The sequence below is a fragment of the Prunus avium genome, chromosome 2 (genome assembly GCF_965620075.1).
Source record: "Prunus avium chromosome 2, drPruAviu1.hap1.1, whole genome shotgun sequence".
NCBI classification, from domain to species: domain Eukaryota; kingdom Viridiplantae; phylum Streptophyta; class Magnoliopsida; order Rosales; family Rosaceae; genus Prunus; species Prunus avium.
In genome coordinates, this window is record NC_142285.1 from 8,672,183 (window position 1) to 8,794,213 (window position 122,031).

General features: G+C 36.6%; 6 protein-coding genes, 2 long non-coding RNA genes and 6 pseudogenes across 12 annotated transcripts; 6 read left to right on the plus strand and 8 right to left on the minus strand.

The window, feature by feature from the left end:
• Positions 1-2,259: 2,259 nt before the first annotated feature.
• Positions 2,260-12,200, minus strand: LOC148296409 (uncharacterized; annotated as a pseudogene).
• Positions 12,201-14,191: 1,991 nt separating this feature from the next.
• On the plus strand, positions 14,192-20,669 carry LOC110748765 (zinc ion binding protein). The gene is made up of 7 exons (XM_088249323.1): positions 14,192-14,588; positions 14,740-14,998; positions 15,101-15,246; positions 18,397-18,484; positions 18,576-18,722; positions 19,923-20,072; positions 20,155-20,669. The coding sequence occupies exons 1-7, from the start codon at positions 14,380-14,382 to the stop codon at positions 20,206-20,208; spliced, it is 1,053 nt and encodes a 350-aa protein (XP_088105449.1). The 5' UTR covers positions 14,192-14,379; the 3' UTR covers positions 20,209-20,669.
• Positions 20,670-23,196: 2,527 nt separating this feature from the next.
• LOC110765242 (CO(2)-response secreted protease-like) lies at positions 23,197-32,125 on the plus strand (annotated as a pseudogene). The gene is made up of 11 exons (XR_015833381.1): positions 23,197-23,487; positions 23,696-23,808; positions 23,946-24,043; positions 27,526-27,684; positions 28,211-28,322; positions 28,466-29,003; positions 29,087-29,187; positions 29,352-29,594; positions 30,050-30,164; positions 30,798-31,011; positions 31,272-32,125. The product of XR_015833381.1 is annotated as a CO(2)-response secreted protease-like (transcript).
• Positions 30,915-31,822, plus strand: LOC148296410 (CO(2)-response secreted protease pseudogene; annotated as a pseudogene).
• A 711-nt stretch (positions 32,126-32,836) lies between the features above and the next one.
• LOC110747789 (germin-like protein 9-3) lies at positions 32,837-33,957 on the minus strand (annotated as a pseudogene).
• Positions 33,958-36,644: 2,687 nt separating this feature from the next.
• On the minus strand, positions 36,645-37,511 carry LOC110746937 (putative germin-like protein 9-2). The gene has a single exon (XM_021947164.2). It carries the CDS (start codon positions 37,474-37,476, stop codon positions 36,856-36,858), a length of 621 nt encoding a protein of 206 aa, XP_021802856.2. The 5' UTR covers positions 37,477-37,511; the 3' UTR covers positions 36,645-36,855.
• A 7,985-nt stretch (positions 37,512-45,496) lies between these two features.
• Positions 45,497-49,000, plus strand: LOC110765252 (putative F-box/FBD/LRR-repeat protein At4g03220). Its single transcript, XM_021968336.2, has 4 exons — positions 45,497-45,680; positions 46,800-47,884; positions 48,362-48,535; positions 48,736-49,000. The coding sequence occupies exons 2-4, from the start codon at positions 46,865-46,867 to the stop codon at positions 48,994-48,996; spliced, it is 1,455 nt and encodes a 484-aa protein (XP_021824028.1). The 5' UTR covers positions 45,497-45,680; positions 46,800-46,864; the 3' UTR covers positions 48,997-49,000.
• A 43-nt stretch (positions 49,001-49,043) lies between these two features.
• On the plus strand, positions 49,044-50,543 carry LOC148296411 (syntaxin-112-like; annotated as a pseudogene). The gene is made up of 2 exons (XR_015833840.1): positions 49,044-49,787; positions 50,202-50,543. The product of XR_015833840.1 is annotated as a syntaxin-112-like (transcript).
• Positions 50,305-50,937, minus strand: LOC110765246 (laccase-2-like; annotated as a pseudogene).
• Positions 50,938-50,954: 17 nt separating this feature from the next.
• Positions 50,955-53,377, minus strand: LOC110765247 (laccase-11-like). Its single transcript, XM_088248513.1, has 4 exons — positions 53,243-53,377; positions 51,603-51,754; positions 51,249-51,493; positions 50,955-51,145 (listed from the first exon to the last, which is right to left on the minus strand). The coding sequence occupies exons 1-4, from the start codon at positions 53,375-53,377 to the stop codon at positions 50,955-50,957; spliced, it is 723 nt and encodes a 240-aa protein (XP_088104639.1).
• Positions 53,378-67,844: 14,467 nt separating this feature from the next.
• Positions 67,845-71,390, minus strand: LOC110765251 (uncharacterized). Of its 3 annotated transcripts, none has more exons than XR_002528008.2 (5): positions 71,234-71,390; positions 70,993-71,121; positions 70,711-70,880; positions 68,602-69,803; positions 67,845-68,083 (listed from the first exon to the last, which is right to left on the minus strand). XR_002528008.2 is itself a non-coding variant. In XM_021968334.2 (5 exons), the coding sequence occupies exons 2-5, from the start codon at positions 71,112-71,114 to the stop codon at positions 67,989-67,991; spliced, it is 1,311 nt and encodes a 436-aa protein (XP_021824026.2). In that variant the 5' UTR covers positions 71,115-71,121; positions 71,234-71,390; the 3' UTR covers positions 67,845-67,988. The 3 variants fall into 3 exon arrangements, 2 of the variants coding, with proteins under 2 accessions (XP_021824026.2, XP_021824027.2); XM_021968334.2 differs by having other exon boundaries at positions 68,880-69,803; XM_021968335.2 differs by having other exon boundaries at positions 68,880-69,803; positions 70,993-71,129; positions 71,234-71,386.
• A 26,481-nt stretch (positions 71,391-97,871) lies between these two features.
• On the minus strand, positions 97,872-100,418 carry LOC148296412 (uncharacterized). The gene is made up of 3 exons (XR_015833590.1): positions 100,013-100,418; positions 99,227-99,290; positions 97,872-98,283 (listed from the first exon to the last, which is right to left on the minus strand). It is a non-coding gene; the product is annotated as an uncharacterized LOC148296412 (long non-coding RNA).
• Positions 100,419-104,502: 4,084 nt separating this feature from the next.
• LOC110769917 (uncharacterized) lies at positions 104,503-107,026 on the minus strand. Its single transcript, XR_015833589.1, has 3 exons — positions 106,621-107,026; positions 105,835-105,898; positions 104,503-104,891 (listed from the first exon to the last, which is right to left on the minus strand). It is a non-coding gene; the product is annotated as an uncharacterized LOC110769917 (long non-coding RNA).
• A 7,412-nt stretch (positions 107,027-114,438) lies between these two features.
• Positions 114,439-117,674, plus strand: LOC110765253 (uncharacterized). Its single transcript, XM_021968337.2, has 4 exons — positions 114,439-114,585; positions 114,700-114,822; positions 114,921-115,078; positions 116,617-117,674. The coding sequence occupies exons 2-4, from the start codon at positions 114,701-114,703 to the stop codon at positions 117,516-117,518; spliced, it is 1,182 nt and encodes a 393-aa protein (XP_021824029.2). The 5' UTR covers positions 114,439-114,585; position 114,700; the 3' UTR covers positions 117,519-117,674.
• The last annotated feature ends 4,357 nt before the right edge of the window (positions 117,675-122,031 follow it).

Genomic DNA, 122,031 nt, shown 5'->3' on the forward strand with positions numbered 1-122,031 from the left:
TTAAAGTCTCGTCCGGCCGATTCCTGCGATACTTAGTCATCCAAAGAGGAATTGAGGCACATCCGAATCAAATTAAGGCCATACTCAACATGAAGTCACATGCCACAACAAAGGAGATACAAAGTCTAACGGGTAGAGCAGCAGGTCTCAACCGATTCCTCTTGAGATCTACCGACAACTGCAGGCCATTCTTCAAAGCCTTGAAGAAAGGACACAAGGACAAGTGGGATGATGAGTGCGAAATAGCTTTTCAAAACTTGAAAACCTACCTCACTTCACCTCTCATACTCTAAAAACTGATACCAGGCGAAGACTTGTACATCTACCTGGCGGTGTTTGACTCAGTTGTCAGCTCAGCTCTCATTCGAGAAACGCTGGGGGCACAACATTCAGTATTCTACACTTCAAAAGCTCTCCTCGATGCAGAGACATGCTATTTGAAAATGGAGAAACTCATTTTTTCGCTTGTGATTTCCGCAAGAAAACTAAGGCCCTACTATCAAGCACACCGGATAAAGAATAAACTCCTTCCTAATAAGAGTTTTATTCTCTATGAAACCCTAGCCTCCGAGGCTCCTATAAATAGATGGCTTCATTCATAATTCAAGGTACATTTAAACCTACTCCTAAAATCCGAGAAAAATACATGAACCTCTCTCCCTCTCCACTCTCCACTCCCCACATTTTCTCCACAATGGCTCCGGCCACCACACACGACTTAGGCAGCCCGGTTCACACCATACATACATCTCTGTACCATTTTGTTAGCTATTGTTTTCCTAAAAACACTCGAACTAACTTAGGCATCGGAGGGCCCGGTTCACACCATACATACTTCCCCGGGTGTGGTCTATTTACTATGGTCTTTTTTAGAGGAATTGAGGAAGAGAGAGAAGGAAGATCGAAGGTTGAAGGATCTAGAAGTGAATATTCTCCAACGAGATTATTTGCACAAACAATCTCTCCCTTGTAAAAATTCAAAATGACAACAAAACTTGCAGCCTAGCATTCTCAACCAGCCATGAAGCCTACCACTAATTGCATTCTTCATCTAATCCTTTTGCAACAACACCAACATATTAACAAACTAAGACTAATATCAAATAATCATATCTTTTATTTCAAAAAAAGAAAACAACACAATGCAGCCTACCCCTAACTGCATTCTTCATCTAATCCTCCTGCAACAACACCAACATATAAACAAAGTAAGACTAATATCACATAATTACATATTTCATTTCAAAAAAGGAAGATAACACAATGCAGCCTACCCCTAGTTGCATTCTTCATCCAATCCTCTTGCAACAACACCAACATATAAACAAAGTAAGACTAATATCATATAATTATATCTTTCATTTCAAAAAAGGAAAATAACACAATGCAGCCTACCCCTAATTGCATTCTTTATCTAATCCTCCTGCAACAACACCAACATATAAACAAAGTAAGCTTAATATTACATAATTATTCTTTCATTTCATAAATAATAATAACACCATACAGCCTACCCATAATAGCATTCTTCATCTAATCCTCCTGCAACAACACCAACATATAAACAAAGTAAGACTAATATCACATAATTATATCTTTCGTTTCAAAAAAGGAAAATAACACAATCCTGCATAAATCTAGTTGCATTCTTCATATAATCCTCCTACAACAATACCAACAAATAAACAAAGTAAGACTAATATCACATAATTATATCTTTCATTTCAAAAAAGGAAAATAACACAATGAAGTCTACCCGTAGTTGCATTTTTCCTTTAATCCTCCTGCGACAACACCAACATATAAACAAAGTAAGACTAATATCACATAATTATATCTTTCATTTCAAAAAATGAAAATAACACAATGAAGTCTACCCCTAGTTGCATTTTTCCTCTAATCCTCATGCGACAACACTAACATATAAACAAAGTAAGACTAATATCACATAATTATATCTTTCATTTCAAAATAGGAAAATAACACAATGAAGCATGCCCCTAGTTGCATTCTTCATCTAATCCTCCTACAACAATACCAATAAATAAACAAAGTAAGACTAATATCACATAATTATATCTTCCATTTCAAAATAGGAAAATAACACAATGAAGCATGCCCCTAGTTGCATTCTTCATCTAATCCTCCTGCAACAACACCAACAAATAAACAAAGTAAGACTAATATCAAATAATTATATCTTTCATTTCAAAAGAGGAAAATAACACAATAAAGCCTACCCCTAGTTGCATTCTTCCTCTAATCCTCCTGCAACAACACCAACATATAAACAAAGAAAGACTAATATCACATAATTATATCTTTCATTTCAAAAAAGGGAAATAACACAATGCAGCCTACCTCTAGTTGCATTCTTCCTCTAATCCTCCTGCAACAACACCAACGTATAAACAAAGTAAGACTAATATCACATAATTATATCTTTCATTTCAAAAAAGGAAAATAACACAATGAAGTCTACCCGTAGTTGCATTTTTCCTCTAATCCTCCTGCGACAACACCAACATATAAACAAAGTAAGACTAATATCACATGATTATATCTTTCATTTCAAAAAAGGGAAATAACACAATGAAGTCTACCCCTAGTTGCATTTTTCCTCTAATCCTCATGCGACAACACTAACATATAAACAAAGTAAGACTAATATCACATAATTATATCTTTCATTTCAAAATAGGAAAATAACACAATGAAGCATGCCCCTAGTTGCATTCTTCATCTAATCCTCCTACTAAAATACCAATAAATAAACAAAGTAAGACTAATATCACATAATTATATCTTTCATTTCAAAATATGAAAATAACACAAAGAAGCATGCCCCTAGTTTCATTCTTCATCTAATCCTCCTGCAACAACACCAACAAATAAACAAAGTAAGACTAATATCAAACAATTATATCTTTCATTTCAAAAGAGGAAATTAACACAATAAAGCCTACCCCTAGTTGCATTCTTCCTCTAATCCTCCTGCAACAACACCAACATATAAACAAAGGAAGACTAATATCACATAATTATATCTTTCATTTCAAAAAAGGAAAATAACACAATGCAGCCTACCTCTAGTTGCATTCTTCCTCTAATCCTCCTGCAACAACACCAACGTATAAACAAAGTAAGACTAATATCACATAATAATATCTTTCATTTCAAAAAAGGAAAATTACACAATGCAGCCTGCCCCTAATTGCATTCTTCATCTAATCCTTCTACAACAACACCAACATATAAACAAAATACGACTAATATCACATAATTATATATTTCATTTCAAAAAACGAAAATAACACAATGCAGCCTACACCTAGTTGCATTCTTCATCTAATCCTCCTACAACAACACCAACATAAAAATAAAGTAAAACTAATATCACATAATTATATCTTTCGTTTCAAAAAAAAGGAAAATAACACAATGCACCCTTCCTCTAATTGCATTCTTCATATAATCCTCCTGCAACAACAGCCACATATAAACAAAGTAAGACTAATATCACATAATTATATCTTTCATTTCAAAATAGAAAAATAACACAATGCAGCCTACCCCTAGTTGCATTCTTCCTCTAATCCTCCACCAACAACACCAACATAAAAACAAAGTAAGACTAATATCACATAATTATATCTTTCGTTTCAAAAAAGGAAAATAACACAATGCACCCTACCTGCATTCTTCATATAATAATTCTGCAACAACACCAACATATAAACAAGGTAAGACTAATATCACATAATTATATCTTTCATTTCAAAAAAGGAAAATAACACAATGCAGCCTACCTCTAGTTGCATTCTTCCTCTAATCCTCCTGCAACAACACTAACATATAAACAAAGTAAGACTAATATCACATAATTATATCTTTCATTTCAAAAAAGGAAAATAATACAATGCAGCCTACCCCTAGTTGCATTCTTCATCTAATCCTCCTACAACAACACCAACATATAAACAAAGTACGACTAATATCACATAATTATATATTTCATTTCAAAAATGAAAAATAACACAATGTAGTCTACCCCTAGTTGCATTCTTGATATTATCCTCCTGCAACAACCCCAACAAATAAACAAAGTAAGATTAATATCACATAATTATATATTTCATTTCAAAAAAGGAAAATAACATAGTGTAGCCTATCCCTAATTGTATTCTTTATCTAATCTTCCATCAACAACACCAACATATAAAACCAACATATAAACAAAGTAAGACTAATATCACATAATTATATCTTTCATTTTAAAAAAGGAAAATAACACAATAATACCTCATCGGGTGCAGATAGATCTTCGGTAATCCTTCTAGAAATTCATAGAATAGTTGATCACCTTCAGGTATAGAGCACTTCTCTCCTTCGGAATATTCATATATCTTCAAAAAATCACCTGCCTACCTTGCTCACCCAATGCAATGTACAATCTGTGAAGATAGTTCTTGGTTGCTAGTGCAAGAGCCCCTAAAGTCCTAACCAAGTTGAGTCTCTTCTTTCATGCTTAGAAGAACTGGGACTCCGTCAAATTCAAAGCTGATGAAACACATACACAAAGTGTCAATATATTTAAAATCACCAATATTTAAGTTTAAAAATTAAAAGATTAAAAGCTGACCTAATGAAATCATTTTCTGGCCTGTTATCATCCACAAACCAGCCATCTCCCGGATCAACTTCCTCTCCATTATAGAGTGTCTCCAACCATTCATTCAAATAGATGGCTTCGAAGGCCAATATGCTTATATTTCTCCGAGTGAATGTGGACGTACATGTTCCATCTTCTGTCCAAATTTTGAATTTAACTTTGAACCTCCCATATATGTTCTTTATTAAAGTCATTACCCTTAGTTCGTACTTCTGTTATGATTCAGCAACAAGTCTCTGTCCATCTGTCCAATCAGATCCCCCGCAAAACCGTCCATTACATATACTGGAATAAGGGGAGCGGGATCTTGGTCTTTGAGTAAAGTTCTGAAACCATTCGAATCACAAACATTCAAATGAGGTTTCCACTGTAATTATGAACTCTTCTAATCATTAAAAACTCACCTATCCCTCATAAAATTAATTACTTTGGGAAATTGTGTCTCGCCCTGCAAAGGACCAACACCCAAGAAAAATGGCTCCACCACCGTAAAAGACAAGCCAGTCATAGTTGCCTGAAGATGAATTACCTAATGAATTATCATAATATCAAAACCATTATAAATTATAATTCATAAACCGAGGAAGAAAAATAACAATCTAGAATTGATGTTACCTTCATTTGTATCTATTGTTATTGGTACTCGCTCCAAAAATGGATTATGAAAGTTTTGAAGGAAAAAAAACACAGAGTAAGTATCTCCAAAATTGAAAATACAGCAGAAAAGATTAGGGATTGAAAACCAGAAACAAAGTAGGTTTCTAAGAAAAAAGAATGAAAAGAGGATAAACAACTTTGTCATTTCAAAGAAACTGAATCATAAAGTCAACCCTCAACAAACAACCCAAAAAAGCGCAAGTATTTGATTTCCCTTAAATTCTCAGCAACTCAAAACAAAAACCCCAAATCAAACCCAAAAATAAAGAAGAAATCATAAATAAAGAAGAAACATTACCTCAGTAATATTACCTCACCAATACAATTTAGTCAATTCGCATTCGATTCAATATAAATTGGATTGTGATTTTTTCAATCCAATCCAATTATATTAGATGTTTAAATCCAATCCAAATAATAGAAAAAGACAATAATGAAATATTCAACATTTATCCGTATGTTTAATATAGGGTATACTGCCGAATTGCCCCCTGAACATGTACATAACTCCCCATTTAACTCCCGACCTTTTTTTTAGCGAATTAAAGGCTCGAATTAAATTTTATTATCAATGTTCCCCCCACTGTCAAAATTTGAACATTTCATCCATTAATCCGTCTATTTGACTCACGTTGACTCTTTGTTTAGGATTATTTTCGTCATTCAGTGCGGATTGAATTACCAACCTCTCTCACACACTTCTCACATCTCTTTCACATTGGTAGGGTTAGAAAGGGACTGAATCAAGGGCGGGAAAAAGGACAAAATCGAAGGTTGGAGAGGGACGAAATCGAAGGTTGGTGAGAGAGAGAGAGATGAGGACGAACTTATCTGGCAACGTTGATGGGTCACGCATGGGGAATTCAGAGTTGGAAGATGGCAATTCATGGATGTTGCCATCACGGGTCTGCTACTATGGGAAGGTTGCAAAAATTCAAACTTCTTGGACCTCTTCACATCCAGGACGAATACTTTATGTTTGTGCGCAGATGAGTTGAATTTTGAAGTTTGGGTTTCAAATTTGCAGTTTTGAGTTTCCACCTTTTAAAACTCTATGTTTGCAGAAACGTTGTCAAATGTAGGAGTGGGGTGACCTTGTTATGTGTAATAGATCTAAACAAATAATTCCAGGACTGCTGAGGAGAATTAACAAGTTGGAAGCAGAAAAAAAGAAAGGGAATTCGAAGCTGAAAAACCCATGGTTTAAGGTGTCATTGTGCATGTTTGGGGTTATTATGTGCTTGATTTTGAATGAAGATAAAGTCACCAATGGGCAGGTGTAGAAAGGGATGGGTAGTTGGCATTTTGATTTATGGCATTGCTTGACATTTTGTAAGTTTTTATAAGGGTTAGAAAGGGATGGGTGTCACATCCCGGATCGGCTCTGCCGTAGCACGATATTGTCCGCTTTGAGTCCCCCCTCTCTGGCCCTCACGGTTTTGTTTCTAGGAGCTCACGACCAACTTCCCAGTGTGTCACCCATCCTGAGATTGCTCTCGCCCCCAACTCGCTTAACTTCAGAGTTCCTAAAACTCCGAAGCCAGTGAGCTCCCAAAAGGCCTCGTGCTAGATGGATGCGGGCATGTACATATAAGGCACATCACCCCCTCTCCATTGGTCGATGTGGGATCTTACAATCCACCCCCCTTAAGGGCCCGACGTCCTCGTCGGCACACTCCCACCACACGGCAGAGTGGCTCTGATACCAAATTGTCACATCCCGGATTGGCTCTGCCGTAGCACGATATTGTCCGCTTTGGGCCCCCCCTCTCTGGCCCTCACGGTTTTGTTTCTAGGAGCTCACGACCAACTTCTCAGTGGGTCACCCATCCTGGGATTGCTCTCGCCCCAAACTCGCTTAACTTCAGAGTTCCTACAACTCCGAAGCCAGTGAGCTCCCAAAAGGCCTCGTGCTAGATGGATGCGAGCATGTACATATAAGGCACATCACCCCCTCTCCGTTGGTCGATGTGGGATCTTACAATGGGTGGTCGGTATTTTGTAATGGTTAGAAAGGGATGAGTGTTTGGGGTAGAAATAGATGGGTAATTGGCAATTTGTAATGGTTAGAAAGAGATGAGTGATTGGGTTTTTGTAAGGGTAAGAAAGGGTGTGTAATTAGCAATTCTGAGTGTTGTGACCATTGTATTCAATGTAAGAATTGTTTTGGTGAATGAAAATGCAAGCTGTCATTTTGACCATTGAAATAGTAACTATCACACCAAATGAACTGCACTTCAAAGTATACCAAAATACAACATTTGAATTCACATGTGATTACATCAAAGCTTGTCCAAATTCAGTTTCAAAAATACATCTTCATCCATTCACTTCAAATCAAAATCAGTTCAAAAATATACTAGCAAATAGATTGCAAACCAAAATGATCCATAACACCAAAATAAACATCACAACTCTTCAACCATTCACTTCAAATTGTTGACTAAACTCTCCATGGCCTTATTCGTTTTGCTGGAGATTTTAACCTAGGCCTTTTTGGAGAAGTTACCATTGGTTAAGGTTGTGAACTTGAACCTTGATGAGATTGTGAACTTTGGGCAGGTTGTGAAGGAGCTTCTGAACTTGAAGGTTTCACAGGTTGGGAACTTGAACCTTGGGCAGGTTGTGAACCAGCAAATAGATTGGTCTTCCTTATGACATGGGGGGCATGAGCTCCTCTTTTCACATGTTGCAAGCATAGATCCCTTAAGCCTTCAATGATGCAATGATTGATTCAAAACACACCACAATAATCCAAGAACTTACATTAAACTTTGGTCTAGCCTGAGTTTGTTGTTGTTCACTCACAACACCTCTGCCTCTCATAACACCTCTGCCCCTGATAGTTGTTGTTCCACTTGCAGTTGTTGTTCCACTTGCATTGACACTTGCAATATCAACACCTCAATTACCAGTTGCGGCTCCTCTTCCCCTTGCACCTCTTCCCCTCACAGCTCCTCTTCCCCTTCTACCGCCTCTTGCTCTAGCACCTCTAGGTTGCCCCTTCATTGTCAAGAACAACAAATCACATGTTAACATAGCAAAAACAGTCCAATCACATGTTAACATAGCCATTTTCAACAAACGAAATGTGTAAACAAAGAAATTAAGAAAAATTCTAACCTGTCCATTTTGGGGACAACTAGTAAAATTGTGACCTTCTTGTTCATAGTTGCGACATGTCATTACAATGCCATACCTTTTAAATTTTGTTGCCCCTTTTGGCATTTCATCAGGTTCTTTATTTCTGCTAAGTTTGGGCCTTCCTGATTGGATGCGATAAAGAGATGGCTTGATTGGTACATGCCCTATTTTTTGCCAATATGCTTGACTAGACATTGGAGATATATAGCCCTCATAAGCCTTATCATATGCCGGCCTTTTGTAAAGTGCATGCACAAAATCCAGAGGTCTGTGCTCACTCTTTGCTATTGCAGCCAAGGCATGTGCACAAGGAATTCCACTTAAGTCCATTTTCTGCGGGCACATGTATGCCTTTCTAAATCCACAACAAACATAGATCCCAACATGTTATTAACTTGATACTTCCCCCCACCAGCATATGAAGCTATGCAGTGGCCACTTTCAATTGAATTCTTCTCCACAATAACAAATATTCTTGGACCAACCTCATGGGGCCACACTGTCTCTCTAAGTCTAGCCATTCTAAGCATAAAGTAGGTTCTAATTCTTTCCAAAAGGGTAACAATGGGCTTATCCCTTGCTTCTAGAATTGCAGCATTAAAACACTCACACAAGTTGTTTAGAAGTATATCACACTTTGGGACTGTACTAAAGTGTGATCTACTCCAATGAGCAGCTGGTCTCTCCTCAAGCCACTTATAAGCTGCCTCAGATTGACCCAACATCTGCTCCATTTCAGCTTCAAATACAGATATTGTTGTTGCCCTAACTGCTGCCCACAACCTCTGCTTCAAAGCATTACCAATATGGCCTGCAAGCTTGAAATTAATGTGCAAGTGCCTCACACAATGCCTGTGCTCAGCATTGGGCATCAAAGCATGAAGGGCATTTCCTAAACCCTTTTGCTTATCAGTAATGAAAACCCACCCATTGCCATTTTGAATTCCTACATCTTGAAAGAAAATGTCAAAGAACCAACTCCAAGTCTCTGTGTTTTCAATTTCAACAACAGCAAAAGCAATTGGATACATCCCATTATTTCTATCAACCCCAACTGCACTTAGAATTTGTCCTGGATGAGAACCCTTAACATGGCACCCATCAAAACCCACCACTAGTCTACATCCTTCCACAAATCCTTTTTTAAGTGCTCCAAAACATATATAAATCCTCTTAAAAATAGGATTCTCACCCTGCAAATTAGTCTTCACAATGACAGTGCTTCCAGGGTTATTGCCCTTTAACTCCTCACAATAATCTCACAACTTACCATATTGCTCTTGAATACTACCTTGAATTCTGAGTTTTGCAAAACTCTTGGCTTTATAAACTTGAGCCTTAGTTACATCTATGGCGTATTGTTACCTTATTAACTTCATGAAATCTGTCACTTTCATATTGGGATTATCTCTTAACTCCTCATCAAACCTCTTAGACAGCCATGATGAAGTGGCATACTTGGTTCTTTGCCTCCTTCCACATGTATGCCTTGGAACATATGTCTTAATCCTTATAGTTGGACCTTTCCCCACATGAGAAGTGATCGGTTCATAATTGTATATCATTTTGTACCCTTCTAGCTTATGATTTGGTTATGTTATTGAGTTAAACTTGTGCTTTTAATCCATTTTCTGTTTTGATAAGTCCATAATTTCATACACTTGCTTGCCTTCTTTACTTAGTGATTTTGCTTAGTTTCTCTTTATTTTGAGTCACTTACCTCTGTTTGTGTGTTTTGTAGGTTAAGATAGCAAGAGATCACATTTGAGGCAATCCATGCATGTTAAGGGCTGATTGGGATAAGAGCAAGAGCTTAAAGACAAAACCAAAGTTGGGCCACACTTCTTGTCAGTCCAGTTTCGTAAGTCACCTTGCAGGTCTCATTTCAGCAATGTGCACAACTCGGATGAGGAGACATTCTTCATAGCAGTTGTTCAATTGGGTGTCTAGTGTAACATATCCAAAATTCAGCCCAATTGAACATATGTGGAGTCCTTAGCCCGTCCAACACTGAACCATGCTCAGGAGGATTTGCAGCTGCCAGCTTTGAGCCTTGTCTCCTCCTTTAAGCCATGTGCCTCACCCATGCTGCAACTGACTTTGGATCCAACATAATGAGTGAAGTGGGGAGGCATTCCAGCAATGAAATTCTAAAGGAGCAAGTTGGTACATGCTGGAGCTATTATAGAGAAAGCATGTGTATGCATGGGAAGCAAAGAGAAAGGAGAGAGAGAGAAGAATGAGGAATGATGAGAGGCATTTTGCTTCAGCCTTTGAACATGGGAATTGAATTGGCAGATCACTTTGGAGCTGGAAATCAGGTTTTAATTGAAAGAGGAAGCATGTGCATGCATGTGAATCAAAAAGGAAAGAAAAGATGAAATGAAGTCAATTCCAGTCTCTGTTCGGCTGCCAACTTGCAAGGGCCAAAACGCACACTTCTACTGGTCCGATGGAAATACTTTCTTCATAGAAGTTGTTCCAATGGGTGTCTAGTATAACATATCCAAATTTGAGCCCCATTGGATACGTTTTGAAACCTCTGGCCTTCCTACACCAAGACTGGTTCAGAAAACTCGTTTTTCAGCAACCAAAAGGCAACCCACATGGGTTGGCAGCAAAAGGCAATCACATGGGTTGGCAGCAAAGGGCAGCCACATCTGACCACCTTTGAACCCATGTGATGAAAGCTTGAGGTGCAGCAAAAGATGAAGGATGGTGTGGGAATCCATCATGATGTTCCTCCCTCTTAGCCCTATAAATAGAGAAGCCTTCAAAGCTTCAAGACACACCCCAAGGGGGGGAGCTCTCAAACACTTCTCTAGAGCTCCCTTCCCTTCTCTCCCTCAAATTCTCTTAGTTTCCTTTCAAGTTGTCAATTGTTGTAACAATAATGTTTTTACTAATTTTTTCCTTCAAGTCTTCTTAGTTCCACTTTACTTTTATTTGTAATGTACATTCTTTCTTAAGTATTCAAGTTTAATTAGTTTCCAAGTTTCAATTATGGTTTTTGTTCTTATTCATTATGCTTATAAGTTAATATGCTGGTTTGAATGATTGATCACCATTTAGGCTTGCATGTTAGCTATCTTGGTTTGAATTAAGAGTAGACACCATGCTTTAATTCGAATTGAACTATGAATAGGAAGAGTATGTATGGACATTCGACAACAGGGATTAGATACATGCTTGGTTGTTTAAATTGTTCTTCTATGCTTAATGGGTTCCTAATGCTTAATTTTAGGTTAGACAACAAATGATCAAATTAGGGAATTAGGAACACAAGGTTATGACCAAATACCATGGCTTAATCATACTTTAGCTAGAATCAATCCGTTAATCTAATTGAACTTGGGAACTTATTTGCTTGAGTTATTTCATTTTTCTTGTTTTATTTATTTTCTTTTTCATTTCTGTTTTGTGTAGGGAAAATGAATTGGATCATTCAATCACCAATCCTCGTGGGATCGACCTCGCACTTACATATGCTATACTACCAAACGGCTCGTGCACTTGCGAGTATCACAAGTTGAGGATGCAGCTGAATCCATTTTGGTGCAGCTGAATCGACGCAACAAGAAGCATACAGCATCCATGGACATGGAACATTTTGTTTATTATCTCCTTCACATTTGAGCCTCACCCTATACGAATCATTCCTCACCCGCTTCAATGCCCTTGCACATGAAACTGCACAATACCTTATTGCTTCCCTACACTGCTCCATGTTCATAAATTCCATTCCCAAATGAAATTTTGGCTTCAGAAAATCAGATTCTCTTCTAAACTGCTTAAACCTAGGAGCTTTTCTTCTGCGGCTACGGTTTTTCACAACTTCATCCTCATCAGATTCTTCATCAAGACTTACAAGTTCGTCGGTATTGTAGTCTTCACTGTCAACCTCACCAGGTTCTTCATTGTATTCTTCATTTTCTTCATCAACTACATGTTTATCAAACAAGTTATCATCCTCTTCCAAGACTGTCTTCAACCCTTCTTCATCTGACTGCTCAAACTCAGAGTCAATCAACTCAATGTCTATCTCACTATCATCATCTTCAGCCTCTTCTCCACTATCATCATCTTCAGCTTCATCATCTTCACTGTCATATGCCTCATTATCTCCCTCATTATTTGCCTCATCATCACCATCATCATCTAAATCAACATCCACTTCTACAAACTGGTTCCCCAACTCACCAACATCAGTTTTAGTTTCAACTTCTACTTCCAACCCCAGTTGTGGAGTAGATGCAGATGCCTGGCTCTCTGGGAAATGTGGTTGATGCTTATATGAGAGATATAAAGGTTGAACTCTAGAGGTAGATGTATGCTCCACAAACTCAACTACATGGGCATTTACTTCAATTGGAACAAACCCCCTTCTTTTGTTCCAGTAGTGGTACTGTATTTTTTTATGGTCATATCCTAAACATATAGCAACATCAAACAAGTCAAGCATTGACAGGTGGTCAGCATTACAGTTGTCTGCCCATGTAACCTTACTCCGAACATACTTCCCCTCTAAAATATAACCCCCATGGTGAGTTTCTAGGGAGAACAAATCTAGATCACCTAAACAAAACAAAAAATGATATATAAAACCACTATTTTATCACACCAGATTATCTTTACTGCCCAACTACCATTCTAAACTTGAAATTGACTCAGGTCCACCGACAATTATGCAGACAAAACAACACAAATGCTTCGGGACCACAAGTATTTCATATTCAAAAAAGCATATCAGACAACACCACAAAATGTACAAACAACTGACAGACCAAGGACCACACAAACTTAAACAATTTCAAATTGGGAAAAGCGATTACTTACTGTACTTGGGAGGAGGCCCCTTGTTCTGCACCTGTAGAGGCAACACATCCAGACTCATGTTGCGTCGAATCAACAGAGCCAAAAGAAGCTTTATGAAAAAGCTTTCAGATTCCCTCGATATCGTCTCTCTCCAACCTTCAATTTCGTCCTTTTTCCCACCCTCGATTCAGTACCTTTCTAACCCTACCAATCTAAAAGCAATGTGCGAAGTGTGTGAGAGAGGTTGCTAATTCAATCCGCGCTGAATGACAAAATTAACCCTCAACAAAGAGTCAACGTGGGTCAAATAGACGAATTAATGGATGAAATGTTCGAATTTTGACAGTGGGGGTAAGATTGATAATAAAATTTAATTCAAGCCTTTAATTCGCTAAAAAAAAGGTCGGGGGGTAAATTGAGAGTTATGTACAAGTTCAGGGGGCAATTCGGCAGTATACCATTTAATATAATCAAACATTTTCATAGACACAAATGTAAAAATGAAATATTAGAGAAAATTATTTTGATTGTGTAATATATTAAACATAACTCCATTAAATGACTTTAAATATTCATAATTTTTTTAACGATAAATACCTACAAAAGTAAAATAAGCATAAAACTAACTAGATTGGATTAGATTGGATTCTCATAAGCAAATCCGTCATTCAATCTAATCATATCGGTTTTGAAAATTACAGATTCAATCTAGCCAGCCAAATCTTCAAAACCGATTAAAATTGGATTGAATTGAATTGGGTTAGTCGGTTTGGACGAATTGGATAGAATTTTGTACACCCCTATCTGTAGTTGGAGAAACAGAAAACTTTAGGGGGGTTTTTGTAGAAAAAAAAAATATGGGAAAGGTGTTGCACAGAAATCTTAGGATAAACTAGGCAGAGGGCAGAGAGGATAATCACCTCACCACCAGTCAGCATTCTTAATTCCAAGACGATCAAGTCGAGCAAGGCTGCAACAGGAGCTGAAACGTCGTCGTATCTGGAGCTAAAGAAAACTTGCAAGGCTCATCAAAATCAAAATTGAAGCACCAGAATTGAATAATTGATAGAAAGAGGAGGAGGAAGAAGAAGATGAGGCCAGTTTGCCCATTTGTGAAAGCCGCTCGGCCATCAGAGCCAAGCAAGAAAGAGACCTCAGCTGACACCGCTACAATTTCCCCTAAATGCCCCTTGGGTTACGATTCTCAGACATTCAAGCTTGGCCCTCTCAGCTGTATCATATGCCACGCCCTTCTGTTCGACTCTGCCAAATGCGTCCCTTGTTCTCACTCGTTCTGCAAGTAAACCATGCTTCCCTTTGAATTTTTCGTTAATTTTTTGTATTGGGTTTCTTTTATTTTTTTCAATTACTTGTTTGTATTGAATTTTTCATTAATCTTTTGTATTGGGTTTCTTAATTTTTATTTGTAATTTAGTTAATTGTTGTTTTAGAGCTTGTATTTCAAGATTCAAGGACTGTCCTTTGTGTGGAGCTGACATTGAGAAGATCGAAGCCGACACCAATCTTCAGAATTTGGTGGATCGCTTTATCGAAGGTCATGCAAGAATCAAGAGGTCTCATAATGCAGAGGATAAACAAGATTCAACCCCTGAAAGCAACAGCAATGATGATAATAATAATAGCAAGAGAGTTATATATGAAGACGTGTCTTTGGAGAGAGGGGCTTTCTTGGTGCAGCAAGCAATGAGGGTCAGTGTAGTTTTGCCTTTGATTTGAATTCATGGTTTTGCATTTCTTTTCTTAATTTGCTGTGTTAACTTTTGGTGCTGTTATTTATTGCCCACTGTGTAGGCATTCCGAGCCCAGAATATAGAAAGTGCCAAATCAAGACTTAGTCTTTGTGCAGAAGACATCAGAGGTCAGTTAGAAACTATGGGTAACACGTCAGAGTTGTGTTCTCAGCTTGGAGCGGTTCTCGGAATGCTTGGCGACTGCTGGTTTGTCCTCTGTCTTCCCAATCTTTATATATGTGTGATGAAAGTATGTATGCATGTATTATGTATACAATAACGTTTCAGAGGCAGAGAATTTGACATGTTACATGTTGCTGAATGACAGTATGGCAAGAGAATATTTTGTATAGATAGGTATTTTGTGAATTAGAATTTTTAACATATCATGGTATGCATTTAGATGGTTAATAATGTTAGTGATAGATAGTGTATCTTAGCTTTTATCTGAAAAGTTTACCTGCAATGATAGTACATGAATAAAGAATGAATGACAGTTATGTCCAATGGCTACTAGCACTAGCTAAGCATGTTTCATTCAATCTATTGGTTCTGAAGTACACCAAACTGGTGGAGAAAGCCTTACAGGATTAGAATTTGGAATTGCATTCTAGAATGCATGGGAATTTAATTTCTTTGTTGGTTTTCCTTTCAAACTGTTTCTCTATAAGTGAACAAAATTTCTGGTCTCTCTCTTCTCATCACCACCAAACGTAGGTTTTCCTCAAAGTTTGCCACCCAACATCTGCGTAGGTTGTAATAAAACAAAAACTGTGGTTTGTATAGAGAGACACCCTAAATATTGATTTCATCAAAGTTTGCCACCCAACACTGGATGGGATACTAACTACCTCATATAGTATCACCAATACTGGATGGGATTGAAATTTATATGTCTAAATTATGTATAATTTGATTTGTCGTGTTTTACAGTACTCAATTAGAAGAAAAAAACCTAGAGAATGTGAAAGAGGGAGGTGCTTGGGATGTTGTGTCAGCTTTAATTTTCAAGGGGAAGATGTATCTATGGAGAGGTCTCCATTTAATACAAGTAATTGGGAGCTGTGCAAAATAAATAGACCAAATTAAGTATAAAAAAAAATAAATTGAAGTTGAAAATTATGACATTTATTATGCTGCAGGAAACAATTTGATTTTCAACAAATTGAAAAATTAACGACAACCCGAATTAAACTCTTGAGCAAACTACGACTTCAAACACTGCACCGACTATGCCTACCCCCTAACAAATTCGTATCATAGAAACTAGCGAACCCCGTACTGTATCGCTGCCCGTACCATGTAACATTGGATATGTCACGTAATGATGGAGATACAATGAGATTCCTTCTCATTTAGGACTTCAGAAAATTCACATTATTGTTGAACAGTGCAAGATAAATTTATAGATTTATCTGAGAAATAATCTTGCAAAAAATTATTTCCTTCCCTTCCCTCTTGATTTTTTCTTCATCTCTTCGTTGTCGTTGTCTTCTTCTTCTTCTTCTTCTTCTTCTCTCTCTCTCTCTCTCTCTCTCTCTCTCTCTCTCTCAACTCATTGTTTTACTCTCTTTTCTATCCCTCCAAGTTAAAGAATGGATTAATTGCATATACATCTCCCAAGGTAAGGCCCAAGAATACTGAAGTCACCAGCGCTTTATTTGTGACAGTTATACTTCTGTGGTTTCATCTGTCACACAAAAAATGTTAGATTTGATATCAAGTAGAGCACTTGAGTGGCATGGATGTTTTTTTAACTTGATCCTTAGATGATACATAGTGAAAGACCATTGAACCCTTTCTCCTCCAGTCTAGTTCTTGCTTTAATAAATATAGCTTAGATTAATTACTTTTTATAGGAAACATAAAGTTTATTGGACAAGAGAGTACAAAGTAATTAAAGGTGGAGAAGTAGTACATCCTATGCTATCAATACATCAGGAAAAAACTCAGTCCTGAACAGCACTCTTTCAGTCCTTAATGATGAGGCGAAATGCAATGTTTTCTTTTTACATTCTTGTTTGGATGGGTAGAACAGGAAGAAAATCTTTAATTGAGACTGTTAACTCATTTTCTCTTAAAAAATTTCTCCATTATATCAGACTACACTTGTTTTCTTTTGGTCAATTTCGGATGGAATTGAGCTGAACTGGACTGGTATATCAAAGATATGTTAAAATCAAACAGTATTGGGATTAATGTGTTAAAAATCAAAACGAAACCATGCAATATCAGTGAGAACTGGTCTGTTTAGACTTGGACCAGGTCTGTGAGACAGCAATAAATGGGTCTTAGGTAGTCACATGGGATAACAGTTGTTGACAGCGACTGGACCATAGGGAAGATAGGTGACTTCTGACTGCTACAAAGGTTTTGGTTACTAAGAGGAGCAGTATGGCAATTGGTGGCAACGGTGAGGTTGAGTCACTGGTGGTTTCCAACTATTTTTGCATGAACTTGTAGATCATCTTATTCTAGTGTTGGTGCGCAGAATACCGATGGTGGTTGGTGATGGTTTTTGTGAGGTTCTCAAAAGCAAGGTTAGTGTCTGGAATTTGTCACATGACAACTGGCATGGTTGCAGTGGCAACATGCGCAATGGATTCAAGGTTGTTGGTGGTTGAGTTCTAAGAAATGGGTGATGGCACCAAAATTGGTTAAGGATTCTAATACTCATTGAGTTAGGACAGAGAAAGAGATGAAGAGGAGAGAACGAGACAATAGGGAGATATAGGAAAATGTCGGAGAAGAGGAAATAATGAATTAGGGTTAACATCAATATTTAAATTCTTAATGAGTTTGCCAAATCTCAACTGTATTACAGTGAGCTATTTACATAGGCCATCCCATAATTAATAAAATTATACCCTTTTAAGATATATGAGATAAATAAACCCGAATAATTAAATCCCTGAGTTATTATAAGAATATATAGAGAATAATTAATCTTTGAATTGTACTTCATATATGGATTAAATCTAATCACTAAGTCGCCAACAAAGAAAATTATAGTTGGAATATAATATAGCCTGTGGTTGTCACTGCTGCAAAGCTCTGGACTGAAGACATAGTGGATTATCAATTCTGCATGCAGGTTTAGAAATCATCACATTGTTGATTAAATTTGGAGATTATCTATTTGAGCATAACTAGATTGTTAATAAAGTTTTGAGATGAATTTTTATTTACTAGATCTGATTTTTAAGGATGTCTTCAATGTAGAAATAACTGCTTAGTGGATTTCTGCATATGTGTATCTTAGACTGATACTAACTTCATGATGAATTCGACAATGATCCCTGATTTGTTTACTTTAGTGGATTTTAATTGTTTTTTGTTTTTTGTTTTGTTTTTCAGTCGGGCAACAGGAGATGCTGGTTCAGCAGTCAGTTACTTTGAAGAGAGTGTTGAGTTTCTTTCAAAACTGCCCAGAAACGATCAGGAGGTTATTACATCCAACTTTTACTGTAATATCAGCAGTTTGTCCTAGCCGTTCTTGACCTGATATAGTTGTTCTTCCTTAAATCATTTTACAGATAACACATACACTTTCTATTTCACTTAATAAAATTGGAGATCTTAAATACTACGATGGAGACCTGAAAGCTGCGCGGTCTTACTACTTCCAGTCGTTGAATGTTCGACGTGATGCTGTCAAGGATGATCCAAATGTTCCATCCCAGGTCAGCAACTATTTTTAGCTTTTCAGCCCCCTTGTCATTTAGGCTTCTTTTATTTGACTCACAGTAGTAATACTACTACTAACAATTTATTTTTCCATAAATAGTCATTTAAATACGTTTGGCAATATATTGATACTAGTTTATCTCATTAGCTTTGACTTATGAGTCATCAGATGTGTTTGATATGTTTGGTTAATTTGATCTGAAATACTTGATTTAGTATATGTTACTTGATCACCATAGTGGATTGACTCGGCTGCAACCGGTCCATTCAGTTAGTTGTGTATTCATATTTAAGCACAATAATATTTTCAAGACTTCTGCATATAGCTTGTGTGAATGATGCGTTGTGTTGAATTAGGAATTTGTTTTACCAAATATCGTTGCTTGTAGAATCTAACTGTAACGAGCCTGAACCTGAAAAAAACCATTGTTGTCATTACGAACACTGTTTATGAAAAATCTTTTGCATGTATATAAATAACTTGGGTTGAGACTCGAAATAGGACCAATACACACAGGATGTAAATATTCCTATGCTGTACGCTGTTCGTTCCTACATTGTATTTTATGTGAACTGGGAGAGTAAGAAATGAGACCAACCTCGATGTTATATGTGTTTTTTTTTCCTTTCGGTCAAGAGTTATACATATAATATGTAGTATGAGGGTGAACAGTTTAGTGGTAGAAAAATTGTGTTTTGGCATTATTGTTGGAATTAACAATTTGTTAAGTCTAAGGAAGAGCAGGGATAAGAGAAATATACCATTATTTATTGAATTTTATGGAAGGAGAAAGGTGTTCAGAATATAATCCCACATCAGACATTCTTAAACTTTGCATCTCCGCATATTAGTCTCACACTTGACATTCTTTATGAGCCTTTCTACCCATTACCGATTTGGCAATTGAAGAACTTCAAGAAGCTCTTTCATTTCAAATGTGTTTGTTAGAGCTTTTCAAATGTCAACACCTAGCTCCTTTCTTTTAAGAAAAATTTCCAGATTATAGCATGTATTTTTGGTTGCTGCAAACCGTGGAACTTTTTGTAATTATGAATTATATCCCAGATGAATTACTGAAGTGCATTTACTATTACTCTTAGAGTCATTTAATGTTGTAATTTAGAAGGCATATTTTTATACCTAGAAAACCATGTTTCCTTACTTTGGCTTTGTGCATCTCTTCTTGAAATTACAGATTCTGGATCTAGCTGTTTCGTTTGCAAAAGTTGCAGATGTTGACAGGAATCTAGGAGACGAGGATGTTGCAATTGATGAATTTGAAGAAGGCATAAAATTGTTGGAATCTTTGACGTTAAAATCTGAAGACACTGGTCTTGAGCAACGGGTAAGATTTTCCTTGCTTGACTTCATTCAATAAGTGGTTTGGATTCTGATCAGTTTGACTTAACATTTTGTTTCAAATGCAGCGGCTTTCAGTGCTGGAGTTCCTTAAGAGTCAAATTGGGGAGAAGCAAACCTAATTCAACATCTGGCATCAGCTCTTCCCCCAAAAGAGTGATCTAGTTAAATAAACTAGCTTTGCTTCTAATATCCAAATGAACTTCTGCTAGGCAAGTAATAAGTCATGTTAGCAAGTGAGTCTGAGGGAGATTGATTGGTGCAGTGGCATTCATGGAGAACGAAGTGCCAGGCGCTGTTTCTCTGTATTTCTTCTGCAATTGATGCCTTCATAGACATAACCACTCAGTTGTATATAAAAGTGTCATCCACTATATAATGCACACGAGCACTATTTGATATCTTTTCTCATCCCCTGTTACTTTCTCTGCATTTGTTATAAATTTCATCCCCACTTTTCTCCACACGATACCGATAAGAACTATTTACTGGCATCTTCAATACTATATTGTTGTAACTTTGTATAAATTCAATATATTCAACTAATATGAGAACCTCCGTATGTTGAGTATTTCGTTTTTCATTTCCTGCACCTGGAACTGTGAAGCTCAACTTGCATGCGAGGGGGATGCCTTGTGTTTTGTTTAATCAGATGCATATTACCAGTGGCAGATCCAAGAATTTTTTAGGGGAGGTGCAATATTTAAAAGGCTAAAAATTCGCAAAGGGCTCAAGCAAGGTTATAGGTTCAAGTCCTAATATCCGTGTAGTGTGTAAAAAAAAGACTAAAAATTAAAAAAAAAAAATTATACAACCAAATGCCCTTAGAATTTAAATAATACTAATGGCACTCATAATTAAAACAAATAAGAGTTTTACGTCTACAACTAACTAATTATAGTCTATATAATATGAACAAAATCCTTGTCATTGACACAATTAGTTTACCAAAATTCATATCAAATATGAACAGTCAATTACATAATTAATTAATCTAACAAAAGTCAATACCAATTAATCTAACAAAAATTTACCAATTAATCTAACCAAAAGCATATGTAAATTGGAGGTCATGAAATAAAAGTACGCGTAATTAAAAGTTTGGGGTAATTTTCGGTGAATTTTTTGGCACACATATGAGTTTTTAATGAATTTTTTTAAGTTAGGCCAATTAGAAATAGACATGTGTCGGCTTGCTATTGGATGATTTAAAAAAGAATCAAAATCAGAAGCGCTGACGCGGAGGAGTCTTCTTCTTCCTTGAACTGCCTCTGCAACTTAACTTCAAATATTCTAGAAAAATTTCGAAAATTCAAAACTTTGGCTGTAGAGCTCCGATTGATGAACCGTTTTCTCCTACATGCTCGTGAGATCGAGCCCAACAATATAAGGTAAATATTCAGGGTCTCACACAGCAGCAAACAATACAACGTCTTTTAGGCATTTAGTCGAATAATTGGTGGGCACTAGCAAAGGGGCAAATTCCGGCATCCCCAAGGAAGTTTCCTGCAAGGGGAGGTGCAGCTGCACCTCCTTGCGCCTCTGTGGATCCGCCAGTGCATATTACTATATTAGAATAGTCTTACTTCTAAGTTCTAACAATAGTGTAGAGAATAATGGTACAAAAGCATACTAAAAGGGTTAGAAATTGAAACAAGATCACAAATATTAGCTTAGTGGCTGCTCATGCAACTTAATCTTTCAAGATATTTCATTTTGTAATGCTTGAGCGCATGAACTTAAATGGGTAGAGGTAAGTTTTGCTATTTGTTATAACCAAAACGAAAAAGTTTTGCTATTTGTTCACCCAAAAAAAAAAAACACAAAAAAACTCTCTTATTTACGTAGTTAGTAAATTTGCATATAGAACGTATGTTATACACAAATGTATGTATGTATTTAGTACTTAAAAAAATTTGTTTTCTATACACTTATAATGATTCGACAATGAAAGTTCATTGTCTAATCTTTTATAAGTGTACAGACTCAGTATCTTACAATACAGGTAAATTCGTGTATTTTACTGCATCTATTTATTGTCGAATAATACTCGTATGTATTTTATTCGTATTTTACGTCCTGTATTTTAATAAACATGCTTACTAATAAATAGAAAATTAAATTCCAGGGTACAGATCTAACCAATAATTGTAGTTTATGCACGCAAACATTATTACGGTGATAGTGTAGTGTGCAGTCCCTACCAATTCACTTTTATTTTACATTTCCATTTCTTATTGCAATCCCTTTAATGAACTCGTTTCACTTGCAATTGTTTAGTGCTCAATTGCTTGGACTTGCAAGCCTGTACTGGACTTTTTTATTTATTTAAATTTTTTTTCTGGCTAAAATAATTCATCAAATAAACAAAGACATGAAAATAATAATAATAATAAATTGAAGAATAAAGAGGGTATATATAAATTATACTGAGAAATGCGTAAAGGAGAGAATAATGGAAAGAAAAGAGAATAAAGGAAACAAAGCAGAAAATTGCACATGGCCATTTTATGTATATGTAACTCTTCTCCCTCTACTCTTTTTGTAGGTCAAGAGACAATTGTTTACTTGCATTTCAAGTTTATAATCTGTTTTCTATTAAATGCTAACAAAAAATGGAAAGACAAAAGGGGGTTGGAATCTGAAGAAGTAATTGAAAATTCCTAAAGCCATCATCCTCTTGGCTCTCTTAAATGATTGCGTCACGACGATTCTCTATACATGACGTCACATTTTTTTAAAGACATGACACATTGGTAAAATATCACTTCTATTCAATTTTCTTAAACTTTGATCATTATTTGACAACATTTAATATTTTAGGGTATAGAATCCGAGACTAAAAATCTAAAATCTAAGATGTAAATGATGAGTTTACATCCTAAACCAATTAACCATGTCAATAAATGAGATCAAAACTGAAGAAAATTGAGTGGAAATGAGGTTTTCTCAATGCGTCCTATCCTTTAACCTTAAAAGGATGAGACGCCCTGTAGGGAGAATAGTTGTCAAGGGGCATATCCTGAATTTCTATAAATAATAAACTAATAATGAAGAAGGAAAATCTGAAGGTGTGTTTGTTAAGGAAAATTATAAATGCTTATGATGAAAATTAAGAACCAGAAAAGTATTCAAAGATGCTTTGCTCATGGTTCAAGCTTCTTGAGTTCATTTACAAGCTTCCACTTCACACTGAGCCTACAAAATGTATGGCTTCATATATAAGAAAACATTCCAATTAAACAAGCCTACAATAATTGGCCTAATTGCCAACCAAGTCACTGAAGCATTCTCCTCACTACTACTCAGCTTCCATGACTCCCCTTCAACTGCTACTCCCTTTTCTCTCTCTACCATTCTTTCTCCTCTGTGGTGCCACTGCTTCAAATCAGATTCCCAAGGTAATTAATTTTGAAATGGATTAATTTCCACACTGTTTTCTAATTAGTTTGCTCTTTGTTTGGTTGCTGAGAAAATATCAGGCATGAAATATTGTATCACATTTGAATTTTTCCACAAGCATTTCAACCACATATGGAAATGAAATTTCCAAAATGTCTATCTTGTCAAATTGAATGTTTTTAAATAGAATTCTTATATGGTTGGCAGCATCATGTAATTTATATGGGAAGCTCATTATCAAATGGAAATGGAAGAGTTCTTGGAGCTGAAGATGCAGCAGAATCAGCTTATTTGCAAATGCTGTCATCCATTATTCCAAGGTTATCATTATAATCACCACCAACATCACCATATTGTTGTCTCTCTCTCTCTCTCTCTCTCTCTCTCTCTCTCTCTCTAATCATTTAATCTAATTCTATTACCTACTTTTAATATATAATTTTTTTTTTTCTGGAAGCCATGAGATTGAGAGAATATCTATAATTCACAAGTATAATCATGCTTTTAGAGGATTCTCTGCCATGCTCACTGAGACTGAAGCTTCTATTTTATCAGGTAATTAATTTCTTTTGCCTGGTTTGCTCTTTCATTATCTAACAAGGAAAGGCAAGAGAGGATGGCTAAATAAGAAAAAATATTAAAATAAAAAAAGTGTTGGAGATCTTGCAGAAATACAGCTAGTTTATTTTATATGGAACAAATGCATTAGATAGATCTAAGATCTATCTAGAATACAATGTTGGGTGAGTGTGTGCATATGGAAGACTTTGTTTATTTTTTCCTGGGAGACATACAAAATACTGTTATTAAAGTATGTGCATACTTACCAAGTTAGAAAAAAAAATTGTACAAATAATTTTCTTCCCTACAATTTTACCTGCATATTTGAATGCACACCATCAATATCATGTATTTGGAGATCAAAATTATGTTGAGGATGACCTTGTTGGTGGCTGATGATTTCTTAGAAGTTGCTAGGCACATGAACATCCTGGATTAGTTTATATTTTTTTATAGGCCTCTCTGGCCCTCTCTGTATTCATTTTTTGAGAGATTTTATTTACACCCACAATTTGTCTCTGGACACTAATTTCTTTGGAAATCCGTTCTAAATCCTAAATGCTCTGAAACCCCAAACAATTGAAAATATGCTAAAAATATCCCTCATTTTATTAATTTAATATATTTACTTGAATACTAGTTGGGTTGGGTGGGACATGGATTTGCCAAAACATTTGGAGGGTTGCTGTGAGGCTGGTAGTGATTTGATGACATTGTTCATGGGTATGAGTGATTGGACGATATTGCCCTTAGTTTTGGAAGGAAATTAGATGAAATTGACTTCGAAAATGACATTAATGTGCGGGATAAGAGGATGAGGTTGACATTATAGAATTGAAAGAATAGAGACTAAAATGATGAGGTTTAAATAGTACAAGGACCATTGTGGGGTTATGAACAAAAAAAAAAAAAAGAGAGGACCATTGTGGGGTGTTTTGACATAGGTTTTGTATGCAAATAGAATTCTTACTTGTCCTAAATTTAACTAATTACTCCACCCTCTCCCTCTCCACTTGGGTTATCCTCTCTGTCTTTTTTTTTGTTACACCATCACCCATGACCAATTGGGTTAATCCCAAATGTGGTAAACCTATTTGTAATTATTGCTTGAAGTTGAATGTGTTAACTGATGTTTTGATGAAGTGATTAAGATTAAGTTTTTTCTTATTAAAATCTCGATTTTGTTATTAAACTTGTGTATTCAATTCGAACTTTTAAAGACGTTTATAGAGTTAAAAAGTCTGGAGGTATTCAATTGTGACTTTTAAATAGTATTTAAAAATTTAGTTGTATTTAGTTGTGACTTTTAAAAAGTAGTTAAAAGTATTTAAAAGTTTGGTGGTATCCAGTAGTGACTTTTAAAAAGTCTTTAAAAGTTTTGTTGTGTCCAAAAACTTAAGGTTCGATTGAGACTGCTTCTCTAGGAAGTACTTCTGCTCATAAGCGCTTCTAACAAAAGCCCTTTTATTATTAAAATCTTGAATTTTCATAAAATATTAAAGTGCTTTGTGGAAAAGCACTTGGGAGTGCTTCTTGAAGATGCACATAGCAAGTGTTTCTCCAGGAAGCGCGTCTAAACTTTTTTGCCAAATGCTGTTAGAAGCGCTTTTAGTTATCAAAAAGCACTTTTGGCCCTTCTAGAAGCACTCCCAAATAGACCCTTAATGACTTTTAAAAAGCTTATAAATGAATGACTTTTGCATACTTTTAAGGCTAATTGTTAATAGTAAAATTCTTGCCAATTTACTAGTGACTATTTAAGAATTTGTCACTCTATGAAAATCACTTACTTCACATTTGAACCCTTGTATTAAGTTGTGTGAGTACTTATGGAAAATAAATTGTGCTTAATGTACAATGCATGGAGGGTCGACAATCCAATTTCATGATTCATTTTAGGGTTTTGGAAATTCTAAACTGGCTTTGCATGCAAGGGCGGGATTAGGGATGATCATTTGGCCCTCGACCCGCAGCCTGAAGTGGGTAGCCCAAGGCCCAATTGACCAAATTCTGACATGACTCCATGGTTAGGCATGTTCGGTCCGACCCATTCTAAAGTTGGGTAGGGCTTGGGCTTAGGATTTGAAACCTTCGGCCTGGCCTGAGTAGGCCCGCCCATGGTCCTCCATGATTGACTAAGTATGAAAAATGGACTTTCGAAATACTAATGTTTTCAATGATATTTGGGGCAGTTTATATTTCTTACAGATTAAATAATCAAACATGATTTTATGAGATAGTATAAAGTATACATTGACTTATTGAGGTATCAATATTGGTATAAACTATATCTTATACTAAAACTAGATTTTCATATTTTGATTTGTTGGGAATTTGATTTTCTATTGTTTTTAATTGAATCCAAATGGGGGTTAATTTTTTATTTACTATGTAAACTTAAGTAAATAGAGTAATAAAAAAAATAAATTAAAGTAAAACGACAAGACATTTACTTAAATATTTGGAATGGAAATAAGGCAATGAGCGGGCCGTTTAGGCTCATGGGTGTCCCAGCCCGACTCAAAAAGCCATCCTAGGCCTGACTCGATGGGCGGGCCTAGGCCAATCCCTTTAAAACCTCAGCCCAAACCCAAAAATTTTGGGCTGGCCTGGCTCAATGACAATCTCTAGACAGAACAATCTGAATTTTCCTTCTTTCAAAATTTGCCTAGCACACATGCAAATAATTAAAAAATAAAAAATAAATAAGAGGAGAATAAAAATAAAAAATAGAAAATCTATATATATAAAACAAAAGGCAGAGAATTATGAAACTTTCATAATACCAGAAAATGCTCTTGGTTAATGCAAATATTAAGAATTTAATTTATTAATTAAATGAGGATAATATGGTAAATTCACACTTTTTATATTTAAAAAAAATTTAAATTTTAAAACAAAATCAGATAACGAGTCTTATTTTTATGAAATACAACTACTCATCATCTTTTACAATTCTAAAATTAAAAAAGAAAATTAAAAACAAAACAAAAAAGAAAACCAATTGGCACACACTCACAGAGGCTAAAATAAAGAAAGCATGAATTTTAAAACTGAAATTAGCCTGAATTTTAAAACAAGAATTCAAAGAAATCCTAGAGTTGAAATAAGCAGGAGTTTTAAAACTGAAATTAGTTTTAGGGAGCTCAAAAGACGGTTTATTAATCCCGGACAATATTTCTAAAAAACAAGTGAATTGTTTTTTCCCAAATTGAAAATTTGGATTATATACCATAATGACCAAAACCAAACTCAGTAACCCAATTAATTGAGAACAAAAAAATCAATATTGAAATCGAGGCAAACCACGATCGAAAATGCATTTTACTCTACTAATTTTTTATTTGTTTTTATTAATGAAATTCACTTATATAGTGTAATTTTGTGTAAAAAGTTTTGTAGCCCATTGATGACCAAAGATTTATTTATGCACTTCAAAATCTGAAGAAAATTGTAAATCAATTTGCAACATGCAGGCCATGACGATGTGGTTTCCATCTTCCCCGACTCAATACTTGAGCTACACACAACACGTTCTTGGGATTTCTTAGAGGCGGAATCTGGCAGGCTATCAAGCAATAAATATCTGCGGCGGGGCCTATCAAGTGATGTTATAATTGGGATGATAGATACAGGTAACAATCCTCATCCCTGGTCTACTTTGCAACTAACTTTATTTATTTATTTTGTTGTTAAGGGAGTAGGGTTGGGGCTTGATAATATATAAAGTGCTTGTCCAAAAATAAAAGGTTACTGTAAAATTCGTATGTTTCATTAAGCCACCAAACAGGTGAATGAGATAGGAAAGGTAGGGTTAAATCCAGAATTCAGGTGGAATTCTGAGCCGCCGCAATCATTTGGTCTAGCGGCACTCAATCTCCACTTTGTCTTGTTGGAAGATGTCATGTGTTCAAATCTCATGGACAACAGTTGCTGATAAGAAAAAATAACCAGTTGTACCATTTCAAAGAAGATGAATGGGAGAGTTCTGCCATAAGAAAATTCTAATTTCGTTTAGCTCTCTAAAACAAAATAGTTGAAGGATAAAATTTTAGTACATTGTTTCATTAAAAAATTTAAAAGTTTAGCAGCCTTCTTTTTTGGCTATATACATTTTGCAGCTTGTGCAGAATAACTCTTCATTTAAATGTGTTGATTAAGGGATATGGCCTGAGTCTTCAAGTTTCAATGATGAGGGAATTGGTGCAGTCCCTTCAAGATGGAAAGGAGTCTGTATGGAGGGCTCAGACTTCCGGAAATCGAATTGTAATAGGTGATTATGTTGTTTCACCCTCCATGGTGTTAATTGCAGAACTATTTCACAAGGCTTTTAAATATAAAATTAAAGAGAGAGAGAGAGGGATTAGAAGAGTTAGCATACACCTATATCTTGATTCACTACTTTATTTGTCACAGAAAGTTGATAGGTGCAAGATACTACAATGTTCCATTGACAAGAGATGGCAACCAGAGCAGTTTAGCCAGAACAAAAGGCTCACCAAGGGATTCTGTTGGCCATGGAACTCACACCGCATCCATAGCGGCTGGTGTGCAAGTCCTGAATGCTAGTTACTATGGCTTAGCAAAAGGCACAGCAAGGGGCGGCTTGCCTTCAGCTAGGATTGCATGCTACAAGGCTTGCTCAGATGTTGGTTGCTCTGGTGCCACCATATTGAAGGCTATTGATGATGCAATTAGAGATGGAGTAGATATAATATCTATTTCCATTGGGATGAGCTCACTCTTTCAATCTGATTACTTAAACGACCCCATAGCCATCGGAGCATTTCATGCTGAACAAATGGGGGTCATGGTAATTTGCTCTGGAGGAAATGATGGTCCTGATCCTTACACTATTGTTAATGCAGCGCCGTGGATCTTCACCGTTGCAGCTTCTAACATTGATAGGGATTTCCAATCTAATATAGTTCTTGGAAATGGGAGAAATTTCACAGTAAGATATTTAACGAAGTTCTATTGTTAAAAAAGTTCATTATCTTGTTTATGCAGAAGTTTCTCACACCTAGGTTCTAATAGGGTTCAGCCATCAATTTTTCCAATCTCACTCGTTCAAGGACATATCCTCTTGTATTTGGAAAGGACGTTGCTGGTTATTAGACGCCTGAATCAGAAGCAAGGTGATCATAATTCATCATCCTCTGGCCTCTTTTTCTTTTTGGAAATTCATATTCATGTCATTGCTTTTTCACATTTTGATAGAAGCTTTGGTTTAAAGTCCAAAAATATTAATCATTTTGCTTTACATTCAGTAAATGTAAATGTTGTTTACACTGAACTGCAGAAATTGTTATCCAGGATCATTGGATCCAAAGAAAGTAGTTGGAAAAATTGTTGTTTGTGTTGATGATGACCCGGCTGTTTCAAGGAAAATCAAGAAATTAGTTGTAGAAGATGCTAAAGCCAAAGGGTTGATTCTGATTGATGAAGCTGAGAAAAGTGTGCCTTTCGATTCGGGCATTTTCCCATATACAGAAGTTGGCAATATTGCAGGCTTTCAGATTCTCCAGTACATAAATTCTACCAAGTAAGTGTTTCAAATGTACAATTCAGTCCATTTACCATCTATGTTGTCTGTTTACTTTATTGTCATTCATTGATAAGTTTTATTCTAATTCCTTGTATTGTTGCCCATTGAGGGATCATGTCTACCAACTCTCTTTATCTGGATCATTACAAGTTTTAGTCTTGTGCTGCATTGTCCCATATAATGTGCATGATTTCTATCCTGCATCTGGACATCTTGCTAAAGTATATGGTAATTGAATTTAACTTTGCCTCAGTTGAAGTAGTTTTCAAAGGGATCAATAAAACCTAAGGTCCCTTTCACCTGAATATTCAAATGATGATTGTGTAGTATGTGTGCAATTTCAAGGTCACTCTTTCAGCTGCAGATATTTGATTATATGACCTCATTAGTATGCATCAGTCATAAATTACAACTATGTTAGGTATGATAACTTAGCTATGCCTTGACAACAGAAACCCAACAGCAACAATTCTCCCAACAGTTAATGTTCCAAGGTATAGACCTGCACCAGCTGTTGCATATTTTTCATCGAGGGGTCCTGCAGAGCTTACAGAAAACATTCTCAAGGTTATTTTTCTTTCACTTGCAGCTATGTTTTTGGGTTGAAATTTGCTTCGAAACATATTTAGTTTGATGTGTTTTCACATTTTTAAATTTCTGCAACCATTTATGAAGTCGGAAATCATGATTAAGTCGAGTTGGTGCTAAAGCTTCTAACTCTGAAGCAAGGGACCGACAGAGACCACATTAAATCCGATAATAAAGGCTTAATTCATCCAAATCCGACTAAGGAGCTACTGTATTTTGTCTCACTCTGTCTCTATCTCTCTGCTTAGGGGGTCATTGAGCCACCATTGTCACCCAAGCACCATGATAATTATAATGTGTACTTAGGAGCAGCCATGTGTCTGCAATATAAATACATACATAGACAGAACAGGACACCATGGATGTCTCTGTCTTGGTTGTTGTGTCTTTCCATTGTAGGATTCATCTTGTTCTCCTCTCTCTAGTTTCTCTTGGTTTTTCTATCATTTCATGTAGGATTTAGCAGCCACAAAAATGGACTTGCACATACATCTAACCAGGTCTTAACTAATGTAATGTTACTGACAAGAATTGAAGTATGCATGACTGCATACTAGAACTAATATTTGTCTGCAACATTAACCAGAGTTAATTTTTTTATATGCTGTTCAGCCTGATATAATGGCTCCGGGAGTGGCCATTTTGGCTGCCATAGCTCCCGAGAATGAAACAGGGACAGTCCCAAATGGGAAGAAGCCATCCACATTTTCCATAAAATCAGGTACTTCAATGGCTTGTCCACACGTAACGGGGGCTGCTGCATTCATCAAGTCAGTGCATCGTCGATGGACTTCTTCCATGATCAAATCAGCGCTTATGACAACAGGTATACTTTTTAAGAGTTCGAAAGTTACATGTCTTGTATGCAATTGATATACTTTGATGGTATTGTGTGCTTCACTCCTTTCATGTGATTTCGTTATAAAATCTTGAATAGAGGGAGATATTTTTGTGCATGATAGAGGAAGAAATCATACAATACATGATTCCCCATGTATGTTTTTTAAAGCAGTTTAAGTACTTCAATTAAAATAAACTGTTCTCCCAGATTATATTTCTCTGAGTCGATATCTCTTCTTGTTTCAGCAACTGTGTTCAACAACATGAAAAAACCTTTGACAAACAGCTCTAACACCTTTGCAAATCCACATGAGGTGGGGGTCGGAGAAATAAACCCACTGAAAGCTCTTAGTCCAGGACTAGTCTTTGAAACCACAACAGAAAACTATCTCGAGTTCCTTTGCTATTATGGCTACCCAGAGAAAAATATAAGATCTATGTCAAACACAAAGTTCATCTGCCCCAAAATCTCCATTGATGAACTCATCTCGAATGTTAACTACCCATCAATCTCCATTAGTAAACTCAACCGGCATCAACCTGCAAAGACAATTCAAAGAACGGCGACCAATGTTGCTGCCCTGAATTCTACGTACATTGTGAAAGTGCATGCTCCGGCTGGCTTAATAGTGAAGGTTCTTCCAGAGAAGTTAGTTTTTGCTGAGGGTGTGAGGAGGGTGTCTTTTCAAGTCTCATTTTATGGCAAGCAGGCTCCTAGAGGCTACAATTTTGGGTCAATAACATGGTTTGATGGTCGACATTCAGTTCGTACTGTGTTTAGTGTGAATGTTGAATAACTTTGGAATTGGAAAGCGTCTTACTGCTTGGAGTCAACTAAAAGTTAGAAAGAGGTTTTTAATGCAAGGAGGGGGAAAATGTGAATTCCTAGGCATATATACCTTTCTTCATATTATAATTCCTGCTTTGATGTCTCAGTCCTTTTAATTGTTCTTTATGTTATCACAAACCCCTCCTCAGTATACATGAAGAGAGAGCTGGTTTGAGCTGACGGCTCAGGCTTGTAGGTGTTACATAGCTTGACCAGATAAAAGCACTGTTTGGGCCAGTCTCAATAAATTCTTCAAACCTCTTCATCATCTCCTTAACTTTGTCGCCGTCATTGTTTCATCCACCATCAGTTTGGACAAAGTAAATTTGCTACTTTGGTTCATAAATTATAGCTTATTTGATTGTATCTCCTTTCTTATGTTACAACAAAGATGCAAGTTTAAAAACTCAATCACTGTATATCACAGTAAACCAACAATAAAAGTTACAAATTGAACATCTTGTTGTAAAAAATTCCTAAAACGAAATACTGCCTTCCCTACAGGTCTAAATGTCTTGTGCTCTTACTTTTGAGCACTCTTCAGCTTTAGCAACTTTGTGATAAGACATGTTTCGCTTAGGCGAAAAAAAATCCTTTCCTTGCTAATTGTCCTCCCTGTAGTGTGTTAGTGGAATGGGACTTCATGCCATTTCTAGCCTTGGGAATCTCTTTAGACTCTTTTGAGGTCAAGTCAACCATTTATGAACATTGAGTTGGTCTATAACTGTATTAGGGAGAAAATCATTCCGAAGATACTTATGACAGAATGAAAGTAGACAGGGATTCCATGGTGAAATTGTTGCACAATCCAGTTTACTTGTTCTATAATGTAGGTTTCGATCCAGAGAAACTCTAGTGAATGGAAATATATAATTTCATAAAAAATTAAAGTGCAGAACTGCATAGATCAACAACAAAAATATAAGTAATCAAATTTTGCTTATCCACTAACAGTGAAAAAAAAAAAGGGGTGCAGTGCAGTATATAGCCCTTTATTGTCTTTGTCTAATAATCTGAAGGGTGTGTGAACACAACCACGACAAAGATTATGGTGTTGGTGCGCATTAATCCCTCATTTATGAGTGGTGAGGCCAGCCTTGAGCTTCTTATGGTACCAACATCGGTCTTGAATGATTTCGCTAGGATGGCATTATCAATTCCAGTGGCAAACACAAACATATATATATAAGCACTGAAACTGTTCCAGCATTTGCACTTCCGAATGCTGAAATGGCGTAGGCTGGTAAATTAGCATATGAGTTATACTGGCAATGGACTAATCCCTTAGGAAACACAAATAGGTCTCCAACTTTAAGCTTCTGAGTATATAGAACGTTTTTCTTGTCCACGAACTCTACTTCCAAGGAACCAACAAGGAATAGAAGTTCAGCCGGCCGAGGGTGGGTGTGAGGATGAAGATTGTTTGGGCGTTCGAAGCAATTTCGATAACAATTCACTGAACAGAACAGTGAAGAAATCCAAATTGAGAAAATTTGTCTCAAGACTGATTTTATGGGCATTAATGTTTTCACTTGAAAGGTTGCCAAGAATCTGGTTGATTTTGTCAATCGGTTGAAGTTTCTAGAGAGAAACATTTATATTGCTAGAGGGAGTAAGAAGAAGAAGCCAAGAATAACGAAGTATTCTAAATATCTTTTTATTTGGGAAGGAAGGTTTCAATTGAGTGCAAAAAGATCCAGAATAAATATGAAGCAATTGAAGATTCTATTAGGATTTTCCCCAATCAAAGAGTTGAGATCGAGGACGAATTCTTTACAACCAGGAGAGTCCTCGTTCGTAGGATATTTAAGCACAGCGTATGACACATTCTGTCCATTAAGAGCAGGGAACTCAGCCAAGGCAGCTTTCGTTATGTTAAAGGTTCCAGGAACATCATCGAATATGTCCCGGAATCCAGTGTAAGTAGAGAAATTAGCATCAACTGTGTTATTTTCCGGGACTATGTAGTAGGAAAGGATGTCGGGATCACTTGCAAGGACCCTTTTGTAGGTGGCCAGGGCTAGTACAAATATGATCAGCAATTGAACAACTCTCAAGGCCATGGTAGCTAGATAAATGGTTAGGCCTGAAACAAACTTGTTCTATTGCTGTTGGCATTTCACTGTCTTGCTAACATGGTATTTGTACACTTTTCCAGGAGCTGATAAGTACGCAATTGCTAGTTTTCTGTTGGAATTTACTATGTTGTTTCTATTTTATCTTCTTCTTGGCCTGATTGAAAAGACACAAGCCGGTATGAGCTGTGCACACATAAGTTAATTAACTAGAATATCAGCTCGACTGAATTTCTTAAGATGTATGAAATTGAGAGGAGTTGCAGATGACAACAATTGACTTTGTAAATGTCTTGTTTCTCTCTATCATCCAGCATGCATGACAACAAAGTGTACAATAGAATAGCCACAATCTGGCATGTGAATCCAAGCAGGGCCTATCAAATGACTATAATTTGCTTTGGTTTAACAGAGATGAACTAGGTGGAATTTTATGCCAGCAAACTAATCTGTGAAAAAGTAATTTTTAATGTCAGGTAATTATCTGGAAGCATTAACTTATGTTCCTTGAAATAACCAATATTGAATTCATATTATAATTCCTACTTTGATGTCTCAGTCCTTATAATTTTTCTTTAATTATGTTATCACAAACCCCCTCCTCAGTATGCATAAAGAGAGAGCTAGTTTGAGCTGACGGCTCAGGCTTGTAGGTGTTACATAGCTTGACCAGATAAAGGCACTGTTTGGGGTAGTCAAATATATTTACAAATTCTTCAACCCTCTCATCATCTCCTAAACTCTGTCTCTGTCGTTGTTTCATCTACCGTCAGTACGGACAACGTAAATTTGCTATTGTGGTTCATAAAGTATAGCTTATTTGAGTGTATCCCTTTTTTTATGTTACCTTTTTGTTATTAAATTTGTAAGTAAATTTGGTTAATCATAGTTGTAATAAGAAAACTTTTGGCTGCGAAATCATGTCGCTGCCAAAAAAACAAAGATGCAAGTTTAAAAACTCAATCATTGTATATCATAGTAAACCAACAATAAAGGATTACAAAGTGAACATCTTGTTGTAAACAATTCCTGAAACGAAATAGTGTCTTTTCTACAGGTCTCAATGTCTTTGCTCTTACTTTTGAGCAAGGATTAAAATATCGGTCGTGCAGTTAATATCGGGCCTCCAATTTACGGATATTTTTGGGGGATATATCGTTATCGTTTCAGGTATCGGGAAAAAATCAACAAAAATGACATGTAGGCATTAAAACACATAATTTTTGTGTAAAACTTTCATAGATGTTATGTACAATGTCAATGAATGTATTGAACAAATAAAACTCAAAATTTACTAATAATAAGATATACATATGATGAAATATAAGAGGTATGTAATGCACGTTAATTAAAAGTTTGAAAATAAAATATTGATTAGAATGAATAAACCATGCATAAATCCATAGTTTGTTTAAACATTGGATTATAATTTAGATAAGTGTCCATCTACATAAATGAAGAGCTCCTATGATGTTCAAACAATGAGGAACAACCATCTAGATTCATACAATAGTCATGCCAAGTCATGTAACTCGAGCAGTTTGTAAGCCATGTTTGAACATGGTGCACATAGGTCTCTCTTGAGCTCCCTACTGTCCTCCCATATATGGAATAGTTAGGATTAACCTAACTAGTAGGTCCATAATTTGTTTCATCATCTTGAGCTCCATAACTAGTTCCACTGTAATCAGACATGACATAACCATAGCCATCATAAGATTAATTTGAGTTAGTACTAGGTCTAGTTCCTATGCTCATAGATCCAAAACTAATCATCATGTCCTCTTCAGATGGATTGGAGGTATGTGGGCAGTGGTGTAAGATCCCACATCGACCAACGGAGAGGGGGTGATGTGCCCTATGTGTACATACCCGCCTCCATCTAGCACGAGGCCTTTTAGGAGCTCACTAGTTTCGGATTCATGGGAACTCCGAAGTTAAGCAAGTTGGGGCTAGAGCAATCTCAGGATGTGGGTGATCCACTGGGAAGTTGCTCGTGAGCTCCTAGAAACAAAACCGTGAGGTCAGAGAGGAGGGCCCAAAGCGGACAATATCGTGCTACGGCAGAGCCGATCCCGAGATGTGACAAGTGGACTGTGCATAGATTCTTCATATTAATAAATTATAGGGTTCTTGGCAAGGATTAGCTATTTTTGGGTTTCAATTTGCTTCAATTGCCTTCAAAACTTTTGGATTTTTTTTGGGTTCTGTTATGGATATAGGGAAATATAGGGGATATCGGCAAAATATCGGGGATATTGCACTTATCGGGGATATATCGTCGGAAGATATGGCTTTACCCCCCAGTATCGATGTCGACAGTTGAAAATACCGACATATCGGTATATTGGCCGATATTTCAATCCTTGCTTTTGAACACTCTTCAGTTTTAGCAACATTGTGACAAGAAACATTTTTCTTAGGCGAAAAAAATCCTTTCCTTGCTAATTGTCCTCCATGTTGTGCTAATGGAATGAGACTTCATGCCATTTATAGCCTTTGGGAATCTCTTTAGACTCTTTTGAGGTCAAAGTCAACTATTTAAAACACAGTGAACACTGAGTTGGCCTATAAGTGAATTAGGGAGAAAATCATTCTGAAGATACTTATGACAGAACGAAAGTAGACAGGGATTCCAGGGTGAAGTTGTTGCACAATCCAGTTTAGTTGTTCTAAAATGTAGGTTTCGATCCGGAGAAACTCTAGTGAACGGAAATATATAATTCAATAAAAAAAAATTAAAGTACAGAACTGCATAGATTAACAACAAAAACATAAGTAATCAAATTTTGCTTTTGCAGAAAAGCTAACACTGAAAAAAAGAGAGGGTGCAGTACTATATCGCCCTTTATTGTCTTTGTTTAATAATCTGAAGGGTGTGTGAACACAACCACGACAAAGATTATGGTGTTGGTGCGTTAATCCATCATTTATGAGTGGTGAGGCCAGCCTTGAGCTTCTTAACAGTATCAACATCGGTCTTGAATGATTTTGCTAGGATGACATTATCAATTCCAGTGCCAAACACAGACACAGGCACTGAAACCGTTCCAGCATTTGCACTTCCGAATGCTGAAACGGCGTAGGCTGGTAAATTAGCATCTGAGTTATACTGGTAATGGACTAATCCCTTAGGAAACACAAATAGGTCTCCAACTTTAAGCTTCTGGGTATATAGAACGTTTTTGGTGTCCACGAACCCTACTTCCAAGGAACCACCAACAAGGAACAGAAGCTCAGCAGCGCGAGGGTGGGTGTGAGGTGGGTTTACTCCCCCGTTTGCAGGATATTTAAGTACAGCATACGACACACTCTGTCCGTTAAGAGCAGGGAACTCAGCCAAGGCAGCTTTCGTTACGTTTAAGGTTCCAGGAACTTCATCGAATATGTCTCGGAATCCAGTGAAAGTAAAGAAATTAGCATCAACTTTGTTATTTGGCGGGACTATGTAGTCAAAAAGGATGTCGGGATCACTTGCAAGGATCCTTTGGGAGGTGGCCAGGGCCAGTAGAAATATGATCAGCAATTGAACAAATCTCAAGGCCATGGTAGCTAGATAAATGGTTTAGGCCTGAAACTAACTTGTTCTATTGCTGTTGGTAATTCACTGTCTTGCTAGCATGGTATTTATATACTTTTCCAGGAGCTAATAAGTTTGCAATTGCAAGTTTTCTGTTGAAATTTACTATGTTTTCTATGTTATCTTCTTCTTGGCCTAATTGAAAAGCCACAAGCCTGTATGAGCTGCGCACACATAAGTTAATTAACTAGAAGATCAGCTAGACTGAATTTCTTAAGATGTATGAAATTGAGAGGAGTTGCAGATGACAACAATTGACTTTGTAAATGTCTTGTTTCTCTCTATCATCCAGCATGCATGACAGCAAAGTGTACAATACAATAGCCACAATCTGGCATGTGAATCCAAGCAGGGGCTATCAAATGACTATAATTTGCTTTGGTTTAACAGCAAGAACATTGTGTGTATTCGAGGTTTTCCCTTAAACCCCTCCACCAATAATCAGAGATGAACTAGGTGTAATTTTATACCAGCAAACTTAGCTGTGAAAGAGTAAATTTTAATGTCAGGTAATTTATCTGGAAGCATTAACTTATGTTCCTTGAAATAGCCAATATTGAGTCCATGAGAGTCGTGCAATGGCTTTGTAGCGCAAGTGATTAAGAGTACGTATCTTTGCACCAATGTCTAGGTTTATATGAATTATTGCCCTTGCAGCACCTTGGAAACCGGCATCACTGATCTGGATAAGTGAATTATGAAGATCCAGCCACCGTGGGATTATTTTGATAAAAAGATTAAGTTATGTTGAAATTCATTTATGAGAAATCTGACAGGAACTTTCATTTTTTTTTTATCAAAGATGATAAAGAGTCAAGTGAAACACTTACATATATGCATCCAGCCAGCCCAATACTTCTTTATTTGAGGGGATTTGGGAGGCTATTTTTTAGTATACACTTTTGTTTTTAAGTATTTGTCCTTGCTCTTTCTGTTTTTTTTTTTAATTTTTAATAATCATTGCAAAAGAGTTAGAAACTGAAGATGTGTTTGGCTGTTTACATGTTAAAAAAAATCATTAAACTAGAATTCTGGCATTACGAGCAGAGAACTCAGCCAAAGCAGCTTTGTCCTTGAAGGTTTAAGGAAGTGAGAAAGGATATTAGGATCACCTGCTAGGACCATTTTTGGTGGTGGCTAGGGAAACTAGTATTGAAATTTTAAGGCTGGTAGCTAGATAAATGGTCAAACCTGAAGGCTTAAAATAACTATCTTGCTCAGGAGCTATAACGTGGGTCTTGCCGTGTGTTATTTTGATTTTGCTCTAAGTTGGATAGGTTCATTAGTTATTGATGACTTGATTGGTTTGTCTCGTCCCCGTCTTGCTTGTGTTGATTTTATGTAGTTGTGTCATTTGGGGTTTTTCCCCCCAGTTCAACCAAAAAAAAAAAAACTATCTTACTACCCTCTGCATATATATACTGTTCCAGGAGCTGAGCAGTTTCTAATTGCTATGGAAATTTACTATATTTTACTCTCTTTTTTTCTTTCTATGTTTTCTTCTTCTTGGCATGATGGAAAAGCCACAAGCTAGAATTTGCATATGAGCTGTATAGAGATATGAAATTAATTAACTAGAAGATCAACTTGACTGAATTTCTTAAGATGTATGAAAGTGAGAGGAGTTGCTAATTACTGTCATTAAATTTGTAAATGTTATTTTCTCTTTGTTGCATGCCTGACAGCAAATTGTACAGTAGATTATACCACAATCCGACATATTGATTCAGAGCAGAATAGATATACATTTTCAACTTCATGTCAGCACATTAATCTGTGAAAAAAGTAATTTTTAATGGGCTTTTTTATAACAAAACCTGAGGTTCACGGAATTATAAGAATACACCTTTTTTTATTTTTTGGGATTCGTGGTTCTTAAGGTTAATAGGCATGCTCACAAGTAATTCCTCTAAAAATCTGTTAAATTGATTACGTGACACACATAGGGGCCTCATATATCCAATAATATGATGCCATATGAATTATATAAAAATATATATTTTAAAAAATAATTTTAAGATGATAAACCATAAAAAAAAAATTAAAAACAAAAAAGATATTCACCACCTCCTCCATTGCACACCAATCCTCCGCGCCCAGCTGCCTGCCCCTCCACTCACTCCATAATTTTTTTTAGGTAAAATTGTAGCAATGGTCCCTGAACTAAGACCAAACTTTACTTTTCGTCCCTCATATTGCTAAATTGTTACGGTGGTATTTTAATTATGCCTTCACTTTCAGAAATCGTTATTTCTGTCATCTTAGTCAACTTGTCCGTTAAACATGAGGGCATATTTGTCTTTTCATTAATTTTAAATTGATTAAAATGTTATTATAAAAAATATTAAAAAAAACTCTCTCTCAACCCCCACAAATTTCTTCTCCCCCCCATTCCCCATGACCACCACCTACCACCATGAACCCAACGCCCCCGCCCTAGCTCGCAACTACAGAAAAGAGAAAACAAAAAAATCATCCACAAAATCCAGAACCCCAACAACAACAGAACCCCTGCAACTACAGGAAAGAGAAAAAAAATTCATCCACTGAGGCTGGAGAGAGAGAGAGAGAGAGAGAGAGAGAGAGAGAGAGAGAGAGAGAGAGAGAGAGAGAGAGAGAGAGAGAGAGAGAGAGAGAGAGAGAGAGAGAGAGAGAGAGAGAGAGAGAGATGAGATTTATTTTTTAAATTTTTTGTGTGCAAAGACATTTTTGCCCATGCCAAGTAAGACTTGTCCATGCCATGTAATCATTTTTAACGGAAAAGTTGACTGAGATGACAGAAATGACGATTTCTGAAAGTGGAGGCATAATTAAAGTACCACCGTAACAATTTAGCAATATGAGGGACGAAAAGTAAAGTTTGGTCTTAGTTCGAGACCATTGCTACAATTTAGCCTTAAAAAAAAAAAAATTCATTCATCAATCTATAACAAGAAATATATTAACCCAATACTAAATGAAAATACATTGATTTAGCTAATTATTTCAAAGCTAGAAAAATGACATCTATCTTTAATTAAGGCCAAATTGAGTCCACAGAGACCTTCAACTGTAGTTGCTGGTAAACTTAATATTGGGTAAAACCATATGACTCAATAAATTATCCAAGATTTTGAAGTTCATGATTTTCACAATAGCATCAAGCAAAAATTCAATTAACAAATACATACACAGTCCTGATCTCTTGGACCACAGGAGTCCAAGAGATTGTGGTCACTTACCGTTGGATATTAATCCAATGGTTCAAAAAAGTTTCTTAAAAGGAGTGCAAGAGTGAGTAAACCGTTGAATTTACATCCAACGGTGAGTGACCACAAATCTCTTGGACCCCTGTAGTCCAAGAGATCAGGACTATATACATACATACCTTGATAATTAGCCTTCAAATAAACGAAATTTTTTGTCTTGAGGATCCGTAGATGAGCCGTCAGTGTAGAGGAAATAGGTTTCTCTCTCTAACTTTTTTGCACGTTAGAAACACTAATATGTGTTGTCAGTCAAAAATTATACACAATAGATGGACATGTGCACTCTTATAGGTAGAGAGATGACCAATTAATTTCCTAGTGTAGTGCTAATTAATTACCACCCATCATGGTAATAAAATAGAAAATTACTTTTCTTAATTTGACCAATATGATTATTCAAAATAATATTTATTAAACCAATTAAATAATTTATTTATCACTTAGGCCACATCATGTGGGCTACATAGAATATTTATATAATCCTACATGGTGCAAATGATCTTCCACAACTACCATCACCTCATTCTCTTGTGCTTGGCTATTGTATTTATAGTTGCTTTCATTTCTGGTCAGTGGTTTTATGGCACTAGAATAATTAGGACAAGAAGGAGGAACTGTTGTTTCCCAGAATGACTTGGATCTATCATAGTGGCTTTGGGATGGGGAGAGGTTGCGGGAGGGTAAAGGGGAGGAGGAACAGTGAGGGTGGAGGATTGGCGTTCGATAGATGAGGTTGTGATTTTTTCTTGGTTTTTTGATTTTCGATTTTTTTAAAGTGTTTTCTATGGTTTATCATTTTTAAATATATATTTATTTAATTCACATGATGTCATATCATTGGAGATGTGAGGCCCACATGTGTGTGATGTCATAAATTTAACAGAATTTTGGACAGTTTTTGACAACATGGAACTATTTGTGAGCATGCAGGTTAACCTTGAGGACCACAAATGATATAAAAAAATGAAAATAAAAGACGCAACCAAATAGTTTTGTATAATTATGTTTATAATTTTTTTTTTTAAAAACTAATGACACAAATTTATCTAAAAGATACAAATTCTAGAATAGAGATGTTCTTCTCAAAGGTGCTTACAAACTTCAAGCTTCTATGCATAACTTATGTCTAAAATCATATCAAATCCCACTCAAATTGTTGGGTGTTGCGCTTACTTTCATCATTTCAAGGTCAATGTAGCTTGCTTAATTCCAGCTAGGGCTGCAATTCGGCCGGATCGGATCGGAAACAGCCATTCCAATTTCCGTCCAAAATTTTTCGGAATTCCTTAAACACTTCCGATTCCGATTCAGAAAAATTCCGGAATTTTTCGGAACTTTCCGATTCCGAAGTTTCAAATTCTTCAAAACAAATTCGTATAATATTGTTCCGATTCCGAAAAATTCCGAATTTTTTTGAAACTTTCCGATTCCGAAGTTTCAAATTCTTTAGAACAAATTCATATCAATATTATACGTAACTAACAAAAAAAATAATATTAAGATCCCAATTAGGCTTTCTATCAAGAAGCCCAACTAGGCATTAATTAAGAAACCCAATTAGAGACTTCATAAATACTACTAAATAATGACCTGTTGAGCCCACTTAAGATTGTAGGCTGAACTTGAAGTCTATTCAAGTACTGAATTGGGGTAAAGATATTTATAAAGAAGAAAACATATGAAGTCTATGTTTTCAATCGATGTGGGATTCCAACAACTCTCAGAAATGGGACTCCAACAACTCCAATAACTTTCATAGAAAAAGAACACATATGCATCCAAAACCTATGGATGGTATATCAAAACCAACTATCCTTATTTTATGCGTTTTTGGTTTCAGTCTATGATCAAAGCCCTTCTCCGTCAAATGATCAAACAATCCAATCAAATTATATCCAAAACAGTCAAATCTTCTCCTTCAAACATCATCATGCTCTGATCATGTGAATGAAAATTTATTGATTCAAATGCTAAAGATGGATTCACATTCATCAATCAATTGATGCTCAAGTTATAGTCAAGTGACCATCACGTTGGTTTTAGATTCTTGTGGGCATGAACATGTGTAAAGAGTGTTATTGCTCTAGGCAATTGGAATACTACAATTATTAAGATTCACTTAACATACTTATCTTATGTGTTGTATTTCATGTATATATAAAATAATTTTATAATTAATATTTTAAATGAAGATAGTTTAAAATTTTAAAAATACATACCTACATAGAATACAAAATATAATAGTATGATATGATACTCCCTAAATTTACCATATTTGTAGTACGTTTGGATATAACAAGCACACATTATGCATATTTGCCAAATATATATTACTATGTTTAGTATACTACTATATATTACCCGTAGTCTTAAAGTTATATACTACTATGTTTAGTATATTTTTTTGCCAAGCCTATGTTTAGTATGTATGAATATTTGTATGTGGGTACTAAAATATAACAAATAAGAAATGAAACATATATAAGACCTATAAACTAAAAATAATACAATTTTAATTAGAAACTCAGAATTTTTTGGAATCAAGTTGGAAAAATTGGATCGGAATGGGTTCGGAGAACTTCGGAATTTTTCGGATCGGAATTGCGGAATTTTCGGCATTTATCGGAAATATCGGATTCGGCATTTTCGGATATCGGATTTATCGGAGTCGGATTTTTTTGGAAATATTCGGACCAGAATCGGTCAGAATCAGATTTTCCAATCCAACTTACACCCCTAATTCCAGGAATGATTGATGGGGGCTTGTTCCCTAGCATCTAAGAGCTATCTCCCTTGTTGTCACTATGCCAAAAAATGACACTTATTATCAGAAAATTGAGGCTACACATTCAATCTCTCTCAAACAGATTTCAACTTGATCAAAGTCTCTCAACAACCTTCTCGCTTTTACTTCTTGATTTCCAGTCAATAACTCATGAGAAATCTTTTGTTTATTTGCTCTACCTTCTTCATTGGTTTGTATGATTTCCAATTGACGATTGGTTCCAACTATAATTTATAAGTTTCGTTGTATTTCCATTGAAGTCAGTCTTAATCGAAGCTACTTCAGTCCGATTTCATTTCTTTTACTTGTATTTCAGTTCGATCAAACTTGTCTTACATCGTCAGGATGGTAATGTCCAATCGGACTCAATCTCCTAATTAATATTAAAAGTTCATTAAGTCCGATTACAATTTTAGTGTTTTGTTTCTCTAAGTTCTCATCACACATGTGAAATATTGAAGTCCTTAATTAACCAGTTATATAAAAGAACCAATTCGTGCCCGTTCCCACTTGGAGCATAATGACTTGAAGAAGTTAAGCATGCGCAAGACATCTCTATTATATGTTCGAATTAAAAGCTTTCTATTGGGTTTTTCAATATTAATAGTGGCACGCCTATAACTAAATTACACATAATTTATTTGAGCCCATTCTAGGGCCCAAATAACTTAAAACCAACACACAAGTGCTAAAATACACTAGAACACTTTTTGGGGTGAACAACTTTTAGAAAAGTTCTTTTAAAAATTTTTTATAACAATTTCTTTACTAGTAAGTTCATGGATTGATGGAAATGATCGAATTAACAATGGAAAAACAAAACACAAAAATCATACATGATCAAATTGGCTAAATCAATAATACATAGACTAAATTGGCAAAATATGTACAATATTTAAGCACTTGACTGTTGAAAAAAATAACAGTTTTGGTCTCTGTAGTTTGTAAGATTGTCCACTTATGCCAATAGCTTTAATTTTAGCAATTTGAACCCTATAGTTTGATATAGGGATGGGCACGGTACGGTATGGTACAGTATTGAGCCCGTACCGTTACGGATACCGGAAATTTAAATCGGTATGGTACGGTATGGGATTATCGTTTGTCAAAATTGGTACCGTACCATACCGTACCGTGTCGGTATTGGTACGGTATCGGTACCATTTCGGTACAAAAATGACACAACTAAAAAATGAACCAATTCAATATTCAACATATTCATTTACCAAAATAAGTGATGCCTAAGTTACAAATTCAAAGATTCAACATATTCAATTATCAATATCCAAATCCTAATCAACATATTCAATATCCAAATCAACCAAATCCTAATCAACATATTCAATATCCATTGAATATAACATATTCAATATCCATCAACATATTCAATATCCAAATCAACCAAATCCTAATCAACATATGCAATATCCATCAACATATTCAATAGAAAATTATATATCTGAATAGTATTCGGTACGGTACGGTATTGATCGGTACCAAATACTTGATACCGCTACCATACCATACTTTATTGGTACGGTACGGTACGGTACCGAATATTGATCGGTACCGAATGAAACGGTATGAAATCGGTATGGTACGGTTCGGTTAGGGTACGGTTTCGGTATTTCGGTTTTAGATGCCCACCCCTAGTTTGATATCTTCGTAATTTAAGGACGCATCCGAAGTTTCATCCAATTTTATAACGGAGTAAGCACATGTTCCTCATATTTAGGAATATCTTGGACGAAATTTTAGATGGAATTGATAGAAATTTAACAGAATTTTTTATATGTATTTAAATTAGAAGAAAATCAAATTACAATGATCAAATTGCCAGAATTGAAAAAGTTGAAAAAATGGCAAACTACAGGACCGAAACTGACCTTTTGCTTAAGTTTTTATATTTGGTCGGAGACGATTCAAGAGATCTAACGGTTGAAATGATCGCATCTTTAACGAGCCATTTAGTGGTTGACCATTCAGTCCCTCAGTATACTTCCTCTCTTCATTTTCCCTCTTTCTTCCTAGGCTCTGCTGCAGGCCCGCCATTGCCCTCGCCCTCTCATTCACATCTCATCCACCCTCTGTTTATAAAATATGCTTTCGCTTCATAATAGTGCTTCCTGAATTTCGTGGTATGATTTCCTCTTCTTCTTCTTCCGTATCATTTTTGCTTGTGTTGTTCTGTGTGGTTGGTTGGCATCAGTTTAAGATTTTTTTAATTTGCAATTGTAGTTGTAAGGCTGCTTCATCTGGGTTTGATTTTGTTAACTAGGGTTTTTTGAGCTATGATATCTGAAATTTATGATGATATTAGCTTTGATTTTGTCAAGAGAGTGTTACCTCATTCACAAACCTAAGTGACATCTCATCACGCCCTTTGTTATTAGCTTGGAGATTAGATGGATTCCCAAATTGGAGAGTGAGACTTGGGAATAGATAAATATTAGAGAGATCAGAGATTGAGATTTGGAAACAGGGAAGGGAGAGAGAGTTTCCTTTCTATCTTGTCTGTTGTAGCCATGATGTTACTGTTTTTGTTTGCTTTAAATCCCTCTCTCTCTCTCTCTCTCTCTCTCTCTCTCTCTCTCTCTCTCTCTCTCTCTCTCATCTGGACCAGCTCCAGTGTTACTTGTGTCATTGAACCAGCCCTTATACATACTTTGTATATATTAATAATACAAGTAACACTAGGGCCAGCCAATGAAATGCTTTTTGTCAGAATACTCTATAAAGGGTAATCAAACCAAAAAAACTGATTGAAAATTTCATATTTGTTTTGGAGCAAATTCATAATATTCTAATAAAACATTGAACATGGGAACACCATTGAAATTTTTTGGTAGTACTTTACAATTGCTCAAAAGAAATTTAGCACCACCAAAAGATCACTTGGAGAAACCAATGTAAGAACAAAGTCAGAGATCCCCAGATTTTCGCAGGACCTAATAGGTGTTAGAATTGTCATAAAGAGAAATAGTTAGAAGCTATCAGAAAGTTGCTAGAAATATCATAAAAACAAACTATTAGAATAAGGTAGCATACATTTTTTTTAATAAAAAAGATGAACACAACGTTTTGAAAATGCAGTAAGTTGAAAATTTGGTGCATTGGAGGAAGCTCAACAAAATTACCTGTTCAATTGGATAGATTATGAATTTGAAATAATTCTTAATTTTTTACTTTATTTTTTTGTGTGTGCCTAGAGTAGTATAAATACGATGAGGTTCAGTTATGTTCTTTTAACATTGCAGGAGAACGATATTCCTTTTAGCTCTACCTCCGCTTCCAACAATCCAATAAAAAAAATAAATAGAGTATGATGTTACAGAAGAAGTTAAGGTCAACTAGAAGTTTTCAAGCTGAAGGAGCTTTTAGTGAGGGTATAACAGACAGATTCAGTAATCTCCCAGATGAAGTTGCTCATCTTATTCTTTCCTTCCTCACTTTCGAAGACCTCACTCGAGTGGGTACTGTCTCCAAAAGATGCAGAAAATTTTATGTATCAGCGCCATCAGTGAATTTTGATGCAAGTCAGGCAAGAACCAACCAGAAGCAAGTAGAGTTGATGAGTTCTTTGGATCGGTACTTGTTTCATCGTGGTGATAATAAGTTGCAGCGTTTTTCCGTTTTCTGGAATTTCTTTAAAAGCAAAAGTGTAAGTAAGCTTTCTGATGAGCATTTTCGGATAATCACGTGGATTCATAATGCAGTAAGGTGTAATGTTGAAGTGCTTAACCTTTATTTCTTAGCACTCCATACCACCATGTTTGCGTTGCCTTCTTGCGTTTTTCTTTCTCAATCCTTGAAGTCTCTATCAGTTTGCTGTTCCGGGGTGATTCTTCAAGCACCCTCCTTATCTTTTTCATGCAATCTCCTTTCCTTGAGGTTGAGTTGTGTTAATATAGTAGATGAGAGTTTCTTTAAATGGATCTCATTTACCTGCAAATGCCTTAAGGAAATACAACTTTTACGCATTACAGGGATAGAACGTATCACCATTGAAAGCTTGTCTTTGGAATCATTTGGGTTTTTTTCAGTTTGTGGTATTAAACTCCTCCATCTTAGCATCTCTGGTGAGAAACTTGAAGAAATACAATTAGATTGGGAATTTGATGCTCGTCCTGACAGCTGCTCATTAAATATTTTTGCGCCAAATCTTAGAAAGTTGAAATGGGAAGGGAAGCTGTTGAATAGCCAAAACCTCGGGAAGTTAATGAGTTTAGAAAAAGCTCAGATTTTTCTGGAGCCTGAAGTAAATGACTTTGACAATTTACATGCAGTTCTTTGCAGTTTGTGCAAGGCTAAAGTTCTTATTCTAAACGAGAAGACCATTAAGGTAAAATGACACTACCCATTCCTCTTTGTAAAATATATATATATATATATATATATATATATATATATTTTACAAATTGAATCTTTTAAAAGGATATTACAGCTTCTGTATATTGTGACTTGAGAGTTTTGTATAATGTTGATGGTGTTGCTTGATATTGGTGACACTAAATTGATGGCATATTACTCATATAATGTTCACACTCATCTTCAATTTTTCTTGAATGCCATTTATTTGTATCACTTTGAAACTGAGTCCTATGTTGATAATTTTGTAATTTAATTATAAATCAACGTAATAAAACTGGAAAAATGAAGTAAAATGGGTAACATGAGAATTCAAACTGTTGACCAACTAATGATTATTAATCTAGTTTACGAAAATATATTGCATTTAATAAAACATTTTACTTTTTTCTTTCTTAGGATTGGTTTCTTGTCCTTTTTCTATTTAAGATTTTTTGTTGAAAAATTGCAGGCTCTGCACAAGGAAGGTTCCATGCCAGCATCGTTAGATATTTTTCATTTCGGTATGCATTTGAGGAGCTTGAATGATGCCCTAGTTCCAGCAGCGGCCTGTCTTCTTAAAGGAATGCCTAATTTGAATACCTTGGATATAAAGTCTAAACCACCCAGAGGGCAGCCTTGCATGGTAAGTGAGATTTTGTGTTGCCTCTTAACCACCCTCTTTCATTCATATTTCCTGGTGTAATTTTTTCAATCAGGTGCTTATGAATCATCGCTAATATATAAAGTAGTTGTCTTTTCTCATATTCAAATAATTGTTTTTTTTTTCAACACGATTTGGTAAATTTCATTTGATTTTAATTTGTTTCCTTCTTCCCTTTCCAGTCATCTGGGTTTGATATGGGATACTGGAAATTGCAAAACCTTGCTTTCATTTATCATATTGAGGAGGTAACTATTGAGCTCTCCAATGGATCTAATGAAATTGAGTTTGTGCGGTACATTCTCGAGCATGCCGTGAATTTGAAGAAAATTGTCATTCTTTTTCAATCAAGATCTCGACAATCTAATGACGTGCTAGGGAAGGTAAGAAAATGCAAGATGATCTCGACGCCCATTATTTTGATTCGGGGAACTGTTCGATGATGGAAAAGCAAGCATGCTTGTTCGTTTTGGGAAACTATACTTTTGAAATGGGAATTCTTGATCCTGCTGATGAACAGAACCTCACACAGCTTTTGGAAGAAGTGACTGCATCCGTTAAGGCTGATATGGAAGAGATCAAAAATCTCCTTCTTGATCTTCATGACCTCAACAAAGAAACCAAGTCTTCACAATGTTAAAGTTCTAAGACGGTTGATAGATAGAATTAACAATGACATGGTTACTATTCTGAGGAAAGCAAAAAACTCAAAGCAAGGTGGGAATTGCTTGATCACTCTAACATGGCTAATTGAAATGTATTCTTGCTCTACAAGGAAGGAACCCCTGTTGATCGAATGAGGATTTCAGTGTCTAATGGTTTGAGAATTTAGCCAGGAGGGATAATGATTAATTTGCAGTTGATAGAACAGATTGTTAAAGAGTACAAAAAAGGTCTCAAGAGTAGGTATTTCAGTGCCACAGGGGAGGAAGCAAGGAAATGATTGATAAGTGGGCAGGTCAAAGTTTTTTGAACTGAAGCCAGAGCTGCTAATGGAGAATCAGGAAAGGCATAAGGCCTTAAAGGACTTACAGAGGGATGTGTTCCTAAGCATTGCTGTGTTGGTTGAAGGGCAAAGCGAACAGATGGATGATATTGAACTGAATGTGGCTGGTGCTGGGGCTTACACTAATGGAGGAACTAATGCACTTTTTGATGCTAAGCAGATGAAAAAGAGAAGAGGAAGATGGGTTTGCTGGATTGGATTGGGGCTTTGGCATTGTTTGTGTTGCTGGTATGCTGATTTCTGCCTTAGCTTCTTGAAATTTTGTAGAACAAAGTTCATCTTCAATGTGGCTGTGATTGTTGTTCTGCAGTGGAGTTACGGTCTGTGAGTAATATAGTGGCTGATTGATGGAATCATTGCATTCATTACTTCTGAAATCTAGGATGCATTGTTTGGTTGTTTCTTTTTGTATCCATAAAAGCTGATATCTCTCACGATTTTCTGACTTTAAGTTTCGAAAGAAATTCCTCAAATATATTTACTAATTCATGTGTTTCAAGCTCTGGTAGATTAAACTTAAATACTTGGAGCCAATGTTGTCCCGGAAATTTGTTGCACAAAACAGGGGTTGAAGTTGGCATTTGAAGGAATTTGATACACATTACACCTTTTTATTGCTCTTAACAAGAGTTTTTCTTGCAGGAATGTTTTCAAGAACTTGTCAGCCTAAAGGCTAAAAAAAAAAACAAAACAAATTTACTGTGTTTCTCGAGACTCTCCACTCTGATTTCTTCGGTTCGAGGAACTAACATGGTGGGAGGTCTGTAGGTGGAGGCAAGACAGAGTGATCCGTCCTTCCCATTTTCTACAACAAAAGCAGTCTTCAAACCCCAGCTAGTATGGAGCTCTAAGTGACAGCGCATGAACAACACACCTAATGATGATCAAATACCGTTCAAACGTTTAGTGAATGGCCAAAAGAAACAAAATTTATTCTTGCTTAATTACGAGCTTTGACGTTTAATGTAGCACGCTGTTTGGTTATGGTTATGTGTTTACCTGGATTATCAGCCCTGAACCTTATGGCAGTCCAACCACCGGTGGGAACTCCAACTGTATTTCTCTCAGGAGGATCCACCAGGTTAAACTTTGCCGGATCCTTTTTGGGGTCGAAGTTCCCAATTCCAGCCCCAACAACAAAGAAACCATGGAGGTGGAATGGATGGGACTCCACAGTGAGAAGATTAGTGTCTTGTAGCACCAGTTCCACTGTTGAATTGAAGACAATCTTGTTAAGCCGAGTGCCTAGTTTGGTGGCAAGGTTGGCGATGAGTGGTACCGGTGTAGTTGAAAGGTATTGGAGGGCTGTCCGGGAAGTCTCTGGTAAATACCCCTTGGTGTTGAAATAATGAGCCTGAAGTAGCCCAATTTGGGGCATCGCAAATGTGATGTTGTTTAAAGAAGCAGTGAGCTGTGTTCCATGTAGGCAAGAATTTCTGTATAAGGCGCGAGCTTACATTTTTCAGAACATGGAAAGAGAGGCCCTGGCTTTCCATTAATGGTGTGTGCATCTGACATGTTTGGTGGCAATCCCAGTCTGTTTCCTTCTTTAACAACCTCTTCGACGTCGTTATTCCACCATTCTCCTACAGAATTCACAAGAAACTATACGATTAATCTGCACATAAGCTCTCAAATTTTCAGTATATGAATTCGAAAATCTTGTTATCGTTACATGCACCGACTCACCCAAGACAATATTCACTTCCCTGCAAGGCTGGGGGAATGGAAACCCAGTCCCTTGTTTCGGCATGATCACAATGGCTCCATACACAGTGGCTCTTAGCCAAAAGATATGTGCATGCCACCAAAGTGTCCCTCTTTGCCCTGCTATAGTAATATTGCAGGTGTAACTGTGCCCAGTCTTGATAGGGCATTGTGTGATATAGGCTGGCCCATCTGCCCAGCCATTGCGATATTGCTTTAGTCCATGCCTGAAAAATTCCACCAGACTAATTAATGTTAATTAATAATTAAACCCAAATGCTCATATTAATTTCAGGCTACTATAATCATATCAGTTCACATATAAATATATCCTACCAATGAATTGACATGTTATATTGTGCATGGTTGGTCAGATTCACAAGAAGTGTATCTCCTTCTTTAGCATAAACTGTTGGTCCAGGGAACATCCCATTTACTGTAACAATGGGCTTCGAATGGCACAACCTGCTCACATTCTTCGTTCGAACCTGAAAATAGATGTAGAAATAAATAAATAAATTGTAAATACATCATAACATCCGTTAAAGGTCTGCCATTATGAAGTGCTCACAAGCAAAAGAATACGAGTGAGATATACAAACAAGCAAAAGAATTTTTCCTAGAAAGGTACTAATTTTGCAGCATTGATGTAAAACTTTCATTTCTCTATTTAAAATTTTTTAAGTCCTTAATAATATGGTAAGCGAAACAAGAACCTTGCTTCTAAGCTTTGGGACCAGTTGTTTATTCATTATCTGGTCGTATTGAGTCCTTTTGTCCTGGGCTGGATTAGTGACTGCATGAGGGTTTTTACTATATCACCGGTGGGGCTTTCTTTCAGTCTATACAACATGAACACTGTCGAGGGGTAAAATGGGAGTTATCTTAAATTACATTCTAGAGTGGAGTCCTTCTATAGGAAGGGCCTTATATATGACCCTTAGGTGAGGTCATATCTCTTAATTGTTGGATCAAGCTAATTAATTTGATCAAACAGTTAAGAGATAGGACCTCACCTAAGGACCGTAAATAAGACCCTCACTATAGAATTCTTGCTCTAGAGTGATTCTATAGTATGAACATGTTTACTAATCAGGAATCAGGATAACCAGGAATCGGAGTAACCATGAATCGGGTTAAGTAGGAATCAAGTTAACCAAGAATCAGAGTCATGCATTTCAATTAAGTTGTTCACTAACTGTCATGAATCGGAATGAAAATAGAGTTCATTCCCATTAAAAATGTTTACTATCCATCACGAATCAGAATGAAAAACATTTTGATTATGAAAATGCCTTTAAACAAAATATGTTTTTTTAAAAATTTTTCCAAAGACTATTACAATTTTTCATATGATTTTTTTTTTGGTGAGGGGTATTTTTGGCATGAAAGACTTGATTCCCTTTCACCCTTCTCCAATCCCACCTCCCTCCTCCGAAATCAAATCTCTCTGTGACGGCGGCACGACAGGTGGGAAGTGGTGACTGTAGCTTCTAAGTTTTAGGGTTTCTTATTTTGTGTTTGTATTGGGCTGGATGTTTGTTTTTGGGCCTCAACTATTCTAATTTTCTATTTTTGATTTATGTTGGGCTGAGGTCTTGTACGTATTGGTGATGGGCTATTTTTATTTTTGTATATTCTACCTATGTAATCCCTTTCATTTTAAATGGAATGAATTACTCGGGTCAGGATCTAGTGAGAACAGCTATATAAGAACATTATATGAGAACACCATTGGATCTAATCTAACGGCTCTGCGAAAAACAATTGTAAGTGAAACAATTGTACTAGAATGAGGCCCTCACCTCAACTTGTTCTCTCTCTTACCTCCAAAACTTTTTCGCGAAATTTTTCTTTCCCTGGCGCCATTTTTTCCCGCATTGTCTCTTGTCCTGCCCTTGAATTAAATGTAGATATTTTTTCCCCAAAATTATATTAAAATACTGAAAGCAATCAGCTTTACCCATCCCAGTTACCCTTCCTGTGGACTTTTCAATCTCCATGAAGTACATCCCTCTTTTCTCATCTATCTTTCCATCTACACCCCATTTCCTTGCTTCCATTTCTATACAAAGCATCACTCCTCTCATCTTCAGAAATTTTTCCGCCATGGCCTCCTGGCCCTCATTGTCCAATCCCTCTAATTAGTAAGTTCCGCGAAATCCACAACATAGATTTTGCCTTTCAATTCATAGAAATTTATTCTCTTTATTAGTAATTGATATCAAATTGTGTACATGAATATGTTGGAAGAGAAGCTGCTATTAGAAAGAGAAGCACGGGCTCCCAATTTAAGTTCTTGGTTGCTCCTATATATGCCTATGTTCTTCCGCGCAGTAAGTTTTGCAATTTTCTCTATTTTTTTTTTTTTCACTTAATTGATTTTATCGATATTTCCCATCTGGGTCTTGAGCCCCTTCAACAATTTTGTCTGTGGATATTTGATTTTGCAGGTCGACTCTCGTTGGGTAAGAACTCAGTTGTACGGTTACCGTTTGTTTACTTATGTGTTGGTGGGAGCATTTGCTCTTGGCTTTTATTTGGTATATCCTTTTTCTATGGTGCTATGCTGTTGAAAATTCACCATGCTAGAAGAAACGAAAAGTTTTGATCATTGCATATAGCTTGTGAACTGAGGTTTATAGTTGGTAATAATTAGTACCTTGCTTAGAAACTGGAACTAAAGTTGATAGATCTTAGTATTTTCTGCCACAAGTTTGGATCTTTAGGGATATGCTTTTGCAATGAGTGGCTATGGAATATGAAATGTTATAGGATGTGTGTGTAAATTACATGGGGCAATTTTTTGGATCGTTTTTTGTTCCTGGATCTTTTAGAGTGCCTATAAATGAGTGTAAAATCTGTACTATAATGATGGAGCAGAAGGAATTTCTTCCTCATTAAAGTAGCCAACTTTGTTCTTTATATGTATATGTACAAAACAAAATTTAGGCATGGTCTTTGTCTATATTTTTTAATGCCACTTTTTTCTTTTGTATTTGGTTCTTTGTATGTATTTCTTTTTTCTTTCTTACTTTTGATAATAGTGTGAGTAGTATGATATGGGTATCATTTCTGTATCTTAATGTGTTGATAATAATGTGAGTTGGTACCATTTGTGTACCTTAATGTGTTGATAATAGTGTGAGTGCGTATCATTTCTGTATCTTAATGTGTTCACAATAGTGTCAGTATGTATCATTTATGTACTTTAATGTGTTGACAATAGTGTGAGTAGGTATCACTTATGTATCTTAATGTGTTATTAATAGTTTGAGTAGGTATCATTTGTGTACCTTAATGTGGTGATAATAGTGTAAGTTGGTATCATTTTTGTACCTTAATGTGTAGATAATAATGTAAGTAGGTATCATTTTTGTATCATAATGTATTGACAATAGTGTTAGTAGGTATCATTTCTGTATCTTAATGTGTTGACAATAATGTTAGTAGATATCATTTCTGTATATTAATGTGTTGACAATAGTGTTAGTAGATATCATTTATATATCTTAATGTGTTGATGATAGTATCAGTAGTATGGATATGGGTATTAGGTCTGTATCTTCATGTTTTCGTAATAGTTTCAGTATATCTTATGTAAACGGTGTATGTTGCAGGTATAAAATGGAATCTGGGTTTGAACTATGTTTCACAAAGGCGAGTACAGTCATGTAATTAAGCAATTTCTATGTATAAACGTCAGTATTAAAATTCATAATAAAATATGGGTCATAAACGATTCAAAGGATTCACTAGAGCTTCAACATCATATTTTTATAATTTTAAAAAATTATAAATTTTACAAATAATAGAGAAATGACACAAGTCAGAATTGCAATGCAGCATCATTACTTGTTTGCCACCAAAATATTTCTCGTAAACACTTCAAAAGGATTCACCAGAGCTTCAACATCACTTCATTTATTGTTCACTAAAGCTTCATAATATTATTTTTATTTTTTGACTAAGAAGTCTTCATTAGCACTTTTATGAATGCTTTAAGATGAACTCAAAAGGTGTAGAAAGTTTCACATTGAGTTTGTAGAATTTTTTGGTGTGTATTTTTCTGCTATTTAATGAAATACTATGGTTTTTGGTGTGTCATCAGTGCTTCTAACGAGCATCATTTTGCGTAGCGCCACGTGTCATCAGAGTTTCAATTTATGTATGTTTATCTTTAAAAATTCACAAACAATTAATTAAAAATTTGAAAAAATCCATCCTTAATTTCTTCAAATTCCATGCGACATTATCTTCGATTATGATGCGCTACATGTTTGATTTTAAACAAATTCCAAATAATTAATTCAAGTTTGCTTCATTACTAACAAGAACACTAAGTTAAGATCACTCTTCATCACTATAACTCTTCCCCCAATTATTACTTCAAATTTCCCAATGTTAAATTTTGATTTTCTTGCATCAGAGTCGAAGATAATGTTACAAGGAATTTTTAGAAATTTTCGGTGTATTTTTTTTATTTTTGTAATGAATCTTCTTCAATTTTTTAAGATAAACTCAAAAAAATGAAAAAAAATAATAATACATGGCGCTACGAGATACTGACATCCATTGAAAAAGCTGATGATGCACACATCGGGCACTGCCATGTGTCATTCTCTATTATTTATTACTATTTTTCAATATTTTGAATTCCAAAAATCATAATAAATTTGAAAAATTCACTAAAATAGACTCCAGACTTCTTGTGACATTTCCAACATTTTTTGAGACTTCAAATATAATTTTGACTAAGGGAAAAATTCAAATAATTTCACAAAGTCAAGTTTGCTTCCATACTAACAATGACACTAAGTTAAAGATCACTAGTCTTTATAACTGTAACTCTTCCTCCAACTATTACTTCGAATTTAACAAATTCAAGTTCTTATTTTCACGCATTAGAGTTGAAGATCATGTCGCAAGGAATTCGTAGAATTTTTTGGTGTATTTTTCTGATTTTTTAATGATTTTTTGTGAATTTTTAAAGATAAACTCACAAAAATGAAACATTAATGACACGTGGCGCTACGAGATACTGACACCCGTTGGAAAAGCTGAGGACCCAGCCATCAAACACTGCCATGTGTCATTCTCTTCCATTTATTACTATTTTACAATGTTTTGACTTTCAAAAATCATAATTAATTCGTAAAATATTTGAAAAATTCACCGAAAAATGCCACAAACTCCTTGCGAAATTTTCTTCATCTTTTCAGTTGTAAAATATAAATTTGAAACATAAATAATTTAAATAATTTCTCGAACATAAGTTTTTTCATATACTACCTATAACACTAAGTTGAAGATCATTACTCTTCCTCACTATAACTCTTCTTCCAATTATTACTTCAAATTTCCCAAAGTCAAATTTTGATTTTCACACATTAGAGTCGAAGATAATGTTGCAAGGAATTCATAGAAATTTTTGGTGTATTTTTCTGATTTTTTTAATGATTTTTCTTGAATTTTTTAAGATAAACTCACAAAAATGAAACATGGATGACACATGGAGCTATGAGATACGGACACCCGCTGGAAAAGCTGACGACGCACCCATCAGTCGCTGCCATGTGTCATTATCTTCCATTTATTTCTATTTTTCAATATTTTGACTTCCAAAAATCATAATATATTCATAATATATCTGAAAAATTCACCAAAAAATACCCCAGACTCCTTGCGACATTTCCAACATCTTTTGAGATTTAAAATATAATTTTGACAAAGAGAAAAATTCAAATAATTTTACAAAGTTAAGTTTGCTTCCATACTAACAATAACACTAAGTTAAAGATCACTAGTCTTCATAACTATAACTCTTCCTCCAATTATTACTTCAAATTTCCCAAAGTCAATTTTTGATTTTCACACATTAGATTCGAAGATAATGTCGCAAGGAATTCGTAGAAATTTTCGGTGTATTTTTCTGATTTTTTAATGATTTTTCTTGAATTTTTTAAGATAAACTCACAAAAATGAAACATGGATAACACATGGAGCTATGAGATACTGACACCTGCTGGAAAAGCTGACGACGCACCCATCAGTCGCTGCCATGTGTCATTATCTTCCATTTATTTCTATTTTTCAATATTTTGACTTCCAAAAATCATAATATATTCATAATAAATCTAAAAAATTCACCAAAAAATACCCCGGACTCCTTGCATCATTTCCAACATCTTTTGAGACTTAAAATATAATTTTGACAAAGAAAAAAATTCAAATAATTCTACAAAGTTAAGTTTGCTTCAATACTAACAATAACACTAAGTTAAAGATCACTAGTCTTCATAACTATAACTCTTCCTCCAATTATTACTTCAAATTTCCCAAAGTCAAAATTTTATTTTCACACATTAGATTCAAAGATAATGTCGCAAGGAATTCGTAGAAATTTTCGGTGTATTTTTCTGATATTTTAATGATTTTTCGTGAATTTTTTAAGATAAATTCACAAAAATGAAACATTAATGACACATGGCGTCACATGATATTGACACCCGTTGGAAGAGCTGGGGACCCAGCCACCAGACACTGCCATGTGTCATTCTCTTCAATTTATTACTATTTTACAATGTTTTGACTTCCAAAAATCATAATTAATTAGTAAAAAAATCTGAAAAATTCACTGAAAAATGCAACAAACTCCTTGTGACATTTTCATCATCTTTTCAGTTGTAAAATACAAATTGGACACATAAAAAATTTAAATAATTTCTTAAACTCAAGTTTTTTCATATACTACCTATACCACTTAGTTGAAGATAATTACTCTTCCTCACTACAACTCTTCCTCCAATTATTACTGCAAATTTTTAGAGTTTCACATATTATAGTTGAAGATCATGTCACAAGGAGTTTTTAGAAAATTTTGGTTCTTTTTTTCTAATTTTTAATTAATTTTTGTGATTTTTGAAAGTCAAATAAACAAAAATGAAACTTTAATGACACATGGCGCTACGGGATAGTGACATCCGTTAGAAACTCTGACGATGCAGTCATCAAATGCTGCCACATGTCATTCTCTTCCATTTTTTTATTATTTTCAAATTCTTTAACTTCCAAAAATCACAAAAAATTAATAAAACTTAGAAAAATACACCAAATATTTTAACAAACTCCTTGCAACATTATGTTCGACTATAATGCGCAAAAATTAAAATTTGACTTTGGAAAATTTGTATTATTAATTGGAGGAAGAGTTGTAGTGAGGAAGAGTAAAGATCTTCAACTTAATGTTACAGTTATTATAGCAACAAACTTGAGTTTGAGAAACTATTTGATTTTTATAGGTCAATTATATTTTAAAGCTTAAAAGATGAAGAAAAACTTCACATGGTAGTGTCTGATGGCCGGGTCCTTAGCTTTTCCAACGGATGTCAGTATCTCATAGCGCCATGTGTCATTAATGTTTCATTTTTGTGAGTTTATGTTAAAAAATTCCAGAAAAATTATTTTAAAAATCAGAAAAATACACCGCAAATTTTTACGAATTCCTTGCTACATTATCCTCGATTCTAATGTGTGAAAATCAAAATTTGATGTTCAGAAATTTAAAGTAATAATTGGAGGAAGAGTTGAAGTAATGAACACTAATGATTTTCAACTTAGTGTTCTTGTTAGTTTGGAAGCAAACTTGATTTTGTGAAATTATTTGAATTTTTCCCTTAGTCAAAATTATATTTTAAGTCTGAAAAGATGTTGGAAATGTCACAAGGAGTTCAGAGTCTTTTTTAGTGAATTTTTCAAATTTATTATGATTTTTGGAATTCAAAATATTGAAAAATAGTAATAAATAATAGAGAATGACACATGGTAATGCCCGATGGGTGCATCGTCAGCTTTTTCGATGGGTGTCAGTATCTCGTAGCGCCATGTGTTATTATTTTTTCATTTTTTGTGAGTTTATCTTAAAAAATTGAAGAATATTCATTACAAAAATCAGAAAAATACACCGAAAAGTTTCTAAAAATTCCTTGTAACATTGTCTTCGACTTTGGTGCAAGAAAATCAAATTTTAACATTGGGAAATTTGAAGTAATAATTGGGGGAGAGTTATAGTGATGAAGAGTGATCTTAACTTAGTGTTATTGTTAATAATGAAGCAAACTTGAATTAATTGTTTGGAATTTGTTTAAAATCAAACATTTAGCGCATCATAATCGAAGATAATGTCGCATGGAATTTGTAGAAATTAAGGATGGATTTTTTCGATTTTATAATTAATTGTTTGTGAATTTTTAAAGATAAACACACACAAAATGAAACTCTGATGACACGTGGCGCTACGCAAAATGATGCTCGTTAGAAGCATTGATGACGCACTCTTCCAAAAATCATAGTATTTCATTAAATAGCTTAAAAATACACCCCGAAAAATTCTACAAACTCAATGTGAAACTTTCCACGTCTTTTGAGTTCATCTTAAAACATTCATAAAAGTGCTAATGAAGACTTCTTAGTCAAAAAATAAAAATAATATTATGAAGCTTTAGTGAATAATAAATGAAGATATGTGGAAGCTCTAGTGAATCCTTTTTAAGTGTTTACGAAAGATATTTTGGTGGCAAACAAGTAATGATGCAGCATTGCAATTTTGACATGTGTCATTTCTCTATTATTTTTAAAATTTATAGTTTTTAAAAATTATAAAAATATGATGTTGAAGCTCTAGTGAATCCTTTGAATCGTTTACGACCCATATTTTATTGTGAATTTTAATACTGGTGTTTATCCATAGAAATTGCTTGATTACAGGACTGTACTCGCCTATGTGAAACATAGTTCAAATCCAAATTCCATTTTATCCCTGCAACATACAAAGTTTACATAAGATATACTAAAACTATTACGAAAACATGAAGATACAGCCCTGATACCCATATCCATACTACTCACACTATCATCAACACATTAAGATACAGAAATGATATATACTAACACTATTGTCAACACATTAAGATACATAAATGATATCTACTAACATTATTGTCAACACATTAAGATACAAATGATACCTACTAACGCTATTGTCAATACATTAAGATACAGAAATGATGCCAAATTTGAGGGGAAAAACAAGTTGCATAGAGAAGGTAGTAGAATATTAGAGAGCCAAATAGTAGGCAAAAATCCACAATCATGGGGTTATTATAACTTTGAACTCTAGAAACTGCCCTTTTATTTTCATTATCAAACAAAAATAAAAAGGTGTCAAATTTTCTTTTATATGTTTTCCTATCGTCACAACAATCTCAATCTGTCACAAACCTCAACACCAGCAACTACCACCTATAATTAGTCAAACCATGGACCGCATTTTCGACTGAGGAGAACGACCACATCTTTTAAAAGGCTGAAGGTACTACTTGATTATTTATAAACAGATAACCAATGAGTCTTATCTCCATGTTCTGCACTTATTATCACATAAAATATGATATCCTTATGTTTATTCCTCATCAAGTGGCTCTGCACATGGTCTTTTACTATTCTGTATAGCTTTATAGCTGTGTTTACATTTTAGATTAATACAACAACCAACAGATCAAAATGATGTATTAATCCCAACTTTAACCGTACATATCATGTATTAATCCTTGTACAAATAGGACTCATTTAGCTCAATTTTTTAATTTGCCCTTACACTCTGTATGAGCAACAAGGAGTTGTAAAAGGACTCTACTTCTGCATTTGAGTTTATTCCACTAGGATGAGTGTAAAGCCCTCATTTATGCTTACAAATCAATCCCAAAGTGGCAGTGTTTAAACTAGATTATAAAGAAGAATCAAAGAAAAACCCATTTAAGCCAATACCAAATTGAATTCATATACAGAGCAATTTTACATATAACCCATCAAACTATAAATTAGAGAAATGTACCTCGTCGTTCCCATTTGGTTGCTTATGAAACCAATTCTTGTTCAGCACCTAAACGGACCCAACAAGCAAAATCAAACATGAAATCGAACTGGGTATTCTAATTCAAACTTTTTAAATCCTAGATCTACCAAAGAAAAGAGAAAGGACTTGGACTTGGGAAGTGGGAGTGGGGTGGTTGAGATTATCAGAGATAGAGGCCATGGCACGCTTGAGGGCTAAAATTATGACTGCGAAGGTTAGCAAAGCATTGGCTCTGTACCCATATTTTCAAGTGGGGCTGGAGGAGAGGAACTTGTAGTTGATTAAGTTTTCGTGATGTGAGGAAGGAGGTGAGTATAATTTACCTATAAAAAATAAAAAATACTTACCATGACTCAAATAAAAAACTGGAGGCCTTACCACTCAAATAAAAAATATAAAAAATTCCAAGACTTGAGAAAGATCAATACAAACCAGAAGGGATGGAGAATGAGTGGGAAGAGGCTTGAATCTACGAAGCCATAAATATAAAAATATAAAATATAAAATTAGCCATGTCTTCTACATAAAACCCCTCAAAACTACACCTACAACACCAAACTGTTCACATACCCGCACACCCAATACCCCTTTCCCAAAAAGGAAAGCGATAGATCCAGATTCCTAGCCACTTATGACAGTTTTCATGTCAGAAAAATTTCTAAAGGGGAGAAGAGTAATGCTTTGTTAGAAATGGAAGCAAGGAAATGGGCAGTAGATTGAAAGATAGATGAGAAGAGAGGGATGTAGTTCATGGAGATTGAAAAGTCCACTGGAAGAGTAAGGTGGGAATTGACGTGAAGAAGGTGATGGGAATGAGGATGATGAAGGGGTGAGAATCTGGGAGTTTTTGGTTTGTAAGATTTTGAGGTGGAAATTTCAAGAAAGAATTGATAGAAGGAATAAAGATACAGACATGTGGGAGAAGGGGAAATATAAGGGGTTTGATATTTCCCCCATTTCTACTGAAGATTTTAGGGTTTCTTTGGTAAAAGAGTAGGAAGGAAGGAAAAAAGGCGCGATTGGAAAAGGCACCGCAGGACATGTGGCCTAAGGGGTAAGTGCAGCGTACCCATTTCTACATTAAGCTTGCTTTTTCTCTTTAGCCGTTCAGATGACTTTGGATGGCTGAGATTGATCCTCATATAGTGTTCTCATTTTAGTGTTCTCACCTGATCCGAGTTGGAATTACTCTGATAGAAGAAAGAAAAAAAAAATCAGGAATCAGATTTGTTCTGGGCCCATATTACTATTCATTCCGCCAATGTGAGTAAACAAAGGAGTCATCCGAATGGGAATGACTCTTATTCTATCCATTCCCATTCCGGTTATGTACATCTTACATGTTAGGAAATCAATATTTTTTTAAGGTTAGAAACCGAACTAAAGTTAACGGGATCTAGCCCTATGGTCTTAGGTTTATGCAAATAAATACTAAAATTAAAGCATCAAATAACACAAATAAAAGTACAAAGTGAAGTTAAAAAAAACAAGAGAATATGGTCAAGTCTAGAACTTTGTTCTTCTTGAGACGAAATTGCCTTTCACAGGTACTCCAAGTTTCCAATGACAAACTTCTCCCAGGATGACCTGGTTGTTGTGATTCTAACACTCCAAATCACAAGGACAATGAACCTAAATTGTGCTTGAATTCTCTCAATTATAGACTCACTTTATCAAGCACACTTTCACTCAAAAAGGTTCTAACATGCAGTGAAAAAAAAAAGTACAAATCATTTAAAGACTCATAATTCGTTTAGAAAAACGTTCAACAAAATCCCAAGATCTCGTACATGAATTGAATAACACTTTCTCCATAAATTATTTTGTTGTTTATCTATTTGCTTAAGCATAAAAATGGGATCAGTGTTTATCTATTTGATGTCAGGATCACCGGCTAGGGCGCTTTCGGTGGCGGCCAGGGCAAGGACTAATATGATCAGCAACCGAGCAAGTCTCAAGACCATAGTTGATAAATATGGTTTAGATCTGAAACTAACTTGTGCTATATAATGCTGTGTTGGTATTTAATATCTATATATATAATGCTGTTGAAGTTTACTATATGCTTGCTCTATTTTCTTCTTCTTTGGTCTGATTGAAAAGGGAGCCAGAAACCAGCATTCGCATATGAGCTTGACTGAATTTCTAGTTAATTAACTACAAGATTAGCTTGACTGAATTTATCAACATGTATGAAAACGAGTGGAGTTGCCAATGGCTATAATTGACTTTCTTCTTAGTGTCTTCTTTCTCTACGGCTTTGTTTGGTGAGTTGGATTGGACTGGACATATGGCATTAAAATGGACATGAATCCAATCTATTGTTTGGTGGGCTTTAAGGCCCCATTTGGTGGGCTGGATTGGACAAGATTGGATTAGACTTTGTATTTTAGATTGGACTAGTTGGGATTGGACTAGACTTTGTGTTTGTTGTTTGGTGCTATACTTAACTTTGGACTGGACTAGAAAACATAATAATTTTGAAAATTTATATTTCTTTATTATATTTTTTTCAGTATATTTTCAAAAGAATAACAAATGTAATTAACGCACAAACAAAACATTAGATCCCTTGATATTGAGAGTGACTCTATGACGACTGTTACAAATGGCATGGGCGTTTATATCTTGAGTTTTGTTTGTGCGTTAATTTCATTTGTTATTCTTTTGAAAATATACTGAAAAAAATATAATAAAGAAATATAAATTTTCAAAATTATTATGTTTTCTAGTCCAGTCCAAAGTTAAGTATAGCACCAAACAACAGACACAAAGTCTAGTCCAATCCCAACCAGTCCAATCTAGTCTTGTCCAATCCAGCCCACCCAACGGGGCCTTTTTCCTTCCTGCATGGTTGAAAACAAAGCAGGGCGTATAGAATTTGTGTGTTTATAACCGAATAGTCCGAAGGTTGAAGAAGTTTTAATGTATCTAGACCTCCTCCTTTCATCAAATTTGCAATTAATTCTAATTTTATTTTCAATTCTTTATTATTCGACTTTATACGATCGCAACAAAACACTTGGCAAAATATATCTTAAGGGAGCTTGTTGAAGCTGAGAGTACCTGCTGCATAATTCTTGCAGATGAAGGCATTGCTTGGATAGTTCCATGTAATTTAACCTTCTCACCTCAGCCTTTGTCTCAGTCCTTGTCTTATCCTTCCTTGCTGCAGCCCTAGTTTGAACAATGTGTTTTGCTTTTACTGTTGTGACTTATTTATTGGTTTATTTCATCTTGAGCTGTGATGATATATTTTATGTCTCCTCATCTGTGTCCTTATGTTTGAAACTTCGTCATTTTAGACTTGTATAGAATTATGATTCCAATATTAGTTCTGAAGTCAACACAATTTCTCTGGGCAAAATATTTTGTCTTTAATTGAAAACGGAATTGTCGATATTTTATCAATGTTTGCGAAAATGTATTGGTAACATGTCGGTACATTTTGTTGACGACAATGATATCGACACATTATCATTGATACATCAATAGTAAAGACCGGACGTCCTCTACAAAGCCAGAGTAGACGGTTTGGATTAGTGAAATACAATGTTGAGTGGGCCCTACAAAGGTGTCCCCCAAATAAGCTAGTTTGAGGGATCCCTCAGAGCACTTCCAGCAGTTTGCCCCTTGCCATGGCAAGGAGGGGGCTAGGGCAGCTACTATTCACGTGAATAGTGGCTGCCCTTGCCATATTAAGCTATGTGTGTTTCCAGCAATTACCCTTTGCCATGCAACTACTATTCATTTTTTTGTTTTTTTCACAACTTTTTTTACTTCAATAATTATTTTGGATAATATTTTCGGGTAAGATTTTTGGGTTCCTACTTGCACTAAGTATGAAATTTTTTAGCGGAGGTGCAATATTGACTAAGTATGAAAAATGATTTTTTGGAATAATTATTTTCTCAAGATAATTTTTGGCGGCTTTTGTTCCTTACACATCAAATAAGAAAACTTGATTTTATGGGATTTTAGTATGAAATATATATTGACTTAATGAGCCATCATTTTTAGCCTAAATCGTATTTTGCACTAAAACCGATTTTTCATATTTTGATTTGGTGGGAATTTGATTTTCTAGTATTTTTATTTGAATCCAAATGGGGGGGTACTTCCTTATTTACATTGTAAACTTAAGTAAATGGAGTAATATAAAAATAAATAAAAGTAAGAGGACAAAGACATTTACTTAAATGTTGAAAATGAAAATAAGGTCCGCCTCTGCCTACGTGTATGAGGATTTGGTGTTGAAAGTGAAGAGTTTTTGTAGGTATTTATAGAAGAAAAAAAAAATCAGAATTTTTGGGTATTTTTTAAATATTTTTTTGATTTTTTTTATTGCACAAAAATTGGTTGCCGTTGGATTGGAGGAAAAAATCAGATCGGAGAGCCCAGGCGCCGACACATGGAAGCTAGCCGTTGGGGTACTGTAGCGGGCGCGTCAAATTTTTTTTAAACGTTGGCGCGTGTGCTGCACGCGCCAACATTAAAAAAATTTGAATGCCAGGGCTGACGTCGTCGTGACGTTAGTGCGCTGACGTCATCTCTAAAACTCGTTTTGGCACTCGGGCCAGCCCAGTTCGTTGGGTCCCACTCCTTGCCCGGGCCACTTTTTGTTGCTGGAAATAACATTTTGGGCTTCCCCCCCCCTCCCAGCCCTCCCCTGGGCTGCATTGCTGGAAATGCTCTCAATGAAACTCTTTGTATATATATATATTGAGGGAACCCTCAAATTATTTTATTTGAGGACACCCTTTAAGGTTCCTTACAAAAAAAATTTCAACGATCCAAACCCTCTATTTTTTAAGTCTATATTCATAGATCATCCTTGCAAAAAATTAGACAAATCGGAAATCGTTTCAATATCCAATCCTACAAAATCAATGAACATAGTGCTTCAAGAAAGTACTAAAATTTCAATAATTCAATTTAGTGGTCAAATGATATCGGATTCAAGTGATTTTTTGTTAAGATGATCTTTGAATGAGTATCTACAAAATAGAAGTTTTGGATTAGTGAAATAAATTACGAATTGGGCCCTACAAGCGTGTCCCTCAAATAAGCTTATTTGAAGAATCCCTCAACTGAAGCTCCATATACATATATGTATATATTATATGTTGTGAAGAAAAGTGAGGCCTTACGACCTAATAATTATTCAAGGGCTATTAGTTGGTTTGCACCGTTTTTAGCAATCTCGAGGTTGGAAACTAAAGACCAAGTCGAGTTGGAAACCAAAGTCTAGGTTGCCAAACTCCAAGTTAGGTCGAGGCAAGGCAAGAGCTCTAAGAGTCACGATGTTCCACCAGATGTCAAACCAAATATCCATAAGTCCAGGCTCAACCCATGATGTTAGGATGGGAAGTTTTAGCAAAAGTCTCCTTGCAAGTGGCAGAGTCCAAAGACGGAAGGATTAATTGCCAAAGACTTATTGTAGCTCAAATCAAGAGAAGAGTTTCACAATTCCAATGTCATTTCATTGACCAACCAAATGGGTTGGTGGTGGTTGGGAAGTTCTTATTAAATGCCTAGAGCTCAGGAAGGCATTAATTTTGTAAGGATTTTCAATGAAAGCTAGTTGAGGTCATTTAATGGCCAAACCCATGAGCTGAAGAAAGCTCTATAAATAGCTCTCAGAAGAAAAGGAAAGGACCTCCGACTCAACACACAAAACCTATCTTTTTATCCTGCACTTTCTAATTCCTAGCCTAGGATTTTATCCTTCAAGCACTTTAGATTATCCAAGTTCTTCATTTTCCTAGTGTAAACTTACTTTCTTGCAATTTACTTTCAATTGTCTTTAAATTCAAGTTTAATTCCAATCTTTATCGCTTTAATATATTTTTATCGCATTTACATTATTGTAATTTTGTTTCTTGCATTTACGTTTATTGCACTTATCCTAGTCGATCAATCGTTTGATCAGGAAGTCAGAAGGGCAACACATTCACACAATCTTGCCACCCAAGCAATTAAGTGGCTTGGTGGTGGCACGCCTACGCATCTCAAGGACCAAAAAATCATTCCTTTGGCCTACTTGGCCAAATAGAGGGAAACAAGTTGAAACCAAGATAACTATGTTTTGCAATCCTCGGCCAATAATGTTATCCCACATGGAAAAATTATTATGCGTGTCATAATGTTATTAGCCAGAAATAGCAAAATAGTAGTATCCCATTTCGTGGAAGTCTTTCTCATATTTTGGAGTAATGGTCTAGAGTCTAGCCTAGACTGTTTTTGCAATCGCTGTTTGCCCCATGTCTTTTAAAAAATCGACAAAAACAACTCTAAATTTACAAATTCTTACACCATTAGCCCCTCAACCAATCCAACTCTCAAAATAACTTCACTTCTTTTGATACAACACTCACTCGGTAGGAGACCTATGTTTTTTGCTTACCTATCAGATCGATCACGTAGAATAACATATGTGATATGGACAACAGATTAGAAATCTTTCACTTGACCAAGAAAAAACCTTTCTACTGAGTTTTAAACAAAAAACCTCCCTAAATTAAACTTCTAACTTTCACTTGACCTAATACATAAAACCTTCTTTCACCCCATCCACTCCGACCAAGATCAAATGCATAAAACACTAATGCCAGTCAAACCAAGGTTTTATGCATAATACAACAGAACTGTACAACAAACAACAATAGCCTCCATCATAACAGAAAATTTATTACCATGAAAACCCTCCATCATAACAGAAAATTTAATAACATGAAAACCCTGTAAGCACTATAAATATTTTGATACCACTATTTCCAGTTGTTGCCTTCTCCAAAGCTCTTCCTTAATTATTTCAATTTCAGACAAGGAGGTGATTCTAGTTTGTTCGGAAAAGCGATTCCTGCACATATCTGGACAGGCATATAATGCATTGTCATGATGCCTGCATAATAAACAGAAGAAGATTAAACATAATCAAAATTTGTAAGAACATGACACTTATGTGTGCCACTGTAAAAACAAGAGAGCTGGGTAATAATGATTCAATTCCTACATGAGTTGTCTAGGATCCACTTCAGATGGAGAAATGTTCTAGTGGATCTTTGAAGTTTATTTACTCTTTTACATAATAATAACATTACATAAAAACTAAAATACACCCAAAACACCAACCGCAAGTCTTCCAAAAAGAAAAAATAAATAACAATCACACAAAATTAAAAATAGGCATTACACTATAACCCTGAATCATCACTACTGTAACACCCTTATGCCGCAAGACATATTCAGGTCACCAAAAGAAAAAGAACAGAAACAAAAACAATCAATTAGAACAAAAGGATAAAGAATAAGCTTTAAACACAATTAGATCTTCAAAGAAATTAAAGACCTTAAATCATCAAAATAAAGACCTAATTCAGCAAAAATACAGCATCAAATTAAGATGAAAAATTCTCATACCGGTGGACATGTTGCTTGGGATTATTGGACCTCACCATGCACAGGGATTTCGCTACTGTGCAGATGGAGGCAGGGGAGGGAGTGTTACTTCAGATGGAAGGGTTTAGTTCAGAACAAAAATTGCAATGGAGGGTTCTTTTCCAGCATGATGGTTTATAAATAGGATCATGCTTAACATGGGAGTTGCATATGTAATACATATATAAACATATATTGCATATGTTTGTCATCAAAGAGTGAATTCTAAAGAAAGGCACGCCTCCCATAACCAAGCTCACCATCCATATTTATTTCAACACAGCTTTCTTCTGCCAATCCCATGTCTGTTTTTGCAACCTGAAACTCTAGCGTTGCAACAACTAGCCTAGCTTTTAACCTCTTGACTTCAATCTCCAGAGCATCCACATTGTCTCTCTGTTCTTTCACCAGTCGTGCCCTTTCCACAAACTTGTTCATACCCAAGGCGGATTGAACATGAGGCTCCAACCAAGCCAAGTCAAATCTGAAGGTCTCAAGCTCCTCCCATAAAATTTGAAGGTGCTTACAGGCATCCTCAACCATATCCTTACCCCTTGTAGTCTGTAGAAAATACAGGAGTCTACCCAAAGCTGTGAATGCCCATTCATTAAACATACGACTTCTCTTCCTTTGGCATTCAATCAATGAAGGATGCAACAAACAGACTTCCTCCAGCAATGGAACAAAATCTTTCTCTATTTGCCCTAAACCCTTGAAATCCACGAGCTTGCCAACTGGGATGGAGGGCGTTTGCTCATGTTCCTTGATTATGGAAGAGACAACAGGACTATCATTAAGCTCAGTGCAAGCTTGTTCAGAACTTGGTGAATCCTGGAAAGCAAGCACTTGATCAAAACTTCGTGTCGTAAGTGCTATTGAAGAGTTAAGCACCTGTTCAGACCAAGGTTCCCTGAGAGGTTGTGAAGACTGTGTAACTAGCACAGAATCCACATTTGAAGGTCCTAGCGTTTGATCTTCATGCTTTGGGGGCACTATGGGTGTACAAAACCAAGTTTCTTGGACTTCCGAAATCTTATAGTCAACCTGACTAACTGCAACCTCGGCTTCAAGAACACATATATCATTCACAAGAAACCCTCTGGTACAATCACAAAGCTCACTTAGAGGCATGAATGATGTGAAGCCCCAATCACTTTTACTTTCACTGAACACATGTTTAGTTTCTGTAAAATCAAAATAAGATGGATTACAAAACATTCATAAAAAATAAAAATAAAATGAACAGCAAATAGGTAATAATAATAATAAAGGAAACTCGTTCCAAAGTTACTATTATAAATACAGCTATGTTCTCTTCTAGTATAGTCTAGTATGTTTGCGCAACACAAGTAGATATGATTTCATCTGCAAAATTATCTAATTTGAGAATCTCATCACCTAACGTCTCACGCCATCTGAAAATATATATAAACTGGACAGCTCCACTTTAAAAGGAAATCGTGGATGACATTTTCATACACATTTTCAGCATAATAAAAGTAAACACCCACACATGCACATGGAGGAGTTTGTTTATGTTTTTCCAGTAATTACCAACAAGCTCTGTTGCCATACGTAGTCTTATTTCGAAACAATTTTCCAAGGCCAACCGTTTTCATTGAAATGTTAAAGAGGAAATGAACCTTAAAATCAGCAAGTAAAAGTCCATGAAGGAAAGATATTACTAGATGAAGACTGGGAAACAAATGACCGAATTTACACAATGCTTTGTTCAATTTCAGTAAGAGAAAATAGAAGAAAAGAAATAATGGTTAGTGCTGTAGGGAAAATTAATTGAGAAAAAAGAAAATTGCCTTCAGAGAATTGACCAAACATGGTATTTCCTAGAAGGGTGAGATGAAGTAAGAAAAGAAAAATGTACAATGAACAACAAGACACTCTCCCAAGTTAAACTATTTTCTTCAGAAGGAATCTCTCTTGTATGGGAAAGTAAAAGTTACCAATCTTTTTCTCTAAAGTTTTTTAGAGTAAACCAAAATTAAAATGTAAAAGGAGTTCACTTTCAATTCACAGCAGCAAAACAACACATTAAAAATGTGAAATAAACAACATGAAGAGTAGATAATTTACCTACTGTGATTGACTTATCACGGTCAACTTGATTCACCACAGTCAAGGTGAACTGGGCATATCTACTCCACCCAGATGGCAATGCTGAAGCATTTACAACATTCAAATATATCGACAAATCGTGCTTTCCGGGAATTCCACTGCTTCCCTTTGGATACACAACCATCTGCCTGATCAAAACAACCAAGTATATAGATATATAAGCCAAAGATAATAACATATACATATATATATATTTATACACCAAAGAAAAAGAATGATGGGATTTCAACTCAAGCATACCATTGAAAATCACCAACAGAAAAACCCTCTGAGTAATGCTTCTGGGATTTCAACCTAGAGAATTGATCAATCGTCCATGTGAATGTTACAGACACAAGCTCCCCAACTTGCTCAGCCTCCATTTTTGGTCTAACAACCTAAAAACAGTAAGCAAAAGAAAAATCACCATATTATAACAATAATAAACACCAAAAATCACACAACAGAGCCTAATTTAGAAAACCCATTAACTCAAACATACCTGAAAATATCCAGGAACCAAGTTTCGCAGAGTGAGACAGAGAGAGACACACAGCAAAAATGGAGGTCGATGACTTTTTTGGGAAATTTATTGGGATATTATTACACAGGGATGACACGACGTGGCACACCTCAAGCCACATACTCGGAGTCAAGTCTCAATAATTCACGTAGGAGACAGAAGGAGACTCGTGGACCCCGTGAATGGGAAAATGGTGGTAGTTGCAACTGTTGCAGCAGTTGCAGCAGCAGCAAAATTACAAATCTGGATTCTGAGGCCGACATCCCACCTGTGATTTGGACCGTTGGATTGCTGGTGTAAAAATTAAAATGTTAAGTGAAAATCCATTCAACCGGTAAAAAAATAAGTTTTGCAAACAGATAAGATTTGCTGCAGCAGATATTTTGACTGGTCATGGTTGCTTACTAAGAAAGACAAGACTCTAGGCCCCACTCTTACTTAAAAAAGAGAAAAGATTTTACATTTGTGGCTAGTATTTTCTTTTTCTGACAGCTGAATTGGTTTTTTTTTCCCCAAAAACAAAAGTGGAGCCCGCGTTTCTTATTCATCTTGTGGATGTTAGAGCATTATTAGTCAGCGCGTATGTTCAGGGGGTGTAAAGTCATTTTCGTGTCCTTTTTACATCTTCGGAGTAAATGTTTTTTTTTTTGGTCGAAACATCTTTGGAGTATAAAAGTAATTTTTGCTTCAATGAAAAAAAGCAAATTTAAAGATGTAAATTCAATTTTCTGTATTAATTTTTCTTATGTAAAGTTTAATTATTTTTTTCCAAACAAATCGACCCAACATTTTTAAAATTCTGACAAAATTCATAAAATAACATTGTAGGTGTTTAATTTACTATTTCTCTAACCCATTTGATGGTTATATATAATTTTTCTAAACCATTTGATGGTTACATATTTATTTTAAAAATTGTATGAACCTTTGAATTAATTGCTAGTCATTGGTTTGTTTTTTTTTGGGTCAACAATTGCTAGTCATTGGTGATTATGGGAGTATATGAAAAAAAAACAAACAAAACTCCAAACGGCTATAACACTCAACCAAATGAAAAGGGACCCGCCACTATAAAATGTTGGACGAGTTAAGCTGTATTCATGTGTCACTAGTGCGTAAATGTGGAAAGTTTGCAGCTCCTCACCACCCCACTCCTTTCTATCATGTGGGGCCTAATTTCAAGAAGATGTAAAAACATTGTAAGGCCATCTCCAGTCATAGGGCTAAATGTAGTCCAGCTCCCCCAAAATATTAATTTTTTAAAGAATAGTGCAGGGCTAAATTTTTCCATCTCCAGCCATGTAGGGCTATATTTTAGGGTTCTTCATATTTTATTATTTTGAGAAAAACTATGGTACAACACTCATACATTCCACAACTATATATTATTTAATTTAATTAACTATTATTTAATTAAACTATATGTGATAGAATTTGTAAGAAGTGTGGAATGAAATGAGTCGGAGAGAGGAAGAGGTATTTATAGACAAATTTTAGGTTTTTAAATTTTTTTATAAAAATAATAAAGCCAACAAAGGCAATTTTAAAAAAAAAAAAAAATTGGAAGGGTTTCAAGGGTCTGAGACATCCAACGATCATGACCCCAAATTTTTTATAATTTTTTTAAACAACACCAAACATTTAAAAACGTGAAGACATTTATAAATTTAAAATAATAAAAAAGGGTTATTCGCAGTAATGGTCCCTCAACTATACTCGTATTTACAGTTTGGTCACTCAATTCAATTATTAGTTGTAGAGGTCACTCAATTGGGTGTTATGTTGCATCGTTAGTCCCTACTGTCAAGTCTCTCTAACGGTAGGGACTAATGGTGCAACACAACACCCAATTGAGTGACCTTTGTAATTATTTTTTGGAGTTGAGTGACCAAAATGTAACTTCGAGTATAGTTGAGGGATCATTGCTACAAATAATCCTAACTGAAAAGTCACATTTGCCCATCAATAATCTAAGATATGCTTATCACGTCATCATTTTAAATAGAAAAAGTCACAGACTTGACGGAATGACTAATGGTGCAACAAAACACTTACTTGAGTGACCTCTGCAACTAATAATTGAATTGAGTGACCAAATTGTAAATACGAATATAGTTGAGGGACCATTGTTGCGAATAACCCAAAAAAAAAAGATGGGTTTCAATGTTTGAGCTCAAACGATCATGAACAATATTTTTTTATAATTTTTTTTAAACAACACTTGAAAAGATTTGAAAAGTTGACCACATTTATTTTTATTTTTTTTTATAAAAAAAACATATGTGCTTTAATGTGGCTGTTGAAAAGCAGATGTATGGGTCCCACTACAAATTTGGCATGTTCATAAAGCTGGGCTACATGTGGCCCGATTGGAGGGCTAAGGGCATTTCCAGCAACCCCCTAGGGCAAGGGCTGGGGGGGGGGGGCAAGAGCCCAAAATGAGGTTCCAGCAAGGAAGGCTGGCCCGGGCAAGTGGTGGGGTCCACGAGCCTGGGCTGGCTTGAAGGGGGAGGGGGCCCGAGCAACAGCTTGCGGGCTGGATGACGTCAGCGGCTACAGTGACGCTATAGTGCTCCGCTACAGTGCCGCCAACAGCTCTCGGCCAAGTGTCGCATTCTGGGCTCTCCGATCAGAATTTTTCCTCCAATCCAACGGCAGCCAATTTTTGTGCAATAAAAAAATGAAAAAAATATCAAAATTTAAAAAAAATATATATATCCAAAAATTCTGTAATTTTTTTCTATAAATACCTACCAAAACTCTTCACTTTCAACACCAAATCCTCATACATTTTCTTATACTTCTACTATTATTCACTTTTTACTCAAATATTGACAAGTACGAACCCAAAAATTTTATCTGAAAATATTGTCCAAATTAATTGTTTAGGTAAACAAATTTGTGAAAAAAAACAAAAAATTGAATAGTACTTGCCCTTTGCCCGGGCAACTGTTGGAAGTGTAACTTACTTTTTGCAATGGCAGACACTATTCATGTGAATAGTGTCAGCCTTAGCCCCCCCTTGCCATGGCAAGGGTTTGACTGCTGGAAGTGCCCTAAAGGGCCAAATGTAGCCCTCCAAATTTAGCCAAAATTTTGTTTTGCCCATGGCTGGAGATAGATTTTGCATTATTTTAGGGTTATATTTGGGATATAGCCCATGGCTGGAGATGCCCTAAAGCTCCATCTTTTTTTCACATCTCAACCGCTTCCTCTACGTTTACAACCATATTGTAAAACCAGGCCCTAAGCTCTAAAAGCCTACAGAGGGGGGTTGAAGTAGGCTATAGGTCAAAGAGCTACCCTTTTTACAATTAAACTTCTTTAAAGGCACACAAGCACAAACACAAGCAATTTCGTGGTTAATAAAATAAAACTAGTAACAACGGAATGTAAATAACACACGATAATTGTTGACCCAGAAAACCCAACAGGGTGAAAAATTGGGGGCACCAAGCCAGGAGAGATCCAATCTGCTCAATTAAGAAATATAAGAAAAACGAAAGAAGACTTAGCTCATCTATCACCTATAGGCAGCTACAATCCAATCTCTCAGCAAGCACCTTTTCTTTATCTCTTAGCAACAAATCCTCTCAAGAGCACCAAGCTCAAGTTGCATGTAATTTGATGTATGAAGTGAGTTATGGTTTCACAGATTCATCTATCTCAATCACAAAGTATGATTGAGCTAGACAAATGAAACCTAAGTGTTGTGATGATTAAACTAGAAGTAATGAACTTGAAGCAAGTAGTTTAATTCAACATAACAACAATGAAACAAAACATTCAACCACAATAAATATGAATTAACGTCGGAGACAATCTATGTGTATGCAGTCATACACATACTCTCAAGTGTTCAAGTGGCTGAAAAATAAATGGGAATGTTTTTGAATGCTCATATGAAATTCTTTTCAAAAACAAATAAACAAATATGCTTAAGGTGTATATGGGAATGAGCAGAAACTGTTTTACATAATATGGAAATCCCTACCGGAAGAGAAGAGCTTCACACATATATAGACCTTTCTCTCAAAAGCCAAGACTCAAGAGAAGAGAAAGCAATATAGAAGAATAGGGTGTATTTCTCAAGAAGAATAATTTGAAGGTTTAAAATAATCTACCCATACAATGAGCACATGATAAGATTAAATAATTTAAACCATGCTCATGTAACTGTTGGGAATAAAAAAATAAAAACATCCACAAGGAATAAAAGATTATCTCTTTTGAAAACAGTTTCAAGAAAGGATATAATAATTATAAGCCAAGTTGATGTAATGAATGAGTATACCACCAAAGCCAACCAAATATAAAAAGTTTCAAAGGTAATAAAGGTTTTGAACATTCGGTGGACTCTTCCAAAGAGAGTAAGGAGGAAACTCATTAATTAAATGCAACCCATGAAAGAAAGTTTCAAGCATGATATATTAAAATACACTAAAAGACAAAAATTGATGGAGGATATAATTAAAGGAACCAAGAGTAGCCGCAAGTGCAAAGTCCATAATCTGAAAAGAAGAATTAATAACTCATAACCCATCTCTTAGAAAGGTGGGAGACAAGACAATAGACTTTTGTAAGGACCAAGATGGGTATGGGTTTAAAAAACAAATGATATGCTTTCTAGAAAGCAAAGAGCCGTTTGAGAGTAAATAAAATACTCTCAAGTGTTTTGTCAGATACACATGCACATGTTTTGCACAAAAGTATAATTGAGATGTATGTGCAAAAGACTTTAGAAATCAATTCTTTTTCAAGAAAGAATATAATAATCAAGATGTCTTTAGAAAGAAGGGGTTTAATATTTTGTAAAGATAGTCATTGATAAATATAATAAACCCCATGCTTTAGTCAGATAAGAAATATCCATGCAATAAAGGAATCTGACAAAGCTCTAAAAACTGACGCAGAATGGATTAATACAAGTGAGAATGTATTAATCCAAGTGATCTATGCATATGATTTTACCTTTTGAACTGCAACGAGGAGACATAGAAGCCCTTCAACCCACACTGATTCTAATCTAGAATCTAAATAATATTACAATGATTTTGTTGGTTTAAGAGAAGAGCCAAAATACAATAAAGGTCAAAATAAAAACCTTACACATATACACACTCACACTACAGTCTGCAGGTGTTTCCGGCCCAAAGGGGTATACACCCCCTTATACACCTAACTACCAATGATGCTCTTATCTTAAAGCTTGATGTAATATCTCCCCCAAAAAATACCAAAAATACTCTCCTCGCGTCGTTTTCCCTTTGAGGGGGGAGGAAGCCACTGTTCTTCCTCCCATCTCCCCTTTTCTCTTCCTCCCTTCTTCTCTTTTCCCTTATTTTTAGTGACTGACGATTTCCCCTTTTTGTCTTCACTTTGTTATGATTTTCCTCCACCCATCACAAATGGATGTGTCTCGGCGTCAGATCTCCACTTGCGTTTCGGCGTCGAATCTCCACCATTATCTTTTTTTGCAGTTTCTTTATGTTTCGAATAAGTAGCATAAACTTTTTAGGTTTTCTATGTAGTTTTCACATCTTTTTTTATTTATTTATAGAGTTTTACATATCTTTTGTGAGAGTTTTTATTTGTATTATGATGGCTTGGTTTTTTCAAGCTTTATTGATTTTTGATTATTCTGAGTTTGCAATCTTAGTTGGGATGCCTATGCAAGAGTTTCTTCTTCGATCATGCAAGATCGTTAGTGGAGGCGCACCAAATTGTCTTAATTTTGATATTAGATTATTATGTTATTGTAATGACCACTTGTAGCTAGTTTTTATTGGCCATTTATAGCTAGTTTGTATTTGCCCTTTGTGGCTAGTAGCTTTTTTGGCTGAATTATGAATGCAATCCTAGAATTTTTCAACAACAAAAATGCTTGATGTAATAACACTGTAGATGTTGTAAAATAAACTGAATATAAGAGCAGAGACGAAGCCACAGTGGGGTCACGAGGGTGAAACGACCCTATGAAAGCCATAGATAGGCTTGGAGGTCTACCTGAACTGGTGGTGCAACCTATGGATTGTTTTCCAATTGCTTCATGTTTTGCCCGAGGAAGAAGAAGCGTACTGTGTGTGTTTTTTTTTTAAAACTCCCTGAGCAAAACGATGTCATTTTGGCTCAATCAAATTCTTTTAAGATGACTTGGCCAAAACAACGTCGTTTTGAGCCAAGTCATTTTAAGAAAATAATAAAAATTTCTTTCACCTCTCCCCCACCCTTCAAAGCCCATCTGATAATCATCCCCAAAACCCCCAATTTCTATTATTCTCTCTTCAAACCCTAACCCCAACCTCCATAATCCCCACCTGCTATAATGTCGCTGATGTGTTGCCACTGCCGCCAGAGTTATGCAGCCCGCCACCACTTATTATTGCACCACTATTATTGTTTTTTGGTTAATTGGCATAGGTTTGGTTTGAAATTTTACAAATTGAAATCACTCAAAAACATAAATCGAAAAAATGACACATTGAAATAATTCAAGTATATTTGTCCAAGAAATGAATAACATTTGGAAGAGAAAAAATAGATAATAAAAAAAATACGAAAATAAGGAATATTACCGAATCACGGTGTGAGTCATACCATAGTCATAAGAATAAAATTTTACAACCATGATATGATGAGAAATAGAGGCACAAAATTATACAAATTTACTTACCAACACCAAAATCAAAGTCGCAGTAGTTCGTAGTTAAATACACACTAAGATCTTTATCAAACGATTGATTACTTACAAATGTTAATTGCACAAAGCCTAGCAGCTTAGTTGAAACCTGCTTCCTCAAACTTCGTCTTGAATCCTGCACAATCTATTAGGGTATGAGCATTATAATGCCCAGTAGAGTACTGTCAAACCCTTCAAGGTCAGCTATCACAGTTAATCAAAGTGTCATGCATCAAACAACACAAGATATATAAATTATGCAATCATACCAGATAAATAAATTTGCATATGCGGTGATGTCATGAACTCACTCCCTTTTAACCCCATTAATTCATACCTTAGGGCAACAAGTTTGCATGTCTCATACCATGCGTTTTACCATTGCGGCTCTGAATACCATAAAATATGAACTACCGCCATTCGTCCCTTAACCCATTTTTCTTTTGTTTACAAATTTCTCAACCTTCACTTTACATTAGAGGCCATGCTCCCATCACCTCAATATATTCAAGCCCTGCTCTCGTCACCTAAATATATTCCACTTTTTTTTTTTTTTACTTAGATATATCTAAGGTCTTCTCTCACCCTTTATATATACCTTAAACGACACACACACACACACACACACACACACACTGACCCAACACACGGCCATGGAGCAATATCAATAATACTATTCACCCAACATCATATAATATTCATTAAACAATAACAATCGTATTCACCTAATATCAAATAATATTCACCAAGCAAAACAACAATACTATTCATATTTATAATACTATATATAAACACCAAGATTAAAAGTAATATAGTCTAATCATTGGAGAATCAGGAAACCCAACCTCGTGTCCCAAAAAGCTAAAATGAAGAAATTACCCTTCGAAGGTTGCCAAGTTCACTCCCGTTCCTATATTTGAAAAATATAACATAAATGAGGTTAGAAATTCTAATTTTAAAACAAAAACACTTTTTCTCTTAACATAGACAGCGTGGTACCCTCTCTAAGTTACAACACTCAAAATGACCTGAAACCCATTCCATCATACTCGGATCGAGAAATTGAGTCGGATGGTCTAAAAATATGGCGTAGGAGGCTGCCGGAACAACTGCTAAGCGTCACCACTCGCCGAAGCCGCGAGTGGGCTTGTTTTCAAATTACTGTTCATCATCTTCCCAAAAAAACTGCAAATTTCCCCTTTTTTTTCCAGACTAAAATCTAGACCTTGTGAGACGTTTTGACCAACCTAAAGTTAACAAAATTGGGCAAACTTGCAGTGATTTTGAAGCTTATTCCCTCTAGTTTCTAACCCAAAAAATCACACTCAAAACGGAGCTAGAACGAAGGAGAAAACTATATCCAAATTTGGGCTCGTGGTTGGTTTTCTGTAGAAAATTGTTTCTTTTTTCTTTTCAAACTTTGCACATGTGTTTGACGTATCAAAACTCAACCAAATTCGACGAAACCAATTTGTTTTTTTTTTCCTTAACGTATCAAAACTCAACCAAATGGATTCCTAAAAAACTTAAAGGATTGGAAGAAAAAAAGAGCCAAAGTGAGGCTCGCAGACTTCAAATTTCCATATTTGGTTCTATGTTGTTTTCAACTATTCTATCACTTCCAAGTTGTTCCTAAGAGCACTTCCACTCATTTGCCATGACAAAGGGCAAGGGGAGGCACAAGGGCTGTTACTATTCACGTGAATTGTGGTAGCCCTTGCAAAAGGCAAGGTGTGTTTCCACCCACTGCCATGGCAAAGGGCAAATACTATTCAATTGTAGTTTTTATTTTTATTTTTATTTTTTACCTAAACAATAATTTGGAAAAGATTTTCGGTTCCACGTGTCAATATTTATTATAAAATTCATATCTCATAATTCGAATGAATTTTTCGGATAAGATTCTCGGTTGCCACGTGTTGATATTTATTATAAAATTCAAATCTCAAATTTCAGATAAGATTTTTGGATAAGATTCTCTGGTGCCTGATCGGTGCATATTTACATATCATTTTGTACCCTTCTAGCTTATGATTTGGTTATGTTTTTGAGTTAAACTTGTGCTTTTAATCCTTTTTGTGTTTATCTTTCAGTTCATTGAGCTTTAGGTAATAATGAGGGCTTTGGATAGTAAATGATGCAATCCATGCATGTTAGGGCCTAATTTGGATGAATGGATGAAGAGCTTAAAGACAAACTCAATTTTGGCTACAGTCCCCTGCCAGCCCAGTTTCGTAGGTCATATTGCAAGCTTTGTTTCAGCAACCTACAAAGCTCGGATGAGGCCACATTCTTCATGAAAGTTGTTCCAATGGGTGTGTAATATAACATATCCAAAATTCAGCCCCATTGGATAAATATGGAGTCTGTTACCTAGCAAACACAAAGCCATGCTCAGGATGGATTTTATCAGCGCGCAAAATGAGTTAGCAATTTGTTTTGGCCTTAACTTCCTCCTCCGACCTTGGATTGGCCCAAATGATATATGGCTGGAAAGAAGACATTCTGAACTTCAAGTTTGAGTGCTTAAAGTCTTAATTTGCTTAAGGGAAGCCCAATTCGTAAGCCCTTGAAGTTGCTGGTCATGCTGACCTCAGGATGAGCTATTATTTCTGGTTGGAAGCTTGGTCATGGTGACATGAAGATGAGCTAGGGCTGCTGGTGGGATTTATTAGTGAAGTGCATCAACCATTTCAGATTTTATAATGGAAGTGTTGTATGCATTAGTGAAGTGCATCAACCATTTCAGATTTTATAAAACAAGTGTTGTATGCATTAGCCATACTTAATTCAGATTTTCAGCTTCCTTAGGCCTATATATAGTGAGGTTTCCCAAGCTTGTAAACACACCCCAAGGGGGGGAGCTCTCAAACACTTCTCTAGAGCTCCCTTCCCTTCTCTCCCTCAAATTCTCTTAGTTTCATTTTCTAGTTTTCAATTGTTGTAATGAAATATTTGTGCTGAAATTCTCCTTAAGTTTTTCTTAGTTCCACTTTACTTTTCATTATGTAAATTCTTTTCTTTAGTTTCAAGTTTGATTAGTTTCCAAGTTTCAATTATGGTTTTTGTTCTTATTCATTATGCTTATAAGTTAATATGCTAGTTTGAATGATTGATCACCATTTAGGCTTGCATGTTAGCTATCTTGGTTTGAATTAAGAGTAGACACCATGCTTTAATTCGAATTGAACTATGAATAGGAAGAGTATGTATGGACATTCGACAACAGGGATTAGATACATGCTTGGTTGTTTAAATTGTTCTTCTATGCTTAATGGGTTCCTAATGCTTAATTTTAGGTTAGACAACAAATGATCAAATTAGGGAATTAGGAACACAAGGTTATGACCACACACCATGGCTTAATCATACTTTAGCTAGAATCAATCCATTAATCTAAATTGAACTTGGGAACTTATCTGCTTGAGTTAGTTATTTCGTGATTGAATGATTCAATTCATTTTCCCTACACAAAACAGAAATGAAAAAGAAAGGAAATAAATAAAACAATGAAGAAAGAAATAACTAACTCAAGCAGATAAATTCCCAAGTTCAATTAGATTAACGGATTGATTCTAGCTAAAGTATGATTAAGCCATGGTGTTTGGTCATAATCTTGTGTTCCTAATTCCCTAATTTGATCATTTGTTGTCTAACCTAAAATTAAGCATTAGGAACCCATTAAGCATAGAAGAACATTTTAAACAACCAAGTATGTATCTAATCCCTGTTGTCGAATGTCCATACATACTCTTCCTATTCATAGTTCAATTCGAATTAAAGCATGGTGTATACTCTTAATTCAAACCAAGATAGCTAACATGCAAGCCTAAATGGTGATCAATCATTCAAACTAGCATATTAACTTATAAGCATAATGAATAAGAACAAAAACCATAATTGAAACTTGGAAACTAATTCAACTTGAAAACTTAAGAAAAGAATTTACATAACAAAGAAAAATAAATTACAACTAAGAAAACATTAAGGAAACTAAGAGAACTTTGAGGAAGAAAGGAAGTGTTTGAGAACTTTGAGGAGGGAGAAGAAAGTGTTTGGGAACTTTAGAGAATTTTGGAAGAACATGTGTTTGAGAGCTTTGAGGATTTTGGAAGGGAATGTGTTTAAGACATGGGGAATTTGGAAGAGAGTGTTTGAGAACTTGGAGGATTTGGAGAAGAAAGTAGAGAGGTGTTTTGAGAGCTTTGTGGATTTTGGAAGAGAGTGTTTAGGAACTTTGAGAATTTGGAAGAGAGTGGTTGAGAACTTGGAGGATGTTTGTGAACTTGGAGAATTTGAGAACTTAGGGAAGGAAGAGAAATGTGTTTGTGAAGTGTTTGAGACATGGAGACTTTTGGAAGAGAAGGGAAGTAGAGAGATGTTTGAGAACTTTGAGGATTTTGGAAGAACATGTGTTTGAAAGCTTTAGAGAATTAGAAGAAGAGAAAGGAAAAGTGTTTGATATTTAGTACAAAGAAAATTTAATAGAATGATCTTATTACAACAATTGAGAACTACAAAGGGAAACTAAGAGAATTTGAGGGAGAGAAGGGAAGGGAGCTCTAGAGAAGTGTTTGAGAGCTCCCCCCCCTTGGGGTGTTATTACAAGCTTAGAGAACTTCCCTATTTATAGGCCTAGGGGAAGTGAAAATCAGAATTCAATAAGACTAATGCATATAACACTTGAATTATAAAATCTGAAATGGTTGATGCACTTGTATTAGAAAATCTGAAATGGGTGATGCACTTGTATTAGAAAATCTTGAATTGGTTGATGCACTTCACCACTAAATCCCACCAGCAGCCCTAGCTCATCTTCATGTCACCATGACCAAGCTTCCAACCAGAAATGATAGCTCATACCTAGCTCACCATGACCAAGCATCCAACCAGCACATGCTGAGGTCAGCATGACCAGCAACTTCAAGGGCTTACAACTTGGGCTTCTCTTAATCAAATTAGGACTTTAAGCACTCTAAATTGAAGTTCAGAATGTCTTCTTTCCAGCCATATGTTATTTGGGCGAATCCAAGGTCGGAGGAAGAAGTTAAGGCCGAAACAAATTGCTAACTCATTTTCCGCGCTGATAAGATCCATCCTGAGCATGGTTCTGTGTTTACTAGGTAACGGACTCCAGATTTATCCAATGGGGCTGAATTTTGGATATGTTATAGTACACACCAATTGGAGCAACTTTCATGAAGAATGTGGCCTCATCCGAGCTATGTAGGTTGCTGAAACAAAGCTTGCAATATGACCTACGGAACTGGACTGGCAGGGGGCTGTAGCCATAATGAATTTGTCTTTAAGCTCTTCATCAATTCATCCAAATTAGGCCTTAACATGCTTGAATTGCATGAATTATGTTCTCCAAAGCCATCATTGTTACCTAAAGCTCAATTAACTGAAAGATAAACACAAAAAGGATTAAAAGCACAAGTTTAACTCAAAAACATAACCAAATCATAAGCTAGAAGGGTAAGAAATAATATACAATTATGAACCGATCAAATACCCCCAAACCTAGATTTTGCTAGTCCTCGAGCAAAACAACACAAAACAATTTAAAAACAAAACTAGAAGTTAACTAAACCACTTTCGTAGGTAACTCGATTGCATTTAGCATATGCAACAAGCCTTTAAACCTCTAGGCATCCCTAGTAGGAGGAGTTGTGTCTCCTGAGGGTTTAACAGATACGATACCCACAAACGTTTTACTGACTCTGTAAAACAAAGTAATTAGAAAACTTAAAGATTGTTAGTCCTTAAGCAAAACCAAAAACAAAAACAAACACAAAAACACAAAGAACTTAAAACAATTTTTCCGAACATTTTCTGAAGAGAAATGACTCATGCACATGACTTAAACGTTTTAACAATAAAAGCTCAATTTTTAGACATTATTTACAAAGCGGCAAAGTTCTAAACACAATATGCTCAAAGTGTAGTAGTGTGATAGCCAAATGCAACAAATTCCCCAATCTTAGTTTTCACACAATTTCAAAAATCATACAAAGCATAAGTTCAACTTCAAATCTCACCAAAGTTGTCCTCTCACAAATGAATCACTCAGAAGAGGGCTATAATGCACACTCAGTTATAAACATGAGAATAGAGTTAAACCATAAGGGACTTAACTCGCAATAGAAATATGAAGAACTTGCATTAATATGATCTCAAGAAGGATGTGAAACACTTAAAAGTAGAAAAATGAATGAAATTCAACCACATGACATTTAAGATCAATTTAGGTCTTTAACATGGGTTGTAATGGGGCCAAGGGTGTAAGGTGAGTAAGAAATGAAGGATATGGATAATACAAAGTCCAAGGAACTCGCAATGCAAGAGCATAAAATAATTGTTTACAAGACTTCGAATCATCACGATTAGATTTTTTTCTTTTACCTGATCAAAACTCCTTATACCCTTCATTTACATTGATTCACTCCTTTCCTGAACAACCACCAATTTATTTTGAAGGCCCAAAAATGAAATTTCATTCAACCACCACTTAATCACAACTTTTCTCTTTTCTTTCACCAATTGTGTGATTTTTTTTTTTCTTCGAAATTCCCAAACTTAGTATGAAAAACACATCCCAATTAAAGCTCATGAGTTCTTTAGAAAGGTAAATATTTGTTTTTCAGGCTAAGGCGAGGAAATATAATTGGTTAAATGAAAGAAAAGGTTTACATGTAGGCTCAATATGGTTAACAATGGAAAATCATGCTTAAGCATGCATAAGGTTAGCTTGAAAGGCACAAACGATCCAAAGAGGGCCTTAATATCACTTCTTAAATGTCGTGAAGTCAAATTGCATAAGAATGAATGACTTTTAAGTGTTCAACCAAATCAATAAATAATGAGATCAAACAACAACTTTGATGACAAGAAAATAAGAGTATGTATATAACACTCATGAATTGAAGTACAAGGCTCAAAAGCTCACTTTATATGGTTATATAAGTCTAATTTGTGCTTGATACAATTCTTTGGGTCATGCAAATCCTTTAATTGGAAAATTATGAAACAAATGGCAAGTGTAAAGAAGGTTTTAAACATATCATGCTAGAACAATGCCAAATTTTTTTTTATTTTTTAATAAAGAAAAAAAAACACTAAAATAAAATGAAATCCAATTCTTATTTAAGTCATGCAAACATTTATCACTATCTCATCATAAGTGTTCGGAAAGTGACTCAAAACAAAAACAAAACAAAACAATACTTAAAATAAAAACAAGCAAAAAAATAAATAATTTTTTTTTTTCAATTATTATTTTTTTTTAATTTTAAGAAAAACCAAATTTACTTGCTAAACTCCAATACCCCCAAACCTAGAAATGAACATTGTCCTCAATGTTTAAAAATTAGCCACAACCAATGTCATAACAACAAATGAAGGGTATTAAAGCAAATAAAAATCACAAAACATACAAAAATAAAATAAAACAATTACAAAATAAAAATTACAAAACAAACAATCAAATAAAATAAAATAAAATAAATAAATAAAAAAACACGAAACAGTAAAACACTCAAAACAGTAAGCCCTAACAGATAGTCTTACACAAACTGAAACCCAAACAATTGAAAGCCCAACCCAAAATGAAATTAACCCAACAACGGTAAAACCCGACCCAACATGAAATCTGAAGCCCACACGTTTAAATTTAATTTTTTTCTTAAAAAGATAAAACGTGAATTATGAGCGCAAAGCGGGATTTCTAAAAAGAGGGAATGTGGTCCCTGATGTCGTTTCATGGATAGTCACGGGCAGAAAGCAGGAGCCACGTGTCGACGCATAGAGGCGCCGCAGATCCACAAGCGAAAATTACGGGCTCATGGAAAGGCGCGACAACTTTGCTGAACGCGTCCGTTCAGACAAAGCAAGTCGTGACAAATGTGTTGGAAACGGTTGGAAAGTGAGAAGGTTGTGGGACTCGAGGAACGCTGGATATTCAGAAAACGCTTAGACGCTGCAACGGCTAGGGTTTGTTTGTCAAAGACTACATCTATAAGAAGGAAAAAGAAGGGAAAAAAACAAAAAACAAAAAACACACAAACTCAGAAACACAAAAGAGAAAAGAAGCAAGAAAAAGAAAAAAAAAGTGAGAAATCAAATGGCTTCTTCCTACCCCTTTTCGTTAGATCTCAACCTAGCTCCACCGACTCAGACACGAGGCCAAGCAGTAGCACCAGTATGGATGCCCTACTTTGCCTCCGCACGGGGGCCTGTGACTGTCAATGACTCAATACTCCTGGACAACGATGTTGCCATTGGAGTTTGCAGAAATTTAGTGACTCCCAAAGATATACGTGTGTTCGGGACAAGGGATGACAACCGGGTCACGAGTGATGCCCTGGCACTGAGCGTGCAGAGTACAGCATGTGTCGCAAGTTTGGGTCATCGCCTACTTGCGAAGTCCCATGAGGTAGAGGTGCTTAAAGCTCAGTTGGCGGCGGAGCGAAGTTTGGTTGAAGACTGTCAGAGTGCTATAAAAAGCTTGAAAAGGGAGAGGTCAAGGATTGTGGAGGTGAATCGACACCAGCTAGAAGTATTGCGAGACGAGAATAAAAATCTATCAAAGATGGTAGAGTTGTACTCTCGCGACATGAGAAAGCAACTTGAGGACCTAGACCGACCGGGTAAACGCAAGCAAGCGGATCGCGAGAGTAGTTACGCTCAAGCTAAGATTGCGATCTTTGGGAGCTCAAGTGATGAGCCCCAAGAGGCTGTGCGTGAAGCCCCGGAAGAGGACAGCTAGAGGGCCAAACTCAAAGCTCCTATGGTCGAGACACCGAGCGCCAAGAAGAAATGATTTTAGTTTTTATTTATTATTTAATTTTAAAGTGTATGTGTGTTTTTTTTTTCTTTAATTGGGAAATAAAAACGTTAGCTATCTCAAAGAAACGATTGACCCTAAATGTAAAGAACGACAATCAAACAAAAACACGAAGACCCAAACAAGATTTTTTTATTTTTTATTTTTTTATTTTTAGTTAAGTAAATACACAAATAACTGCTTCTTCTTTTAAGAGAAAAACTTAAGGATGACCAGTTAAGGGCCTCAGAAAACACAGCCAGGGGTTCCGGGAAGGTTGGAGGGGTCACAATGGTCCCGCTTAAAACCCTAACTTCTTAGACACCGAAGGTGTCGCCTTAAAGAACTCCTAGACACTGTATAGACTGCGGTTGCTCACTGGAGTTACCAAAAATTTAGCTCCTTCAAAGAATATCCTATGAGTTTTAAATTATACTACCTAATTAAATAAAAAAATAAATAAATAAATAAATAAATAAACTGAAATAAACACGCAATTCAAACAATAATTTAAAAGAAGAGTTGGGATTCTTGCACCAGGTGTCCAAGACGCATCTTTAATTTTGTCTCTTCTTCCAACTACATTATTAAGAAACCAGTCAAACAAGAAGAAAATAATTGAAAATAAAATAAAATAAAATAAAAACTGAAAAAGCAAAAACACAAACATCAGAAAACAGGGAGGCAAAAGTAAGTGAAAGTGTAGACATGCTCCCTTTTAAAAAAAAAAACGTGCTCGCAATTTGCGCTAGAAATGAAGGGATCCGAGAGAAAAGAGCACAGGATAGCACCCTCGAGATCCGAAGTGCTTTCGGCTCCCTCATCTGCATAAGTCTATTTAAACTCATCTCGGTGAAGTAGAAGAGCACCCCGCATTTCTTCCTGCAAATTTAGAGAAAACATCAAAAAATCCAAAAACAAAACAATGGCATCCTCATGCACTCACCTTGATGATCTTAGCCTTGAACTGTCCCTTGCACCACCGAATGCGCAGATAAGGGCTCCTCAAAACCATGTCTTCCCAAACTCCACATATCATCACGGTACGGCCTCAAACTTTGCTGAGGTAATACCGAACTTTTCTGAGGCAATGCCGAACAGAGCAGCGCTGCTTGGAGGCATGATTGGCAGCAAGCTCACACCGACAGATCATCTGCATGTGGCACAGAGGTCTGACAAAGCAGCGGTGGAGGAGTCCAATAATTTAACTGTTCTCCATGCGGTCTCGGCTACCAATTTGGGTATGCGATTGCTGGCGAGAACACGGGAGTGTGCCGCGATGAGCGAGGAAATAACTTCCTTGAAGGCTATGGTGGCGGACTTGCAGAAGCGGCTCTACTGTGCCAATCAGCACGTGGAAGCACTGCAGAGAAAAAATGAGGACCATGTGGAGCTGCTGCAGATTCTGCAAGTAAGAGACAATAGAGGCATGCCATGAAGATGAAGATGAAGATGAAGAAGTTGTTTTTATTTTTAATTTACTTGAATGTTTTTTTTTGTTTTTTTTTTTGTTTTTTTTTTGTTTTTTTTGTTTTTTTTACTTTTTTTTTTCTTTGTTTGTAATGTTTGAAATGAAATAAAAATGTGTTTTTAATACTCAGAAATAAACTAACTAACCACACCACGTAAATAAATAAACTAACCTAACAAAACAAAAAAAAGAACATAAAAGAAAACAAAGAACTTCCAAATTGATTTTTTTTTTTTAAATTTATTATTATTTACAACTAACTGACCACACAAAGAAAAAAAAACAACAAAGAAGTTCCAAATTGCAATTTACAAGGAAAATTAAATAAAAACTCAAATTTCAATTTTTTTTTAAAAACTTTTTAATTTTTTAATTTTTGTTTTGTTTTGTTTTGTTTTTTTTTGAAAAAAAAACACACAAATATACAAGCAACTCATGGATGACCAGTTAAGGGCCTCAGAAAACACAGCCAGGGGATCCGGGAAGGTTGGAGGGGTCACAAAGGTCCCACTTAAAACCCAAACTTCTTAGACACCGAAGGTGTCGCCTAAAGAACTCCTAGACACTGTATTGACGGAGACGCTCACTGGAGTTACCACGAGTCAGCTAATATAAAAAATCTTTTTTAATTTTTTTTAATAAAAGAAATAGAAAATTAAAATTACTGAAGTAATAACAAAACAACTAAAGAGAAAGGATTGGAATACTCCCCCTTGAAGCGATTAGGTCGAGCATGATGCATTTGGAGGTCGCGACTTCTCCCACTGCTCCACACTCCCCATTCTTATGATTGAGGTTGCCATCTCTCTCCATTTTTATTAAGCTATCATAAATTGCTAAAACGAACACAAAAAACTTGAAACAGAATTAAAGGATTACGAAATATAAAAAAAAAAAAAACTAAAAATGAAAAGGAAAAATCAACACACGTCCAATTCCATGCTTCAAAGCAACAAGCACCAATGGGTTGTGTAAGCTGGGACTTAAACCCACTTCTCTTGCTTGTTGGGCAATTGTCCTTTTCTGTTGGACTACAAACACAACTTGTCCATTAACGTCATTAACTTTAAAACTTGAAATTGTCCAGTTAAGAAAAAAAAATAAAGTAGGAAAGCCAAATAGAATCAAAACATAATATGCTCAAAGTGTGGTAGTGTGATAGCCAAATGCAACAAATTCCCCAATCTTAGTTTTCACATAATTTCAAAAATCATACAAAGCACAAATTCAACTTCAAATCTCACCAAAATTGTCCTCTCACAAATGAATCACTCGGAAGAGGGCTACAATGCAACACTCAGTTATAAACATGAGATTAGAGTTAAACCATAAGGGACTTAACTCACAATAGAAAGATGAAGAACTTGCATTAATATGATCTCAAGAAGGATGCCAAACACTTAAAAGTAGAAAAATAAATGCAATTCAACCACATGACATTTAAGATCAATTTAGGTCTTTAGCATAGGTTGTAATGGGGCCAAGGGTGTAAGGTGAGTAAGAAATGAAGGGTATGGATAAAACAAAGTCCAAGAAACTCAAAATATAAGAGCATAAAACAATTGTTTACAAGACTTCGAATCATCACGATTAGATTTTTTTTTTTTTTTTTACATGATCAAAACTCCTTATACCTTCATTTACATTGATTCAAACTCCTTTCCAAACACCAAATTATTTTGAAGGCCCAAAAATGAATTTTCAAACAACCGCCACTTAATCACAACTTTCTCTTTTCTTTCACCAATTGTGTGATTTTTTTTTTCTTCGAAATTCCCAAACTTAGTATGAAAAACACATCCCAATTAAAGCTCATGAGTTCCTTAGAAAGGTAAATATTTGTTTTTCAGGCTAAGGCGAGGAAATATAATTGGTAAATGAAAGAAAAAGGTTTACATGTAGGCTCAAAATGGTTAACAATGGAAAATCATGCTTAAGCATGCATAAGGTTAGCTTGAAAGGTACAAACGATCCAAAGAGGGCCTTAATATCATTTCTTAAATGTCATGAAATCGAATTGCAAAAGAATGAATGACTTTTAAGTATTCAACCAAATCAATGAATAATGAGATCAAACAACAACTTTGATGACAAGAAAATAAGAGTATGTGTATAACACTCATGAAATGAAGCACAAGGCTCAAAAGCTCACATTTATGGTTATATAAGTCTAATTTATGCTTGATACAATTCTTTGGGTCATGCAAATCCTTTAATTGGAGAATTATGAAACAAATGGCAAGTGCAAAGAAGGTTTCAAACATATCATGCTAGAACGATGCCAAATTAATTATATATATATATATTTTTTTACAATAAAAATTTACAAGGAAAAAAAATAATAATAATAAATAAATAAAATTCAATTTTCATTTAAGTCATGCAAACATTTATCACAATCTCATCAAATGTGTTCGGAAAGTGAATAAAATCAAAATCAAAATAAAATAAAAATAAAAATAAAAATAAAAGCAAGACTTAAACAAAATAAAGTAAAAATAAAAACAATCAAATAAAAAATTTTTTTTAATTAAATTAAGGAAAAACCAATTTTACATGCTAAACTCCAATACCCCCAAACCTAGAAATGAACATTGTCCTCAATGTTTAAAAATTAGGAACAAGCAATGTCATAACAAGAAATGAAAGGTACTAAAGTAAATATAAACCACAAATAAAAAAAACAAAAAAAAAATAAAAAAAATAAAAAAATTACAAAACAAACAAACAAATCAACAAAAAAGAAAAAAAAAATGAAACAGTAAAACACTCGAAACAGAAAGCCCTAAACAGACAAAACAGTAAGCCCTAAACAGAGTCTTACGCAAACCAAAACCCAAACAATTGAAAGCCCAACCCAAAAGAAAGTTAGCCCACCTTGAAACCTAACAACGGTGAAAACCTAACCCACAATTTGTTTTCATTTCCGGCTTTTTATTATTATTTAGTTTTGTAAAAACAAACTATCGAACCGTGAATAGCAACACAAAGAGCGGGATTTTAACATGGGTCATGATGTCTCGGTTCAGTGTAAGGGACCAACAGACAGGGTGAGACACGTGTCGACACATAGAGGCGCCGCAGACTCCACAAGCAAAAATTACGGGCTCATGGAAAGGGGCGAAGACTTTACTGAACGCGTTCGTTCAGAAAAGACACGTCGTGATAAATGAGTTGGGTATGGTTGGAAGGCGAGAAGGTTGTGGGACTCAAGGAATGCTGGAGATTCAGAAAATGCTCAGATGCTGCAATGGCTAGGGTTTGTCAAAGACTAAGTCTATAAGAAAGGGTGAAAAAAAACGCAAACTCAGAAACACACAAAAGAGAAAAGAAAGAAAGAAGAAAAGAGAGTGAGAAATCAAATGGCCTCTAACTACCCATTTTCGTTGGATCTCAACCTAGCTCCACCGACTCAGACACGAGGCCAAGCAGCGGCACCAGTATGGATGCCCTACTTTGCTTCCGCACGGGGGCCTGTGACAGTAACTGACTCAATACTCCTGGACAACGATGTTGCCATTGGAGTGGCTAGAAATTTAGTGACTCCTAAAGATATACGTGTTCTGGGGACAAGGGATGACAACCGGGTCGTGAGCGATGCCCTGGCACTGAGCGTGCAGAGTATGGCAACAGTCGCAAGTTTGGGTCATCGCCTACTTGCGAAGTCCCATGAGGTAGAGGTGCTGAAAGGTCAGTTGGCGGCGGAGCGAAGTATGGTTGAGGAGTGTCAGACTGCTATAAAAAGCTTGAAAAGGGAGAGGTCAAGGATAGTGGAGGTGAATCGACACCAGCTAGAAGTATTGCGGGACGAGAATAGAAACCTATCAAAGATGGTAGAGTTGTACTCTCGCGACATGCGAAAACAGCTGGAAGACCTAGACCGACCGGGTAAACGCAAACAAGCAGATCGCGAGAGTAGTTACGCTCAAGCTAAGATTGCGATCTTTGGGAGCTCAAGTGATGAGCCCCAAGAAGCTGTGCGTGAAGCCCCGGAAGAGGACAGCCAGAGGGCCAAACTCAAAGCTCCAATGGTCGAGACACCAAGCACCGAGAAGAAATGATTTCCTACTGCATTATTGTTGTTTTTATTTTATTTTGTTGTTTTTGTATTTTCGTTATTTTGTTTCGGAAATAAAAGAGTAAGGTTGCAGAAAGAAAAAGAAAAAGAAAAAGAAAACAAAGACGACAAACGGAAAAGAAAACACATTTCCCTAACTAAAATAAAATAAAGATGACAGCCGAAAGGAAAAAGCAAAAACACAAAGCTCTAGAAAATGATAGTAACGGGCAAAAACATAACCCTAAACCCTGGATCATTTATTCACAGCTTAAAGTCTTAATTTGCTTAAGGGAAGCCCAATTCGTAAGCCCTTGAAGTTGCTGGTCATGCTGACCTCAGGATGAGCTATTATTTCTGGTTGGAAGCTTGGTCATGGTGACATGAAGATGAGCTAGGGCTGCTGGTGGGATTTATTAGTGAAGTGCATCAACCATTTCAGATTTTATAATGGAAGTGTTGTATGCATTAGTGAAGTGCATCAACCATTTCAGATTTTATAAAACAAGTGTTGTATGCATTAGCCATACTTAATTCAGATTTTCAGCTTCCTTAGGCCTATATATAGTGAGGTTTCCCAAGCTTGTAAACACACCCCAAGGGGGGGAGCTCTCAAACACTTCTCTAGAGCTCCCTTCCCTTCTCTCCCTCAAATTCTCTTAGTTTCATTTTCTAGTTTTCAATTGTTGTAATGAAATATTTGTGCTGAAATTCTCCTTAAGTTTTTCTTAGTTCCACTTTACTTTTCATTATGTAAATTCTTTTCTTTAGTTTCAAGTTTGATTAGTTTCCAAGTTTCAATTATGGTTTTTGTTCTTATTCATTATGCTTATAAGTTAATATGCTAGTTTGAATGATTGATCACCATTTAGGCTTGCATGTTAGCTATCTTGGTTTGAATTAAGAGTAGACACCATGCTTTAATTCGAATTGAACTATGAATAGGAAGAGTATGTATGGACATTCGACAACAGGGATTAGATACATGCTTGGTTGTTTAAATTGTTCTTCTATGCTTAATGGGTTCCTAATGCTTAATTTTAGGTTAGACAACAAATGATCAAATTAGGGAATTAGGAACACAAGGTTATGACCACACACCATGGCTTAATCATACTTTAGCTAGAATCAATCCATTAATCTAAATTGAACTTGGGAACTTATCTGCTTGAGTTAGTTATTTCGTTCTTCCTTGTTTTATTTATTTCCTTTCTTTTTCATTTCTGTTTTGTGTAGGAAAAATGAATTGGATCATTCAATCACCAATCCTCGTGGGATCGACCTCGCACTTACATATGCTATACTACCAAACGGCTCGTGCACTTGCGAGTATCACAAGTTGAGGATGCAACTGAATCCATTTTGGTACAGCTGTATCTACGCAACAGTGCCACATGTTAATATTTATTATAAAATACAAATCTCATATTTCAAATAAGATTTTCACCCTCTAAAATCGTGCCACGTGTCATCTCTATCTTCTAAATCTCTCTATAAAACTAGAGGCTCAACTCATACCTCTCACACGATATCTTCTCTATCCTTTTATTTCTCATATTTTAGATTTCATACTCCACTCTCAAGTTTAGACACGAGGAGATGCTTGGATAGGCAAGAGCGAGAAATTAAAGAAAGAAGGCGTAGACGAGCTGAAAAAAAAGGGTGCAGCATGAAGATGATGAACAAGTTGCCATGGCAGTGGGTATGCTCGAACTATCATGGCAAGGATGCCACCTGCTGTTATGTGAACTCGCAATTGTACGAGCCAATTAGTAGTATAGCAAGACAAGTATAAGGGCGTACTCATGAGAACTGAGAAGTTAAACTTAGTTATTGTTGGGGTCTTTTTCCGTCGAAAGGCTCGTCCGGGCTTGCTGATTCTCGAACCGCCATAGAGTGGTTTGTTGCCCCTTTTCTGAGTTAGCGAGGACTAGGCCCAAAGCATCCCGAGGGAAAAGCATGTCCCATGGGGTACTCTGTTCTTCTTCCAGCGGCTGCGTGTTTGATGTTGACGTTTCCGGCAGCTTGACGAAAAAGTGAAGATGACTTGCTGATGTAGATATGAGATTATATTAGCTTGGCATGAGAGCTTGGAGTGTGGGAGCTAAAGATTCACAAGTTTAGCAAATGAGAATGCATGTGCTCGGCTTGGTGTTGGATATGCTTGAGTTTGGGGTGTTGATGATTTGTTATTTATGGCTATGGCTATGGGGATTTAAAAGTTTCAAGAGGAGGATGGGAGGAAAAGCTTGAGGCTTGAAGGCTATGGTATTTATAGCTTGGAAAGGTATGAGGAGGAAGGAAAATCTTGGTTGTAATGGTTGAGGAATAGCTGGGATGACTGCTGGAATGCTTGCAGCAGCCAAATGGAGAAAGGAAAGTGGTTCGATGGTTGCTGGGGGCTTAAGCAACCAAGAGATGTTGGTTGACAGCTGCTGGAATGCTTGCAGCAGTCAAAATATGGAGGTTGATAACTGGGATGGCTGCTGGAATGCTTGCAGCAGCCAAAAAGATAAAAGAAGATGAGTTCTCATGGTTGTTGAGAAGCATGCAACCACCAAGAGAAAACTGATTTTGCCCAGCAAATGCCTCTCAATTTATAGAGGGTGGGGGTTTTCCTTTATTTCCAATAGGCAAAGAGAGGTGCTGGAACTAGCCTATTTCCAATGGGTAAAAGGAAGCGCTGGAAATGGCTTGTTTCCAGCGGGTAATAGGGAGTGCTAGAAAAGGCTTGTTTCCAACGGGTGATAGGGAGTGCTGGAAAAGGCTTGTTTCCAATGGGTAAAGCTATGTATTTGGAGAATGACTATTTCCTATGGATAAAAGGAAATGCTTGGAAAATATCTCATTTGCTTACCCACATTGGAGAACTCTAAGTAATGGGCTTGGACTTTGGTGCTCCCAAGTAGCTAGCCCAAAGTCTCCATTATCCAAGAGCTTCTGTGGGCCTTGTGGACCTCCGTAACCTTCCACACCACAATCCCTCATGCAAGCCCCGTAACCACATGACTTGGGTTCATGTAAGCTTGATAGGTGATTGACATATGAAAAATGTATTATTGGCTTTGCATGGCATGAACACTATTATTTATTTAATGAATTAATTCCCAAAATATAGCTTGGATTAACGCATGACCAAAATTATATGTTATATCGGGCCTTAAATGTCTTTGGGCTTCTCGTGACTTTTTTGGGCCTCAACAGTTATGTACTTAGATTACCGAATTCAAGAAAGTAGGAGGTTAAGTCTAAAATAGAATTTAAAGCAAGAGTGATTTTGATTGTTGAAAAAATGAAGCAAAATGAAATCGTAAACAAAAATAAATAACAAGTGTATCAAAGAGTGGTCTTAAGGGCTGGAAAATAGATTTAGAGACTAGGGCATTTGATTCACCATAACAATTCAATTCTGGGTTATAAGGATTCAAGTGACAAGTCTTATTCAGATTCAAAGATTGATTCTAGCTAAAGTATGATTAAGCCATGGTGTCTGGTCCTAACCTTGTATTCCTAATTCTCTAATTTGATCATCTGTTGTCTAACCTAAAATTAAGCATTAGGAATCTATTAAGCATAGAAGAACATTTTAAACAACCAAGCATGTATTTAATCCCTGTTGTCGAATGTCCATACATATTCTTCCTATTTATAGTTCAATTTGAATTAAAGCATGATGTCTACTCTTAATTCAAACCAAGATAGCTAACATACAAGTTTTAATAGTGATCAATCATTCAAAACAAGCATATTAACTTATAAGCATAATGAATAAGAACACGAATCATAAATCAAACTTGAAACTTGAAATTTATAAACCTAGAATATTCATGTTAGGTTACATTGAAGCCCTAGTTATGAATTTAGCTGCTCATAATGGGAAAGAAACTTAGACAGAAATGAGAAAACATAATGAATGCATCGAAGCCCTAGTTATGAATTTAGTTGCTCATAATGTTAGACTAACTGCGCAAACCTACGCTTAGGGACCTCCAAAGGCTTCTACAAAAAGCCGAAGCTCGTGGTTTTCCAGGCATGATTGAAAGCATCGACTGTATGTATTGGCAATGGAAAAATTGCCCAACTGCCTGGTAAGGAGATTATGGGAATAGGAAAGGGCAAAAAAGTATTGTTCTTGAAGCTATTGCTGGATTCGATTCATGGGTTTGGCATGCCTTTTTCGAAGTTGTCGAATCTCAAAACGACCTGAATATGCTGGGTCAATCTCCGGTATTCAACGATGTCTTGAGAAGTCAAACCCCGAATATCACCTATGAAATCAACAATACTGTCTACTGGAATGGGTATTATCTAGCAGATGACATTTACCCGAGGTTGACCACATTTGTCAAATCAATTTTGCATCCCCAATTGAAGAAGGAAAAATTATTTTATGCCTACCAAGAGGGTTACAGGAAAGACGTCGAAAGATGTTTTCGTATCCTCCAAGCTCGGTAGGCAATTATTAGGGGGTTGCGCGTATGTTTGATGAAAAGGTGCATCATCCTCCATAACATGATTGTGGAGGATGAGTATGACTATGATGCTCCAGACATGTTCGAATGCGATCCCATGAACACGGCCTTGACAAGAATTTATGAAAGGCTCATGGGAGCAAATGGATAACCGTTGGAGCATGAACCGTTGGTTAGGGATGGTCGTTCCATCAACCGTATGATTGATCGATATACGGAGATGCAATCGTCTTATATTCATGAACGATGTCAAGTTGACTTGATGGAGCACTTATGGGCGGTGAGAGGCAATGATGGTGAATGAAGTCAAGTGAAGATACTTTGTTTTTAATTTTGCTTTGTGTTGATGTATGCTTTGTAGGTGTTTTGTTTTGAATTATGCTTTGGTTGTGTTTTTTTAAAAAAAATTATGCTTTATTTTGATGTATGCAATGTGTTGAATAAAAAGGTATTGTATTGAATGATTTTTTTATTCACTCAAAGAAAAGCAATACAACTAATTAAGAAAAACTACTAATTAAATAAAAGACAAGAATTGCAACTACTTTAATACAAAACAAGCAATACAATTAAATAAAAGGCAAGCAAAATAACTTAATGGTTTAGATCATTTAACCAATCGGTGTTGCTAGGTCCATCGTCACGGAAAAGCCTTCTTCTCATAACATCCCTTCGTTCTAGCTTCCAAAATTATTTTGTTTCAGGGGACATATGGTTTGTATCCATGGCCATGGTTTCCCGATCCTTCTTCTCAATGTCTTGTTTGCGTATATACTCAATTTCTCTTGCATATTCTTCATTCATTGCCTTCTCGTCCGCATCTTTTTTCACGTCTAACTCAATTCTCATGGTGCCGTTTCTTGCAATTTGCTTCAAAAAATATGCAGTATCATTGGTGGAAGTACTCCCTCTCTTGGTCTTCGCCGCCTTTCTCCCAATAAGCCTCGGCTCCTTTTGGATTGGTGAGTCTTGACTCATCGGTGAATCCAAAGGCAAATCCGATGTTGTTGAATCATAGATTGGCGTTTCGTTCAACACAACGGTCAGACCCATGGGAATAATTCTGAATCTTGAACAATTTTTCACCACCTCCCAACATTGTTTGACAGGACCCGCCCCGGATTTTCTCGAAACCCAGGTCGGATCCCGCCTAAATATCCGGCATACCGCAGATGCCGGGCCCACTTACTAAAAACCGAGACTTTCCACCAAAAATTTTGGCAGTCTCCCCTGTAAACAGGACAAATCCCAAAAATTCAACCTGTCAAAACACAGTTAAAAACAACCCAACAGCCAGGGCATAATACACAAAGCTTAGTGTTACAAACCACGGCCTCCGGCCTCAAAATACCAAATTCTAACTGGGCAATAACAGAGCATCTAACAGGATTCAAAGAAAGTTACAAGTAGGAAGGAAGTTTAACGATTTTACATAGCACACAGGCCCTGAGAAGGCTCAAGTGCTGAAGCTCGTGAAAACAGGAGCACAAAAATACGGCACTGCGGCTCGTTCCAGTCACTACTGGCTGTGGGGCGCAAAACAGAAAATTGTGAGTGGACAAAACAAAGTTTAGTTCCATTTAAACCAAAGTAATATAACCCCACTGTTAGAAAACCATGCATGAAACCAATGCATTAAATCCAACATAAACATACATATATGTAATTTGCTCCAACCCGAGCTAAATCCGAAATCCAGTGAAACTATCAAATCAACCCATCCAATCCTTTCCATATAAAATCTCAAGACAAACTCTCGAAACACGTGCCCACCAGCACGACGAGCGGGGAAGTATCCTCGCTCAAAAGCAAGAACAAATGTATAGTTATATATAAATATATAAGTATATAAAAGAGATATAGTATAGGTATATGACACACCTAATTGTACCGGGGAAACAATCCAACAGGGGATTGTTTGACTAGCTCACACTTATCCGGCCCTCAAACGTCCATGTGGCTAGGGATGAGTCGTCCAACTGGGGGACTGATACTCTAACCCAGCACGTACGGACGAAGAATCAAGACCCGTACGCCTGGAACTGTCCTACGCGCGCAGACTACCCAATCAAGGGTCTACGGTCAACATCCCGTCAAGGATGCCCCGGCTACTTACATTTCCAAATATTTCACATTTCCATAATCACATTCCGAATCCAGGGGAGGTACACAGGGTAGTGCATATAGCACTCCAAACTGACTTTCTACTCTCGCATCTTTCCATGCCTCAAAACCATTTCTCAAGTACCCCCCACAAATACTCAACAAAAATAATACTATCCCAAAATAGCATATACATAAAATTCAAGATACTTGAATATATCCAAAACCCAAATATATCCCAAATACTGTAACAAAATAATCGTTCCACTTTAAGTATTAGGTAAACTTCCATAAACCTTTAAATCCTTATGCATAGAACTTTCAATATAAAAATCATGCAATTTATTGAAAACCAAGTCCACTCACAAGTAGTCCCAAGCTGCGTGACCCCGAGAGGGTCCTGCCTGCTCTGAAGGCGGAGTCGGATTACCTATTTCAGAATAGGAACACGATAATAAAAATCCAACTCTTCAAAATAAGACTTTAAAGAAAAATCCTAATTTCCCGGTTTCCCTTAAGTACTAGGAACGAGACGTCCCTAAGGTCCAAACTCAGGGTTTCAAGCGCTGGAAAAGTCTCGGAAGACACTCGGTCAACCGGACGATCAAAATTTGAAGTTAATGAATCGGGACATCCGGGGCTCCGATTCGTGATCCGCGAATTCCTATACGATCCTAGGAATACCAGGAACAACATACGTGAAATTGGGTTTGATCCAACGGTCCAAACACATCAAACCCGAAAATCACATATTAGGTAAAATTGGTTCGAGGCCCAAACGATATCCAAATTGAGATCCGTAAACTCCTACGCGCTCGTGACAACACAAGGATCATTCTAGGATAAAATGTGGCCTCTGCCGGACTGCCCACGCGCCGCCCCACGCGCTGCCGCGCTTGGGTGGCTTAATCACAATTCCGGTGACCGGAAAAACTTAGTATTTTGGCTCCAAACTCCTAACCTAGGTAATACACCTAATTTGGAACCACTTTTCTTCTTGGGTGAAGACCAGAAAATGGCCGGAAGTGGCCGGAAATTTCAACTGAAAACCGGCTGTAGCTAAACTTCGAAATTTAACTTGTAAACTCTCAAAATTTCGGGAAACCTATCCAACAGGCAGCTAGAGCACGAAAAATAGATAGATTTTCATACCTCACTTGTCCAATTTGGTTGAGAAACGAAGGAGAACGAAGGTGTTGAAGTTCCACGATTTTCCGGCCTGTTTTCTGTGATTTCCGGCGGCTGTCGACGACTCCAGGTGCGGTGCTGGCCGGGGAAGAGAGAGGAGGAGGTGGCGGTTCGATCAAGTCCGGTCTCGTGCGCTGCCGTGGCCAGTGGCCGGAGATTCGAAGAGAGAGAGAGGTGCGGCTGAAGAAAAACGAAGGGGAGGGGGAGTCTGTCGCGAGGAGAGAGAGAGAGAAATGAGAGATTATTTCTGGAAAACTGATTTTATCCCAAAATAATTTCTGAAAATAATCAATTAAATCCTCAATGATTTTTCGATCGTAACTTCTTCGTTTCAAATCCGAATCGAGCCTACCGCGTGTCTACGGACTCGGCTCAGTACAACCTTTCTAAAAACACCACTTGCTGCCCCAAACTCTCTCCGGATAAAAATTGACCTTTTTGCCCCCACTTCAAAGGCAAAAATTGGAAATTCCAAATTTTAATTAAATTAAAACCAATCTTAATAATATTTTGGGTCGGGATGTTACAATCTACCCCCCTTAAAGAATTTCGTCCTCGAAATTTACGTACCTGTCAATAGAAGAGGTAAGGATACTGGGCCCGCATCTGCTCCTCGGGTTCCCAAGTAGCTTCCTCTACAGTCTGACTCCTCCACAACACTTTCACCATTGGGATAGATCTGGAGCGCAACACTTGTTCTTTTCTGTCTAGAATTTGTACGGGTTCCTCATCATACGACAAATCTTCTCTCAACTCCATGGGTTGCTGTTCTAAAATGTGAGAAGGATCAGGCATGTACCTCCGTAGCATGGACACATGGAATACGTCATGGATCCGAGATAGTTCCGAAGGCAAGGCAAGTCTGTAGGCAACTGGTCCGATGCGTTCCGTGATCTCATACGGTCCAATATAACGAGGACTTAACTTCCCACGTTTACCAAACCTCATCACACCTTTCCAAGGAGATAACTTCAAAAATACCCAGTCTCCAACTGCAAACTCAAGATCCTTGGACCGGTTGTCCGCATAACTCTTCTGTCTATCTTGTGCGGTCTTGAGCTTCTCTCGAATCATCTTCACTTGTTCAGTTGTATCCCGAATACTATCCACTTTTTCCACAATCCTGTCACCCACCTCATTCCAACAGACTGGAGTTCTACACATCCTCCCATATAGAGCTTCATACGGAGCCATCTCAATGCTCGAATGATAACTGTTATTATACGCAAACTCCACCAAAGCAAGGTGAGTATCCCAACTACCTTTCAACTGTAACACACAGGATCTCAACATGTCCTCCAGAGTCTGAATGGTTCTTTCCGACTGTCCATCAGTCTGTGGGTGGAAAGCAGTACTGAAACGTAACTTGGTGCCCATAGCCTCATGTAGACACTTCCAGAATCGAGAGGTAAACCTAGCATCCCTGTCCGACACAATGGACACAGGAGCTCCATGCAATCTCACTACCTCACCTACAAAGAGCTTCGCCAGCTTCGTCAAAGAATAGGTTTCCTTTACAGGTAGGAAGTGAGCTGATTTGGTGAGTCGATCAACTATCACCCAAATTCCGTCATACCCACTTACAGAACGTGGAAGTTTAAAAACGAAATCCATTGTAATATGCTCCCACTTCCATTCAGGGATCGGGAGTGGCTGCATAAGTCCAGAAGGCTTCTGTCGCTCTGCTTTCACTTGTTGGCACACCAAACACCTGCTCACATACTTAGCAATGTCACCCTTCATATGCGGCCACGAGTAGTACTCCCGTAGAGTCCGATACATCTTAGTACTACCTGGATGCATAAAATAAGTTGAACAGTGAGCTTCCTCCAAGATTTCTCTTTTCAGGTCGTCGCCATTCTTAGGTACACAGAGACGAGTTCCAGTTACCAAAGCTCCATCTTCTCTTATAGCATAATCTCTCCATACACCACTTTCTACTTCTGACCTTAACACACAAAGATTAGGATCTTCCAGTTGTGCTGCAATCACCCTCTCAATCAGGATAGGCCTCACGTACAAACTAGCAAGTATTGCACCTTGTTGACTCCATTCCAACTCTACCTCTTCCTTCCATAGTTCCCCCATCAACGGAATATAAACCCCTTTAAAATGAGCTAAACTCACATTAATACTCCTACTCAAAGCATCAGCTACTACATTGGCTCGACCAGGATGATACTCAATCGTACAGTCGTAATCCTTAATCAACTCCATCCAACGTCGTTGTCTCAGGTTCAACTCCTTTTGAGTGAAAATGTACTTGAGGCTCTTGTGATCAGTGAAGATCTGACACGTCTCACCATACAAGTAGTGTCGCCAAATTTTGAGAGCGAACACCACTGCAGCAAGTTCCAAGTCGTGTGTAGGATAATTCTGCTCGTGCTTCTTGAGTTGCCTTGAGGCATAAGCAATCACCCGATCATGCTGCATCAAAACACATCCTAAACCTTGTAATGATGCATCACTGTAGATCACAAAGTTCCCTGAATTGTCTGGAAGAGCTAAAACAAGTGCGGTGGTTAACCGCTTCTTCAACTCTTGAAAACTCTGTTCGCACTCCTCCGTCCACTCAAACTGAACATCTTTCCTTGTTAACCGTGAAAGAGGTGCTGCTATCACTGAGAATCCTTCCACGAACCGACGATAATAACCTGCTAACCCCAGGAAACTCCGTACTTCTGTCACACTGGTGGGTTGCACCCAATTCACAACTGCTTCTATTTTCCGTGGGTCCACATAGATTCCTTCTGCTGATATCACATGCCCGAGAAAGTCCACTCTATCCAACCAAAACTGACACTTGCTGAACTTGGCATACAGCTCCGTCCTTCTCAACGTCCTCAATACCGACCTCAGATGCTTCTTATGACCCTCCAAGGTTCTGGAATAGACAAGGATGTCGTCTATGAATACAATCACAAAGCGATCCAAGTAAGGTCGGAACACTCTGTTCATGAGATCCATAAACGCTGCTGGAGCATTTGTTAATCCGAAAGGCATCACCAAGAACTCATAATGGCCGTAACGAGTCCTGAATGCTGTCTTCGGAACATCCTCCTCTCGTACTCTGAGTTGATGGTAACCCGATCTCAGATCGATCTTAGAGAAATACTTGGCTCCTTTTAATTGATCAAACAAATCATCGATTCGAGGCAAGGGATATCGATTACGCACTGTCACCTTGTTCAATTGTCTATAATCGATACATAGCCTCATGGTTCCATCCTTCTTCTTTACAAACAACACCGGTGCACCCCAAGGGGAAACACTAGGTCGAATGAATCCAAGATCAACCAATTCCTGCAATTGTATCTTCAACTCCCGCAATTCTGCTGGTGCCATCCTATAAGGAGCTTGATAAATTGGATTCGTGCCTGGAAGGAGTTCGATAGTGAACTCGGTTTCTCTCTGAGGAGGTAAACCAGGAATATCATCCGGAAAGACATCTGGAAACTCACGAACAATAGGAACATCTTCTAGATTCAAAGTGATCTCCTGAGTATCAATGATGTGGGCTAAATACCCCACACATCCCTTCTTAAGTAACCTTTTTGCCGTAATGGCAGAGATGAAACAAGACGGAAGAACTCTACGCTCTCCACAAAACATGACTTCAGGTTGTCCCGGACTTCTAAACACTACCTCCTTCCTGAAACAATCTACCGATGCACGATGCTTTTCTAACCAATCCATTCCCAAGATAATGTCGAGATCTACCAAGTCCAAGGGAATCAAATCCGCATCCAACATTGCATCTCCCACTTGGACATAACAACCTTTAAGCACCATGTCCGCAAACAGGACGTTCCCAGTAGGTAAAGAAATACTAAAACTTCCTGCCATGGGTGTGGGTCTAACACTGGCATAAGGAACAAAGCTACTTGCAATGAACGAATAGGTAGCCCCTCCTGACAGTCTTCCACCAATAATAGGCATTCCCTTTCAGAAGGAAGACAAACAACCGTACCTTGTCTTCCTCTGGACACTGTAAGACATCAAAAATTCTTTCCAAATCAGTAAGCCAAGCCTCAGCTTCAGTAGGGTCTGCACTTCCAAAGAATTCTTTAGCCCCTAACTCCTTGACCCTCTTAATATCCAACCCCTCCACATTCCGTCTCCCTTGCCCTTGGAGAGCAGTGGCCATGGTCTGAGTGAACTGGCTAGTAAATTGATTCAGCACTTGTTGGAAATCCGGCACATTGTCTCCCGCTTGTTCTCCAATAGGTGGGGATGGAGGTGGAGATAGTGATGGAGGTGGAGGATTGGGTCCGTACCTCTGAGCACGACCACGACCTCTGGTTCTGGCACCACGGGGATGCATGATTCTAAACAAGAAACCACAGAATTATTAGTACCAACACGCAAAAGAAGCATGAAGGTCAAAGGAAAAGAAACCTAATGCTCTGATACCAAGCTGACAGGACCCGCCCCGGATTTTCTCGAAACCCAGGTCGGATCCCGCCTAAATATCCGGCATACCGCAGATGCTGGGCCCACTTACTAAAAACCGAGACTTTCCACCAAAATTTTTGGCAGAGTCTCCCCTGTAAACAGGACAAATCCCAAAAATTCAACCTGTCAAAACACAGTTAAAAACAACCCAACAGCCAGCGCATAATACACAAAGCTTAGTGTTACAAACCACGGCCTCCGGCCTCAAAATACCAAATTCTAACTGGGCAATAACAGAGCATCTAACAGGATTCAAAGAAAGTTACAAGTAGGAAGGAAGTTTAACGATTTTACATAGCACACAGGCCCTGAGAAGGCTCAAGTGCTGAAGCTCGTGAAAACAGGAGCACAAAAATACGGCACTGCGGCTCGTTCCAGTCACTACTGGCTGTGGGGCGCAAAACAGAAAATTGTGAGTGGACAAAACAAAGTTTAGTTCCATTTAAACCAAAGTAATATAACCCCACTGTTAGAAAACCATGCATGAAACCAATGCATTAAATCCAACATAAACATACATATATGTAATTTGCTCCAACCCGAGCTAAATCCGAAATCCAGTGAAACTATCAAATCAACCCATCCAATCCTTTCCATATAAAATCTCAAGACAAACTCTCGAAACACGTGCCCACCAGCACGACGAGCGGGGAAGTATCCTCGCTCAAAAGCAAGAACAAATGTATAGTTATATATAAATATATAAGTATATAAAAGAGATATAGTATAGGTATATGACACACCTAATTGTACCGGGGAAACAATCCAACAGGGGATTGTTTGACTAGCTCACACTTATCCGGCCCTCAAACGTCCATGTGGCTAGGGATGAGTCGTCCAACTGGGGGACTGATACTCTAACCCAGCACGTACGGACGAAGAATCAAGACCCGTACGCCTGGAACTGTCCTACGCGCGCAGACTACCCAATCAAGGGTCTACGGTCAACATCCCGTCAAGGATGCCCCGGCTACTTACATTTCCAAATATTTCACATTTCCATAATCACATTCCGAATCCAGGGGAGGTACACAGGGTAGTGCATATAGCACTCCAAACTGACTTTCTACTCTCGCATCTTTCCATGCCTCAAAACCATTTCTCAAGTACCCCCCACAAATACTCAACAAAAATAATACTATCCCAAAATAGCATATACATAAAATTCAAGATACTTGAATATATCCAAAACCCAAATATATCCCAAATACTGTAACAAAATAATCGTTCCACTTTAAGTATTAGGTAAACTTCCATAAACCTTTAAATCCTTATGCATAGAACTTTCAATATAAAAATCATGCAATTTATTGAAAACCAAGTCCACTCACAAGTAGTCCCAAGCTGCGTGACCCCGAGAGGGTCCTGCCTGCTCTGAAGGCGGAGTCGGATTACCTATTTCAGAATAGGAACACGATAATAAAAATCCAACTCTTCAAAATAAGACTTTAAAGAAAAATCCTAATTTCCCGGTTTCCCTTAAGTACTAGGAACGAGACGTCCCTAAGGTCCAAACTCAGGGTTTCAAGCGCTGGAAAAGTCTCGGAAGACACTCGGTCAACCGGACGATCAAAATTTGAAGTTAATGAATCGGGACATCCGGGGCTCCGATTCGTGATCCGCGAATTCCTATACGATCCTAGGAATACCAGGAACAACATACGTGAAATTGGGTTTGATCCAACGGTCCAAACACATCAAACCCGAAAATCACATATTAGGTAAAATTGGTTCGAGGCCCAAACGATATCCAAATTGAGATCCGTAAACTCCTACGTGTTCGTGACAACACAAGGATCATTCTAGGATAAAATGTGGCCTCTGCCGGACTGCCCACGCGCCGCCCCACGCGCTGCCGCGCGTGGGTGGCTTAATCACAATTCCGGTGACCGGAAAAACTTAGTATTTTGGCTCCAAACTCCTAACCTAGGTAATACACCTAATTTGGAACCACTTTTCTTCTTGGGTGAAGACCAGAAAATGGCCGGAAGTGGCCGGAAATTTCAACTGAAAACCGGCTGTAGCTAAACTTCGAAATTTAACTTGTAAACTCTCAAAATTTCGGGAAACCTATCCAACAGGCAGCTAGAGCACGAAAAATAGATAGATTTTCATACCTCACTTGTCCAATTTGGTTGAGAAACGAAGGAGAACGAAGGTGTTGAAGTTCCACGATTTTCCGGCCTGTTTTCTGTGATTTCCGGCGGCTGTCGACGACTCCAGGTGCGGTGCTGGCCGGGGAAGAGAGAGGAGGAGGTGGCGGTTCGATCAAGTCCGGTCTCGTGCGCTGCCGTGGCCAGTGGCCGGAGATTCGAAGAGAGAGAGAGGTGCGGCTGAAGAAAAACGAAGGGGAGGGGGAGTCTGTCGCGAGGAGAGAGAGAGAGAAATGAGAGATTATTTCTGGAAAACTGATTTTATCCCAAAATAATTTCTGAAAATAATCAATTAAATCCTCAATGATTTTTCGATCGTAACTTCTTCGTTTCAAATCCGAATCGAGCCTACCGCGTGTCTACGGACTCGGCTCAGTACAACCTTTCTAAAAACACCACTTGCTGCCCCAAACTCTCTCCGGATAAAAATTGACCTTTTTGCCCCCACTTCAAAGGCAAAAATTGGAAATTCCAAATTTTAATTAAATTAAAACCAATCTTAATAATATTTTGGGTCGGGATGTTACATTGTTGATGGTTGAAAGATTTTCTGCCTTACCCAATGGCACTGAACCATATTTGTGCTTGCAGAATCTATTTTTAAAAAAAAAGGAAATGCAAGAAACATAAAAATAAAATAAAAATTGGAAATGCAAGAAACATTAAAAAAATTAGGACATTAAATTTAATAAAACGGAAATGACAAATAATTTACCTCATTGCAAAGATTTTCGCTAGTTCGATGGTTATCTATCGCTTTTGCCAACGCATCTCTCCATTTCCCCAACTCTTTATTCAAAATTGTCCACCTCCTAGCCAAGGCCATTTCCGTACGAGCCGAATCCGATATTCACAAAATTCGGCATGAATTTTTCTTCACATAAGAGAGAATTTCATCTCATTGCCCGTGATCGGACATTGACCAACTTGGACCCAACACTCAAACAATAGAACATCTTCCATGGTTGTCCACGTCCCTCCGGCTTCGATGGAAGATGCCATAAGATGGTGAATAAAAATGAAAATTGAAAGTGAATAAGTGTAGAAAGTGAATAATATTAGAAGGAGAAGAAAACGTATGAGGATTTGGTGTTGAAAGTGAAGAATATTGGTAGGTATTGATAGAAAAAATTTCTAGAACTTTTTGGTAATTTTTTTAGCCAAAAAAAAAAAAAGATAGCCATTGGATCGAAGGACAAAAGCGATCGGAGAACCCAAAATGCTCCACATGGAATGTTACTGTGGGCGGAAAGCAATACCGATGCCATCCTACCGTTAGCGCATAACATTAGCAGCCCTCAGGCTGGAGAATGCGCTCGTTTCACCCTTGGGCTGGCCCGGTTATTTGGGACCCACCTCCTACTCGGGCAACTCTGGCCTGCTGGAACGCACAAATGGGGCTTGGGCCCCCTCTTGCCCTGGCATGCGCTACGCTGAAACTGCTCTAAGGCTTCTAAAACTCTTCTAAAGTTCATATCTATCATTAGAACTCATCAAAAACTCAAAATGGAACCCAAATCATCATACTTGAAAAATTACTCTATCCACCCAACTCGAAAATGGGAGTTCAAACTCTTCTAATTCAATTTCCCTATCACTCAAGTGACTTAAAATACTCTTTAAAGGATTAGAATCACACAAACACAAAGTTGAAATTCAGAAATTCGAAATTTGACTCACCCTTGGAGATTTCTCATTTCTTCCTTCTCTTCCTCACCCAACTTCCATCTCCTTCATCCTACAATCTTATCTTAGCTTAAGCAATTATTACTTTTAGCATAGACTAGGTGATTCATCTCTAATAGGTGAACAACTCACCCCTAATTGAGATCAAGATTAGATTTTGAAGGGAATGTATAAGGGAAGGGAGGAAGAATATATGGAAGAGCATAGTTTTGCTTACACGTTGCAGATTCCTCCTTTTTAAAAAAAAAATTTTATCTTTTTTTTTCCTACAAGGGTATTTTGGTAATTTTCACACATATGGGTATTTTGGTCATTTTGGCCCAAAATTCATAAACGATTTCCTATGCGTTCATTGAGTCGACTACTATCGTCTGACTTCAATGTCTTAAATTGTCCTTTGAAAAATTCATCAAACGTTACGTAAGGGCATTTTTGTCCAACTTGAAATTAAACACACTTAATTCAATAGTCTCAATCCAAAATCACTTGATAAAATACCCATAATTATTCTTCACCATAATATTGTTTTTCACGGAAATATGAAAGTCAATTTTTAATTTTTTTTTTCAGGGTATTACACATTTACACCATGACCACATGGGATTCGGATCCTCAATCCATCACTGTATAAGAGCTCACGTCTCTCTTCTCACTATCTGGTGTATTGATTTCAAAACGTAGTGCACCAACTCAATTTATCTTAGTATTGAAGGCTTTAACCATAGCATTCATTGTGTTGTTGTAGGTTGAAAACCACTTCGTCACTCTTCCGTCACATTTTATTTTTTACTTGTGGGATCCACCATTTGGAGCACTCTTCTTTGGATGTATGCAAGTCACTAATTGGTTACCTCATTAAAACCTTGGTAGGAAAACTTTATGGGAAAATACTTAAATGAAGGAAAAAAGAGTACAACTTTGTTTGGGACATTGATATACGTGTGTTTATGTTGCCTTGTTAAAACCTTGCTTAAAAAACCCCCTGTGGAAAAAATCATAGTTGAAGGAAAAAGAGACAACACCATATGTTGTGTGTTAGAGGACTCTCAAATGCTCCCCTTATTTCTACATGTCTCAATTTGATTGTTTACAAGGTCAACGTAACCTGATATCATGTACCAGCTTTTGAAATATACACTTTGAGATAAATTTGGTTAAGAGGTGTGCCAAATTATCATTTGAACGAATTTTTCTGACTTCAATTTCTTAATTTTTCTTAAGCTCATGTGTGTAGAAAAGTGTTTGTAATATGTGTTCAGTCATGTTGCCTTTGATGTATACTCTTTTATTAATGAGCAAATTAACGTTTGATGACTTGAAGCTTGAGTGCTTTGATCCTTGCGATGATGATGAGAAGTGGCTCAACATGACTTTTCTAGGCAAGTTGGTTCAGTAGAGATTCATGACTCAAATTGCATTTAATGCAGTTGCTCAGTTCTTCTTTCGCTCCTGAAATTTCCCAATTGTTGAAGTTAACTCAAGCTAATATTTTGGGTTACGTGCATTTACCCAAGTAAAACCTTTTGAATTGTGGGTAATAACTTGGCTTATTTACTATAGTACCCCATGAAACTTTGGTCAAATCTCATTTTACCCGCGCCCCCTGATCGGTTCATAATTGTATATCATTTTGTACCCTTCTAGCTTATGATTTGGTTATGTTTTTTAGTTAAACTTGTGCTTTTAATCCTTTTTGTGTTTATCTTTCAGTTCATTGAGCTTTAGGTAATAATGATGGCTTTGGATAGTAAATGATGCAATCCATGCATGTTAGGGCCTAATTTGGATGAATGGATGAAGAGCTTAAAGACAAACTCAATTTTGGCTACAGTCCCCTGCCAGCCCAGTTTCGTAGGTCATATTGCAAGCTTTGTTTCAGCAACCTACATAGCTCGGATGAGGCCACATTCTTCATGAAAGTTGTTCCAATGGGTGTATACTAGAACATATCCGAAATTCAGCCCCATTGGATAATTGTGGAGTCTGTTACCTAGCAAACACAAAGCCATGCTCAGGATGGATTTTATCAGCGCGCAAAATGAGTTAGCAATTTGTTTTGGCCTTAACTTCCTCCTCCGACCTTGGATTGGCCCAAATGATATATGGCTGGAAAGAAGACATTCTGAACTTCAAGTTTGAGTGCTTAAAGTCTTAATTTGCTTAAGGGAAGCCCAATTCGTAAGCCCTTGAAGTTGCTGGTCATGCTGACCTCAGGATGAGCTATTATTTCTGGTTGGAAGCTTGGTCATGATGACATGAAGATGAGCTAGGGCTGCTGGTGGGATTTATTAGTGAAGTGCATCAACCATTTCAGATTTTATAATGCAAGTGTTGTATGCATTAGTGAAGTGCATCAACCATTTCAGATTTTATAAAACAAAGTGTTGTATGCATTAGCCATACTTAATTCAGATTTTCAGCTTCCTTAGGCCTATATATAGTGAGGTTTCCCAAGCTTGTAAACACACCCCAAGGGGGGGAGCTCTCAAACACTTCTCTAGAGCTCCCTTCCCTTCTCTCCCTCAAATTCTCTTAGTTTCTCTTTCTAGTTTTCAATTGTTGGAACCAGAAATCTTTTGTGTTGAAATTTTCCTTAAGTTTTTCTTAGTTCCACTTTACTTTTCATTATGTAAATTCTTTTCTTTAGTCTCAAGTTTGATTAGTTTCCAAGTTTCAATTATGGTTCATGTTCTTATTCATTATGCTTATAAGTTAATATGCTAGTTTGAATGATTGATCACCATTAAGGCTTGCATGTTAGCTATCTTGGTTTGAATTAAGAGTATACACCATGCTTTAATTCGAATTGAACTATGAATAGGAAGAGTATGTATGGACATTCGACAACAGGGATTAGATACATGCTTGGTTGTTTAAATTGTTCTTCTATGCTTAATGGGTTCCTAATGCTTAATTTTAGGTTAGACAACAAATGATCAAATTAGGGAATTAGGAACACAAGGTTATGACCACACACCATGGCTTAATCATACATTAGCTAGAATCAATCCGTTAATCTAATTGAACTTGGGAACTTATCTGCTTGAGTTAGTTATTTTCTTTCTTCCTTGTTTTATTTATTTCCCTTCTTTTTCATTTCTGTTTTGTGTAGGGAAAATGAATTGAATCATTCAATCACCAATCCTCGTGGGATCGACCTCACACTTACATACGCTATACTACCGAACGGCTCGTGCACTTGCGAGTATCACAAGTTGAGGATGCAACTGAATCCATTTTGGTGCAGCTGTATCTACGCAACAGCGCCACCCCCCCCCCCCCCCACAAAAAAAAAAGGGTTAAAGTGGCCCATTTAACCCCTTGACTATGGTTTCGTGTTCCACTTTACCCCCAACCGTCATCTCCATTAATAACTCTATCAGTTTTGATGACATGGCATGGTTATTTTACTCTTTTTACAACAAGTGATGATGTGTCATGTAAAGGGCCCACTTTTTTTTTGTTTAAGTGGAATAAAATAGATAATAAATAATTTTAATTACTTGTTTAATTTAAAAAAATAAAAAATGGAAAAATTAATAAATGAAAGTCTTTCTTCTCCATCTTGCTCCCATGACCTCACTCACCCCAAACTTCATCAACGACCATTGTAAGCCTGAGCAATGAGATCTTTGTGGGTAGAGGTCAAATTCATGTGCAAAGTAATTGCTTAGATTACTGGGCTTCTTAAATCCCTCAAATTATTTACAAAATCACCCAATAACCCTAGCCCTACTTTATTGTAATTTGCATCAAAACCTTAACTAAAACAAAAAAGTTGAAGATTTCAAAGAAAATTTTCAGAGAGAGAGAGAGAGAGAGAGAGAGAGAGAGAGAGAGAGAGAGAGAGAGAGATCATGTGACACTAATATTAGTCTTCGGGGTCGTTGAGGAACTAGTTCTCCGTGATCTTCAATTTGGCAACATTCACTTCCGGCTAGGAAGTAGACGACACGTCATTTTTCTTCTTGGGCTCCTTAGGAGGGTCACTTTTACTTCGGTTTTGCCGGCGTCATTTGGTGTCGTTGCTGTTTTGGTGATGGCGGTGGTGGAAACGTTAGTCTCGACCATGTGGTGGCGAGGGTGGCTTTGGGTTATGAAGTTAGGGGAGAGAGAGTTCATGGGAGAGAGATGGAGAAGAAAGATTTTTATGTATTAATTTTTCCAATTTTATATATTTTTTTAACTAAACAAGTAATTATATTATTATATTATATATTTTATTCCACTTAAGCAAAAAAAAAGATTTTCTATTTAAACCCCACACTTCTCTTAGTTCACCCCATGTTCTAAGTTCACCCCATCTTTTAATTTAAATTTTCACAATTTCTAAGAAAACCCCACTATCTTCCCAAACTACCCTTAAATACACTCCAAACTAAAAAAATAAAAAATAAAAGAGATTTTCTATTTAAACCCCATAATTTTCTTTGTTCATAGCAAAAAAAACACAAACAAATAGAACCCTAAACCTGAAATTTAACACTTTCTAGAGAAAGAAAACAACTTTACCTCTCTCCAAGAACTGTAATTGGAATTCCAACACTCGGGTATTGTTGAGTTGATAATCAACAAACATTTCCATCAACTCCCACACATATTTAAAGAGGTAGGCTCGTCAATTTTCTATGTCTTTAAAAGAGAAGAGTAATCTGACAATAGGATGTAGAGGAGTTTGTATTTTTCTAAAACTTGATATGAAGAGTGGTGGGGTGTGTATATAGATGTACTAGGGTTAATTATTAAGTTAGATGACCTTTTTTTGTCTTTTTACACAATAATAAAACTTATAGCTTAATGATTTAAGTATTGAGGTGAACAAAGAGAAGTGCAGGGTTTAAATAGAAAATCTCGCAAAAAAAGTGGACCTTTTACATGACACATCATCACTTGTGGTCAAAAGACTAAAATAGCAATGCCAAGTCATCAAAACTAACAAAGTTATTAATGGAGATAACGGTAGAGGGTAAAGTGGAATACGAAACCACGATTTAGGGGGTTAAGTGGGCAACTTTAACTTTGGGGGGGTAAAGTGAAATTTGAGCGAAGTTTCATGAGGCACTACAGTAAATAAGCCTCATAACTTTAGTAGAACGTTAAATCCCATCGGGCTGAATCACTACTTTGGGCCTTCTCTTTTAAGCCGAGCTCTCTTTTCAATGAAACAAGTGGCCCAAAGCCTATAAAACCTCTTTAAAAAACCTTACTGGGCCTTTTTTCATTTTTGGCCCAAACAAAAACCATAGACGAATATAGAAAAGAAAAGGGATAAAATAAGAATCCCTTGAGCAGGTTTTGCTTACAAAGAACAAGGGAGGAATATCACATAAAAAAAAATAAAAAAATAAAATGGAGGAATAGAAAGAGAAAGGAAGGTAAAAGAAAAAATATGGGCGGCAGCCATGGCAAGCAGTGATGGGTGGAGGCTTTGTCGGCAAACCCAGGGAGGGGGTTGCTGGGGCATATTCTTTTTCTCTTTTCTAAATATTTTTTTTAATTTTTAAAATTTTATTTTTAAGATTGGTGCGCTGGAGGTGTTAGTCTTTTTCTTCCTTGGTTTTTTTATGGTTTATAATTCTTAATTCTTTTAAATATATATTTCTTTTTTATTTAAATTTACGTGGTATTATATTATTGGATATATATGCTATGTCCGCAATTTAACATAATTTTGGATGAAAGTTGAGGACAAAGATTACTTGTTTGTGAGCACCCATGTTAATATAAGCACCACGAGCCGAGGGGGGGTCTAGGCGAGTAAAAAAAGCCTTAACTTGTATCTTAAAAGTCTCAGTTTCGAATTCCCACGACATAATAGTTGTGTGTGTGTGAGAAATCCCCTTATTCCAATTTAGAATGTCGCTTCTACTAAGAAAATTATAATCACCACAAATGTCACCAAAAAAAAAAGAGTACACAATCAGATAGCTTGGTTACCTCAATGATGCTTTGTGATAAAAAAAAAAACCAAGTATTTATTAGCCTAATTCTACTAATAAATGAAAATGATGTAGAGAAAGAAAGTGACAACATTTCTCGTTAAAAAAAAAAGTATAAAACGACAAATAAATAAAAAGTAGTAGAAAGAGAGAAAAATATCTGCCTTTCATCCAAAAGTTTCGCGATATAAAATTGGAAAAGTCAGTGGGCTGTACACTTTCCCCTGCTTAGCTTTTGAGTTTACGGACGTGCCATCTCTGCAGAGCCTTGTCTCTCTGCGAACTTTGACTTGTCGATTTGTAGGTAAGTTTGAGTTCTGGGTCTTCTTCTAAACTACTTTATGTTAGTGTTATAATCAGTTTGAATGTCATAGTTGGTGATTTTTGTTTACTGTTTATGTGTCTGGGGTTGATCAAGAATGGAGAATCAGCAAGTAGAAGAATTTGTATCTAAAACATTCACATGGACCATTGAAAACTTCTCAAAGTTGAACAACCAGAAGCTTTACTCCGAGGTTTTCCTCATCGGTGATTGGAAATGGTATTTTTATGTATCTCCTGCTGTTTACATGATTCAAAGTTTTGTGTTTTTTCATGATCTGTTGTTGATCATGGGATTTCCTTGGTTGGTTTGACTAGGCGGATACTTATATTTCCAAAGGGGAACAACGTAAAGCAGTTGTCCGTGTATTTGGAGGTTGTAGATGCTTCAGACTTGCCATTTCTGTGGACTAGATATGCCGAATTCAGCTTGACTGTGGTTGATCAACTGAATAGCAACAAGTCAATAACAAAGGGTATTTGCTTTACTGTTCATTGTTGTTGATTCAATTTTATTTTTGTGTTTTTGTCTGCTATATTTTCATTTTATGATGGCAAAGGCTAATTTGTCAAATGGAAGTTGTGATTCTTGCATCTTTTTATGGAGGTTCTTCTGCTTTGATTCAGGCTCACAGTTCCTCTTGTAGAGTGAATTTTGTTTATGATCGCAACACAGCCTGATTGCCTCTTCTTACAATTCAACTTTGTAAGAAATGGCAATCAGGCTGTGGCTAGGGTGTGTAGTAAATTTTTTACAATTGTTTGGAATCAGGGACTTAGAGGGAAATAGTAAGGAAATATGCAAATTTATTCTTTTTGTTCTGGACAAACCATTAATTACAGGAATTTTCTTTCCTATACAATGGAGATTTCCTTTGTATAAAATAATAGAGTTCGATAGTATTCTATTGTTCAATATTTTTTTTAATCTGATTTCATTTCATCGTTCTAGGAAATACTCCAGAAGTGGTAATTTCTCTCAAGGCTATTAACATTAAGATCTCTCTCATTTTTTCTGAATTTCCCTTCATTTTCTCGCCATAACCAAGCACATGATTTTACAATGTTATTTTTTCTCTTACTGAAACTGACCAAACATAGTAATACACTCCCTTCATGGACTTTTACTTTCTGATTTGAGGTTCAGTTGCTCTGACATTATGATTTCAGGTTAATAAAAATGGTTGCAGTCTGAATATTATTTTGAAATAAGAAACTTATTTGACCAGAAGGAGAAACTTGGTAATAACTGGAAAAACACAAAGCAAATTACTCTTATCTCCATGTGGGGATGTTCAACTTTGTTGTATTTGAAATTGAGTAGGATTTACATGAGCCATAATTATCTAATTGCAATGGTTAATAAGAAGAAGGTTAAGATGCTCGAACAAAATATTCTGTTTTCTGCAAGAACAGATCTGCTGCTTTTTATTACAGGGTTTGGGATTTCACTTGGGCAATCTTATAGTTTCATTGCCAATACATGGATACCATTGCAAGCACATTACCTGAATTCTGAATATTTAGGGCTTATCTGAAAAAAGAAAAAGAAAAAAGAAATGCATTCTATTTAACAAAGGTGGAGGCCAACTGGCCGCCTGTGCCCATGTAATTTTAAGCTCTAGAAAAGAAATGGTAAAACTATCTTAAAATCATATAGGCATGATTTGCTTAGTCAGGTCCCCAAAGCTGGCTAGGAGTCCACTTTATGTGTGTCTATCTGTATATTTATGTATGTATCATACCAGATAGATGCACATAACAAATATCCAGTAGTGCTCCAATGCATGAGGCTAAGTATTTTGTTAATAAGGAATATATCGTATTTGAAATCATTGGACTCATCCAATGGTTACGATCAGAAGCGAAGTTTCCTATACAGTGGTTGAACTCTCCTATATATTGTTATGTTAAACTTTGGAATAAGCTTCCTCTATTGTTATCTTTTATTAGTTCTTAATTAGCCATGCAGTTTTTACTAAGTTTTCTGTGCTTCTATATTTTGATTTCACAGACAGTAAGCATGGGTTCAATTCAAGTGAGAGTGATTGGGGCTTCACATCATTCGTGGCTTTAAGTGAGCTGTGTGACTCTAACAAAGGCTTTCTTAGGAATGATAAGTGTATTATTACAGCTGACGTTTCAGTCCGTAAGGTTGACATTAAGATTTTGGAAGACCAAGGAACTGGCAGTTCTGCAACAATAGAGCCTTCAGAGCAAGAAGATCAAGGGCAGGAACCTTCAAGTGTGGATTCTGTACAAGTTCCACACTCATCAGTTACAACACATAGTTCTGAACAGGTGGTTGCTTTCCAGGATGCGCCAAGTTCCAGACAAGTTTTCATTGAGCCTACTGATAGCTATGTTGACCCTTCCATAGTCAAGGAGCATGACAAAGTGCCCTTCACTCCAGTTGGCAAGCTCGTGGATTTTAGGGGTTTGGGGAAAATAGAGAAAGTTTTTGTTCCATTGCTAGAGGAAGTTTGTTCATGGCATCCTTCATTGGTTGAGTGCCAAAAGAAGAGAAGTCGTACATTTATTGAATGGGCATTCACGGCTTTGGGTCGAGTCTTGCATTTTCTGAAGACTACGAAGGTTAAGGATATGACTGAAGATGCCTGTGAACACCTTCAAATTTTGTGGGAGGAGCTTGAGACTTTCAAATTTGACTTGGCTTGGCTGGAGCCTTCTGTACAAACTGCTCTGAATTTGAAGAAGCTTGTGGAAAGGGCAGGGCAAGTTCAAAAACAGAGAGAGGATGTGGATGCATTGGAGATTGAAGTGAAGAGGCTAAAGGCCAGGCTAGCTGTTGCAGAGATAGATCTTGAGGTTGCAAAAAGAGACTTGGCCAAGGCAGCAGTAGGCTTTGGTAATGATACAGATATGAATAGGGAGTTGGGTTATGGGAGGCATTAGCCGTATTTTGGAAAATTCTGTCTTTGATAATTACAAAATTTATGCAATCTGTGGAACATAATTCAAAATGTATGGAGTACTTGCATTCGACCTGTGTAAACAGTATTTCATGATATTTTACAATATTAGCAATTTGCAATTGCTTTTGGAGAGTTATTAGCATGTGGAATTTGTTGTTTTTTCTTCTTCTTGAGCTCGATCTTTTGTTTTAAAGTAGTGTTATAAGGACTCATTGTTAACAATGCCAAGGGAACTTTCAATTCATTACCATAAGAGATTGTGAGCAATCTAATGGCTCAAAATAAATACATCTGATATTGTTGTTTAAACAGAAAAACAATAGTTTTTAATTACTTTTCTCGACAATGTAAGTCAATATTATTATTATTTTCCTCAACTCTGTTCCATCTTTAGTTTCTTGCTTGAAAATATAAAGACATTTGTGCCCTTTTTGATTTTTTTTAAAATAAAGTTTTTTAACTCTGCAGCCCTTCTCTTCTTTCCGGATGTACCCATAATTTAGAAATACATTGATTTCTCTAGGCAGAATTGCATTTTAAATTGTTAATTGGGGCATATTGATCATATAAAAAGGTAATAAATCTTTAGCTTGTTTTCCCATGATGGATGGAGGGTTTCCTTTTCCCCATCATTTTCCCGTGCGTCGAGAAACCTTTTCCCAAGCCTGAAGTTACCATTGATTGGGTTGAGGCAAATTTTTGAATTTACTTGTTATATTTGATGATTCTTGCACTCAAAGTAGGGCTCATCAATGGTCTGAGTTGGGTCGGGTCGGGATGGGCTTTTATAAAAAAATCATTGGCCTGTAGATTTGTGAGCCAAATGATGACCCCTAATTCTGAAAACATAGATCTCATTCATTTGTATATCTTTAGTCAGCTTTTAAATTTCATATGTATAAATTCCTTTTATATGTATATCCTCTATTTAAGTTGAGATTTATATTTGATGATTTCATTCAATAAAACTAAGACTATTAAGCACTTGGTGTTTTTGGTTTAGTTAATGTTGTTTTTAATTTAAGCCATGTGGTGCTCGTTTTTAGCTTCAATACTATTTTACGCGTTTTTAGTACCAATAATGTTGTTGTACTCATTGTTGTGCTCGTTTTAATTTTCAATGAAAAAAAATATATGTTTTTAGAATTTCAATTTTTTAACCTTAAAATATTTATACAAAAAAAACTATAGCATAAACAAAATTAACAAAAATGGAAGCTGAAATTTTTAGAATACATGGTTGGGAGGAAAACTGTTTAAGACTAACAGTGATAATACATGAATTATTGTATTTTGAGAAGTGAAATTTTTGGGTTTAAGTCCAAATGCATTGGGGATGGTCTTATGCCTACAACGAAGAAGCGACTTTTGGAAATTAAATTTGCAAGGAAACGTAGAATTACAAGGCATATATAGGCTTATATTCCCTGAGGAGGTTATCATCCCACCGAAACGCTCTTTATGGAAGTAATCTGTAGCCTTGTATTGGGCACCATATTTCTCGACGGTGAAAGTAATAATATGAGGTTTCCAAATCAAGTATGATTGAATTTGAAAGATATTTGAACAATAGTGTAAATTCTCATTACTAGTAAAACACACACATAAACGATTGCACCGTTGGCTTAATTTATTTCAAACATAAGACAAAAAAGAAAAATAAAATAAAATAATTTGGCATAAGTCCAATTATGATGAGAGATATTGGGTGTGATCCACACAGAAGTTGTTATTGATCCAAGTTCTTTGACTTTTGCATCACCTAAGATTATATGCCTTTTTCAATTTATTGATGTTTACTTTTAATTAATTAATTATTAATTAATTTTTTCTTCCAATTATGCCCCTACAACATAAATAAGGTAAATTATGGATTTGTAAAACCAGTAAGTTATTGATTTGTAGGACATTAATTATCATATTTGATTTAAATTTAATTGAATTTTGAAAATTTCCCAAGGTATACCTACCTTAAAATTTATAATAAGAGTTCATGGAAACTTCATATATTAACAATAGGTAAGATACCTATGTATACACCTCTTGTCCATGTAACTAAACCCATAAATTACCTCTAGTCAAGGTAATTAAATCCATAGGTTACCTCTAGTATAGGTAGTTATACCCCATAGCCCAGGTAATTGAACTCATATAGTACCTTGGTTATGGATCTTTAAACTCATATTGAGATAAAACTCTGTTTGTACAATATATGGCCAAGCATTCCCAAGCCAATCCAAGCAAAGGGAAGGGAGTCCCACATCGACAAAACACAAGAGAAGGGGACTCTCCCTTCCCTATAAAAGGAGACCTCTCTCCTTCAAGAAAGGGAGAGGGTTGGGCAGGCTATTTGGGCCTCATGGGCTTACCCATGAGCCCATTTACAAGCCCACGGAACATTGGCCTTCAGCCAGATCTTCAGCCTCCGACCTTCAGCCTTCGGTCTTCGGTCTTCGGCCTTCAGCCTTCGGCCTTCGTTTTAGCGCTAACAGATTTGCGCCGTCTGTGGGAATTGACACAAAACGCTATGTCGTTCTCCTTCACGAGTGCTCTCGGCACCCTTTTGAGCCATGCCCTCGGCACCTCCTACAATCAGCATCTGCCTTCGGCCTTCGGCACCCTTGCATCATTCGGCGCGTGCGATGTCTTCACATCCCCCCAATGATTCGGCATCTGCCTTCGGCCTTCGGCACCCTTGCATCATTCGGCGCGTGCGATGTCTTCACATCCCCCCAATGATTCGGCGTTTGCCTTCGGCCTTCGGCACCCTTGCATCATTCAGCGCGTGCGATGTCTTCACATCTCCCCAATGATTCGGCATCTGCCTTCGGCCTTCGGCACCCTTGCATCATTCGGCGCGTGCGATGTCTTCACATCCCCCCAATGATTCGGCATCTGCCTTCGGCCTTCGGCACCCTTGCATAATTCGGTGCGTGCGATGTCTTCACATCCCCCCAATGATTCGGTCATCAGCATCAGCCTTCGGCCATCAGCCTTCAGCCATGCCGAACGGCACCTTCTAGGAGACACTTCTCCAGCGCCTTTTCTCAAAGCCATGCCGAATGGCACCTTCCAGGAGACACTTCTCCCTGACGGCGCCATCAGCCTTCGGCCATCAGCTTCAACCATCAGCTTCAGCCTTCGGCCATCAACCTTCGGCCATCAGCTTCAGCCTTCGGCCATCAGCTTCGGCCATCAGCTTCAGCCTTCGGCCATCAGCTTCGGCCATCAGCTTCAGCCTTCGGCCATCAGCCTTCGGCCATCAGCATCAGCCTTCAGCCATGCCGAACGGCACCTTCTAGGAGACACTTCTCCAGCGCCTTTTCTCAAAGCCATGCCGAACGGTACCTTCCAGGAGACACTTCTCCCTGACGGCGCCATCAGCCTTCGGCCATCAGCTTCAGCCTTCGGCCATCAGCTTCGGCCATCAGCCTTCAGCCATCAGCTTCAGCCATCAACCATCAGCCTTCGGTCATCAACCATTAGCCTGCTAAAGAATGAGCTGAAGCATTACTTGGCCAGTGCATTGATGACTACAAGTCCCCAATCAAGAAAAGTACCTCCTTAATCGGGAACTTGGGGGACTCCTGTTTGTACAATATATGGCCAAGCATTCCCAAGCCAATCCAAGCAAAGGGAAGGGAGTCCCACATCGACAAAACACAAGAGAAGGGGACTCTCCCTTCCCTATAAAAGGAGACCTCTCCCCTTCAAGAAAGGGAGAGGGTTGGGCAGGCTATTTGGGCCTCATGGGCTTACCTATGAGCCCATTTACAAGCCCACGGAACATTGGCCTTCAGCTAGATCTTCAGCCTTCGACCTTCAGCCTTCGGTCTTCGGTCTTCGACCTTCAGCCTTCGGCCTTCGGTATTCTTCCTCTTCTCCTTGAGTTTAAACCTATGTGCAATGTATACTCACATTATCGTAATGAGAACATACTACTCCGTGGACGTAGCCCATTATTCGGGTGAACCACGTACATTTGTCTTCTGTATGCATGCCTATTTATTTACCGAATGCTCCTACATACTAAGGGTCCTCACCTTCAACATCCACCTCATCTTTAAGTTGGCCTAAATACTACATGTCCAGTTTTAGCGCTAACAAACTCCATACAAAATTGCTTTGGAAAACCACAAAAAAACCTATTACCTGGAAGGCAGGTATGTATGTATATGAATATATATATATAAGAAACTCTAGAAAAAATTACTTAAGAAAACTCAAGAAAAAAAAAATTTACCTGTAAGGCAGGTACATATATATATATATATATATATATATATATATATAAGAGGAAACGTCATATATAAGGAAACACACACACACACACACATACATAGAAACACCAAATTTTAGGAAAAGTGTTTTCATATAATTCCTTTTTATGATAATGGCATATACTGTAAATTCTTTAAAAATTATAGACATACTAATTGATTACTTGGTGAGAATAGACTGCAAATGAGAAGGGAAAGCATGTGGACTGCATT

Coding starts and splice junctions, on each gene's coding strand:
- LOC110748765 (XM_088249323.1), top strand. CDS start 14,380: ATGAGGCCAGTTTGCCCATTTGTGAAAGCCGCTCGGCCATCAGAGCCA. Junction 18,723..19,922: donor ATCCAAATGTTCCATCCCAG/GTCAGCAACTAT, acceptor TTGAAATTACAG/ATTCTGGATCTAGCTGTTTC. Junction 20,073..20,154: donor ACACTGGTCTTGAGCAACGG/GTAAGATTTTCC, acceptor TTTCAAATGCAG/CGGCTTTCAGTGCTGGAGTT.
- LOC110746937 (XM_021947164.2), bottom strand. CDS start 37,476: ATGGCCTTGAGATTTGTTCAATTGCTGATCATATTTCTACTGGCCCTG.
- LOC110765252 (XM_021968336.2), top strand. CDS start 46,865: ATGATGTTACAGAAGAAGTTAAGGTCAACTAGAAGTTTTCAAGCTGAA. Junction 47,885..48,361: donor TAAACGAGAAGACCATTAAG/GTAAAATGACAC, acceptor GAAAAATTGCAG/GCTCTGCACAAGGAAGGTTC. Junction 48,536..48,735: donor CCAGAGGGCAGCCTTGCATG/GTAAGTGAGATT, acceptor TTCCCTTTCCAG/TCATCTGGGTTTGATATGGG.
- LOC110765247 (XM_088248513.1), bottom strand. CDS start 53,377: ATGGCGGAAAAATTTCTGAAGATGAGAGGAGTGATGCTTTGTATAGAA. Junction 51,755..53,242: donor TTGAAAAGTCCACAGGAAGG/GTAACTGGGATG, acceptor ATCTATTTTCAG/GTTCGAACGAAGAATGTGAG. Junction 51,494..51,602: donor TATAACATGTCAATTCATTG/GTAGGATATATT, acceptor GGAATTTTTCAG/GCATGGACTAAAGCAATATC.
- LOC110765251 (XM_021968334.2), bottom strand. CDS start 71,114: ATGGAGGCTGAGCAAGTTGGGGAGCTTGTGTCTGTAACATTCACATGG. Junction 70,881..70,992: donor TCTGTTGGTGATTTTCAATG/GTATGCTTGAGT, acceptor TGTTTTGATCAG/GCAGATGGTTGTGTATCCAA. Junction 69,804..70,710: donor TGATAAGTCAATCACAGTAG/GTAAATTATCTA, acceptor TTGATTTTACAG/AAACTAAACATGTGTTCAGT.
- LOC110765253 (XM_021968337.2), top strand. CDS start 114,701: ATGGAGAATCAGCAAGTAGAAGAATTTGTATCTAAAACATTCACATGG. Junction 114,823..114,920: donor CTCATCGGTGATTGGAAATG/GTATTTTTATGT, acceptor TGGTTTGACTAG/GCGGATACTTATATTTCCAA. Junction 115,079..116,616: donor CAACAAGTCAATAACAAAGG/GTATTTGCTTTA, acceptor TTGATTTCACAG/ACAGTAAGCATGGGTTCAAT.